This window comes from Dendrobates tinctorius, unplaced genomic scaffold (genome assembly GCF_039654945.1).
Source record: "Dendrobates tinctorius isolate UK_male_01 unplaced genomic scaffold, ASM3965494v1 ptg000154l, whole genome shotgun sequence".
Classification (NCBI taxonomy): Eukaryota; Metazoa; Chordata; class Amphibia; order Anura; family Dendrobatidae; genus Dendrobates; species Dendrobates tinctorius.
In genome coordinates this window covers 9,633,707-9,777,885 of record NW_027361821.1, presented here as the reverse complement: position 1 = coordinate 9,777,885, position 144,179 = coordinate 9,633,707, and the positions used below count along the sequence as shown (strand labels likewise).

Sequence of the window (144,179 nt, the reverse complement as noted above, 5' to 3'; positions counted from 1 at the left end):
TACCTTATAGATCACCTATCCGGTGTCCTGAAAGTCTGCCATCCGACCCTTTTTTTCCACTTCCCATGACACGAGCAGCCACTTCAGCCTCTTCACTTCAGGCCATCTATCCAGCTCTACTAGGCCTCAGAGGATACTGTATGCCATAACATTACAACAAATTTTGCCTGAGTGATGGCACAGGAGGCAGTGATGTCTGAGGCCTAGCCCAGCCTGAAATCTTGTCCTTTAGTGTAGAAGTCAAAGTGGTCACGTGTGACCAGGGAAAGAAGAAAAAAATGTGGAGGATCGGAATGGTGGAACTGGTGAGTGATGAGATGACTATTCTTTTTGGGGATTTGTTATTCATCGTTAGCTTATTATGTTCTGGGGTCTGGAGAGACCCTTGCAAAAAAAGGAACATTCAATTTTCAATACTTTCAATGCAAATCGAATTTCTCTATAAAATCCACTTGATTTGGCAAATTTGTATCTTGGCAGATTCAATCATCTCTACCAGTCACCCTTTTACACAACCAGCATGACTTGTCTTGTGCCAAAGCAAGTAATAGTTTGTGCTCATAGTGCTTGTAATAGTATAAAATGAAAAGTAAAAAATGACAGGTATATAAAAAAGCTATAAAATTATTCAATAAATGCCACAAACCTGCACAAAACAAGTTCAGGTATGATCCACCTTAATACATACAATGAAAATAATATATTCCTTAAAGTATTCAATGAAACTTAAAGCTGTGCAAATAAAAATGACAAAATTATAACTGATATGAATCTAAAAATGACAGCCAGAAAAAAAAATTACAACCTAACAATAACATTTTACTGCTGTTACAGTCCTAAAGGCAAAATAAGAAAATTATTCTAGCCCTACAAAACCTATAAAAAATTGTGACTGACAGTGTTGGCTGAATCTAATATTAAGAAATCTTACACAACAGGACAACCAAACAGTGACTTCGATCTCCAGGTAACTACAACATTTTGAGGGAAGGATATTAGTAAGAATTTCTCTATCCTTATTTTCTTTTTACAAGGGTAACCATAGATGTTACAACTGCTGATATACAGTATTAACAAGCATATAAAATCATATTTAAAGGTACTATACTAGAGATAAAGGACATAGAAAACTAATACTAATCTAATTGTAAAATTCTGTAATATTTGTGTGCAACATGTAATAACTGTATTTTTATGACGGTTCTCCTATAAGGAGTATGGTTCCCCTTGGCACCTACCATTAAAGATTGTACAGTTGTTTCAGTGGTGAGTTTCGATTGAGCAAAGCTTCATAGAAACCAAGTGCAATGTTTAGGTTTTTAAATCCAGGATGGTGCCCATTTCTAGAAATTTAGATTTTATTTTTGTTAGCACTGAAAATATGTCATCTGTATATTTTATAATGTGTAATTGTCATACTAGGAAATATATGTGGAAGTGAAATCTGAATGTATGCAAGTCACTTGTCAGTAGGTGTCTTATGTCAGTTGCTACAGATCAAATTGGGAATATGTACTTTTATATAAAATATGAATGACGCTGTATGTGTTTTGCGATACGCTGCTATTACATTGTATATTTGAGAAATTACAAAATTGTAAGAATTTATATTCTACCTCTATATGGATATTATTTTAAAGCTATTACAATCATGAAGAAAGTGTACAAGTAAAGAAACTTCCCAGAGTGGGGTAACTAATGAAGGACTGGTCACATAGCCAGCATATCCTGCGCAACTGGTGAATAGTACTTTAAAGAGGACCTGTCACTTGTTCTAAAAATTGTGTGAATTACCTTGAAAAAATCATTGGGTTCCCCTGATTCTGCCGCATTTTTCTGTTTTGCACTGTTTTGCTCCATGGCAGAGATATTCAAATTTGTTGTTTTGGAGCGCAGTCTGTGAAATTTATGCTTGCAGATCAACTGAGCATTTATTCAGAGTCTTCTCTTGGGGCGTGTGCTTTTAACTATCCCTCCTGAGAAGTTGCCAATCACAGGTGCTAGCAGTCTAGCAGTCCCCGACGCTGCCGAGCTGTGATTAGAAGAGTCTGTGAGGGGTCAAAACTCATGAGCCCAGAAAAGACTCTAAAAGAAATGCCCAGTTGGTCTGAAAAACAGAGATTTCACATACTGAGCTCCAAGAGCAATAAATGTGAATATCTCTACAATGGGGTGAAACAAAATGCAGACAGTAGTGGCGGAATCAGGGGAACTCAGAGAATTTTACATAGTAAAAGGTCCTCTTTACATTGTAAACATCATTTCATTTAGATTTTTTTTTACATAAATCAATAGTACACGTGAAAATAAAAAACTGTCATTTATCGTAGAGAAATTTGTCTTCAATGACTACAGACTTTACCCTTAGGCCATGTGCACACGTTTAGTATTTAGTGAGTTTTTTACCTCAGTATTTGTAAGCCAAACTCAGGAGAGAAACAATCATAGAAACACATCACCACTTTTGTATTATCACCCACTCCTGGTTTTGACACAAAAATTGAGGTGAAAAAGTCACCAAATACTGAGGGTGTGAACGTGGCCTTACTGAGATGAGATGTCATAAAGTTCAATGGAGATAGGAGGGAGGATGGAGCTGGAGGTAAACACAGATGTTCTGTTGCAGTTCTTCTGACATCATTTTACTGATTGGTGAGAAGGCCATAAACTGTCATCCATTCCTGACATGTCTGCTCTAGAAAATGCATGTGCTCCTCATGTAATTTTAGTGCATCACCTATCAATATTTTGCTGTTTATTCTGTTTTTCTGTCATTTTTCACGAATATTTCTGACTAAATTGACAAGTCTCTGAACAATCTAATGCTGGAAGCACTCATCGGACATTATGAAACTGTGCAGGTACGCACCTCACTCTAGGAACACGCAAAAGACAGTTTCGGCTTCATTTATCAATACTGTCCAAAAGAAAAACGCTCTTTGTTATCCATAGCCAGCTATCACAGAACAACTTTAATTTTTTAAACAGCTCTAGAAAAATAAAAGTTGACCTGTAATTGATTGTTTTTGGAAAAATTTTCTTTTAGATAGTTTGATAAATCTCCTCTATTGTCTGCAATTTTTAGGAAGTTTAACAGAGGAACAGCACATTGCATAAGATTTGGCCACAATATTGCAAATATGAGTAAAGACATTTCCTGCAATATTAAAAAATTTTAATCCCCCAAAAAAACTCATGTCGTGAGAAACACCCTACATGTAGTTTTTTTTCTCTTTCTTTGAACTGTGCTATAAATTGTATTATCTAGCAAAAGTATGTTCACACTATGCTTTATTTGGGTGTTCTTCACTGTGTTTTATTGATTGCCTAATGAATGTCAAAAATGCTCCCCAGCAAAAAAAAAAATAACACAAAAAGATTTTCAGAAAATGCCAGATAAAAACAGCTAACAAAAATGCTTCAGGATAAAATAAAATAAAAAATAACAGTTTCCTGAAGCTGTTACCCCCTTAAAGAGCATATTGTGAACATATCCTGAATCCCCAATTCATAATTTGTGGGTTTTTGTTGCTTTCCTTTATTGTCTTGTAATATTAGTTGTCGTTTTGGCGTCAAATGGTTTAAAATGGTGCAAGATTCATGAATTTAGGGCAGAGTCAAAAATGGGCTATCTTTTTGTCTTGAATTGTTTTTGCAACTTCTTGGTACCAAAAGTCACACATTTCACAAAATATATAGCGTTGTAGACTTCTTCCTCTCTGAAAAGGCAATTTGCATATTAAATTTCCCAGGGGAGCATTGCACGGCGAATAAGTCTCCTTACCTTGGCACGCCAGAGCTGGTATGTCACTCTCCACAAGGACAAACATTACCTCTTGAACAAAATATTGCAAAAATACTGGTGTACTTAAAAATATACCAGAGAGGGACCTAAGTGGAATTGGGTCATATTTTGCAACTTTTTAAAAAGTTGCAACTGATGAATGAGGCGAAAACCTAAACTCTGCCCACATAGCGGAAAACAAGACGAAAAACAGGCAAGCACATATTAAAATAGAATTGAGAAAAGGAGCAATTAGAATAATGAATTGGGTGCAAACAAGAAAAAAAACATCCAAACACACAAAACTGCAAAAAACAAGCGCAAAGGCAATGCTGAATCGGGGCCTGAGTGTTCTTATCATTTAAACAATTTTCCATCTGTTGAAGTATACATATAATTGTCATGAATGATTATTGGTCTGGTCATTAATAATAATTATTACACCTATGGTCAGGATTAGAGCACTATGAGAATCAAATTCTTCCACCTGTAATTTCATAACATATACACTACACCTCATCTGGATCCTGAACTACTCCATATATATCTGAACTGGCAGAGAGTAGCTAGGCCAAGCACTTACATTTTTTATGAAAAAAAAAGTTGAAATAATTATTGTTTCCTACATTTGTTCTTTAGATGTACAGTATGGATATGAACACACACAGCGTTTTTGAGGCAGTGAAAAATAAAAACTTTTGTAAAACCACTTAAAGGGAATTGATCAGCAGGTTTTTGCTTTGTAACCTCATAGTAGCATGATTTAGGGGCTGATAGCATGATTCTAGCAATGTGTGACTTACTAGGCTGTGTGCTACTGGTTTGATAAAATGAATGTTTTATCAGCGGCAGATTATCACTACAGGACTAGGTGTCTCGTGCCTCCTACTCAACTACTCTGTGTAATCCCGCCCACACCACTGGTTCACAGCTTCTGTCAATGTACGGTGTACACAGCTGCCAATCAGTGATGCTGGCGTGGATATACAGGGCTCGGCATTCAGAGCACTGCTAGATCAATGATTGTATCAAAATGTCATTCAGACAAATAACTGATACATCACGGGAGTCAAAGTCTCTGGCCTTACATTATGCTGATCTCAAATTACATAGCAAAAATCTGCTGACAGATTCCCTTTAAGGAAACACTCCTTGTTTGGGGAGTTTTGTTTCCTGAAGTGGTTTTGAAGTCTTTTTTTAGCATTATGGAAGGGTTTTTTCCTAAATAGTTTTTGCAAAATTTTGATTGGACAGTGACGGATCCCATAAGAAGCCACTCAAAGAAGTGACATACACTTTCTGTTTTCTCACCATGTGTTTTTCAAAACCTGAAACAGTAAAAAATGTTCTTAATACTGAACAGTTAATTGGTGTTACCTATGCTGCAGCATTTGCGAGAAAACATACTGTAGAAGCCGCCGGGGTCTAAGAGCGGCTCCACCCTGTCCGCTGGCCTGGATTGACAGGTCTTTCCCTATACACGGATGTAGACAGAGACCTGTCACTCAAGGGCAGCGGTGAGGGAGAATCCACTGAGGACCCGCCTGTCCGACTAGTCTACAGCACTTTTACAGCATGTCATGCATTCATCACACCTTTCATACCCATTGAGCCTTATGGGTCATACAAATGTTTTGTACAAATTGCAAATTTTGTGGGACTGTAATTTGACTTTTAGAGACGTTTACTGACCCTCGAGTACCAGGAGAAGTAAAAAAAAACTTTTTCATGTTCCATCAGATGGCATATTACGTAGTTATTCCTTCCTAAAACCATTGCTGCTAGGTGAAAATATCTCAGTAACATGGTGCTGTTGGGATCATCATTACGAGGCAGCACATGTTATGTCTAAGTTTCCATAGTACAGAGCCCCATGGACTACATTTTCCATCATACGGACTTCATTTCCAAAAAAAATGATCACAAAGGTTCCATCAGTTTGTCCCTAACTCCCTGTGACTTTACCAACTGTAAAGAGTACAGAAAGGAAGAATAGTGGATCTTGGATAAATTATAGTAACTCTTAATACATTTTTTAACTTTTAGACTAAAATCTAAAATCATTATTTCTGGTTTCTATTTTATTTTCAACTTTCTATTAAATTTAAGGGTATTACATCATAATGAAAATGACAAGAGCTTCTGAATGGAAGTCATTCGTGTCTATCCAGAATGTAAACATGACCCAAAGGGCTCCGTGAAATCTCAATTATTGCACAGAGTAGTAACAATATTCTAAATTGCTGTAAAAGTTATACTGACTCACATTTAGAAAAATAGCATGTCCTATACATCTGCTTGATGAATGAGACTTGTAGTGTTAATGTTCACCAAATTTTTTCGTTCGGACTTGCTACGCACCGTTTAAAATTCAGCGGGTGCCATCATCGTGCAAGTGTCTGCAGAACTTAGTGGTTATTGAGTAGATTGAAACATAGTATATAATGCTAAAATGAGCTTGAAAAACAAGTTCAGCCTAAAATATCAATCTCAAAATATGGTAATTATATATTATATATTACGCTACATAGTAAATATTTTTCTGACATTTTTGCCCAATTATTATTTGTAATAATTTGTAGATCTCTGGTCATTTTCTACTTTTGAAAGGGAGTATAGTCTGATTTTACAGAGATATGTGGATATTTTTCATAATTTGGTCCAGATTTTATAATACAATTACATGAATAAGTTTAGTCAACATATCTTATTCTTTACTTAAAGGCAAACATCTGAGTAAAATCGAAAACCTCCATTCAGACCAGAGTTTGACTCATCCACGACCTCAATGTTTTACCGTGAAAGATCTGCTTTTGACATCACTGCTGTTTTCCACTAGGCCATAGCCAACCCATTGCACTCAAACGCATACTTCAAAAAGGTTTCACGCTCAAGAAAAAATAACTATAAAAAAACGCAATCCTATTTATGATAATTGCATGACCACAGATGCAACAGGTGAAATTGTAAAACCCCATTACATTGAGCTTTTACTGGGTTATGTTCTAGGCTTCTGCACGCTTCTCTATAAGTCCCCATATAAATGAATGATCGAAACAATTCTTCAGGCAAGTCTTTTGCGCTTTTGAGATTCTCCAATCTGGCTAAAAGGTTGGTGTCCCAAGCAAGGAGTTTCAAAGGTGGATTGAGCTTTAATTACATATAACAGATAAGAATACACACAGGGTTTTTCAGTGTTTTCTAGCCAAGGAGACACTTCATATAGGAGCTGTATACACAAAACAGTAGGATATTTTGATAAAAGCCATTTGCATTTATACTTTTTTTTTCTATTTTAGATGTCTCTCTGTCTTCTAGTCAGGTTTATACTGATAATATATATCAATATATGATTCAAGCTCAGACTGGCCCATTGGGCAAAAGGAGAATTCTCTGGTGGGCCCCTATGTATGAGTAGGTCTCACACCTTCCTATATGAGCAGTAATTGGCACAATACTCTTGATTTACTATGTACAAAGGCAGCATCTCAATATTCATGTAGAAATCCACCCAGTTTATAATTATATAAATTCATGATTGAGGCTAATGTAAAACATTTATCTGAACACAGAGCTCCCTAAGTCGATGTTCCTGGCAGCTCTTGGCTCCTCAGCCCAACACTGACATGCTTAGTAAAGTACTTGTATGAAGAATAGATTGAGTAACATTTTAAACCATACAGTCATACAGATTTACCGATGTGATACGTTGATGACATTTCATAAATAGTAATGGTTTGGTTCAGCAGCTGTAAGAACCTCTGATACGTAGAAAATTTGTGTTCAGTTTTGCCAGTGCTATTTTTTCTTCACTATGTTTGTACAGTCTTGTAACTGCCTAAAGTGTAAGCAGAGTCCACAATATATGTTACTCCTATATCACATACTCTTAATAATCAAATATATACCAGTTGAGAGACCGACTACACCACAGCCACGGAACACATGGAAGCAGTTTTATAAATATACCAATTTGATTCCAATTATGTACACTACATAGAAACTCACCTGTCAAAAATGGTAGTGGCTTTTCCATGTGGAAAATGATGTCCCATCTGCCATGTACAGGAAATCTTAATTTATTTTAGCTGAGCATTAACCAGTGTTGGTTGAAATCGGCATGGGAGCAAGCTTAGATAAGGCGATGGTAGAAATAGTGGGAACGAGTCATTATTATGTGGGTCATTGTTTAGGATCAGAACAATGAGAATGGCAAAGTATCATTCTTGAGATCCAACTTCATTAAGTATCAGCGTTTGTTCGTCACACATCATACGACTGGACGTACACTACATTCCTGCAGAAAACTGGATGCAGTTGTGATAAAGAACAGGCATTATTGGTAGTACGCAACCCAATGACATATTTCAACCTTATCTTCTTGGTCTAGAGGTCTTCAACCAAGGGCATGTAGATTATACATAACAGATTATTATGGTGGCCTATATATTATTCATTTTATATTGGGGTAAACAAACTGTGATACAACGCAAGGTCCGACATTGGAACCAATTTTGCCAAATGGATATGGTAAGCTTGGTGCGCTTGACATTTCTTACAACTGTCTAAAGTTACAGGTGTATTCCTAAAGATGTATGAGCAACTATGAAAAGACTAATTATGGTAAGAATGTTACAAAACATATCAAGAAAGAGAAAAGTATCCGATGTTCATTGGATCCGTGCTTGTGGAATACTTGCTTAATCATATGCAGTACCAGTGCTTCTTGACTATGCTGTCAGGATTTTTCTAGTAGGACAGTCGTTTTGACCATGTAGACCATTGTGTTCCTTTGACTTATGCTGTGTTACTAGGGAACAACATTTACAATTTTGTATTTCTGTTCAATTAATGTGCTACCAATGGAAATTATACAAGTTTTGTGAAATGGCTGCAGCTAAATGCTTTTGTTGCATTCTGCTCTGGTCTTTACACCAGAAGCATGCTTTTTATACAGAAGCATCACGCTGTAAATATATGAAAATATAAAAATATATTGTGTTGATATTTGAAAGAGACAGTATTTGGATATTTCATTTTTTTTATTAAATAAAATTGCAAAAGAACAATGCTGTGTTATAGATGTATTTATTATGTCAGAGGATTTTTGCCGGGCTCCTCAGTCAGGCTGAGCACTTTACTTAGCAGAGTTGTAGAACTTAAGCCACTGTTACACATAGCGATATCGCTAGCAATATCGCTGTAACGTCACCGATTTTGTGATGTAGCAGCGATATCACCACGTCTGACAGGTAAGTAGCGACCCCAGACCGCTGCTATGTCGCTGGTGAGATCTGCTTGTGTGGCAGCTCACTAGCGACCACTTAGTGATGCACCAGCGATCCATATCGTTGTCGGGATCGCTGGTGCATCGCTATGTGTAACGGTACCCTAATTATCAAGCTAATGTCAATTGGTTGGGTTCGCAAGAAACCGGAATACGATGGCATGTAAAAGATTGGGCACCCCTGGTCAAAATTAGTGTTATTGTGAGCAGTTAGGCAAATTGAAGATTAAATTATCTGAAAGGCCTAAAGTTAAAGATGACGCATTTCCTCTTATTGTAGGTAAAAATATTATTTTAATCCTTTACATTTTAAAAGTTACAAAACTAAAAATGGTCCAATGTAAAAGTTTGGGCACTTTGGAAGGTTAGTACGTCATAGCACCCTCTTTTGAAAGTATCAGAGCTTGTAAATGGGTGTCCAAACTTTTACATCAGCCCATTTTCCTTTTTGTAATTTTTAAAATGTAAAAAAAGACTGTATTTTTTTTTTAAATAAAATGCAAAAAAATGTGTCATCTTTAATTTTAGGCCTTTTAGAGATCATTTCATATTCAACTTGCTTAACGATTCACAATAACAGTAATTTTGACCAGGATGCCCAAACATTTACATGCCACTGTAATAGTCTTAAGATATAGCAAGAAATAAATGTTCCAAATATACTTTGCGCTGCCCGCAGCTTTAACAGCTGCTTATTGGCAACAATGAGCCACCAATCATAAATGGTAGTAAAAGTAGAGATAAGAGTTGAAAGGACATAGATAGTTGTGAAAATGTGGGGTTTCTGCTTAATCAAAAGTAGTCACACATTTGAATGATTACATATTTGACTATGATATGGTTGGAGTCTGTAAATTAATATGGTGTCAAGTTTATGTAAGAAATCTACTCCCAATAACTCTTACAGAAGGACAACTGCAACCCACAAATTATTAACTTGGAGATAATTTACTATAAAAAGGAATCTGTCTCCAGGTTTTTGCTACCTCATCGGACAGCAGTATAATATACCTAAAGAGATCCTGATTCCAGCTATCCATCACTTAGTTTACTGGGTTCAGCAATTGTGATACAATCAGAGTTTTTAGATCTAGCATGTAGTAGAGTTCAGAAAGCTGACATTGCCCACACCTCAGCTTTCTGTGTACATTGCTAATCATCTGTGCTTGGTTTATTTTATTGTGCACCACTACCTCCTCTTGGCCTGCCTCTGCCAGCATTATCTTGGGCTTTCCTACGTCCTGTTTGCCTGCGGTCTCCAGTGCTACAAGGCTTTGCCCATACCTGCTTTCCTGCGTCCTGTTTGCTAGCAGCCACCAGCGCTTCAAGGCCTAGCTTGATACCTACTTTACTGTGTTCGGTCTGCCTGCGGCCTCCAGTACTTCATGTCCCCACTCCATAGATGCCTTCCTAATCGTGCATAAATGCCTGGGATCCATGTGTAACTGGGCTCAGAGGAACCACCTCACAAGGTGAGCCCTAAAAACGAACATAGTCCATGCATCTTAAAAGATACTCAAGCTATATTCTTCCGGATCAGGGGCCTATGGACAACATATATGCCCATCCACACCTCCCAAACACTACTATGTCCTTAGGATAAATTTTATCTCCATATATCCTAACATCCTTCCCGTTTATCTAGTGTTCTTTCTCTTCACTTTGTTTCCTTGATTTCCTTATTTTTTCATGTATTTAACATGTATCTTAGGCCTGTTTCACACATCAGTTTTTTTGTGTCAGTTAAAATCCGCCAAAATGGCGGAAAGCGGATCCGTTGCTAACTGATGTGAACGGATGCCACCGGACCGTTTTTTTGACGGATCCGCCGAATGAAGAATTTTAAAGGAACCGCTGCCCAGGAAAAGAGAGAGAGAGAATAAATTTGTGCCTAACTTCATTCCTCCGGGCATGCGCACTATAAAAATGCGGATCCTACAGCACAAAAAACATTGCATTGTCCGTCCAGGCATCTCAGCGGACGCAAAAAAATTGACGGATCCGCAAAAAAACGGATCCAAAGGATGGCCATCCGTCAAGATCCAACGGTAATGCAAATCAATGGGGAAAAAACGGATCCGCAAAAAAAAATGGCGGATCCGTTTTTTTGCAAAAACGGCGGATTTTGTGGTAAAAAACGGAAGTGTGAAACAGGCCTAACATGAAAAGAAAATGTAACATCCAGCCTCATTTTATGCAGAATTGAAAAAAATATAGGTACAGTTGATTGTTAATCTTCACTGTTCTTGTTTTTACAAGCCCACTATAGCTGAGAATCCAGCGTCAGACTGTCTTATTTTGTTGATATTTCAAAACTTCATGAAATATTTGGGGAAAAAAATTACAAGAACCAATGATCATTTTATTATCGTAATAGCAAATAGCGAACAATAGTTTTAGTTGCATTTAAATTGATTAATGCACAAAACAAGATGTAATATTTTGTACAGCCACAAAGACCAATCTTCTAAATTAGCTAGATAGATTGATGATTATTTTTACAAACAAGAATGGAATTAAATTACTAAAATGTTATTTGGGAATTTAACTAATACCAGTTTTGTTGTTATCCAAAATAGTCTTTCATGAGTCAATGGGCCAACCGATGTTAATTTTGGTCCTACAGCTAATTAGGAGACCTGCTACTCATTATGAAGTCCATTAGGATGCACATTAGCTGCGGCATCTTTACATTTCTAAATATTCATCAAGACTGAATAGAAATAACATGAACTTTACCAGCTCTCTCTGACAGCTATACAACATTAATTAATAGTTCAGTCAGTCATCTGCTCTAGACAATCTGAATCTAAGCCATATCTGAAGGCACAATATAAAGGCACCAATTACAGACTTATACATTATGTAATCACAGCACCATGACATACAGTAAGTTACATGGATAGAACCATTGTCATAATAGAAATGGTCACTCTCATGGCATTGGTGGTGTTATATTCTTTGTTTTTACCAAAGATTTTTCTTTTACTATGAGCCAAATACTAACAGGCAAATACTTGCTAACTACCTGCCAGTTCTACCCAACTCAGCAGCTCATCCTCTTCCAGACTGCTCTGTCGTTGGGACGTGACTGCCAAAGTCATGTTGTTTGATAATCAGCTCCTCGTATAATGTCAGCGGTCACACCCCATCATCAGAACAGAGCAGAAGAGATGCTGCTGCTCTATCGACATGACGTCAGTGGAAGCCACTGAATCACTGGCAGGAGCGGTCTATGACTATTCTGTGCTGGCAGCTTCCGAAGCACTGTGCTGGGTTGTGGCAAAGGGAGAGGAACTGTGGCAGACTTGTGTGAGTTTAGGAAGTAAAGAAAGAATGTGTCTAAAAATGTTTTGTGTGTTAAGAGAAACGTCCATGAAAATTTGCACCGACTGCACATACTCCTGCCCACATTATTGTTCAGTGCAAGAGAGTTTATTGAACTCTATAACATCTGGTCATGGCCAGCCTAAGCTACCGATGCCATGCAGCCTGCAAGAGCTACGCGCCCCTGTAGTTAAAGTCCACACACCCAGCCAGCACCTCCATTTTCATGTAGCATGACGCCCAGCGTCACATTACAGTAGCATTTACTAGGCTGTGTCTACAAAACCCTGGGTACTCCGCTCACCAAACTATAGTGTTCCCTTAGTGAATAAAACAGACATTAGGATATACAGCACCCTAAATCTGGGCAGTGTGTGCTTTGGCCATGTATCCCATTCTTTCCTGAATTGCTAGTGTCAAGCCCTTTGGAAGGAAGCTTTGTAACTAGCATGAGTGAAAGGACACTGTACCTGACATAGTAAGAGGCTCAATGGCTGGCAAAGTAAAGGACACGGTGACTGGCATATTAAAGGGCACTGCGGATGGCATATTGAGGGGAGCACTATGGTGGGCATAATAAAGGGCACTGTAGCTGGTATAGTGGGGACACTATGGCTGGCATAATAAAGACATTTTCTGGATTTCAGACATTACATTATCCATACTATATTAACTGAATAGTACCCATAGGAAATATATGGTAAAAAAACTGTGTACATCTTATGGACTAATACATGTTATAGTCCAAAACCTATAGTAATTAAAATAATAATGATTAATAAAAATATATATTTAATAATGTGAAACCATCCATGGGAAAACATTGCAGGCTTAAATGCTATAACATTTGGGGTCACTTTAGCTTTAGTTCTTCTAGTGCTTCAAATTAATAAAGACCTATTTAAACAAATAAAAAATATTCTGCTATGCTTATTTGCCAAGGGGTAGTAATAAGTGCCATGCATGCTTTCAATCCCTTAACAAGAACCATGCCTAACAGTCAGCTTGACAGCGTTTCTGCACAGAGCAGGCTGTCAATTAATGTGCTGTGGAGTGATTACAGTCCACTCTTAGTATAGCAAGCAGTGACTGTAACCACTCCTTGCATCAAGATTCTCCACCCTCTCTATTGGGTCAGTCTGTCAAAATAGGGCATGTCTCTGATTTCTCCCTCTGACTATTCGGTCATGTGCACAGCCCCATAGAACATCATGGGTATGAGTGCTATCCGGGAAAACCATGGAGAGCACTTGTCCGACAGTCGGTCGTGTGCACGAGTCCTTATAGTGCACATAGACTGCCATTGTTTTCGGCATCACGGGTCTTGTTTACACATGATGATACGCTGCCAAGAACCATGAATTTTTTACCCAAAGACTATTTCAACCATCAAATGAGTGCATTGCTTGTCCGTCAGGGGATTAGTAGCTCATTTAGGCTGTGCGATTATCATCAAACATGCAATTCTAGGAACTCAGGTTCACAATAATCATGTGTGCAGTATAAATAGACTTTAATATATTTAGGAATGGGCCATTTTACTCTGTTCTTGCCCAGGCACAATTTCAGGTTTTATCATATATATGCACTTTTAACCGCTCTAAACAAATTATCATACAAATAAACAAATACTTTTTGCCTCTTTCTTCAAGATAGATGGGCTTAATTTTTAGGCCAATTTTTACATTCCTTTTTTTCTGATGTCAGAGTAAAATGTAAAGAAAAATAGAAAATATGTGTTTATAACTTTTTTATGGCAACAAAGGACCACTAAAAATAATGTGAAATTTTGTTCTTCCTTAAATGTAAATTATTTTTACATATTTTTTATTCAAATGGGTAGAGACTATTTGGATTGGCGGTGTTTTTTTTTTAGTTTTGTTTTTTTAATTTTTTTTCTTGTTTTTTTAATTCATTTTTTCACTTATTTTACACACTGTGCCACCATAAGGTCTTAAAAAAACTTTTGGAGGGCAATTCAATATATTAATACATTCTTATTATTGCTGATTTTCCTTGTAACTAGAGCTTGTATATTAACTTAGTTACAAGTGAAATTCAGCCTCCTAGCTGCATACCAGGGCTGACTGGGTCTCCTAAAGGGCCTGTCACACTAAGCGATATCGCTAGCAATATCGCTATAACGTCACTGTTTTTTGTGACGTTGCAGCGATATTGCTAGCGATATCGCTATGTCTGATACTTACCTCCGACCGCTCCCCCGCTGGTTATCGCTGATCGCGCGAGAACGTCCTGGACCGTTTCTCGTCATCAGCTTCCTGCTGGGCTTCATTTGGCGCCGATGAGCGACGCGTGGACGTGGGCGGGAGGACGTCAGAATCACCTCGTCTGACAGGTAAGTAACGACCCCCGACCCCTGCGATGTCGCTGGTGAGATCTGGCTGTGTAGCAGCTCACTAGCGACTACTTAGCGATGTACCAGCGAACCTGACTGCGTCATATCGCTGGTCGGGATCGCTGGTGCATCACTAAGTGTGGCAGTACCTTAAGACCCAGCAGCTTCTAATCCCTCCCTATATCCAGCAATCACATGATCACAGAGTCCATAGGAGGAAGCATCATCAGTGCTTCCTAATCTGTATGTATAAGGCTTGGTCAGCAGGAAAGCAAACTTGAGAATAAATAATGTTTACCTGTTGGTACAAATGACAAAGTTAGAGATAGGTGGAAGGTCCTTAAAGATGATTTCAGGGAATTAGGCTGTAAGCTTAAAGCAAGGACCTCCAAGGTGGTATTTTCAGAAATATTTCCTGTACCACGTGCCACGCCAGAGAGGCAACAGGAGATTAGGGAGGTTAATAAGTGGCTCAGGAATTGGTGTAGGAAGGAGGGGTTTGGGTTCCTGCAGAACTGGGCCGACTTCTCAGTTGGCTACAGGTTCTACGCTAGGGACGGGCTGCACCTCAATGGGGAGGGTGCAGCTGTGCTGGGGGAGAAAATGGCTAGACGGTTGGAGGAGTGTTTAAACTAGGGACGGGAGGGTATTCCTTTTATAGGAGGGGAAGACAGTGCAGATAGAGACCTGGGCACAAATAATGAAATTGGGGGTGGGGGTGGCATGGGGGGTGGGGTTAGAACAGTTAATAATTTAAGAAAGAATAGAGGTACAGAGAGATACATAAAGTGCATGTATACTAATGCCAGAAACCTCACCAACAAAATCTAGGAATTGGAGTTAATTTTGTTGGAACATAATTATGACATGGTGGGGATATCTGAGACATGGCAGGACGAGAGCCACGACTGGGCGGTCAATTTACAGGGCTATAATCTGTTCAGAAATGACCGTACAAATAAGTGAGGGGGAGGCGTGTGTTTATATGTAAAATCATCCTTAAAACCCATCCTGCGTGATAATATATGTGAATCTAATGAAAATGTAGAGTCCCTGTGGGTAGAGATAAGGGGAGGGGGAAAAAATAATGAATTACTGATAGGTAGAGTTGAGCGAAACGGGTCGAAAAAATTCAAAAGTCGCCGACTTTTGGCAAAGTCGGGTTTCATGAAACGAAACCCGACCCTAGGATGAGGTCGGCCACGAGGTCGGCGTCTTACGCGCCAAAGTCGCGTTTCAAAAGTTTGTTTTGCGCTCTTTTTCAGCCAATCAGGATCCACGGACACTGTGGGCAACGTGATGACATAGGCAGGGGTCACCACCATCTTTCAGAAGGGCATGCAAGTGATTGGCTTGCTTTGGTGGGCGTCACAGGGGGTATAAAACGGCGTGCACGCCGACCGCCATCTTACTTCTGCCGATCTCAGTATAGGGAGAGGTTGCTGCTGATTCTGTAGGGAGAGCGTTAGGCAGGGAAGAAGACAAAAAAACTGCTTCTGCTGCTAGCGATTTGGCCTGCACAACACACCAGTCACTGAGTGTGCAGTGCAAGGGGAGGCTATATAGTGGTGTATCAGTGGTGTTGGTTGTTGGGCTGCCTTCTAAGGCTTCCTGACATTCCTGCATTGCTGTTTACCCACTGCTCTGCAAACTGCTTTTTTAAAAGCAATCCCAATTTTTTTTTTTTTGTCCTGCTGAGAAGAAAAAAAAACTGCTTCTGCTGCTAGCAATTTGGCCTGCACAACACACCAGTCACTGTGTGTGCAGTGCAAGGGGAGGCTATATTGTGGTGTATCAGTGGTGTTGGTTGTTGGGCTGCCTTTTAAGGCTTCCTGACAGGCTGGCATTGCTGTTTACCCACTGCTCTGCAAACTGCTTTAAGCAATCCAATCTCCCTTATCCTCTAGTCACTTTGGTCACAGCTGTGCCATCGAGCCTGTCACATAGCGCTCAGATATTCATTGGGCCTCACACAATCCAAAAGTGTCCAGTGTCCAAAAGTGTGTGCAGAGATTCAATATCTCCCTTATCCTCTAGTCACTTTGGTCACAGCTGTGCCATCGAGCCTGTCACATAGCGCTCAGATATTCATTGGGCCTCACACAATCCAAAAGTGTCCAGTGTCCAAAAGTGTGTGCAGAGATTCAAAATCTCCCTTATCCTCTAGTCACTTTGGTCACAGCTGTGCCATCGAGCCTGTCACATAGCGCTCAGATATTCATTGGGCCTCACACAATCCAAAAGTGTCCAGTGTCCAAAAGTGTGTGCAGAGATTCAAAATCTCCCTTATCCTCTAGTCACTTTGGTCACAGCTGTGCCATCGAGCCTGTCACATAGCGCTCAGATATTCATTGGGCCTCACACAATCCAAAAGTGTCCAGTGTCCAAAAGTGTGTGCAGAGATTCAAAATCTCCCTTATCCTCTAGTCACTTTGGTCACAGCTGTGCCATCGAGCCTGTCACATAGCGCTCAGATATTCATTGGGCCTCACACAATCCAAAAGTGTCCAGTGTCCAAAAGTGTGTGCAGAGATTCAAAATCTCCCTTATCCTCTAGTCACTTTGGTCACAGCTGTGCCATCGAGCCTGTCACATAGCGCTCAGATATTCATTGGGCCTCACACAATCCAAAAGTGTCCAGTGTCCAAAAGTGTGTGCAGAGATTCAAAATCTACCTTATCCTCTAGTCACTTTGGTCACAGCTGTGCCATCGAGCCTGTCACATAGCGCTCAGATATTCATTGGGCCTCACACAATCCAAAAGTGTCCAGTGTCCAAAAGTGTGTGCAGAGATTCAAAATCTCCCTTATCCTCTAGTCACTTTGGTCACAGCTGTGCCATCGAGCCTGTCACATAGCGCTCAGATATTCATTGGGCCTCACACAATCCAAAAGTGTCCAGTGTCCAAAAGTGTGTGCAGAGATTCAAAATCTCCCTTATCCTCTAGTCACTTTGGTCACAGCTGTGCCATCGAGCCTGTCACATAGCGCTCAGATATTCATTGGGCCTCACACAATCCAAAAGTGTCCAGTGTCCAAAAGTGTGTGCAGAGATTCAAAATCTCCCTTATCCTCTAGTCACTTTGGTCACAGCTGTGCCATCGAGCCTGTCACATAGCGCTCAGATATTCATTGGGCCTCACACAATCCAAAAGTGTCCAGTGTCCAAAAGTGTGTGCAGAGATTCAAAATCTCCCTTATCCTCTAGTCACTTTGGTCACAGCTGTGCCATCGAGCCTGTGATATAGCGCTCAGATATCAGTGGGCCTCACACAATCCAAAAGTGTCCAGTGTCCACAAGTGTCTGCAGAAATTCAAAATCTCCCGTCGTATAGACACCTTGTACCTTGTTTTACATTACTATATAGTTTGTTGGATTTTGTCTACATTTCTACCAAAAATGAGGAAGGCTGGTGGAAGAGGCCGTGGAATTGGGCGGGGGTTGGCAGCTGGTAATGATGGTGTTGGTGGTGGATCTGATGGTAGTGGCAAGAGCAAAATAGGACCGAATGCAGGAGGTGCTGAGCCTGCGTCATCGTCTGGCTACATAAGGCCTCGAACGCTTAGTTTTCTAGGAGTTGGCAAACCGCTTTTAAAGCCAGAGCATCAGGAAAAAGTTTTGTCTTACATTGCTGACTCAGCCTCCAGCTCTATCGCCTCCTCTTCTTCAGTTGTAAAAAGTTAAAGCACTGAGTCGTCATTGGAGGCTCATGTTCATGAACCACACCTTTCCTTGTGTCCTTCACCCCAACCAAGATTGAAGGATGACGCAGGCCATACTACTGATTACTCCATGGAGCTGTTTTCACATACCATGCCTGGATTATCAAGTGAAATGGTGAATTACCCAGGCCAAGATGAATCTGACATGGAGTGCACTGATGCACAGCCGCTGATGGATGATTCTGCTGGTACATTCACTCAGAGCACTACATTGTCCTCGCAGTGTACAGAGCCAGATTCTGACCCTGATGAGACTCAGGTGCCCCTTCCCGCACACTATACCACCATACACGGTGACACAGAGGAAGGTGCACATGACATAGAAGAGGAGGTGATGGATGACCCAGTTGTTGACCCAGATTGGCATCCATTGGGGGAAGAGGGTGCTGCTTCCAATAGCTCAGATGAGGAGCATCCACAGCAGACATCGACATCGCAACAGCTGTTATCTGGCAGGCCCGGAGCACTCCAAAGACAGGTTCCAAACATCAAAAGAGTTGCTGGACAGCTTGTCCAGAGGGTCAAAAGATCACAGCGTGCTAGGCCGCAAAATGTCTGCCAAAGTAGGAAGAGTGCAGTGTGGCACTTTTTTGAACAAAATCCTCATGATCAGGCCAAGGTTATCTGTAAGAAGTGCGCAAAGACCTTTAGCCGAGGGAAAAATCTGAAAAATTTGAATACCAGTTGCATGCTTAGACATTTAACCAGCATGTACTTGCAAGCGTGGACACAACACCAAACCTCAAGTGCCACATGTGCAACTGATCACAACGAAGGTAGTCTGCAACGCTACATTGTTTCCCCCACTTTAAGCCCACCGGTTAGCACAGCAGCAAATGTTGAGGTGTCGTTGCAAGGCCACAGCAGTCAGGGAATCCCACTGTTATATCAACGAAAGACTGATTCTAGGCCATCAGAAAGAACACCAACTCCATCACCATCATCAACCCTCTCTCAGTCCGCCCTGTCCACCGCTACTTCCACCATATGCAGCTCTCAAGTCCAGCTCACCCTCCCAGACACTATGAGTAGGTCAAGAAAGTACTCAGTCTCTCATCCGCGTACACTGGGTTTGAACGCCCACATTGCCAAACTAATCTCGTTTGAGATGACGCCCTTTCGGTTGGTGGAAAGCACAGCTTTCCGCGAACTCATGGCCTATGCAGTACCACGCTATGACCTACCCAGTCGCCACTTCTTCTCTCGCAAAGCCATCCCAGCCCTCCACCATCATGTGAAAGACCGCATTGTCCATGCACTCAAGCAGTCAGTGAGCGGAAAGGTGCACCTCACAACTGATGCATGGTCCAGTCGGCATGGCCAGGGCCGTTACGTGTCCATCACTGCGCACTGGGTTAATGTGGTGGATGCAGGGTCCACAGGGGACAGCGGTGGTGGGACAGTGCTGCCTAGCCCACGGTATAGGAAACAGTTGGCTGTAGGCGTTCGACCCTCCTCCTCCTCCTCCTCCTCCAGAAGCGAAAGCTCGTCCACAGAGCGCAGTCGTACGAGCACTCCATCTGCAGCTGCCACTGTTGCACACAATGTGTCCCCCTATCGAGCAGCTAGTGGAAAGCGTCAGCAGGCTGTGTTGCAGATGATGTGTTTGGGCAACAGACACACCGCCGAGGTGCTGGCCGAGTACTTGAAGCGACAAACTGAGTCATGGCTGGGCAGTGTACATCTTGAGGCAGGCAAGGTAGTTAGTGATAACGGCCGTAATTTTGTGGCAGCCATAGCCCTTTCAAAACTCAGCCACATACCTTGCTTGGCTCACACCTTGAACCTGGTGGTGCAGTGCTTCCTCAAAAATTATCCGGAGTTAACAGCCCTGCTCCAGAAGGTGCGAAGACTGTGCGCGCACATCCGCCGGTCGCCTGTACACTCCGTTCGTATGCAGAAGCTGCAGCGATTGCTCCACCTTCCCAACCACCGCCTCATTATCGACATTGCAACAAGGTGGAACTCCACCCTGCACATGGTGGAGCGGCTGTGCGAGCAGAGGCAGGCCATAATGCATTTGTGGGAGGATACACGGCCAGGCACTTTGAGAGCAGACATGGAGTTGACAGGTGTGCAGTGGTCGAAGCTGAAAGACCTCTGTAAAGTCCTTCAGTGTTTTGAGGAATGCACATGGCTGGTAAGCGCAGACGACGCCATCCTAAGCATGAGCATCCCACTTATGCGTCTGCTCATGCAAACTTTGACGCACCTTAAGGAGCAGGCGTCTGCAGCCAATGTTGATGAGGAGGAAGAGGAGGAGGGAATCCTTGATGACATTCAGCCATTGTCTGCTCAGGGACCTCTCCTGGACGAGGTGGAGGAAGAAGAGGAGGAGGAGGATGATGATGGGGATGATTACTTAGGGGAGGAGGATGCATCTCGTGGGGCAAGTGAAAATGTTGGCGTGGCAAGGTCTGGTACAGGGTTTGTGCGTGACTGGAGGGATGTGGATTTGCCAAAAAGTGCTCCTCCACCCAGCACTCGCAGTGCATCATTGACACCGGGAACATTGGCCCACATGTCATATTATGCCTTGCAGATCCTAAAAAGGGACCCCCGCATTGCCAAAATGATGAACGATGACGACTACTGGTTGGCCAGCATCCTGGATCCACGCTATAAAGGCAAATTACAAAACATCATGCCACAGGAGAACCTTGACCTAATATTGGCTAATAAACAAGCAACTCTGGTAAATCGGTTGCTTGAGGCATTCCCAGCACACAGCAGCGGTGATGGTTCTCACACGAGCCGTACGGGCCGGGGGCAGCTTGGCAGAGGTGTTCGTGGTGCACACAGCAGAAGTGGCGTTGGAGACAGGGGTTTCATGACAATGTTGTGGACTGATTTTTCAAATACCGCTCACACAACTGGTAATACTGCATCGATGGAAAGTGACAGGAGACAGCAGTTGTCAACTATGGTTACAAACTACTTTTCCTTCCATATCCATGTTCTCCCACACAGGTCATTTCCCTTTGACTATTGGGCCGCTAAACTGGACACCTGGCCTGAATTGGCCCAATATGCCTTACAGGAGCTCGCTTGCCCAGCTGCAAGTGTGCTATCGGAAAGAGTCTTCAGTGCAGCTGGATCAATCCTGACAGAAAAAAGGACCCGTCTGTCAACCCAAAATGTGGATGATCTAACCTTCATTAAAATGAACCATGCATGGGTTTCCAAGGATTTTGTCCCACCTTCCCCTGATGACACATAGGGTGACAGAAAAATGGCTTGCTTTGGTCCACCTCTTCCTGGGACTTCACCTATTTCGCCTTTTGCATCAGCTGAATGTCCAACATCAACATATGCCACTTTCTAAAACTCCCTAACTGTGCTGGCTCCCCCCCCATGGCCGGGGTCACCACCTAGCGCACGACACCGTGCGAGTGCCGTTGCCCTGGACAGGTGGGTAGGCCGACTCTTGGGCGCGGGCACTGGCACAGGGTCCCTCATAGTGCAATCAAGTGTCTCTGACGGAGGTGGTGCACACCCGCCGTCAGACACACCGCTGTACTATGAGGGGCCCAGTGCCAGTACCGACGCCCACAAGTGGGCCCCCCTTGCTTGGGCAGGGCCCCAGCATTTGCAATCTTTACCTCTCCCTGCTCCTCCGCTGTGTAATCTGGGCCGTCAAATCCATACTGTGCCTGACACCGTCTGAGCCTGCCTCCTGATGTATAGACATATATTTTGAATGTGTACGCTATCCATACATGTTATCCGGGGAAACGGTACCCTTTCTAACCTTTGTGCAATCACGTGCAATCCATACTGGGCCTGACACCGTCTGAGCCTGCCTCCTGAGACATATATTTTGAATGTGTACGCTATCCATACATGTTATCCAGGGATACGGTACCCTTTCTAATCTTTGTGCAATCACATGCAATCCATACTGGGCCTAATACCGTCTGAGCCTGCCTCCTGAGACATATATTTTGAATGTGTACGCTATCCATACATGTTATCCGGGGATACGGTACCCTTTCTAACCTTTGTGCAATCACGTGCAATCCATACTGGGCCTAACACCATCTGAGCCTGCCTCCTGAGACATATATTTTGAATGTGTACGCTATCCATACATGTTATCCGGGGATACGGTACCCTTTCTAACCTTTGTGCAATCACGTGCAATCCATACTGGGCCTAACACCGTCTGAGCCTGCCTCCTGAGACATATATTTTGAATGTGTATGCTATCCATACATGTTATCCAGGGATACGGTACCCTTTCTAACCTTTGTGCAATCACGTGCAATCCATACTGTGCCTGACACCGTCTGAGCCTGCCTCCTGAGACATATATTTTGAATGTGTACGCTATCCATACATGTTATCCGGGGATACGGTACCCTTTCTAACCTTTGTGCAATCACGTGCAATCCATACTGGGCCTGATACCGTCTGAGCCTGCCTCCTGATGTATAGACATATATTTTGAATGTGTACGCTATCCATACATGTTATCCGGGGATACAGTACCCTTTCTAACCTTTGTGCAATCACGTGCAATCCATACTGGGCCTAACACCGTCTTTGGCCTGCCTCCTGAGACATATATTTTGAATGTGTACGCTATCCATACATGTTATCCAGGGATACGGTACCCTTTCTAACCTTTGTGCAATCACGTGCAATCCATACTGGGCCTAACACCGTCTGAGCCTGCCTCCTGAGACATATATTTTGAATGTGTACGCTATCCATACATGTTATCCGGGGATACGGTACCCTTTCTAACCTTTGTGCAATCACGTGCAATCCATACTGGGCCTAACACCGTCTTTGGCCTGCCTCCTGAGACATATATTTTGAATGTGTACGCTATCCATACATGTTATCCAGGGATACGGTACCCTTTCTAACCTTTGTGCAATCACGTGCAATCCATACTGGGCCTAACACCGTCTGAGCCTGCCTCCTGAGACATATATTTTGAATGTGTACGCTATCCATACATGTTATCCGGGGATACGGTACCCTTTCTAACCTTTGTGCAATCACGTGCAATCCATACTGGGCCTAACACCGTCTGAGCCTGCCTCCTGAGACATATATTTTGAATGTGTATGCTATCCATACATGTTATCCAGGGATACGGTACCCTTTCTAACCTTTGTGCAATCACGTGCAATCCATACTGTGCCTGACACCGTCTGAGCCTGCCTCCTGAGACATATATTTTGAATGTGTACGCTATCCATACATGTTATCCGGGGATACGGTACCCTTTCTAACCTTTGTGCAATCACGTGCAATCCATACTGGGCCTGACACCGTCTGAGCCTGCCTCCTGATGTATAGACATATATTTTGATTGTGTACGCTATCCATACATGTTATCCGGGGATACAGTACCCTTTCTAACCTTTGTGCAATCACGTGCAATCCATACTGGGCCTAACACCGTCTTGAGCCTGCCTCCTGAGACATATATTTTGAATGTGTACGCTATCCATACATGTTATCCAGGGATACGGTACCCTTTCTAACCTTTGTGCAATCACGTGCAATCCATACTGGGCCTAACACCGTCTGAGCCTGCCTCCTGAGACATATATTTTGAATGTGTACGCTATCCATACATGTTATCCGGGGATACGGTACCCTTTCTAACCTTTGTGCAATCACGTGCAATCCATACTGGGCCTAACACCGTCTGAGCCTGCCTCCTGAGACATATATTTTGAATGTGTATGCTATCCATACATGTTATCCAGGGATACGGTACCCTTTCTAACCTTTGTGCAATCACGTGCAATCCATACTGTGCCTGACACCGTCTGAGCCTGCCTCCTGAGACATATATTTTGAATGTGTACGCTATCCATACATGTTATCCAGGGATACGGTACCCTTTCTAACCTTTGTGCAATCACGTGCAATCCATACTGGGCCTAACACCGTCTGAGCCTGCCTCCTGAGACATATATTTTGAATGTGTACGCTATCCATACATGTTATCCGGGGATACGGTACCCTTTCTAACCTTTGTGCAATCACGTGCAATCCATACTGGGCCTGACACCGTCTGAGCCTGCCTCCTGATGTATAGACATATATTTTGAATGTGTACGCTATCCATACATGTTATCTGGGGATACGGTACCCTTTCTCACCTTTGTGCAATCACGTGTAATCCATACTGGGCGTGAGAACGGCTGGCGAGCTGTTAAGCAAGCTACAGCACCTGTGGTTTGCACACGTAAGTTTTTCATTTTTTCAGGAATGACGGTTAGGCCTAATTCCGGAACTGCGGTTGACCTGCACTTACTGGGAAATCATTGTTCGCGGGTAATAATTGTAATCAGTGATCCCCATCACTAACGTTGTTCAGCGGGTTATCTGCACCTGTAAGCGACAAACGCTGGCCTTTTCAGTGTAGCGCACATACAGCCACGGACATGTAAGGGCATGACACACCAGTTATTGGCCAATCTCATGTGCCAGAGCCTCACGTGTCCCTCTAGTAAGCCGGACTCGGACCGCGGGGCATGACGGAGTCTCGTTCGTTAACGGAATTAAGCTTGCAATGTGTGCATCTGTTCTGTAGCTGGCATGGTTGATGTTTCCCAGGTGGAGTCGAATTTAACCGTAGGCTCCACTCCTGGTGGTGCCCTTCTGGACATTCCTTTAAGGTTCAGCTTTGCAACCATACTGCCCACGTAAAACAAACACTTTGCCTTCATGAACGCTGTTTGGAGGGTCATGACTCGTGGGAATAACGCCGCCCAATCAGTTAACATGCTAGAGAGATCCTTCGTTGCTCCCAAGCATGACATCACACTCCCTAGGAAGAAGGTAATGCCACTGTGGCGACCGTACTCCTGGGGGCGACACAAGTGCACTGATGCCCAGCCACTGCTCGATGAATCTGCTGGTACATTGACCCAGACCACTACATTCCCCTCGCATGCTACCCGGCCTGAATCTGACCCTGATGAAACTCAGGTTACCCTTCCCATATACAGTTTCATCTTACACGGTGACAAAGAGGAAGCTGCAGATGAAAGTGCAGGTTCGGCCCACCCGCCACCAGACACACCACCGTACTATCAGGGGCCCTGTGCCAGTGCCGTCGCCAACGAGTGGGCCCCCCCTGCTTGCCCAGGATCACAGCACTTGCAAAGTTGAAATACTGTGCAGTGAGATGGAAGATGGGGACGACGAGGAGTCTAGACTAGTACAGGGATTCCCTAGCGAGGAGACTTATTTGATTGTTTTCAATGTTGGGACAGCAATTTTTGGGGAGCACTATACTCTGGAGAATGATAGATGGGGCCCACCATACACTGGAACATTCCAAAGGTGGACATCAGACACTGGAGCAGCATTTACAGGGCCCATTATACACTAGAGCATTAGAAATGGGGCCCATTATGTTTGGAGCATTATTTGGGCCCATAAGACAGTGGAGCTTCATCCATGGGGACCAACATATACTGTAGCATTATGTGGAGCTCATCATATACTGTTTCAAACATTATATGGGACCAATGATTCTGTATGGAGAAATAGATGGGCCTCGTCATGAGATGTAAAAAGTGAGGTATTTTTCATTGTACTATACCGCTATTTCTCTGCCGTATCGGAGCATGATGAGTTGTGGTATGTGTTAAAGGGGCGCTCTTTCGCTCAGGGCACATGAAAACCTGGAGCCAGCCCTCCCCCCCCCACAACTTTAGCCAAATAACCCCCATTTTTCAGTGCGTAACTTGTATTATGAAGTTAATTAAGGTTGACAAGCTTAAGTAAGAAGAATTGATGCTTTTGGCATTCAAATGGGCACTGTAGGTGTGTTTCCTGTCCTCCTCTCACTGCCGACTTTTATTCCCCATTGACTTACATTGGGTTTCGTGTTTCGGGACGACCCCGACTTTTCCCTATAATCGGACGATCTTGCTCGACCCGACTTTTGGAAAAGTCGGGTTTCACGAAACGAAACTCGACCCTAAAAAACCAAAAGTCGCTCAACTCTACTGATAGGGGTTTGTTATAAGTCTCCAAAAATAATGGAAGCAACAGAGAATATCCTCATAAAGCAAATAGATGAAGCGGCGACTCAAGGAGAAGTCATTATTATGGGGGACTTCAACTACCCTGAAATACACTGGGGAACTGAAACCTGCAGTTCCAGCAAAGGTAATAGGTTTTTGACAACTATGAGAGACAATTACCTTTCACAACTGGTTCAGGACCCAACAAGAGGGGGGGCACTGCTAGACCTAATATTAACCAACAGGCCAGACCGCATATCAAATGTAAGGGTTGGGGGTCACTTGGGTAATAGTGATCACAATTTAATAAGTTTTCATGTATCCTTTAATAAAATGTGTAGTAGAGGGGTTACAAGGACATTAGACTTCAGGAAAGCAAATTTCCAACGGATGAGAGATGATCTTGGTGCAATTAACTGGGACGATATCCTGAGACATAAAAATACACAAAGAAAATGGGAGACGTTTATTAGCATCCTGAATAGGACCTGTGGACAATATATACCGTATGGGAATAAACATGCGAGAAATAGGAGGAAACCACTATGGCTAAATAGAGCTGTAAGGGGTGCAATAAGAAATAAAAATAAAGCATTTAGAGAATTAAAGCAAGTAGGCAGTGATGAGGCATTAACCAAATACAGAAGATTAAATAAATTCTGTAAAAAGCAAATCAAGACAGCAAAGATTGAGACAGAGAGACTCATTGCCAGAGAAAGTAAAAATAATCCCAGAATATTCTTTAACTGCATAAATAGTAAGAAACTAAAAAAAATGATAGTGTTGGTCCCCTTAAAAACAGTCTGGGTGAAATGGTGGATGAGGATGAGGAAAAAGTCAATATGCTAATATGACTTTTTTCAACAGTATTTACACAAGAAAATCCCATGACGGATAACATGATCAGGGATAAAAATTCTTCATTAAATGTCACCTGCTTAACCCAGCAAGAAGTACGGCGGCGTCTAAAAATCACTAAAATTGATAAATCCCCGGGCCAGGATGGGATACACCCCCGAGTACTGCAGGAATTAAGTACAGTCATAGATAGACCATTATTTTTAATCTTTAAGGATTCCATAATAACAGGGTCTATACCACAAGACTGGCGTATAGCAAATGTGGTGCCAATATTCAAAAAGGGACAAAAACTAAACTTGGAAATTATAGGCCAGTAAGTTTAACCTCAACTGTGGGTAAAATCCTGGAGGGTTTTCTAAGAGATACTATACTGGAGTATCTGGAGAAGAATAACCTCATGACCCAATATCAACATGGGTTTACAAGGGACTGTTCCTTTCAGACTAATCTGATAAGCTTTTATGAAGATGTAAGTTCTGGACTGGACCAAGGGAATGCAGTGGACGTGGTGTACATGGACTTTTCAAAAGCTTTTGATACGGTGCCACACAAAAGGTTGAGACATAAAATGAGAACAATGGGGATAGGGGAAAATATGTGTAGGTGGGTTAAGAGCTGGCTCAGGGATAGAAAACAAAGGGTGGTTATTAATGGAGCACACTCGGACTGGGTCACGGTTAGCAGTGGGGTACCACAGGGGTCAGTTTTGGGCCCGCTTCTTTTTAACATATTTATTAATGACCTTGTAGGGGGCATAGAGAGTAGAATTTCAATATTTGCAGATGACATTAAACTCTGCAGGGTAATCAATACAGAGGAGGACAATTTTATATTACAGGAAGATTTATGTAAACTAGAAGCTTGGGCTGATAAATGGCAAATGAGCTTTAATGGGGATAAATGTAAGGTCATGCACTTGGGTTGAACGAATAAGATGTATAATTATGTGCTTAATTGTAAAACACTAGGCAAAACTGTCACTGAAAAGGACCTGGGTGTATGGGTGGACGACAAACTCACATTTAGTGGCCAGTGTCAGGCAGCTGCTGCAAAGGCAAATAAAATAATGGGATGCATTAAAAGAGGCATAGATGCTGATGAGGAGAACATAATTTTACCTCTATATAAGTCACTAGTGCGACCACACTTAGAATATTGTGTACAGTTCTGGTCTCCGGTGTACAAGAAAGACATAGCTGAACTGGAGTGGGTGCAGAGAAGAGCGACCAAGGTTATTAGGGAACTTGGGGGTCTGCAATACCAAGACAGGTTATTACACTTGGGGTTATTTAGTTTGGAGAATCGAAGGCTTAGGGGTGATCTTATTACAATGTATAAATATATGCGGGGACAGTACAAAGACCTTTCTAATGATCTTTTTACTCTTAGACCTGTGACGGGGACAAGGGGGCATCCTCTATGTCTGGAGGAAAGAAGGTTTAAGCATACTCACAGACGCGGATTCTTTACTCTAAGAGCAGTGAGACTATGGAACTCTCTGCCATATGATGTTGTAATGAGTGATTCCCTACTAAAATTTAAGAAGGGACTGGATGCCTTTCTTGAAAAGTATAATATTACAGGGTATATACACTAGTTTCCTTAATATTGCGTTGATCCAGGGAGCTAGTCTGATTGCCGTATGTGGAGTCGGGAAGGAATTTTTTCCCCAATGTGAAGCTTACTGTTTTCCACATGGGGGTTTTTTTGCCTTCCTCTGGATCAACATGTTAGGGCAAGTTAGGATAGGATATGGGTTGAACTAGATGGACTTAAAGTCTCCCTTCAACCTTAATAACTATGTTACTATGTTACCTTCTCTATGTGGCATCTGGCTGTGTCTTCCAGCCCCCACTGCTGCACAATTTCCTGAAAACTGCTTACTCTGCACTGACATTTTAGAACATCAGTGCAGAGTAAAGTGTGGACTGCCTGTACATATATAGTCTATGGGCGATCCAGTATTAGTTAATATTAGAGTCCAATGCATAACTTCCTATAACACAATTTGATAAGAACAATGACAGATCATTACTTGGACCCTGGTTTAGAAAAGTCACAAGTCACTATGTCCAAACTCATATTACAACTGAAATGAGTTGACTACTGATACTGTATACAAATACTGCAAGGTACCAAATGGCTTACCAAGATTTCTGCCATGTGCAATAAAATAAAATGAATCTATATAACAAAATTTCCCTTATTACTGATAATAGAAAAATATCAATTATCTACATTACTAATATGTTAAATGAATTAACACAGTCCAAAATACATATGTGATGAGCAAAAAAGAACGTCTATTCATGAAATATACAAACACAACCACCAGAAATAAAGCTGGAGGAAAAAACGCTGCGTAGCCTAAAAAAGATAAAAAATCTTTATTGATGAAATATAGTTAAAAAATGTAATATATTAAATGCAAATGCTAATCAAGCTCAAAAGAGCGCAAAACACTGGAATGAATCATGCAAATGAGTAATGGCAAAGCAGCACACCTGTAGTTCAGACCAGAAAATCAAAAAAGTTTTTTAGAAAAAATTTTCAATACATGAAATTAATGAATACACATATTATCCACATATTAAAGTGCATAGTGCAAAAAAAAAAATATTTAAACAATGAAAAAATATTAAATCTCGCATAATAAAAAAAATTATAATTAAAACAGATATCTGGCACCTGAACCGCAGATTATAACGTGTAGGTTAATGCAAAATGCTGCAGAGCCTTCAATGAATTCTAGGTAAAGGATACATCTCCTACAATAAAGTGCTTGCATGCACATAAATAACAATAATGAGATACCATAAACCAAAAGAAATGAAAAAGCAGCAACCAAAAAATGTAGTGCAAATGAATGTGTATCTGAAATGAAGTGCTTGCGTGCACATAAGTATAATACCCTCTGCTGCAGAACCTCTTGCTGCTCTACTACTCTTCACCATAGTCTTGCGGCTCTGCTTGTGCTCTGCTCTCTTGCGACTCTGCCTGCGCTGTACTCTTTAGGCTCTGCTTGGTTCTGGTTTTGCTGCTGCAGAACCTCTTGCTGCTCTACAACTCTTCTCTGCAGCCTTGCGGTTCTCCTCCTATGTGAACCTGTTCCTTCATACACCACACCTGCCTACCCTGTGCCTCAGCCGTGCCTGCATCCCCTGTGTCTCAGTCGTGCCTACTTGCCCTGTGTCTCAGCCATGCCTGCCTGCCCCATGCCTCAGCCGTGCCTGCTTGCCCCGTATCTCAGCCGTGCCTACCTGCCCTGTGTCTCAGCCGTGCCTACCTGTTCTATGTCTAGGGCAGCACGGTGGCTCAGTGGTTAGCGCTGCAGCCTTGCAGCGCTGGGGTCCTGGGTTCAAATCCCACCAAGGACAACATCTGCAAGGAGTTTGTATGTTCTCCCTGTGTTTGCGTGGGTTTCCTCCGGCTACTCCGGTTTCCTCCCACGTTCCAAAGACATACTGTTAGGGAATTTAGATTGTGAGCCCCAGCGGGGACAGTGATGATAATGTGTGCAAACTGTAAAGCACTGCGGAATATGTTAGCGCTATATAAAAATAAAGATTATTATTATTATTATGTCTCAACCGTGCCTGCCAGCCCCGTCTCAGCCGCGCCAGCCTGCGCTGTGTCTCAGCCGTGCCCACCTGCCAGTGTCTCAGCCGTGCCCACCTGCTCGTGCCTCTGCTGTGCCTGCCAGTGTCTCATCTGTGCCACCGTCTCCCCAAGTGGGATCAGCAGCGACAGCCAGACACCACCCTGGAGTGGCACCTGGCTGGAGTGGCACCTACCTGCGGCACAAGCCTGACCTCACCATCAGAAGCTCCAGTGAAAACCAAGGCAGCTGTCCTAGTCCCGCCCCTTCCAGGGTAGTCTGGTTTGTGGCATAGTGGGGCCACAACCCCCTGGCTCACGTGCACCAGTCAGGGCGTGAGCGGGACACTAATCTAATATATAAAGCTCAAAGTGTGTATATGTATGTATGTGTGTATGTGTGTGTGTGTGTGTGTATAGGCATCCGCACCGTCACAGCTACAGCCACAAAATTTGGCACAGTCACACGTCTGGACCCCGAGAGCATCCTAAGCTATGTTGTGAGGTGAAATTTTAACCCCGCGCGTTCCAATTTACCAAACAATTTTTCCCCTATCTACATAATGGGGAAAAAGTGTGTGCGTGTCAAGCCCCGCCCCTCATTATGATGTCATAATGCCCCTATCTACATAATGGGGAAACAGTGTGTGTGTATCAAGCCCCGCCCCTCATTATGATGTCATAATGGTTGCCATGGCGACGCTGATGTCATCATAGGTTGCAAGCCCCGCCGCTCTTTATGATGTCATAATGGTTGACTATGGGATGGAGGATGTGTGATGGGTATATGGGCACTGGACTATGGGATGGAGGATATGTATGATGGATATATGGGCATGGGACTATGGGATGGAGGATGTGTGATGGGTATATGGGCACTGGACTATGGGATAGAGGATGTGTGATGGGTATATGGGCACTCTACTATGGGATGAAGGATATGTATGATGGTATATATGGGCACGGGACTATGGGATGGAGGATGTTTATGATGGGTATATGGGCACTCTACTATGGGATGGAGGATATGTATGATGGGTATATGGGCATGGGACTATGAGATGGAGGATGTGTGATGGATATTTGGGCAAGGGACTATGGGATGGATGATGTGTGATGGGTATATGGGCACTCGACTATGGGATGGAGGATATGTATGATGGGTATATGGGCACGGGCCTATGGGATCGTGGATATGTATGATGGGTATATGGGCATGGGACTATGGGATGGAGGATATGTATGATGGGTATATGGGCATGGGACTATGAGATGAAGAATGTGTGATGGGTATATGGGCACTCGACTATGGGATGGCGAATATGTATGATGGATATATGGGCACGGGCCTATGGGAAGGTGGATATGTATGATAGGTATATGGGCACGGGACTGTGGGATGGCGGATAATTATAATTTGTTATAACTAACCACAGTTAGCTACTATGCCCGGGCAGCCCGGGCTCTTCAGCTAGTAGTATATAAAAGCACCAAGTACATTCATAAGAAAGGCTCTATATAGGTCTAGACCTATATCTGCAAGGAATGTTAATAACAAACAAGTTAGTTAATAAAGAAATGCAAACTCTCTCCTAAAATCCAGTAAGCTTCTGAAATAATGGGAGAACTCCTGTGCTCTGATGAGTCTGCCTAAAACCTTCCAAAAACAAGCTATTCTGGGAGGTTTCTTCAATGAGATAGGCAAGGAATAAGGCATAGATTGAGGAATAGAGAGATTGTCATGATCCAAGGTGGATCTGACAAGTAAATGTACAAAGTGAACTTTTTTTCCTTTGGCTTGGTGCCAAAGTGGGTTGATTGCTCCCGGTGGCCATTAGAATTATTACACGTGGTGTCGTTCATTCTAAGTTGCCCCGGTGGTGGTGAGCGGTAGTGCACTTTAGTTTCTTTAGTTTAATGTGCACTTAATTACAAATCAGGTGTGAGGCTCTATAAAAGAGTTCAGGTGTGTTTGTTGACTGTTGGTTATATTGTGAGTTAGTCATTCTCAAGGAAGCCTGGGTGAAAGAAGGAGCTGAATGAGAGTCCTGGGCAGCCCAGCCAGAGGGGCTGAGTCAGCTATGGAGTCTGCATGGAGGGCTGGCATGGCAAGCTGGAGTCAAAGTTTATGGTGTCAGCAGGAGGTGCTTGCATGGCTTGGTGGAGTGGCGACGATGGTGAGAGTTGCACTCAGCATGCTGGACTTGGTTGCTGAAAACTGGACTCAAGCATGCTGGACTTTTTGGCAGAAGCTGGACTCATCTTTGGGACTCTGTTTACTGGGCAGCTGCAACTGGTGATGGACTCTGCTCCAAGGCTGCACTATGGTGATGGATCCGGTTATGGTGATGGATTCGGGTGGAGTAGAAGATGCACGCAGGTGGTGGGCTCTGTTGCTACGAGCGTAAGCAACAGAGCAAAGCTAAGTGGTGTTCCCCCTGTATTGTCATTTTCCCTTGTGTGTGTTTAGTGCAGTGGTGGGATTAGTTTCCGTACCGACCACTTCCCTAGTGAGGGTTTAGGTGCAGGGCGAGTAAGGGTTTGAGGTACGCGTGCGTCGCCCGGTGCGGAACCGGCATAGGGAACGTTAGGAGTGCAGGGACACTGGCTCAGGGGAGTACAGGAGGTCTCCACGTCCCTATTCCTTATTGCAGGGCCCACCATTGTTAATGTTACCCAGGTTCCCCTTTATTATTTAAATTCTCCTTACTGGAGGCGGGGTTTCCAGACTATTGTATAAATACGTGTAATACCTAAATTCGCCAGTTGGAAGCGGTGTATCCTGCTGCACGTCTTATTATTTAAATTCGCCCTACTGGAGGCGGTGTATCCAGGGTCACGCGTGTCATGGGTTCGCCTTGTGGTACTCGCTGCGTCCAGACACACGTGACCGTGACAAAGGTAAGGAAATAATTTGTCCTGTCCAATTCGATTAGTCTGCTGTCAATCTGTATGGAGGGAAGCCATGCCCTCTAGTCAGCCATGACCACTGGAAGGCTGCGACACTACTGTAGATACCAAGGAGAAAAAAAAAGAAAAAAAAGCACAGAAAAAGTGCACTCACAGCCAGATGTGGATATGCAAAAAGGACTTTTATTAATCAAACAAATGCCAGGAAGGCCGAATACATGATAAAAGCAATTAGAAAACACCAAAATGGAGACGGTGGGCAGGTTGAATAAGAGCATGCATATGTAAATAAAGCATACAAGACATGATGTAACAAGTAATACTAAATCTCAACAATGCTCTTTTCTCCCAGCAAGTGTGAAAGTTGATATATTGGATTACTTTAATTTATTTGTATCTTATCTCCAAAAGAAGGTCCAAACTATAGCCAATATATAATATATGATTTCAGAATAAAGTGAACAATTATGCCAAGTGGACCTGAATCTTAATACACAAGAGGCAATGTGCCTGATACACATATGTGGGTGAAAAGAGACAATGTCAATTTTACATAGTAATAATGTGTTCAGACAGCACCATGTAATGAACAAAAATCATCCCATCCATGTAAAAAAAAAAGGGAGAACAAAAAGCAATCAATAAGAATCACATAATATTTACCGAAGGAGATCACACTGCCCACCAGCATCCAACACGTGTCGCTGCAACCTGCAGCTTCATCAGGGGAAGTAGCCAGTTCTTTCCACAAGCCCCTTATGTAGTGCAATTGCAATTACAACAGTAAGCGCCGTCACCTGAGTGCGGCATCTGCTGTGTAATGAGGGTAATGTGTGTATGTATCAGGTTACTGCACATATGCAGAGAATAGAACCAGGTTCAAGCACAGGAGGATGACGTGCTTAAATAATGAAAGCAATATATGTAGGTGCTAAATTGCCGCGCATGCGCGGTAAACAAACCTGCGTGTCAGGCCCTGAAAGATTGTGAAAAATGAGGATGAATGAACTCATGGAGATCAACATCCAACACTGCGGAGACACCATCACATGTTTCTCAACGCAGTGATTCTAGAGCAATGCCCCCATCCTTTATGGGAAATATGTAAAAACATGCAAAACACAAGCCGCGGAGACACCATCACATGTTTCTCAACGCAAGCAATGACTAGCCAGGTCTTTCCCCGGGAAGGAACAACCACGGGAAGGGCAGTCTGTGCTTTTTCTGTGCTTCTTTTTCTTTTTTTTTCTCCTTGGTATCTTTGGCACTGTGCTGCACCCAGCTAAGTCATTCATGTGTTAAATATTGTGGTGCCCACCTAACACACATACTACTGTAGATAAGGTGCAGCCTCGCTCAATACAAGTGTATGGAACGCGGCTACATCCACTAGACTTGCTCTGGCCAGGAGTATGTATAACTCATACATACCCTCTGGTCCTAGCTCAGAAACCAGTGAAACCCCACAGCGCACAGTGCGTGCGCTACAGGGATTCATAAGTGTGCAGTCACACAGAGTGATTGCAGACTTATCAATTTGGATCAGACAACCCCTTTAAGAAAGAGGCATTGTTACATCTGAAATTTTCCAGGGAAGTACCGGGGAATGGAAACCTACAACCTATGGATGCTATATGAGTATTTTCATGATATTATTAGCTCTCATATATGGGGAAGACCCCGTGAAGGGAGATTTTCATAAGTTATGAATGATATCTGAAACACAGACATCATTTAGTGATGGGCTCCATTAAACCAGTCTGTCGTGGTGTTAGGTACACCTATCATTCAGATGTATCTTCCTATACACCACCACAGAGCTGGAGACCTGCTCAACATGTGTGCATAATATATATATTAAACATTGTATATTATAGGTTATAAAATTCAATATTAGATTTCAAAATAATAAGGAAATCACAGGTTGGATAGACTTGTTAATGATATGGAAATTATGAAAAGGTGGATGCAAAATTTTCAAAATATCTCAATCTATTCAACATTGAATTTAAGTGCCATGTGCAGAAATACCCTCACTTACACAATCACTTACACATGGTGGCATGCTATCAATGAGGTTATTAATGGTTGTCTAAAAAAAAGTGCTGCCATCCTGGATGCACTTCGGCATGGAAATTATCAAGATCTGCTGCTGGCAGCTCACTTTACAATTGCCGACTAATGACGCCGAGATGTAATTTGATGGAAGACAAGTACCACCACCATCATGTGGGCTTGTGTTGTCATGTTGACAAATAGTTCCTTGAACACTGTAGAGAAATGACAGTACCATTTGGTTATATGACCTAATCAATGTAACGCTGAGCTGTTAGTTTACCTGGAATGTAGACAAGAAGGGTTCCGACTACATATGACTGAACCCAAGATAAAAAAAATATATAAGCAAATACCCTGCAGGAAATGAATAAACAGCAATAGTGCATGAAAATACTATAGGGTGCTTAGTTAAAATATTTTTGATGAGAAAAATGTAAAAGTCAACCCACCACGTCAAGGTGACCCTATTCGGTATGGTCCTAACTGAATGTCAGTTGTAGCCCAATGTCAGGTTCTGATGGTTTTCTTGCATTGTTTGACATCATAGGATTGGTATATGACTTCTGCAATTTCACTTGCTTACAGAAAGGTTCAATCGTGGAATCAGTGGTACACCATTTCTTCAAAGAGACCTAGTGGCTGTGTTATGACCACACCAGGGCACACACTGATCATCCTGCTGTGAGCAGCTTGTGTGGCCTAAACAGACTACTATAGCATGTAGTGTCTATGGACCTGTCTCCCATTGAGCACATCTGGGACATCATTGGTTGGCAATTGTAAATGGACCTGTCAATAGAAGCTCTTGAATATTTGTGTGCCCAAATGAACAGAACATGTATCAGACAACCTTTAGTAGCCTCATTGATAGCAGCCAAGATGTGTCAGTTCGGAGATTTCTGTGTGAGTATGCTTACCAATTTCCATTTGGTGAAGTGCATCCTGATTCTTTTAGAGAAGAATCCTGAACCAAGAGACTACAAGCACCAACATTCAACACCATCAACCTCACCATACTATAAGGGTTACAGACAATGCTAACACCAACAGTAGCAGATTTACCTTTCTGGCAATTAGCAAAGTCAGTGACAAGGGTTATAGAAGCAGTTGGATGCTGGGCAGAGAATTGGGACATTTGGCATCTGACGCATCTCCCAATTTACGGGCTCCATAGCATCTACGAAGTACTTCTACGTTGAAAGCATGCCCACTGGCCAGAATTAAGAAATGTTACTGTGCAACAGATTTCTCATATTGATATCTAAATTTAGTGTCCCTGGAGAAAATGAATCATCAGCAGTTAATAAGTTATAATGTCAATTACCTGTAGGTGATTTAGGTACTATCCTCTCCACATGAAAAGGTATAATTACAGTATATCACTATAATAAATTCTAGTGTTCATTTTATCCTTCTTCAAACAATCAAAATATACTTGCTCATCCCCAGTTCCAAGGGCCTGGACAGGGCTTGATGATGTTACTTGGAATATGATATCATTGTGATTGTGATCAGTGAGAGATGGGCAGAGTATAATGTGATATAATTAGTAAATTGTATCATAAGAGTTCACATTGTCACTGCCTTCACGTGCAGCATTATTAGGATCCCTTTCTCATATACAAGTAGGTGATGTATTAGCAAAAATTACCAGGCATAGTGCACACTGCAGATGTACCAATAATTAGAAAACCCTGAATACCTGCTGGGAAAGAAATTGGCTAAAATATGTCTTTAAGCAAATTGTACTCTTTAATTGGATAACAATAATTCAAGACAAATATAAAGAACAAAAACAAACGAAGAACAAACCATCCAAATAAAAGGTCTTTATTAGCCCTTCTTTCTATAGGGGCTTTTACACATAGCGATATCGCTAGTGATATCGCTAAAGCGTCACCGATTTTGTGACGCAGCAGCGATATCGCTAGCGATATCGCTATGTGTGATACTTACCTCCGACCGGCTCCCCGACTGTCTGTCGCTGATCGCGCGAGATCGTGCGGCTCCATTTCTCGTCGGGCGCTTCCTGCTGGGCTTCCTGCTGGTGCCGACGAGCGACGTGTGACGCGGGCGGGAGGACGTAAGGATCGCCGTGTCTGAAAGGTAAGTAACGACTGCTGCTGCGTCACTACATCTCTGTGAGATCTGCCTGTGTGGCAGCTCACTAGCGTCCATTTAGCGATGCACCAGCGATCCTGACCGGGTCGTATCGTTGTCGGGATCGCTGGTGCATCACTAAATGTAAAGGGGCCTTATCTGTCAGCCATGATAACATATCAGAACCTTGTGAGATGCCTCCATTAGTCCATCTTCTTCAGGCTTAAATGGTCAAGACTGAACATATATTACCATCAAATTGTCATCCGTAATATAAAGCTGGGGATATACAACGTCTTTGGCAGTGACATCTGTCACACGAGTTGTCGCTACTGCATTGCAGTGCCATTCAAGTGAATGAGGTAGCATTACGGGGATACTATGATTGCAACAAGCAAATCGCTAAAAAATTTACATGGATAGTCTTTGGTATCTCCTCTGTGAAACCATATGGTATGCTTTTGATATGAAGAAATAAATTCAAGATTTTATTTTGGACGCTGGTTCATCTCCCTTTCCTCATTTTCTTTCTTAGTGTTGCAATTTTAATGTTGAGAAGTATATAAGTTCTTGATCTCACGAGCTATTTATAGGGCCAGGTTATGAAAAAAGTGATAAATATCTGAAATCATAAAAAAATATTAAAGGGAACCTAACAGGTTCCCCATGTCCCCCAAACCACCAGTATTTGTAAATCTTCCTGTATAAATTCCCTGCCTAACAATCCCTTTATTACATTTGGCACATAAACTATTATAGAATTTAGAAAAAGTATTTCTAAAGTCCATTTATCATATGTAAATTAATCTTTTGATTAGTCGATGGGGCACTTGTTTCTCCAAGCTAATTATCCCACTCTGCAAGTTATCACACCCCTTTGGGCATCATAATACGAGTTGCAAGAGTCCGCGTCATCGCCAGCTCTCTGTAAATCTCACACATGTGCACAGCTTTCTTTCATACAAGGCATTGCACCTCTGAAGCAGAGTGTATGCTTCCTAGCTTAAGAGGTGCACTGATCTTGTCCAAAAGCAAAGAAGAAGCCTGACATCAATGCAGGAGCTGAAGATTAAGCCTCTTCTTTGCTCCAGGACATGTGCAGTGCACCTCTGTAGCCAATAAATGTACACCTAGCCTCAGTGGCGCACTGACTCATATGAAAGAAAGTCACGCGCATGCACAAGTTTTTCGGAGAGCTGCCGATGATGCCGCCTCTTGCAAGTCATGTTATCATGAACATGCCTTCTAAGTGGGATGATTAGTCTGGTGAAACAAATGCCCCATTGACTAATCAAAACGCTATTTGCATATTATAAATGGACTTTATTATTATTATGTACTGTATTTATATAACACCATTGATTCCATGGTTCTGTACATGAGAAGGGGTTACATACAAAAAACCGGATTGCTTACCGAAAATTGTGTTTTATGGAGTCCACAACCAACAGCACCCACTGAGAGAGGTAATCTGCCCACAGGAACAGGAAGCCTACGGAATAAAAGGGGCGGTCCCATTCGCCACCTCAGTTGGATTACAGAGCATGAGAGGAACCGCCAAGAAAATTTTTGACAATCTTCATAAAAACTAATAGATATATATACACAACCACCACTCAGAGTGAATCACATACACCCATCTATTTGTTGTTCTTCCCTTTTTTTTTTTTTCTATCATGTGCCACTAAGGGAGGGAAGTGAGTGGGTGCTGTCATGGACTACATAAAACACAATTACATGTAAGTAATCTGTATTTTTCTTCTCGCCACAACAGCACCCACTGAGAGACTTTCAGAGAACCATCACCTGGGTGGGACCACTGTATTGAGGACAGATCTCTCAAAAACCAAGTCAGAGGATGATGATAAATCAAGTTTATAGTGGTTGTAAAAGGTAGATGGTGAAGACCATGTTGCTGCCTTACATATCAGATCAATCGAGATGTCCACCTTCTCAACCCAGGAGGATGCCATAGCCCCTGCTGAATGGGCCCTTACTCAGTCTAGGGGATTTTCGCCTTTTGCTGAGAAGGCCAGACACATTGCATCTCTGATCCATCACAATAAAGTGCTCTTAGTGACTCAAAATCCCTTCCTGTGCCCTACTCTACCTCCAGGAATGAGTTTTGTCTATATAATGTAGGACAGCTCTCCTCACATCCAAAGTGTGCAATCTCTCCTCCTCAGGAGTAGAAGGGTTAGCAAAAAAAAAGAAGCAAGGAAAATCTCCTGACTTCTGTGAAATCTGGCAGCTACCTAAGGGAGGTAGGAAGGGTCCGGTTTCAGCACTATTCTATCAGAAAATACTAAAAGAACAGGAGGATCAATAGATAAGAGCATGTATGTCACTAACTCATCTAGCTGATGTTAATGCGACTAACAGAGCAGTTTTTAATTATATGTTTTTTAAAGAGGCAGACTCTAATGGCTCTAATGGAGGACCTGTCAGGGCATTGAAGACCAGGTTCAGGTCCCAAGGAGGTAAACGAGTAATGTGCTCCGCTCACATGCTGCAATAAACCATGAAACCAGTAGCGTAGCTACCGGGGGGGCAGAGGGGGCCATCACCCCGGGCCCCGTCACATGGGGGGCCCCCTTGGGAGCCGCGGCCGCTACTGTCATTAATAAGCGGCGCGGCTCTCTTCAGTTTCAGAGGTGCAGGGCGGCCGGCACGGCATGCTGCGGGGTCGCCCCGGGCGGCCTTTAACATCATGCAGGGGCCCACTTGGAGCCGCAGCCGCTTTTGTGATTGTAATAAGCGGCCGCGGCTCTCAGATGCTGATGCGTCATACAAGACAGGCAGGGGCAGGGCGGCATAGCGGAGCCGCTGCCTTTAACTAGCTGCATTCTGCACACAGAGACTCTGCAGCCAATAGCAGAGCAGAGTCTCTCAGTGCAATGGACTGTGCGGGCTGTAGCGCTGCTAGCCTGATAGAATGACAGGCTGGCAGCACTCTGCTTAGCTCCACCCCAGGTAGTAGGGTGCATGCTCTGATTGGTCCACACTGGCCCTGGGTCCTAGTGAGCAGCTGAACATTAGGTTGTGCCACTGCCTGGACTTTGGAGGACCCAGGAGTCCAAGAGACTGCCTGCCATTTCTGGACCCTGGAACATCTATTAAAGAAGGACAGAAACGACAATTTTCATAAATGTAAGGGGCAGCAGGGGCCAGGCTGATGACGGGAAATAAAATGTTTTTTTTTTAAATAAATGAACTTAAGGATTGGATGTGTGAGTGGGGTGTATGTGAAGGGGGAGCTGAATTAGGGTAAGGGCCTTCTATTCCATGTCTAAGGTGGCTATGTGCACACGTTGCGCATTCTACTGCGGATCCGCAGCGGATTTGGCCCTGATGAGGACGGCATCGTATGAAGATGGGAGGCACTGGACCAGACCGCAACACCCATTGGACCAAAACCGGACCCGGAACGCCCCCCGGGTGAGTATAAAATAACTCGTTTTTCTTATCTTTCAGGCTACATCGGGGGCTTATCTACAGCATTATAGAATGCTGTAGTGCTGTAGATAAGCCCCTCATGTCGGTGCCGGCAGCTCATAGGCGAAAAATAGGGTGATAGATTCCCTTTAAGGTCTATCTAAAAACAAAACCGCTGTGCACATGCTGCAGATTTTTCCGCACAGATTTTCTGGGGATTTGAATCCGCAGCATGTCAATTCTTTTGTGTGGAATCCGCAGCGTTTTTACACCTGCTCCATTATAGAAATCCGCAGCTGTAAAAATGCAATGGAAATCCGCACAAAACCTGCAAAAAATCCGCAGGAAATCAGCATTAAATCCGCAGGTAAAATGCAGGTCATTTTACCTGTGGATTTATCAAAATCCGCAAGGAAAAATCCACCGCAGAATCCGCAACGTGTGCACATGCCCTTAGAGATTATATGCAATGCAATCTTATTTAAAGCCGGATTCAGACTAGCAGAAGGCATCCGATGCGAGAGCATCAGTTGCGATATGCTAATGAGCGGATCGGAGCACAGCTGCGGAGGAGGTGGCGAAAGCAATTTCTCTATCTCCTACATTGCCGGCATCGGCGTATATCGAACATCACTCAGATGAGTGATGTGCGCTGTGTCACTCGCACCCATAGACTTATATGGGTGCGAGTGCACTGAGTCTCGGCCGAGTGGCGGTGACAATTGGAGCATGCTGCGATTTCACTCGCACGTATAATACGGCCCTGAATAAAAACGGTGATGGGAGCTGCCCCATAGATGAATACTGGTCCGAGTGCTATGCGATGTTTCATTGCATAGCACTTTCATCACTAGTGTGAACCCAGCCTAATAGTTGTCTGGGGAGGATGCTTATTATATTTATAGCTTAGGTCTTATAATAAGCCCTAGCCTGTTAGGGCTCACATGCGACAACACTGCCACCGGCACCTCGTATAAACACCCGGCACTGCCGCCGGCACTCGGACCGGAGCGTGTGGCTGCATAGAATTACATGCAGCCAAACGCTCCGATCAGAGTGCCGGCGGCAGTGCCGGATGTTCATGAGAGAGACTCGCAAAAGAATCGTGCGAGTTTCTCACATGTGTGACCCCAGCCATAGGGACACATACTTCAGCAGCAGCTCAGTACAGTATTGAGCTATGAGCAGAATGAGGAGTTTGTGCAGGTTGGGAATAGATGGTGACGGTGCTGGAATTATGAGAAGTCAAATGTGTCTTTCTTGTCATCTCTGCAGCTGCGTCGTGGCGATCAGTGTCTGGTTTAAAGACTGGAAAAGTGAACGACTCCATTAGAAAAAGCATAGTAAGTCTCTATAACTGCACTGTAATCGCCGATATGTTCTTTAGGCCGAGGCGGGCTCACACTTACGAGAAACTCGCATGATTCTTGTGCAAGTCTCTTGCATCAACACCTGGCACTGCCGCAGGAACTTGGACTGGAGCGTGTGGCTGCATAGAAATGCATGTAGCCACACGCTCCAATCGAAGTGCCGGTGGCAGTGTTGGGTGTTGATGCGAGAGACTTGCACAAGAATCATGCGAGTTTCTCGTAAGTGTGAGCCCAGTCTAACAGTTACCTTCTGGCAGGGTCTAATAGGATATTACAAACCTAATCCATTATGGTAGGTATCATAAAAGATAAAAAGTGAGGTGAGGCAAAAGATAGAATTAAAAATATTTTTTATTAATTACCAAGAAAAAATATTCACAATAGTAAAAAAGACAGGGCAAAGGGACCTCCAAATTAAAAATAGGATGCCAGTTATTCCCCTCAAGTCCATGAAAGGCAGATATAGGATTAACTTTGTAAACATTAGAAAAAAGCAAGGACAGGAGAATATAGATAGTGGGGACACAGGAAAAATAGGGAGATACTATCCTATAACAAAATTCGTGAACTTTTTTTCATAGAAAACACCTGACCAGAGAGAAGTGTTTGAGAATGGATAAAAAATACAAATCAGGTGCTCTCAAACGCAAAGAAAAGGAGCAAAAGAAAAAGCTAGTTTCATCTTGTACACCTCTGACCAGTTATTTTTTGGTTAGTCAACCTGCTGCATCTTCAGAAAAAATTGATGATGTTGGGGATCAAAATCAACCTAGCAGCAGCTTGCAACTGGCTAACCGAGAAGACACTACTAGCGTTGCACTTAGCAATTACCCAACCAACACCCAGTTTTCCACAACAGACCCATGGAAAGCCCATCAAGATCGTGTTTACGGGACTAGTGATGACGAGGGATCTGAAACTTGTGATCCTATTACAAGCTTAGGCTCTCCTACCAGTCCCACCAGCCACACTGAGGAGCTTGACACAAATCCAGGTCCTAGAATGACCACTACTACCTCAGACAACATATTTAAATTAAATATCGAAGAGGCTTACCCTACTGATCCATTTCTGTTCCAAAATCAAACTCTTACTACTGATCTAATTAGAGTTCTTCTGGAACATGGCCCATGTCAGCTAGGCTTGAATGACCACTACGAAAATTTTCCCTATGACTCAGAGAAAAGAAGATTCATTCCTTCGTGGTACAGTCGCAAAGTGGGAAAATCATGCACAGTTGAACGACAATGGTTAATTTACTCTCCTAAAACAAACCATCTATATTGTTTCTGCTGCTGGCTATTTGGCAAGAGAGTTGAAAAGAATATAGTCTGGGCAGAGCCATGCAAAGGATTCTCTAACTTCAGAAAAGGCCTTGAAAAAATAGAACAACATGAGAGGTCTCATACTCACAGAGATGCAGAGAAAACTTTGCTTATAACTAAATACCGCATCAGTCAGGACAGCACAATAATAGCAGGGCTCATCAAAGGTGAAAGGAGCAGATAGAAAAAAATAGAAAAATAATTCCTAGGCTAATAGATGTCACTCTTTTTTTTAGCAAGGCAGGGTCTTGCATTTCGGGGTCACAGAGAGTATGCCGGCCTGGGTGACCAAGATGTCAATGAAGGCAATTTCTTGGAGCTGCTTAAATTGCTAGCGCAGTATGACACTGTGCTTGAACATCATCTGAAGAATCCGGTTGGTCGTGTTACGTACCTGAGTTAGGAATCACAAAATGAGCTGATTTCTGCACTGGCCAGTGAAACTATGTGCAGTATTGTACAGGATATAAAAGAAGCACAGTTCTTTTCAGTATTTGTGGATTCAACTATTGATATCAAAAGAACTGACCAATTCTCCTTATCACTGGGATACGTCACAAAAATGGGAAACAGCATTGAGCGTTTTATAAAATTTGAAGAGCTTTCAGATGGCCATGCAGAGTCATTCTATGATGTATTAATAAATACTCTCACTAAAGAACTTGGTGTTAATGTCAATCTAATGAGAGGGCAAGCTTATGATGGGCAAGGACAATGTGAGGTCATTTAATGGGGCTGCAAGCTAGGGTAAAACAAAACTGCTCTGAAAAAGCATTTTATGTACATTGTTGTGCACACAATCTCAATTTGATTCTTCTAGATGCTGCATGTGCATTGTGCAGTGCTAAAATTTTCTTTGGTACCCTTGAAACGCTGTATACATTTTTAACATCAAGTTTACCCAGATATAAAATTCTTGAGGAAGAGCAGGATAAAATCCTTGAAGGAACAGTGTTAATACTGAAGAGGCTGTCGGATACACGATGGGCTTCCAGGAAACAGGCGACTGATGCAGGAATCCAAAGCCTGCCCGCGATTCTTGAGGCTCTGAGACGCATCAAGATGCATAATGGCACCAGCCCAAAAATTGCTGCTGAAGCAGATGGTCTGCTAACAAAAATTAGCACTTATGAAATCAAACTAATGCTAGTTTTTTGGAATATACTATTAAAGAAAACTTATGTCCTCTCAAACTACCTACAAAAAGAGTCATTGGACGTCAATGCAGCTGTACATTTAATTGACGCATGCATGTCACAAATCAGAGAGCTGCGATCAGATGAGGCTTTTGAAACCCTAGAAAACACAGCCAATGACTTGGCTACTAAGTGCAATCACGCTACCATATATCAAGAAAGAAAAGTTTGTAAGAGGAAACGATTTTTTGATGAAACAGCTGAAGATGAGCCAATTGAGGATAGCCGAGCTTGCTTCAAAAGTGAAGTATTTTATTTTAAACTAGATGTATTTTGGAGCCAGTTTGAGCACCGTTTTTCGGATTTTCGAGAAATTGCCAAATTATTCAGTCCACTCAATAACAAACACTTTCAAGACCCTGATGTTGCTGACAGAGTGATTCAACTTGCACGTTTCTACTCAGATGATGTGTCTACAGAACCCAAGGAAGTCTTAGACGAGTTCCTCACTTTCCGGAATATGTACAGTGAGCTGTCAATAGAGAAGAAGGTTGACACCACTGACAAAATTTTACCATTTCTAATTGCAAATGACATGCATCATGCTTTTCCAAATTTAAGTACACTTTATAGAATTTATCTGACTATTCCTGTCAGTAGTGCAAAAGCGGAAAGAAGCTTCAGCCGTCTGAAATTTATTAAGACACACTTGCGAGCATGCATGAATGAGCCCCGACTGTCCAACTTGACCTTGCTTAGTATTGAGAGGGACATTGAAATTGACAAAGACAAGGTGGTTGGCAGATTTGCTCAACTAAAGGAGAGAAGAATGGCACTGTAAGAAGTGACTATTCCTTGTCCAGAGTTCATCAAAGCTTTGGATTTGTTTAGTTCATCTGTTCTTTTGAAAAAAAATCATATTTTTTATTTATTTTGGAACAACATGGACGTTGATTTGTTGACCTCCATAATTTATTTCTATTGAACAGTAAAAGGTTTTACAGGTTTTTTGCCAGAGAATAAAGATTTACATTCCTTAGGTATATCTGTGGTTGTGATTGTAGTTGCTCTGCATTCAGGGGTTTAGAACCATCTATTCATGTGTAGCGATGTAACAGAATATAATCTTGCTCATTTGGCATGCACAGTAGTCCACTGAGATGCCCAAAAGAGTGTTTAAAACCACCGTAATTACGTAAACAAATGTTACTCAGGTTAGGGGGCCCACTCAGAGGTGTTCGCCCCCCTAGGCTGAACCCTTAGCTATGCCTCTGCGTGAAACCCTTCTATCACTGGCAATATTATGACTATACTAGCTGAAGAGCCCGGCACTGCCCGGGCACAGTAACTAACTGTGGTTATTTATAGCAAATTATAATTATCCTCCATCCCATAGTCCCGTGCCCATATACCCATCATACATATCCATGATCCCATAGGCCCGTGCCCATATACCCATCATACATATCCTCCATCCCATAGTCGAGTGCCCATATACCCATCACACATCCTCCATCCCATAGTCCCATGCCCATATACCCATCACACATCCTCCATCCCATAGTCCCATGCCCATATACCCATCATACATATTTGCCATCCCATAGTCGAGTGCCCATATACCCATCACACATCCTTCATCTCATAGTCCCGTGCCCATATACCCGTCATACATATCCTCCTTCCCATAGTCCAGTGTCCATATACCCATCACACATCCTCCATCCCATAGTCAACCATTATGACATCATAATGAGCGGTGGGGCTTGCAACCTATGATGACATCAGTGTCGCCATGGCAACCATTATGACATCATAATGAGGGGCGGGGCTTGACACACACACTTTTTCCCCATTATGTAGATAGGGGCAAAATTGTTTGGTGAATTGGGGCCGCAAACATGATTTCCTGCCTAGTACTGGCCTCCTTTGCATGTGGAATCCCCATGGTACTTCTAACCGATTTTACCAGGCTATCAATGCTCTCTATGGGGAAACAGGATTGTCCTTCCTCATCAGATGATGATGTTGAGTGAGAAGAACCAGCGGACCTAACCCAGTCACTATCAGAAGAGGAGCTAGAGACAGGGGTAACACTCTTTGCACTGGTCTTATGTTTTTTAGGTCTGCCCAAGCGTTTTAGGGACTGGATCTCTTCCCTTATCATTGTCCGTTTATCAGTGGACTCCTCTAGAGTCTGGCTGATACAACTCTGACACAATCTCTTAATATAGGTAGAACAAAAATTGCCTCAAGATTCAAACACAGAGGACCGTGAGAACAGAAAAAAATCTACATAAGAAAAATCCTCCAAATGGTGCGTATAAAAAATAAATTTTATTGAGTCATATTTAAAATATTTTTAAAAGGGATGACAATACACACAACAAAAAATAAAAAAACAAGCAAACATTGAGCAGAAGGAGAAATTACGTCCAATAATAATGGTAAGTATGTCACATCTTGCAATAATAATATTCCTGAATAAATAAATAACAGCAAAATGCTTAAAAAATATGCCAGGAAAAATTATACACTGCAAGCAACTGAAAATTCTAGCACATCAAACTGGGCATATAAACTGGGTTATAATCATCTTAGGAACAGGAACCCATGTGAATAAAATCATGAGGCATAAAAAATGATAATGATAATGAACCTATAAGCTGAATAAATTTCTTTGCACATCATGACCGGTCAATAGGTAGAAAAAATATATAAAGTGCATAACAATAATAAAGGATATACAGTATATTTAGTTATAGAATAATCATAGTTACCCAGGATCCAAACTGCTACAATGTACCCCTTGACATGAGTTTCGAGAGTCTATTACTCAGAAGAGCTGCATCAATGTCCCTTGAAATTCATTCCTCTTATAGTGCGTGCACAGTTACAGCCGGAGCCGCTGGCTTCCAGCAGCTGTAACAAAATAAAAAACCCTCCTGCTTACCTTCCCTGCATGCCCTCGCTGCATCTTGTTGTTCCAATCACATGTCCCTGCTGAGTGGAGAGAGGTGATGTGGCGGGATGATCAAAATTATGTTAACTAAATACCCTTATTATTATTACTAATTGCAATTTTTGCAATTTTTAACTTTTTTATTTTAGGATATTTGTTTTGCGTTTTGTTTTTGGTTTTCTCTGTGTAAAGGTCATGTGTTCATATGCAATTACATTTTGCATGCACATTAATTTACTTTTTCTGCTCAGACCCAGTTTCTCATTTGTTTCATTGTGCATTCTGTGCATATAAGGGTGTGACCGCCCTGTTTCTGAGTTGTAAAATCCATCCTGTCTGGCCTATGCTCTTACTGGTGGTTCAGTCCCTCTGTCCTTGTTCACATTTACGTCACTTGACAAGTGACCCTCTTGCTTACCTTCCCTGCACGCCCTCACTGCATCTTGTTGTTCCAATCACATGTCCCAGCTGAGTGGAGAGAGGTGAATATTCATTACCTTAATGAGCGAAGGTCACATGATCGCTCGGCCCCAGGAGCTGCTGGAGGCCAGAATAACAAGATGCTGTGAGGGTGCGCAGGGAAGGTAAGAAGGAGTTTTTGTTTTTTTATGCTTTTCCCATGGGTGACCATGGATTCAAGGATAGGGATGAGGAACCATGCATACAAAGATAAGGATGAGGAGCCATGCATACCATGACAGGGATGGGGAGCCATGCAGACAAGGACAGGGATAAGGAGCCATGCATACAAAGATAGGGATGAGGAGCCATGCATTTGAAGACAGGGATGAGCAGCCATATAGACAAGGATGAGGATAAGGAGCCATGCACACCAGGTCAGGTATGAGAAGCCAAACATACAAGGATAGGGATGAGGATCCATGCGTACAAGGATAGGGATGAGGAGCCATGCATACAAGGATAAGGATGAGGGGACAATGCACACCTGGCTTATGCTCAAGTAAATACAGTAGATATCACTTAGGCTACTTTCACACTTGCGTTTTTCTGCGCTGCGTTTTTGCGCATAAATTCGCATGCATTTTTTTCCTATACTTAACATGGGTGCACATTGTCATTGCGTTTGTACGCATTTGTATGCGCATGCGTTTTTCTGTAGTGTGCGCCCGGGCGCACAAAATACATCCTGTTGCATTTTTTGTGCGTCCAACCTGTCTCAAAAAAACACATGCACACGCAATGCGCACAAAATTCACCCAAAAAGCCATTAAAATCTATGGGAGCGCTGAAAAAAAGCATGCTTTTTTTTGCAAAAACCAAGAAAATGCATAAAAACCGCATGATACGTTTTTTATGTGCGTCTGCACTGCGCACGCAGGGCAAAAAAACGCAAGTGTGAAAGTAGCCTTACAGTAGACAAACTAACAAAGGTAAAATGAAAACCTGGCACTCAACTTAATGCTTGGTGAGGCAGTTTATTGTGGTACCAGAAAACGTTTCGGTCAATATAGACCTTCATCAGTTAAGTGCTAGTATGTTTGAAAGTAGCTTGAAGGAGGGCGCTTTTTATGTTATTCACTGATAACGCCAGTAATCAAATGGTCAGAATGCTGCTGTAACGCAGGATTATCTTAATAGTTGAAAATATCAGCGCAGCCTGTTCCTCCTGGACGTGGTAAACACCACTTGTCATGTGTTTACCACGTCCAGGAGGAACAGGCTGCGCTGATATTTTCAACTATTAAGATTATCCTGCGTTACAGCAGCATTCTGACCATTTGATTACTGGCGTTATCAGTGAATAACATAAAAAGCGCCCTCCTTCAAGCTACTTTCAAACATACTAGCACGTAACTGATGAAGGTCTATATCGACCGAAACGTTTTCTGGTACTATAATAAACTGCCTCACGAAGCATTAAGTTGAGTGCCAGGTTTTCATTTTATCATATATGGTTTGGGAACCTAACTTGGCACCACTACAGTAGTGCACACGGTGTTTTCTACTAAACTAACAAAGGTAGACTGGTACTGAGGGAAGAGGACCCTGCCTTTGCTTTTTAAATACTTTTTCTAAATGATCTGTTTATGAGTCAAACATAATAAAGGGTCTGTTAGTTTTGGGGTATTTGGGGTATTGGGGGACCTGTCAGGTTCCCTTTAATACTACCTAGTTGGGTGATACACTTTAGATGTTCACTGTCCAAAGCAGATTGTGTGCAGTGATAAAATCTGAATCAAATGATGCTGGAAATATTAGAATCTACCTGAACCTTCCTCTAAATTTAACACTTTAAATTCATGCCAAATATTTGACACCAATTAGTAAGGCCGGGTTCTTTCCAAATTACTGGCGTATATTCAACACATACACTAAGAAATGCTCATGACATACAGTATTTACTGAATATGTCCCCAGCCTATATTGGGTCTGACCTATGCTAAAAGAACATCTGGCAGGATGCCTCAGCACAACGTTTTTATTTTTACTTCATGATTTCATTTTTGACATAGGAGATCCTGTAAAAACCGTCAATTAGAATGACGTCTGAAGTCCCACCCCGCCATGCCAGCATAGACAGCTGAATCCCCGGCAGGAGTGGTCTTGTGAGCATTCTGTGCCAGAGAAGAAGGTGGCCGTGCACAGCAGGCAGGTAAGTTGCAATTATCTGCCTGTTAGTGCTTATGCACATTTTTGTTTTTTCCATAATGTCCTAGATATACCCTTTAAGCTTTGAATGGGGAGTAACACAAAAGTGAATTTTTTGCCACAGATGTGGAAAGTCTACCTACACTTCAGGTATAATGCTTGCTTAAAAGTATTAAAAAAAACTAATATATACAGTAAAAAAGCAGGTTTTAATTGATTCCTAAATAGTCTTTTGATTTTGGAGAAAGCCTGCTTTATCTTGAAAACCACATGACCATTGCAATTGGTTTTGTGAAAGCAGGGTAGCACAGGTATTTTTCTGTAAAATCCATAAGAAAAGGAGGCTTTTATCCACATTATGTCCATACTATGTTATCATGAACATTTAGGATCAGTCCACAGGCAGTCTCTTTTTTGGTGTTACAGATATCCCTGTGGATTTTGCTGTGTATTCACTGCAAAATTTACCTCTACTACACTGAAAGGAATGAAAGAGAAAGTGACATGGAGCAATTAAAAGTGCACATTGCAGATACATTTTTATTTTAAAAAATTCCTCCATCTGGATAAGATTTGTAATATTTCATCCACATGCTTAGTACTATAATCCACATTTTATCTGTGCAAACCTGCACGAAAACATAAAGCAGTTTTTAACCCCTTTACCCCCAAGGGCGGTATGCACGTTAATGATCAGCCCCAATTTTTACAATTCTGACCACTGTCCCTTTATGAGGTAACAACTCTGGAACGCTTCCATGGATCCCGGTGACTCTGACATTGCTTTCTCGTGACATATTGTACAGTACTTCATGATAGTAGTAAAATTTCTTTGATATGACTTGCAGTTATTTGTGAAAATAATGGAAAGTTGGCAAAAATTTCGCAATTTTCCAAATTTGAATTTTCATGCCCTTAAATCACAGAGATATGTCACACAAAATACTTAATAAGTAACATTTCCCACATGTCTACTTTACATCAGCACAATTTTGGAACCAAAATTTATTTTCGTTAGGAAGTTATAAGGGATCAAATTTGACGAGCAATTTCTCATTTTTACAGCACCATTTTTTTTAGGGACCACATCACATTTGAATTCACTTTGAGGGGTGTAGTTTTTAGAATGATGTCACTTTTTGGTATTTGAGTATTTTCCTCAAAGTGCTCAAAATCACATTCAAAAAGTTAATTAACTCTTCAGGTGCTGCACAGGAATTTTTGGAGTGTTTAAAAAAATTGAACATTTAAATTTTTTTCACAATAAATTTACGTCAGATCCAATTTTTTTTTATTTTACCAAGGGTAAATGGAGAAATTGGACCCCAAAAGTTGTTGTGCAATTTCTCCTGTGTGGTGAGCACTTTAAACTCCCAAGTGCTTCACAGACGTTTATAACGTAGAGCTGTAAAAATAAAAAATCATATTTTTTCCACAAAAATGTTTTTTGCCAATTTTTATTTTCCCAAGGGTAACAGGAGAAATTGGACCCCAAAAGTTGTTGTGCAATTTGTCCTGAGTACGGCGATACCCCATATGTGGGGGTAAACCACTGTTTGGGCGCATGGCAGATGCTTTTTATTGCAAAAAATAGTTTTTGCATCACCATATTTTAAGAGCTATAATTTTTCATATTTTGGTCCACAGAGTCATACGAGGTCTTATTTTTGGCGGGATGCGTTAACGTTTTTATTGGTACCATTTTCGGGCACAAGACATTTTTGTATCACTTTTTATTCTGATTTTTGGGACGCAGAATGAACAAAAAACAGCAATTCATGAATTTCTTTTGGGATGGGCGTTTATACCGTTCCGCGTGTGGTAAAATTTATAAAGCAGTTTTATTCTTCGGGTTAGTATGATTACAGCGATACCTCATTTATATCATTTTTTATGTTTTTGCGCTTTTATACAATAAAAACTATGTTATATAAAAAATAATTATTTTTGCATCTCTTTATTCTGAGAGCTATAACTTTTCTATTTTTCCAGTGATGGAGCTGTATGGGGGATTGTTTTTTGCGGGACGAGTTGACATTTTTATTGGTACTATTTTTGGGCACATTACTTTTTTTATCACTTTTCATTACAATTTTTGGGAGGCATAATGAACAAAAACCAGCATTTCATGAATTTCTTTTGGGGGGGCGTTTATATCATTCCGTGTGTGGTAAAATTGCTAAGGCAGTTTTATTCTTAGGGTCAGTACGATGACAGAGATACCTCATTTATTTTATTTATGTTTTGGCGCTTTTATATAATGAAAACTATTTTATATAAAAAATAATTAATTTGCATCGCTTTATTCTAAGAGCTATAACTTTTTTATTTTTCCTGTGATGGAGTTAAATGGTGGCTCGTTTTTTGCGGGCCAAGATAATGTTTTCAGCAGTACCATGTTTATTTATATCTGTCTTTTTGATCGCGTGTTATTCTACTTTTTGTTCGGAGGAATGATGATAAAGCATTGTTTTTTGCCTTTTTTTCCTTTTTATGATGTTCACTAAAGGGGTTAACTAGTGGAACAGGTTTATAGGTCGGGTCGCTACGGATGCAGAGATTCCAAATATGAGTACTTTTATTGTTTAGATTTTTTCATTCAAATATTTATTTAGTGATATAATAAATATTGCTTTTTTATTATTTTTTATTTTTTTTATATTTTTGCAATTATTTAGAAATTTTTTTTTACTTTATTCTTACTTTTACACTTATTCCCACTATGGGACAATCATTTTGTGCAGGCTGATCGCTTCTATAGCATGCAGATGAAGCAGACTGACCTGAGAGACTTCCTGACATCCACTGCGCATGACAGAAAGTTTCTCAGCTCTGGTAACATGGATGTCATCATGACGACATCGGGTTACCATAGCATCGATCGGGACTGTCGCTGGGTCTCTGATCCAAAGGCAGAGGGGCTATCAGCAATGCTGCAATCTTGTTTGATTGCAGTGTTTTGGGGGTTAAAGTGCTGGCGGCACATAGTGCCTGGAATCAGCAGAAACCCGGCCGCGCTCCCCTGTGAGACGTGATAGTATTTCAGCTGTCAAAAAGGGGTTAAACATGTAGATCTACCTTTAGGTTGCATTCACGCGACCATATTTTTTATGTGAATGCAGTCCATTAAAAAATCTGACCCCCCTCCTTGACCAATGTTACTTCACAGGACTGTTCAGTTGAAGTTTGTTTCACATGGTGTTCATGTGCAAGAAAAAACACAGCATGCAATATTATCATCTGTGTTTCAAATGAGACTCATCTATTCAAGTCTACAGGTGCGCAAAAGCAAAATCTGATCTCATGCACATTGTCACGCTTACCGCCTTCTCCGGCCCCGCCGGCTCCACGCTCGCCGCTCCCGCCTCATGCGCGGCTCCTGCTGTCGCCTCCCTGTCGGGCTCAGCGTCGCCCGTGGCCTCCGGGAGCGCCCGCCGCCTTCAGCGCGCTCCTGCAGCGGGCGCGTGCTCGCCTGCACTCCTGCCTTCGGGTCCGCGCTCTGTCCCGGTGGTCTACCCGCGGCGCATGCGCGCCTTGCGCCTCAGTTCTCAGTACAGGCCAAGCCAATCCTTCTCCCCGCCTTCCTGACCCTGCTGACCGGACCCGGAACTCTGGTCTCCATAAGAGGCAGTCTCTTCCTCTGAATCACTGCCTGATCGTCACTTGTGTCTCTCTGTGACTCTGGCTCCCAGTCTGCCTGTCGTTTCCCATGCTCCCTGTTTAACCTGGTCCTTGTGTTTCCCCAGTTCCCGCCATCTCGTGTCCGCTTCCAGCCTGTGTCTTCGTCTGACCCGTGTTTCACCGTTCCAGCCTTATCTGCCAGTATCCGCCAGCCTCCGTTCCTGAGTTCCAGTCCTACCGGTTCCGGTCCAGCTCCTTCATCTGACTGCCTGCTAGTTCTCTTGTCGTGCCTCCGGCCTCCTCGGGTACCAGCTGCCATGGTGAGTAGTTCCCCCTGGGCCTGTCCCTAAAGCTCCCTGTATAGGGGGTGGTCCACCTGGCTCGCTCGCCCAGGGGAGGTTCGCTTGCCGCGGTCCAGTGGGGTCACCCTTGGGAACCATCACAGAACGATCAGGCCATGGACCCCGCTGGTACTCTGACCCCGACCCAAAAGGAACTTCTGTTTCTGCGGGAAAACCAGGCGAGCATCATGTCATTCCTCAAGTCCATGGAGTCTCGCCTCTCGTCATTACAGGCCTCGGATCCAGGGAATGCCACCCAGATCGCCGGTCTCCAGCAGGAGCTTGCCCAGCAGCGCGACACTCAGGCTCATATCCTGAACTACATGGCCTCGGTGGACAACCGCTTGCTGGCCCTCCAGACCGCGGCTGCAGCTCCGCCTCCATCCCCGTGTTTGGCTAAACCCCCACGATATAGTGGCGACCCCAAGACGTGTAGAGGGTTTTTAAATCAATGCCAGCTACATTTTGAGTTGCTGCCGCAACAATACCCCACCGACCGTGACAAGGTGGCCTTTATCGTGTCCCACCTAGAAGGAGAGGCCCTAGCCTGGGTTAACCCCCTCTGGGAACGAGACTACCCCCTGGTTACCCAAATCTCCTTTTTCCTAGACACCTTTCGTAAGGTGTTTGATGAACCCGGTCGCCTTGCCTCCACCACCGAAGCGTTGTTCAATCTCCATCAGGGCTCGCTCTCAGTAGGTCAGTGCGCCATTCGGTTTCGCACCCTGTCCTCAGAGTTGGGTTGGAACAATGAGGCCTTGGTGGGAGCCTTTTGGCGGGGTCTTTCGGGGCGAATCAAGGACGAATTGGCGGGTCGTGATACCCCACCTCCTTGGAGGATTTAATCTCTTTGGCTACCCGCATCGACCTCCGCTTTCAAGAACGTTCCCGAGAGCTCGCAAGGGACAGGAGACCCCCTCGCGCTCTTCCGGCCGCTCAGAGTCCACTTCGAGTCCGCTCAACACCAGCATCCACGCTCCCGCTACCGGAACCCATGCAGGTGGACCGCCTCAAACCGGTGGAGGAGCGTCGGAGAGAGAGGGTCGAACAGGGGCTCTGTTTCTACTGTGGGAGTGCGTCTCACTTTCTTCGCGCCTGCCCCACTCGCCCGGGAAACGCCTCTGCCTAGGACAGGTAAGAGAGGTCTTCCTAGGTAATTTTGACTCCTCTCTACCCTTGACTTTATCTGTCCTTTTGCATCTGGGCTCTAAACGTTTTTCTGAATGGGCCTATATAGATTCTGGGGCGGCTGGTAACTTCGTTCAACTTGAGGCGGTTAAGAGACTTGGAATTCCTGTCAGATCCCTGGAGACCCCTCGGCAGATTGCTTCGGTCGACGGTCAACCTCTGCGGGAGTCCGTTACTCAGGTTACCGAAGAGGTGGAGCTTCAGGTCGGAGCTTTACACCGGGAGAAGATAGTATTCTACGTGCTGCCTTCTTTGTCCCATGCCATCCTCCTGGGACTCCCCTGGCTAAGGATCCACGAGCCTATCCTGGATTGGCGCTCTGGTGACATTCTACGGTGGGGCCAACGTTGTCAAGACAAGTGTTTACTTCCTGTACAGCCGCCGAAATTCCCACGTTCAATGTTGGTATCAACCGAGTTGCCCTCCGTCTACATGGCCTTTTTGGACGTCTTTGACAAGAAGGAAGCAGAGTCCTTGCCCCCGCATCGTCCATATGACTGCCCCATCGATCTGCTTCCCGGTTCTACGCCGCCCCGTGGTCGGATCTACCCGCTGTCTCCCTCCGAGACCCAGGCGATGTCCGAATACGTACAGGAAAACTTGGCCAAAGGCTTTATTCGCAAGTCTTCCTCACCTGCAGGAGCTGCGTTCTTTTTTGTCAAGAAGAAGGATGGGTCCCTGCATCCCTGTATTGATTATAGAGGGCTCAACAATATCACCATCAAGAACAAATACCCTCTTCCCCTCATTCCGGAGCTATTTGACCGTCTACGGGGTGCGCGGATCTTCACAAAATTAGACCTCCGAGGGGCCTACAATCTGGTCCGGATCCGCTCTGGTGATGAATGGAAGACCGCCTTCAACACCCGTGACCGCCATTATGAGTACCTGGTTATGCCCTTCGGCTTATGCAATGCTCCCACAGTGTTCCAAGAATTCGTCAACGACATATTCCGAGATCTTCTCTATTCCTGCGTGGTGGTTTACTTGGACGACATTCTGGTGTTCTCCCCGGATTTGTCCTCACACCGAAAAGTCGTGCGTCAAGTTTTACTCCGTTTGAGAACACATCGCCTCTACGCCAAGCTGGAGAAATGCGCCTTCGAACAGTCGTCTCTGCCGTTCTTGGGTTACATCATTTCCGATTCCGGCTTGAGCATGGATCCGGGAAAAGTGTCTGCTGTACTCAACTGGCCACGTCCTCAAGGAATTAAGGCAATCCAGCAGTTCCTGGGATTCGCCAACTATTAACGGCAGTTTATTCCTCACTTTTCCTCTCTGACCGCTCCCATCTCTGCTCTGATCCGAAAGGGAGCCGATCCTCACCACTGGCCTCCTGAGGCCGAGAACACCTTCCGAACCTTGAGACAAGCCTTTGCCACAGCCCCGGTGCTACACCGTCCAGAGGTTAACAAACCATTCACCCTAGAAGTAGACGCTTCTGCCACTGGAGCCGGTGCGGTTCTCTTTCAGAGATCCCCTTCTGGTCGCTTGGTTACCTGCGGCTTTTTCTCCAAGACTTTCTCCCCTTCGGAGAGAAACTATACCATCGGGGACAGAGAGCTGCTTGCCATTAAGCTAGCCTTGGAGGAATGGTGGTATCTTCTGGAGGGTGCTGTACACCCACTCCAGATCTACACCGACCACAAGAATCTAGCCTACATTCAATCAGCACAAAGGCTTAATCCTCGGCAGGCTCGATGGTCATTATTCTTTAACCGGTTCGATTTTGAGCTTCATTTCCGTCCGGGTGATAAGAATCTCAAAGCGGATGCCCTATCCCGATCCTTCCTAGTCACCGACAACGAGGAGGAGCCTTCGCACATTGTGGAGCCAAACAAGCTCATCGTAGTCGCACCGGTTAACCTGACTTCCCTGCCCCCCAGCAAGACTTTTGTCCAAGATGATGACAGGAGGCGAGTTCTACATTGGGGTCATGCTACCAAGTTAGCAGGTCATGCCGGCCTCAAGAAAACACTCTTCCTCATCTCTCGCTTTTATTGGTGGCCTTCTTTGTCTCAGGATGTCTGAAGTTTCATCCTCTCCTGCCCTTCGTGTGCCAAGAACAAGGTCCCACGACAGCCACCCTCCGGTTTTCTGCATCCACTTCCGGTTCCCTCGGCTCCCTGGCAGCATATCGCGATGGATTTTATTACGGATCTACCTCGGTCCTCAGGTCACACGGTCATTCTGGTGGTCGTGGACCGCTTCTCCAAGATGGCCCACTTCATCCCTCTGCCCGGTTTACCTTCCGCTCCTGACCTGGCGAGAATTTTTATATCTCATGTCTTCCGGATTCATGGCTTCCCCAAGCACATTGTCTCGGACAGAGGGGTTCAGTTTACCTCACGTTTCTGGAGGGCCCTATGCAAGCTAATGGAAGTAATGTTGGACTTTTCCTCCGCTTATCACCCTCAATCCAACGGTCAAGCGGAACGCACAAACCAGATCCTCGTAACATATCTCCGACATTTTTCCAACGCCCACCAGAACAACTGGTCCAGCTTGCTCCCTTAGGCCGAATTCGCTTACAATAACCATACCAGTGAATCCTCCGCTAAGTCGCCTTTCTTTACTGTCTACGGTCAACATCCTGGTATACCTCTGCCGGTACTCCCGACTTCGGGTGTGCCGGCGGCCGATCTTCTGACCGAGGAGTTCTCCAGGGTCTGGCAGGAGACCAAAACCGCACTTAAGCAAGCACGTGATGGGTTCAAGAGGCACGCCGATAAGAGACGCCTGGATGCTCCGTTGTACCGCCCTGGGGATAAAGTTTGGCTATCCTCAAAATTTGTTTGTCTCAAGATTCCCTCCGATAAACTAGGCCCTCGCTACATCGGACCCTTTGAGGTCTTAGCTCGTATCAATGACGTTGCCTACAAGCTAAGACTCCCAGCTTCTCTACGGATCCCAAATTCATTTCATGCTTCCCTCTTGAAACCGGTCATACTCAATCAGTTCCATGCTTCCACTGGCAGTACTCCCGCACCCGTGTCCGCACAGGATGTCTTTGAGGTTAAGGAAATTCTTGCTATGAAAAGATATAGAGGTAAAACCTTTTTTTTAATTGACTGGAAAGGTTTTGGCCCAGAGGAGAGATCCTGGGAAGCCCGGGAGAACATCCGAGCCCCCAGATGTTAGCTAAGTTTCTTTCCGGCCTTGGGAGGAGGGGGCGTAAAAGGGGGGGTACTGTCACGCTTACCGCCTTCTCCGGCCCCGCCGGCTCCACGCTGGCCGCTCCCGCCTCATGCGCGGCTCCTGCTGTCGCCTCCCTGTCGGGCTCAGCGTCGCCCGTGGCCTCCGGGAGCGCCCGCCGCCTTCGGCGTGCTCCTGCAGCAGGCGCGCGCTTGCCTGCACTCCTGCCTTCGGGTCCACGCTCTGTCCCGGTGGTCTACCCGCGGCGCATGCGCGCCTTGCGCCTCAGTTCTCAGTACAGGCCAAGTCAATCCTTCTCCCCGCCTTCCTGACCCTGCTGACCGGACCCGGAACTCTGGTCTCCATAAGAGGCAGCCTCTTCCTCTGAATCACTGCTTGATCGTCACTTGTGTCTCTCTGTGACTCTGGCTCCCAGTCTGCCTGTCGTTTCCCGTGCTCCCTGTTTAACCTGGTCCTTGTGTTTCCCCAGTTCCCGCCATCTCGTGTCCACTTCCAGCCTGTCTCTTCGTCTGACCCGTGTTTCACCGTTCCAGCCTTATCTGCCAGTATCCGCCAGCCTCCGTTCCTGAGTTCCAGTCCTTCCGGTTCCGGTCCAGCTCCTTCATCTGACTGCCTGCTAGTTCTCTTGTCGTGCCTCCGGCCTCCTCGGGTACCAGCTGCCGTGGTGAGTAGTTCCCCCTGGGCCTGTCCCTAACGCTCCCTGTATAGGGGGTGGTCCACCTGGCCCGCTCGCCCAGGGGAGGTTCGCTTGCCGCGGTCCAGTGTGTTCACCCTTGGGAACCATCACACACATCAACCGTGTACCGTTTTTTCCCCGAAATTAATACCTACCACAAAGTAAGCTCTAGCATGATGTCACAGGCTTTTTGGAGAATGCTTGAAATATAATCTTTGCTCCAAAATTAAGCCTTGGTTACAGGCAAGACTGACATATGAGAGAGGGCAAACTGGGCAATTGCCCGGTGTCCCCACTCTCTTAGGAGCACCACCATATTTATTATTTTTATAAACCTGCTTAAGGACCTTTGGTGACATCACAGTCATGTTGTCAAGACTCAAATGTCAGGACCCTGTTAGCGTCGGCAAACTGCCACGCCAAGCAGGGTGACTTACCCCCACTATGGGAGAGCGCGGAGTCCAATACAGTAGTGACGGTTCAAGCAGACAGGACCTGCGGCACTGAAAATAGTACGGAGTCCCAGGACCTAGATCATGTGACTGCAGGGGGTGGGGCTTAGCGTCCTACTGCTGCAGATGATATAATGTACCTACTGCAGGGAAACTGTAGTGGAGGAAAACGCAGGTCAGACAAGCGAGGGTTCGTAAACGGAGAGGGCTGCGTGGTACCAGAGGGACGAGCAGAGAATAGTCAAGTCACAGGCAGAGGGTCATACACAGAGAGATAGCGCAGTACAAGAGGGACAGGCAGAACTCGTAACAGGGACAGAACCGGATCAAAACCAAACAATCAAGCAAGATATCAGGCACAAGGCACACGTACGCACGAGGTCAACTAACTCAACCGAGGGCAGGAGTATAACTGACACCGGACCTAGGTCAAGTGAGCATTAAATAGCCGCCCTCTGCCAGAGAGAGGCAGAAACAATTAACCCCTGTCTGACCAGGACGGGCCAAAGACAAAGCCCATCCTGGATCATGACACATGTGACCATGTCACCAAAGGTCCTTTAACTTCAGGAGTCTAGAGGAACTGAAGATGAGACAGGCTGGTATGTACCATATGTGCAGTGTGTGTATATGTATGTGTACGTATGGTGTGTGTGTGTATACACATGCCCTAACCTACTGTTTATTTTGGAGCAAAAAATAATCTAAAACCCTGTCTTATTTTTGGAGTAACACGGTAGCATCCAATTTTTATAGATACGATCTCATTTTTTATAAAGGAATCTGAATTTGGGCTTGTAAATGTTGTTCATTGCTGATGTATAAAAGTGGATGCCATGGATTGCATACAAACTGATTGCATACAGATTGCAAACAGATACCAATAGAAATGAAAAATCATCCATATTTATCGGGATGAACATTAGACGATTTTTGATATGCTTGTGTGGAATTAGCCTTCCATTGTCTTAATCAATGCCTAAAGTAAGTTCTCTGAAAAGCCTTTTGCTCAGATATTTCTTAGATTAATAGATTCCACAGAATTCCTAAATGAGAGCTTCTAGTATGCGGTCGCAGCTCCAAAAGGATATTTTCAGAATCCATCACAAGTTACTGTCATGAGATGATTTCAGAGTGAAAAAGCAAAATGTGGTGCTAGTCACCTTAGGATTTCTTAAAAACATCCATTTCCAGTGAAAATCTATTCCCAAAAAAATTTTAATTTCTCAAAGCTGCTATTTTTACAGTGCAGCCTTCATCAGGTACAAAAAAAGCAAACAACATACAAAAGCACTATAGGCTGATGTTACAACCTCGAAGCTTTCTTAATATGAAGCTTTCCAGAAGGGATTAGCAGGGCGGGACCCCGATTCAGTGGTTCAGAACAGGTCCGACTATTTGAAAAGAGGCTTATAATATTTTATCTGATACCAGGTATTATGAAATTTTAAAAAATGACCCTTCAGTAAATTTCAATAAGGAATATCATAGTCTTATAAATAAAGCCCGTAAAGAAAATACTGTATAATCAATAAAAAAGAGAAGTTTTTGACTAATAATACACCATCAATGGCATTTTTTATCATCTTGTAAAGATGCATAAAAATTCTTCTATTCCCCCTGGTCGCCCGATTACATTATCACATTACATTGATTTATTTCTCCAAGAAATTGTGACTACCTTTCGTTCAAATCTGAAAGACTATGCACAACTGATTGAGGAATGTAAAGATATACTGTAAAAAGGCAGGAGAATTACAGCTTCATCATATTGGATGTAAATTCACTGTACTCCAACATTGATCACACACTTGGCATTAGATCAGTAGATCACTATTTATTACTGCCAGGATTGCAGAAGGAACAAAAAAAACTTTGTGCTGGAAGGGTTAAAATTCATATTAACGCACAATATCTTTGAGTTTCAGGGTAAACTCTACTTACAGCTCCTCGGCACAACGATGGGGACTAGGGTCGCACTGATTTTCGCAAATCTCTTTATGGCGCATTTTGAGTCCACATCGCTGTTGTATGCACCTGAATATGAATGCAAATTATTATTATACCATAGCTACATAGACGAATCCTAGGGTGACGAGGGCCACATTTGCTTGGAGTTCTTTTTAACTCTGAATTCAAAACCTATGTAGATCTGATGCAGGATCTGTACATAGTTCTCCAAAGTGAGCTGCACACCTTATTGGATTTTACAAGACACGGAGTAGAGGTGCACAAAGTATCGATTTATAGAGAATCTCAATGTGCATTTCCTACTGATTAAAGGTGAGCATAACCATAACTAAGGCTAGTTTCACACTAGCGTTCGGCAGAGCTGCGGATGGCTGCGTAGTTCCTCTGTTAAGCCCCGCCCACTAACGCACCTCTTCCTTCAGCTCCACCTACGTCTGCATGCGTCCTGCATACCCTATCTTTAACATTGGGTACGCAGGCCATGCGGATGTATGCGGATGCCTCCGCAAGCGTCGTTTTGATGCTGCACCAACCGCAACAAAATGCAACATGTTGCGTACGATGTAGCTCGGCACAGGATCAAAACGACGCATGCAGAAGCATCCGCATGCATCCACATGGCCTGCATACCCAATGTTAAAGATAGGGTATGCAGGACGCATGCAGACATAGATGGAGCTGAGGGTAGCGGTGCGGTAGTGGGTGGGGCTTAACGGAGAAACTATGCAGCCCTCAGCAGCTCTGCTGAAGACTAGTGTGAAAGTAGCCTTAAAGAATTTTTCATTGTTGGCAATGCACTATTGCACTTTGTTTGCTGCTTGCACAGATCCCCCATTTTTGTCCCTTCTTGTCCATTGTTTAATAAAGATGTTTTATACCTTTAATGATATGGATCTATGGTCGCAATTTCTGTTGTGGTTTCCGCATTCCCTTACTATATATGACAGCGATTGATCCTTGACTGTCCGATACCGCAGCACCTGTGTGTCAATTTATGACATACAGGATGCAGTTGTATACCGTTGCTATTGTGTATTGTTGGCAAAAACATATTATGCTCAGAGAAAGTGTTGCACCTGACTCTCTTCTCTCTCTCCCTCAATCAGGGTTTTTTCTGAATGTCATGAGTTGATGAGAGAGAATATGTCATGTGTAGAAAAAAAAAAGTTTATTTCGGAAACCCTCATGCTCCCCGAACCGGCTGCATTTTTCCATATGTAATTTTGTCTCTCCTTTGCAGAGAAAAGCCCATTTTCTTATTTGGTGCCAAAGGTGTTTATCAAGCGTTTTCTCTGGGGGAGTGTAGTCCTGTATGTGAACCAACTTCAAGAGTGTCATGTTACCCTGTAATAATTCCTTCCGCAAGTTGTTCAACCAGGTTAAGATGCAGCGGTGAATGGGCAGCATCATAGAGGTGATGGAGCGCAGTACTTGATCACGCTGTTCAACCAGCTCCAGATGCCGCTGGATGGTGATTGGGCAGCATCTTAGAGGCAAAAGACTATACCATGAGATCACACTGTTCAATCAGGTTTAGATGCTGCCAAGTGGTGATTAAGCAACATCATAAAGGGGAATGACTGCAACACAAGATCACACTGTCCAACCAGGTTCAAATGTTGCTGAACATTGATTGGGCAGAATCATTGAGGGGAAGGACTACAGTAAGAGATTAGACTGTTCAACCAGGTTCAGAAGCTGCCAAGCAGTGACTAGGCAATGTCATAGAGGGAACAAAAACACAAAAATTGAGCTTGGTTTGAGTTGATATACAAGCAGCACATAAAAGCATGTTCACATTGGCCATAAAACATACAACACCTACAAGAGACAATAGAGCAAAAACTCTGCTGTAACTAAATAAGTAAAATGCAAAAGTGCATTTAAATAACACAGAGTTCTTAATAATAATACTAATAGCATAAAAGCCATCCCACCTTCGACAAGGTGACTCTGATCGGGAAGGTCCTACACTGAAACCTTACCATTAGAGTTGAGCGATACCAGCCGATACTTGAAAATATCGGATCGGAATGGATCGGCCGATCTTAAAAAAAAGTATCGGTATCGCCGATTCCGATACCGGGAACCAATGCAAGTCAATGGGGCCAAAATATCGGAATTAAAAAAAAACCTTTCTTTCCTTGTAGGTTAATTCTACATGAAGAAAAACAACTAAGAATAATGTAGAATGTATTGTGGGAGGTGGAGGAGACATTAAAGCCATAGAGGTTTAGCCCAATCAAATGGAATAGCAGGAATTAAACTTTTTTTTTTAAAGATGTTAGGAGTTACAAAGATATTGACTATGTTAGCCTCATTTATATTTTGCCAGACATGTATGTCTTCTTCTTCTACTTCCTTTTTTTACATTCTTCTTCTTCTTCTTCTACTTCCTTTTTTTACATTCTTCTTCTTCTTCTTCTACTTCCTTTTTTTACATTCTTCTTCTTATTCCTTTTTTTACATTCTTCTTCTTCTTCTACTTCCTTTTTTTACATTCTTCTTCTTCTTCTTCTTCTTCTTCTTCTTCTTCTTCTTCTTCTTCTTCCTTTTCTTACATTCTTCATATTCTTCTTATTCAACAATTATTATTCTACATATTCAGCTTCTTCATCTTCTTCCTATTCTTCTTCATCATATTCTTGTTTGTGTCAGGCATTCCTGTAGTTGTTATCTAGAAAAGTTAGAAGTTTACACCTTCCGTTCTGCCTGTCACAAAAGATTTACAACAGGATTTGTCCGCGTTCAGTTTGGCCTGCAGAAGCAGGCCTTTTCCAGGGGCACCACGAGGAGGAACGGACTCACCCCCATACACTGCTTAGTCTTCTTCTGCTTATAAATAAGATAATATCATTTGCTCAGAGTATTAGTCTTATGCTTAATGTTCTTCTGCTTTGTTTTTTTTATGCTTCTTTGTCTTCTCTCTCTTGTTGTTCTGCATCTTGGTGGTTGTCTTCCTGTTCTTTGTCCTCTTGAACCAGCTGACGGTACTGGCACCCGGAGGGGCAGCAGAAGGAACAAGAGCCAATGGCACTACCGAGGACCAGCTGACGGTGCTGGAACCCGGTTACTAAGCAGGAGGTACCTGTGCTACAAAGCACTACCAAGGACCAGCAGACGTTGCCGGAACTCGGATACCGAGATGGAGGCACCTAGGCCAAACGCTCTGACGAGAACCAGCTGACGGTGCTGGAACCCGGAGGGGTAGCATAAGCTGCAAGAGCAAATGGAAATAGCGAGGACCAGCTGACAGTGCTGGCACCCGGAGGGGCAGCAGAAGGAATAAGAGCCAATGGCACAACCGAGGACCAGCTGACGGTGCTGGAACCCGGTTACTAAGCAGGAGGTACCTGTGCTACAAAGCACTACCAAGGACCAGCAGACGTTGCCGGAACTCGGATACCGAGATGGAGGCACCTAGGCCAAAGGCTCTGACGAGAACCAGCTGACGGTGCTGGAACCCGGAGGGGTAGCATAAGCTGCAAGAGCAAATGGAAATAGCGAGGACCAGCTGACAGTGCTGGCACCCGGAGGGGCAGCAGAAGGAATAAGAGCCAATGGCACAACCGAGGACCAGCTGACGGTGCTGGAACCCGGTTACTAAGCAGGAGGTACCTGTGCTACAAAGCACTACCAAGGACCAGCAGACGTTGCTGGAACTCGGATACCGAGATGGAGGCACCTAGGCCAAAGGCTCTGATGAGAACCAGCTGACGGTGCTGGAACCCGGAGGGGTATCAGAAGTTACCCCTGAAAAGCAAAGTTGGCATGCCGCAAGCTGGCCGCAGTTACCGAATCACACAGTCCTACAGGGGGTGCTTGTCCTACTGGCACTATGGAACAAACCTTTCTTACCAGAACCCGCAGTCCACATAGGAAGCACCTAAACTGCTGGCACCCTAGCCTCGGCTAACCCAACCGCAACACGACATGGCAACTTGGGGTGGCAAACTGACATTGACACTTCCCGGAAACAGCAGGCAGGGCTGGAACCAAGCTGGGCAGGAGGGAGTACCCGTGCCAAAGTCAGTTATGAGCAGCAACTGGCGATGTTGGAGCCCAGGACAAGCACTTAGCAGGCTGAGGCCTGATGTGCTGTCAATTGGGAGGCAGCAGGACAGATTGCCATCAAAACAGCAGGGGAACAGCTGACGTTACTGAACCCCACAAACACAGGAGCTAGTGTTTTACTCTGTGAAGACGGCACTTCCGAGCAACAACTGGCTGTGTTGAAGCCCAGGGACAAGCACGGAGCAGGCTTAGGCTGCATTGAAGAAATTTTAAGATCGGTTGTAGACTACTAATTTGAACCAAGCTCCACTTAGGCCTGTGGATTCACTGATTTTCGTATTTCCCCTGTCCTCCAACCCCGCCAGTTACAGCTCCGAAGTGGCGTCTGCACAATCCACACTTGTTCCTGTGTTACAGGTGTTCAGTCCGGTCAGTTAATCCCCTGATGTGTGTCCGGCAATGTCGCCTGCTCTGTCCACATTCCGATAATGGGAATGTGGACAGAGCAGGCGACATTGCCGGACACACATCAGGGGATTAACTGATCAGACTGAACACCTGTAACACAGGAACAAGTGTGGATTGTGCAGACGCCACTTCGGAGCTGTAACTGGCAGGGTTGGAGGACAGGGGAAATACGAGAGACAGTGGAGCCACAGGCCTAATTGGAGCACGGTTAAAAATCAGTAGTGGTACGACTGTGTAGGCAGCAGGAGACTTTGCCATCCACACAGCAGGGGATCAGCTGACATTACTGAACCCCACTGAGACACGGGAGCAAGTATCTCTTTCCGTGTGGACGGCACTTCCGAACTACAACTGGCTGTGTTGAAGCCCAGGAAATAGGAGGGTGTAGGCAGAGGCCTACTGTATTTTGAATGAGTTTACAGCAGGAGAGACTGCCATCCACACAGCAGGGGATCAGCTGACGTTACTGAACCCCACTGAGACACGGGAGCAAGTGTCTCTTTCCGTGTGGACGGCACTTCCGAACTACAACTGGCTGTGTTGAAGCCCAGGAAATAGGAGGGTGTAGGCAGAGGCCTACTGTATTTTGAATGAGTTTACAGCAGGAGAGACTGCCATCCACACAGCAGGGGATCAGCTGACGTTACTGAACCCCACTGAGACACGGGAGCAAGTATCTCTTTCCGTGTGGACGGCACTTCCGAACTACAACTGGCTGTGTTGAAGCCCAGGAAATAGGAGGGTGTAGGCAGAGGCCTACTGAATTTTGAATGAGGTGACAGCAGGAGAGACTGCCATCCACACAGCAGGGGATCAGCTGACGTTACTGAACCCCACTGAGACACGGGAGCAAGTATCTCTTTCCGTGTGGACGGCACTTCCGAACTACAACTGGCTGTGTTGAAGCCCAGGAAATAGGAGGGTGTAGGCAGAGGCCTACTGAATTTTGAATGAGGTGACAGCAGGAGAGACTGCCATCCACACAGCAGGGGATCAGCTGACGTTACTGAACCCCACTGAGACACGGGAGCAAGTATCTCTTTCCGTGTGGACGGCACTTCCGAACTACAACTGGCTGTGTTGAAGCCCAGGAAATAGGAGGGTGTAGGCAGAGGCCTACTGTATTTTGAATGAGTTTACAGCAGGAGAGACTGCCATCCACACAGCAGGGGATCAGCTGACGTTACTGAACCCCACTGAGACACGGGAGCAAGTATCTCTTTCCGTGTGGACGGCACTTCCGAACTACAACTGGCTGTGTTGAAGCCCAGGAAATAGGAGGGTGTAGGCAGAGGCCTACTGAATTTTGAATGAGGTGACAGCAGGAGAGACTGCCATCCACACAGCAGGGGATCAGCTGACGTTACTGAACCCCACTGAGACACGGGAGCAAGTATCTCTTTCCGTGTGGACGGCACTTCCGAACTACAACTGGCTGTGTTGAAGCCCAGGAAATAGGAGGGTGTAGGCAGAGGCCTACTGTATTTTGAATGAGTTTACAGCAGGAGAGACTGCCATCCACACAGCAGGGGATCAGCTGACGTTACTGAACCCCACTGAGACACGGGAGCAAGTATCTCTTTCCGTGTGGACGGCACTTCCGAACTACAACTGGCTGTGTTGAAGCCCAGGAAATAGGAGGGTGTAGGCAGAGGCCTACTGAATTTTGAATGAGGTGACAGCAGGAGAGACTGCCATCCACACAGCAGGGGATCAGCTGACGTTACTGAACCCCACTGAGACACGGGAGCAAGTGTCTCTTTCCGTGTGGACGGCACTTCCGAACTACAACTGGCTGTGTTGAAGCCCAGGAAATAGGAGGGTGTAGGCAGAGGCCTACTGTATTTTGAATGAGTTTACAGCAGGAGAGACTGCCATCCACACAGCAGGGGATCAGCTGACGTTACTGAACCCCACTGAGACACGGGAGCAAGTATCTCTTTCCGTGTGGACGGCACTTCCGAACTACAACTGGCTGTGTTGAAGCCCAGGAAATAGGAGGGTGTAGGCAGAGGCCTACTGTCTTTGTAATGCGGAGACAGCAGGAGAGACTGCCATCTCCACAGCAGGGGAACAGCTGGCAGTGCTGAACCCCACTAACACTTGAACGAATGTGTTTGGCTCTGTGGAGACGACACTTCTGAACACCAACTGACGCTGTTGGAGCCCAGGATTAGGCGAGGAGCAGGCTGGGGCCTACTGGATTTTGGCAGGTGAAGGCAGCAGGAGACTTGCCATCTCCACAGCAGGGGAACAGCTGGCAGTGCTGAACCCCACTAACACTTGAACGAATGTGTTTGGTTCTGTGGAGACGACACTTCTGAACACCAACTGACGCTGTTGGAGCCCAGGATTAGGCGAGGAGCAGGCTGGGGCCTACTGGATTTTGGCAGGTGAATGCAGCAGGAGACTTGCCATCTCCACAGCAGGGGAACAGCTGGCAGTGCTGAACCCCACTAACACTTGAACGAACGTGTTTGGCTCTGTGGAGACGACACTTCTGAACACCAACTGACGCTGTTGGAGCCCAGGATTAGGCGAGGAGCAGGCTGGGGCCTACTGGATTTTGGCAGGTGAAGGCAGCAGGAGACTTGCCATCTCCACAGCAGGGGAACAGCTGGCAGTGCTGAACCCCACTAACACTTGAACGAATGTGTTTGGCTCTGTGGAGACGACACTTCTGAACACCAACTGACGCTGTTGGAGCCCAGGATTAGGCGAGGAGCAGGCTGGGGCCTACTGGATTTTGGCAGGTGAAGGCAGCAGGAGACTTGCCATCTCCACAGCAGGGGAACAGCTGGCAGTGCTGAACCCCACTAACACTTGAACGAATGTGTTTGGTTCTGTGGAGACGACACTTCTGAACACCAACTGACGCTGTTGGAGCCCAGGATTAGGCGAGGAGCAGGCTGGGGCCTACTGGATTTTGGCAGGTGAAGGCAGCAGGAGACTTGCCATCTCCACAGCAGGGGAACAGCTGGCAGTGCTGAACCCCACTAACACTTGAACGAATGTGTTTGGCTCTGTGGAGACGACACTTCTGAACACCAACTGACGCTGTTGGAGCCCAGGATTAGGCGAGGAGCAGGCTGGGGCCTACTGGATTTTGGCAGGTGAAGGCAGCAGGAGACTTGCCATCTCCACAGCAGGGGAACAGCTGGCAGTGCTGAACCCCACTAACACTTGAACGAATGTGTTTGGCTCTGTGGAGACGACACTTCTGAACACCAACTGACGCTGTTGGAGCCCAGGATTAGGCGAGGAGCAGGCTGGGGCCTACTGGATTTTGGCAGGTGAAGGCAGCAGGAGACTTGCCATCTCCACAGCAGGGGAACAGCTGGCAGTGCTGAACCCCACTAACACTTGAACGAACGTGTTTGGCTCTGTGGAGACGACACTTCTGAACACCAACTGACGCTGTTGGAGCCCAGGATTAGGCGAGGAGCAGGCTGGGGCCTACTGGATTTTGGCAGGTGAAGGCAGCAGGAGACTTGCCATCTCCACAGCAGGGTAACAGCTGGCAGTGCTGAACCCCACTAACACTTGAACGAATGTGTTTGGCTCTGTGGAGACGACACTTCTGAACACCAACTGACGCTGTTGGAGCCCAGGATTAGGCGAGGAGCAGGCTGGGGCCTACTGGATTTTGGCAGGTGAAGGCAGCAGGAGACTTGCCATCTCCACAGCAGGGGAACAGCTGGCAGTGCTGAACCCCACTAACACTTGAACGAATGTGTTTGGTTCTGTGGAGACGACACTTCTGAACACCAACTGACGCTGTTGGAGCCCAGGATTAGGCGAGGAGCAGGCTGGGGCCTACTGGATTTTGGCAGGTGAAGGCAGCAGGAGACTTGCCATCTCCACAGCAGGGGAACAGCTGGCAGTGCTGAACCCCACTAACACTTGAACGAATGTGTTTGGCTCTGTGGAGACGACACTTCTGAACACCAACTGACGCTGTTGGAGCCCAGGATTAGGCGAGGAGCAGGCTGGGGCCTACTGGATTTTGGCAGGTGAAGGCAGCAGGAGACTTGCCATCTCCACAGCAGGGGAACAGCTGGCAGTGCTGAACCCCACTAACACTTGAACGAATGTGTTTGGTTCTGTGGAGACGACACTTCTGAACACCAACTGACGCTGTTGGAGCCCAGGATTAGGCGAGGAGCAGGCTGGGGCCTACTGGATTTTGGCAGGTGAAGGCAGCAGGAGACTTGCCATCTCCACAGCAGGGGAACAGCTGGCAGTGCTGAACCCCACTAACACTTGAACGAATGTGTTTGGTTCTGTGGAGACGACACTTCTGAACACCAACTGACGCTGTTGGAGCCCAGGATTAGGTGAGGAGCAGGCTGGGGCCTACTGGATTTTGGCAGGTGAAGGCAGCAGGAGACTTGCCATCTCCACAGCAGGGGAACAGCTGGCAGTGCTGAACCCCACTAACACTTGAACGAATGTGTTTGGCTCTGTGGAGACGACACTTCTGAACACCAACTGACGCTGTTGGAGCCCAGGATTAGGCGAGGAGCAGGCTGGGGCCTACTGGATTTGGGCAGGTGAAGGCAGCAGGAGACTTGCCATCTCCACAGCAGGGGAACAGCTGGCAGTGCTGAACCCCACTAACACTTGAACGAATGTGTTTGGCTCTGTGGAGACGACACTTCTGAACACCAACTGACGCTGTTGGTGCCCAGGATTACGCATGCCGCATGCAGAGGCCAATGGGCAGCGGTTTTTATGGAGGTTGTGGACTACTACTGATTCTAACCATGCTCCACTTAGGCCTCTGGCTCCACTGTCTCTACTATTTACCCTGGCCTCCAACCCCGCCAGCTACATCTCTGAAGTGGCGTCAGCACAATCTACACTTGTTCCTGTGTTACTGGTGCTCAGTCCCATCAGTTGATCCCCTGATGTTTGTCCGGCAAGTTCGCCAGCTCTGTCCTCATTCCCACTACTGGTTATGGGAATGTGGACAGAGCAGGAGACCTTGCCGGACACACATCAGGGGATAAACTGATGGGACTGAGCCACAGGAACACAGGAACAAGTGTAGATTGTGCTGACGCCACTTCAGAGATGTAGATGGCGGGGTTGGAGGTCAGGGGAAATAGTAGAGACAGTGGAGCCAGAGACCTAAGTTGGGCACGGTTAAAAATCAGTAGTGGTTTGAATGTTGATGGAGCTGGTGACTCTGCCGTCCACACAGCAGGGGATCAGCTGGCATTACTGAACCCCAGTAACACAGGAGCTAGTGTGTTTCTCTGTGCAGACGACACATCTGAGCGACAACTGGCTGTGTTGAAGCACAGGGATTATAGTTCAGGTGGTAGAAAAATGAACACACCAGCAGACCTGGATACAGTTGCCAACCACTAATTTAGTCTGTAAGAGGAATGGCAAAGTCTTTGGAGATCCAGGCCTTGTTCATTTTCAGAAAAGTCAGCCGGTCAACATTATCGGAAGATAGTCGCGTGCGACGGTCTGTTAGTACACCACCTGCGGCACTAAAGACACGTTCCGATAATACACTGGCAGCAGGGCAAGCCAGCACCTCCAATGCATACTGGCTAAGCTCTGGCCATGTATCCAGCTTAGAGACCCAAAACTTGAAGGGGGAAGAGCCATCTGGGAGTACAGCGACAGGGCAAGACATGTAGTCTGACACCATCTGACGGAAGCGTTGCCTCCTGCTGACTCGAGGCGTCGCTGATGGTGTAGACAATTGTGGTGGACACACAAAACTTTGCCACATTTGGGCCATAGTGGTCTTGCCTTGTGCTGCGGCACTGCCTCTGCTCCCTCTTTGTGCAGAGTTTCCTCCACTGCCTCGACGCACAGAGCTGCTTTGTAAAGCACTTGCAACAATGCTGTCGGGTGGAATGGAAAACATTATGGACTGCACCAGTGACTCTTCGTACTCCCGCATTTTACGCTCCCGGTTCAACGTTGGTATGAGCCTTTGTACGCTGTCCCGGTAGCGAGGATCTAGGAGGGTGTACACCCAATAATCAGCCGAGACGAGAATGTGGGCGATGCGGCGGTCGTTTCTCAGGCACTGCAGCATGAAATCAACCATGTGCTGCAGACTCCCAACTGCCAAAGAACCGCTGTCCCCTGTTTGAGGCGTGACCTCGACCTGCTCTGCATCACCCCACCCTCGCTGTACATACTGAGTAGAGGTTTGTGTACCTCCCTCCTCTGGAGAGATGTCTTCCTCCTCCATCGACTCCTCCTCATCCTCCTCACAAAGTGTCCCCTGCCTAGGCCTTTGTGAGGAAACACGTAGCGCAGACTGTCCAGAAGCAGATGGCATTTGGGACTCCTCATCCTCCACCTCTTCTGAAACCTCATCCCTTAGTGCTTGCAGTGTTTGTTGAAGCAGGCAGATAAGGGGGACAGTCATGCTGACTAGTGCATCATCTGCACTCGCCATCCGCGTGGATTCATCGAAGGCACGCAAAACGAGGCAGATGTCCTTCATAGAGGCCCACTCAATGGTGCTGAAGTGTGAACGGCGCACAGTGCGACTTGTTTGCGCCTGATGCAGCTGGTACTCCATGACTGCTGCCTGCTGCTCACACAACCGCTCCAACATATGTAACGTTGAATTCCACCGGGTGGGTAGGTCACATATGATGCGATGTTCTGGAAGGCCAAATCGTCGCTGCAGAGCAGCGAGGCGTGATCTTGCCGTGCTGGAACGTCGCAAGTGAGCGCACTCTATGCGGACCTTGTGCAACAGTGCATCAAGATCCGGATAGTCCCTCAGAAAGCTCTGCACGACCAAGTTAAGAACATGTGCCAGACATGGGATGTGTGTGAGGTTGCCTAGGCCAAGAGCTGCCACCAGATTTCGGCCATTGTCACACACTACCAAGCCCGGCTGGAGATTCGCTGGCCCAAACCACACATCGCTCTCCAGCTTGATAGCATTCCAGAGCTCCTGCGCTGTGTGGCTTCGATTCCCCAAAGAAATTAATTTGAGTACAGCCTGTTGACGTTTGGCCACGGCTGTGCTCATATCGGTCGTAACAGGCTCCTGCTCTGCTGTTTCTGAGGAACTTGAGTAGGAGGAGGAGTCTATGTGTACAGACTGGAGTCCTGCAATCCGTGGCGTTGGAAGAACACGTACAGCGCCACTCTCCAGATCCGTACCCGGCTCCACAACATTGACCCAGTGGGCAGTGAGGGAAAGGTATCGTCCCTGTCCATGGTTACTGGTCCACGCATCGGTGGTCAGGTGGACCTTGCTACTAACGGCGTTTAGTAGCGCATGTTTTATTTTGCCCTCAACATGTTTCTGCAGGGCAGGGACGGCTCGCCTGCTGAAATAAAAGCGGCTGGGCACGTTGTATTGGGGGACTGCCAATGCCATTAAGTCCCGGAAGGTGTCAGTGTCCACCAGCCTGAATGACAGCATTTCAACTGCCAGAAGTTTGGCAATGCCAGCATTCAGAGACTGTGCTCGGGGATGGTTTGCCGAGTAAGGGCGCCTTTTATCCCATGCCTGTGCTACCGATGGCTGTGATGGATGGGAACGTGCTGTTATGGGTGGAATCTGACAGGGTCTCCGGACAACAGTGGCAGAGGTTCTTCCTTGGCGATCCTGTGAGGAAGCCGAACCAGCAGTGTGTGAGCTGGAGGAAGAGGGCCCAACACGAACTGAAGAGGTGGTAGGTGGTGCTGTACGTTGGCCTACGTCTTGAGGGTGTCTATGCAACTCCAACTCGTGCTTGGTGCGCACATGTTTCCACATATTTGTGGTATTGAGGTTGCTGACATTTCTCCCTCTTTTGACTCTCTGATGACACAGCTTGCATTTGACAAAGCAAATGTCATCTGCAACTGTGTCAAAAAAGGACCACGCACTGCAACTCTTGTGAGCGCCCGGTTTGCCTTTGGAAGGAGGAATGCTCCTAACGGGTGCCGAAGTGGAGGGTACAGGCAACCAAGTCTTCCCCCTCCCTCTGCCTCCTGTTTTGGCCGGTAGGGGAATCTCTTCCTCCGAGCTGCTCCCACCACCTTCCTGTTGCTCACGCCATGATGGGTCAAGGACCTCATCATCTTCCCTCCCCTCTTCAAACAGCTGCTTCTCCGGGGTTGTCTCGCCAGCACCGTACGCACCAGAAAGTGGCAACTGAGTCTCGTCATCATCTGATGCGTACTGAGGTGTGCTGACCATAGGCACTGGCCCACTCGCCTCTTCAGATTCAGAGGGACAAAGAAGTTGCGCATCACTGCATACTCCCTCTTCTTCACATTCAGGAATGCTGCTTGGCTGGCCCCCTCTTTCCAAGCCAACAGATTCCGAGAACAGAAGTAGAGATTGTGATGGCTCCTGTCCATGTCTCTCTGACTGCCTGGGCACTTTGGCAGGTGGTGAAGAGACAGATGGTTGCTCTTCGGTGCTCTGACCCTGAGAGGATGCGGAAGTAATTGAAGTCGATGCGTTAGCTGCCATCCATCCGACAACGGCTTCAATTTGTTCCTCCCGCAGCAGTGGGGTACGTTGAGGTCCTACAAAGCTGCGCATAAAGGACTGTTGCCTGCTAAAACTGGGGGATGCTGATCCACTGGTGCCCGCAGCAGGCCCAGAATCCCCACGTCCTCTACCTGTAGAATCCCCACGTCCTCTCCCTGCAGAATCCCCACGTCCTCTCCCTGCTGAAACTCCACGCCCACGCCCACGCCCCCGCGCCTTACTCCCTGCCTTCTTCATCTTGCAAGACTGCTTAAGATAGGCAAAAAAGGACAAAGGGGGGCCTTAGTGTGCTTATTCCTGAACAGCTGGTTACAGGTACAAGAAACACTAATTTTATGAAGTGTGTGTGTGTGGACTAGACTTTAATAGGAGCTGATGTGGCCTACACAAGTTCAAAATGTAGTGTTTGGTGAACTTTTTATGTGGTTTCTTTGTTTGAAACAAACTCAAAGTATGAGAACAAAGAATTGAAACTGATAGTATCACCAACTTTTTGGAGCTATTACAATGCAGGCAGGTAACCTACAATGCAAAAGATGAGGCTCCAAAAAAATTGGGTAATACTAATCTGGCTGCGCCGGCAGGGCACAAGCCAGAAAAAAAGGCTCCTCTATCTACTCCTATATAGTGTTTGCAACCAACCAATGTTGATGGATACGGATGGATGCACACTAATAGGAGAAGAAAAAATGAGCTGCACTCAGAGACAAATATGTGTGAGGCAGTGACGCACGTTGAGCGTCCTACAACCAGACGTAGCTGCAGGACACTCTACTCAGCGTGAGCTGCACTCACACACAGTCAGAGACCTCTCAGACAGCCGTCAACAGTGCAGCTAAGTGGGCACTGGCACTGACAGGCTGCAGAAAGGCTCCGCTGTGTACTCCTATATAGTGTTTGCAACCACCGTAGATGGAGACGGATGGATGCACACTAATAGAAGAAAAAATGAGCTGCACTCAAATAAAAATATGTGTGAGGCAGTGACGCACGCTGAGCGTCCTACAGCCAGACGTAGCTGCAGGACACACTACTCAGCATGAGCTGCACTCACACACAGTCAGAGACCTCTCAGACAGCCGTGAACAGTGCAGCAAAGTGGACACTAGCACTGAAAGGCTGCAGAAAGGCTCCGCTGTCTACTACTAGTGTTTGCAACCAACGTATATGGATACGGATGGAAGCACACTAGATTGAAATTATTTAAAAAATGCAGCTCAAAAAATAAAAGATGTATGAGGCAGCAGTGATCACACTGGGTGGCCTACAGCCTGACGTGGCTGCAGGACCCACTCCACAGCGTGAGCTGCACTCACACAGCCCTTGCAGACAGCTGTGAAAACAGCGCTGCTAGGGAAAAGCAAGCTACAGTGGTGGTTTATGTAGCCTGGATAAAGCACAATATTGTTTTTAGAATCGCTATTTCTAACTGTCCCTCACAGTCTTCTACAGCAGCCTGTCCCTAACTGAATTCACAGCAGAGTGACCAGAAATGGCGGCTGCGGTGGCTTTTATAGTGCATCATGACATCATTTCGGCAGCCAATCACAGCCATGCCAATAGTTAACATGCCTACATGCCTAACAGGATGTGCCCACACTTCGGAGGATTCCCATTGGCTTAATCAAAGCAAGCAGGCTCATAGCATGATGGGAACTTCCTATTCCGATTCCGATCCCGGAATCCGATATGAAAAAAGTATCGGAATTAAGTATCGGAATTCCGATACCGCTGATATCGGCCGATACCCGATACTTGCGGTATCGGAATGCTCAACACTACTTACCATGTGTAAGAGTTGACCTCAATGTGTGAATAAGGGCAGACAAAAGGACTTGGTCCCAACCAGTGAACATCAGTCTGGGGAAGCCTTTAAATACAATTTCCAGCTCAGCAGAGGGAGTCCACACCCCAGCTTGCACAGAATGCAAAAATACAAAGAAAGGACGCAAACATTGAGCTTGGTTTGAGTTGGTACACATGCAGCATATAAACGCATGTTCACATTGGCCATAAAACATACAAAACCTACAAGAGACAAAATGAGCAAAAACCCTGCTGTAACTCTGTCATAAAGGGGAAAAACTACAGCACAAGTGTACATTATTCAACTAGGCTCAGATGCTATAGACCAGTGACTGGGCGACATCATACAAGGGAAGCACTACAATGTGAGAGTATGCTGTTCAACCAGGTTCAGATGCTGCCAAGTGGTGATTCAAAAGCATCATAGAGGGGAAAAACTGCAGCGCATGATCACTTTGTTCAACTAGGTTCAGATGTTGCTGAAGTGATTTGGCAGTGTCACAGAGAGAGAGAGGACTACTCGCCTCAAGAGAAAAATCTTGTGAAATGCCCTGTTGGACCACAAGAATAATAGGCACCAAACAAAAAGGAAATAAGAGCAGATCTCCACAATGGAGTGACAAAATGACAAACGGAAAACAATGGCAGGTTCAGGAGGGCACATGAATTTTGACAAGACAAGAAACTAATTTTTTGCGAGGGACACACGATAAGTCCCCTTTTAGTATTACTGTAGCTTGGAATGGTGCAGTTCAGTCCATGAAACAAAGAGGAAAGCTTCCTCACAAGCTCAGAAGAAGAGTTGGTAAACTGTGTTATGGCGTTGTGATTTTTTTTTTACTGTCTTGTAATGCAGGGAGTGGTTGAAGACCTCACTTTTAATAATGGACAAGGGCAGACAGAGCATCCTTTGCATACATTTACAAATCTATAAAGTGTCAACATGTTAATGAGATTTTAGACTACCTAATTAAGGTATTTATTAAAAAAGACAACATAATTTTAAATAAACACAATACAGAAAGAGTATATGGTCACATTTTTCACATAGACACCTTTAAAATGTACATAATTATATTTTCTCAGACAAAATATCTTTTCCCATGAAGTAGGTGAAGCGGTCCATGTCCCTTGTTAATCTGCAGTATGAAAAGAACAACCAATCAGACATAGAATTCAGATATAGTTAAACACCAACAGCTGATTAATCAATTGATTGATACAACAATAATGATACTCAACTGTAAACTGAAATCCCACATTAGAGGCACTAATTCTAAAAGCTGAAATTCTGGCATTTACTTTGATTATTTGATACATCAGATAATTATAATTGTAGCTAAACCAATTGGGCTTTTTTCCTTTAACATATTATTCCATAATAAATAGGAAATAGGGAAATAGAGTTGTTTTGAGCATTATTATTTGCCTAAATATTTTCAAACATTTTCTAAAATTTTTTCAACTTCCACTTGGGGACTTGAACATGTGCAATCTTTACTGGCACCCTGGGGCAGATTGTAACAGGTGTTCTACCATGGCAGACCTGAGGGACTAATGTAAGCTTTAAGGCCCCTTTACATTTAGCGATGCACCAGCGATCCCGACGACGATATGACCCGGTCAGGATCGCTGGTGCATCGCTAAATGGTCGCTAGTGAGCTGCCAAACAGGCAGATCTCACTAGCGATGCAGCAGCGGTCGGCGGTCGCTCTTGCCTTTCAGACGCGGTGAAGGTGTCCGTCTTCCGCCTGCGTCCATGGCTGACTCGTCGTCAGCGCCAGCAGGAAGCCGACGGCGAGAAATGGACCAGGCCGATCTCGCACGATCAGCGATAGCCAGTGGGGGAGCCGGTCGGAGGTAAGTATCACACATAGCGATATCGCTAGCAATATCGCTGCTGCGTCACAAAATCGGTGACGCTTTAGCAATATTGCTAGCGATATTGCTATGTGTAAAGCCCCCTTTAGTTTTAACAAATAAGGTCCAAGCAACCAAGCCCCTCTTTAATGACCAATCCCCAGTTTTCAATACTGACGTGTGTCACTTTTTGTGATAGTAACTTTGGAATACTTCTACATATCACAGTGATTCAGATTATTTTTTCATAATACTTTATACTTTATGTGAGTGGTAAATTTGGATCAATAAAATTTGTGGGGAGTGGTGATATGTTTTTCATGAAATTTGGTAAAAATGTAAAAAAGTTCTCAAGTTTTAAAATTTTAATTTTTATACTCTTACAGCAATTAGTCATAGCAAGCAAAATAGCTAATCAATAATATCTCCTACATATCTACCATACTTTACGTCAACATGATTTTACAACAATCTTTTATTTTATTAGGAGGTTAGGCTGGTTGAATGCAACATGGTGCGTTCGGCGCACACCGGCACACCTTCAAAAGTGCACAGCACACGCAAAAATCCTACTAGCGCACGGCCAGCGCACGGTCTACGTACCCTATGCTAAAGATAGGGTGCACAGATCGCATGCAGCCGTGTGCGATAGTAGGAGGAAATGATCGGACGGGGCGGCAGGGGGCGGGGCTTAGCGGTGCCGTGCGCTGCATGTAAAATGCGCTAGTCTGAAACCAGCCTTAGAAGGATTAAAAGTATAGTAGCAAATTTACATTTTCTCAAAGAAACTTAAAAATCCTATTTTTATACAAATCTACTAAGTTTGAAATGACTAAGAGGATCCTATTTATTTTAAAATGCCAAAATCTGATACCTTTTTAAAAAACTGTACCCCTCAATGTATTAAAAACTGCTGTCCAAAATTCTGTTGACCCTTCAGGTGTTTTACAGTATCATTACATTTTTTTCCCCTAAAATATTATTTTAGCCCCAAATTTTTCTGTTTCATAAGGGGTAATAGTAAAAAATGAACCCCCAAAATCTATTTCTCCCAAATGCAGCAATACCCCATATGTGGTTAAAAACTGCAAATGTTGACAAATTTTGCCTGGAATAAATTGTGGGAGACCAATTGCATCTGCAAACCTCGTGAGATGGCAAAACAGTTTACAGAAGAGACCATTGCAAAATTTTCAGTTTGTCTGATTTTTCTCTTTATAGGTATATTTTTGAGTAAAATGTAAATTGTTCTTTTATTCTATACACTACTGACAACATGTCTTCGAATTTCCAAGCAATAAATTTTGTATTTATTTTCAGAAAATGAGAAATGGTCAAAATAACAAAAAAATGCAGTGCTTGCAGACCTCAAATAGTGCTAAGAAAACAAGTCCATAATAATTTAGAAACAACAATAGTAATGTTTTACCTCAGGAAGAGTTCAGAAATCAATATTTTGTGGAATAATTATGATTTTCATTCACAGCTTTCATGTGTCTTGGCATGCTTTCCATCAGTCTTTCTTCATACTGCTTTTGGGTGACCTTATGCCACTCCGGGTACAAAAATTTAAGCAGTTCTTCTTTGTTTGATGGCTTGTGACTATCCATCTTTATCTTGATTACATTCCAGAGGTTTTCCATGGGGTTCAGGTCTGGAGATTGGGCTGGCCATGACATGGATTTGATGTGGTGGTCCTTCATCCACACATTGATTGACCTAACTGTGTGGCATGGCGCATGGTCCTGCTGGAAAAAACAGTAATCAAAGTTGGGGAACATTGCCTTAGCAGAAGGAATCAACTGTTTTTCCAGGATAACCTTGCATGCTGCTTGTTTCATATGTCCTTCGCAAAGATTAACCTGCCCATTTCCAGCCTTGCTTAAGCATCCCCAGATCATCACCGATCCTCGACCAAATTTCACAGTGGGTGCAAGACACTGTGACTTGTACGCCTCTCCAGGTATCCGTCTAACCATTAGACAACCAGGTGTTTGGCAATGCTGAAAATTATGCTCATCAGAGAAAATTACCTTACTTCAGTCCTCTATGGTCCAATCCTTATGGTCTTTGGCAAACTTCAGCCTGGCTTTCCTTTGCTTCTCATTGATGAAAAGCTTTTTTCTAGCTTTAAATGACTTGATCCCTGCCTCTAGGAGCCTGTTCTGGTCATGCACTTCACCCCAGCTGCCATTTGCCATTCCTTCTGTAGGTCACTTGATGTCATCCTGCGGTTGCTGAGTGACATTCGAATAAGATGACGGTCATCCCTGTTAGTGGAGAATCGTTTTTGCCCTCTGCTGGTCTGTAGCTTTGTTGTCCCCACTGTCTGCTGCTTGACATTGTTGTAATGGACTACCGTCTTAGAAATTTTAAGGATGGAGACAACATGATGCTCACAGTATCCCTCAGCTAGTAAAGCCAGAATTGAGCCCTTCTTTCCTTGCTCAAGACTTTTCTTTTCAACTCCTTTGGCATGGTTAAAAGTTATTTTTTCATTCCTATTACTTTCGGGATATTACTAGCACTTGTTTTGCCATCCAGCTTGTCCTATTTCAAGAGGATTGTGATCATCACAGCAGGGTTTTTTATTCTTTCCTTTGTTAAATAAGATTTGGTTCAGGTCATTGCCTAATCAGAAGCACATTAAGTAAAATGAGGTGTACTCTGGTTGGAATTCAACTGACACTGGAATGGAATGGCTTTCAGACATGCAGAGAAGCTGATTTTTATAAAACTGTGCAGTGGTCTCTTAATTTTTGCCAGAGCTGTAAACTCTTAGAAGTGACCATATTTTGGAAACAGTGCCCTTAAAAGACTTCAACTAGGGTTGTAGTGACCATTTTGGACCCACAGGTGTTCCACAAAAGTTTATAGCATTGGAATGTAAAAACTAAATTTTACATTGATTCCACAATATATTTGTTTTGGACTAAAATTAACATCATAAGAGAAAATGGACCTCATAATCTGGTATGCAATTTTTCCAGAATGTGGCAATATTTTATATGTGTCCTAAAACTGCTGTTTAGTCACATGGCAGGACTCAGAAAAGGAGTGCAAATTTGTTCGTAACAGATTGTGGATGCTGTCACATTTACTAAAATGACAAATTTGTCATTCCAACAACGATAATAAGAGATGAAAACCATAATCTGTTATGCAATTTCTCCTGAAAGTGACAATGTCTTAAATGTGGTCAAAAACTGCTGTTTAGGCACTCGGTCAGACTCGAAAAAGAAGTGCAAATTTGTCTTGAACAGCACAATGTACCAAAAAGAAGAAAAACACAGCTAAAAGCAAACTTCATTTAAGAACACAATAAACATCAGATCTACCTCTTGGGCCCATACATCTCTGTTGTCCAGAATCCCAGAGTGTCCATCAGCCATATCTGCTTCCTCCTCACCCTTCCTAAAGCTCAATGTGGACAAAACTGAACTTCTCATCTTTCCTCCATCTCCCCTAACTCCCGGATCTGATCCATCAAACAATATCATGCTTTCCCCTGTACCGAAAGTCCGCTGCCTCAGAGTAACCCTCAACTCTGCCCTATCCTTCACACCCGCATGTCCAAACTCTTACCACCTCCTCCAAGATTTCTCCTTATCCACCCCCCTCCCCATCTTCTGGAATTCTGTGCCCCACCATGTCCAATTATTATCCACTACATTTAAACCTTCAGACGGAACTGAAAATAACCATCTCCTCAAGAAAGCTAAAGCCTGCAATGACCCAGCGGTCACCTCACCACCATAGCTGCCATCTCACCACAGCCTGCAATGACCCCACAGTCACCTCACCACATATTGCAATGACTCCACTGTCGTGTCACCATCACATCATCGCAGCCACCTCACTACCACTGTAGCTGTCTCACCATCGATGCCACCTCACCACAGCCTGCAATGAACCCACTGTGTCATCTCTCCACCACCACTGCAACCTCACCACCACCAGAGCTGCTGCCTCTCTACAGCTTACAATGACCCCACTGTCACTTCACCACCATCGGAGCTGCCACTATTCCCCAAACTTCTGTCTCCTTCCCGATTACCCTGTAGACTGTAAGCCTGCAAGGGCCGGGCCTTCTCCCTTCTGTACCTGTCTGTCATTATAAATCACAATGAACAGATGAACATCTGTATTTTGTATGTAACCCTCTTCACATGTGCAGCAGCCTGGAATAAATGGTATGCTATCCACAACCTGTCTCCTCCATACATCTGTGACATGGTCTCATGGTATTTACCTACATGCAACCTTCGATCCTCTCAAGATCTCCTTCTCTACTCCCCTCTTATCTCTTCTTCCCATAACCGCATACAAAACTTCTACTGTGCTTCACCCATACTCTGGAACTCTCTACCCCAACAAATCAGACTTTTGCCTACAACGGAAAGCTTCAAAAGAAACCTGAAGACCTACCTCTTCCGACAAGCCTACAACCTGCAGTGATCTTCAGTCTACTGAACCGCCGCACGACCAACTCTACTCTCTCCTAGTGTATCCTCACCCATCCCCTCTAGACTGTGAGCCTCGCAGGCAGGGTCCTCTCTCCTTTTGTACTTGTGTGTGCCTTGTATTGCTCATGTTTATTATACTTGTCTTTTTATGCCCCTTTTTCACATGTAAAGCGCTATGGAATAAATGGCGCTATAAAAATGAATAATAATAATAACAGACTGAGGATGTTGTCACATTTACATAAAATGACAAATTAAGTTTTTTCCATTAAAATGTTGCTTTAGCCTCAATTTTTTTATTCTCACAAGAGGTAAGAGGGAAAAATGAACAAATAAGCCCAAGAATTGCTTTTATTTATTTTTTTTTACCTAGATCACCACTTGATATGAGTGGTAAGATGGCTTTGTTCTTCGGATCAGTGCAATTACAACAATACCAGATTTTGCTACTTTTATACACTAAAAACATTATTCCTTATCATTCGAGCCATAACTTTTTTTTCCAATAACAGAACTGTATGAGGGCTTGTTTTCTAGCAGTATGAAATTATGTTCTTACTGATACTATTTTTTCATGTATGATTTTTTTATTTATTTTTACTCCAGCTTTTTTGCATTCAGTATGATGAAAAAGCTACAGTTTTTACATTTTTATATTATTTTTCCATAGAGGATGAATAATGTGAAAATGTTATAGTTTGGGTGGTTCGAGATATGGCAATACAAATTATTATCTCCATTTTTTTATTTTTATTCTTTTTACATAAATCCTTATGCAACGTTTTTACCAGATTTAGATAGACTCAACTTATAGCAAGGTCTGTAGAGCTTGAGTCTAGTACTTGGTCTCAGAATTGCCATGGTAACCATCAGGACCATGCGATCATGGGGGGTCCCAAGTGGGGTCAACAATCTAAATGTTGCTTACACTATTGATAGTGTCATGTAGAAGGTTAAAAGGCCACATATGGTGATAACACCGATCATGATCAAGACACGAGGGTGCATAACACCCTACTGCAGTACCTACTACAACCAACCCTTATCTTCTCAGAACGGAAATAAAAGGTTATACCAGCCTGCTTCACTGTGATTGGTCTGTCTAAAGAGAATGACCAATCACAGCGATCATCGGGTGAGACCAAAGCGGATTTTTCCCAGTTTAGCTATCTTCACATCGCCAATATAGGAGATAGCCATTTCTATTAAACCTCCACCAATTGATTTTGTGCGGTGATACTTTAAATCAATCACATACATGTAGAGCAGAATGTGGAAAGGCACCACATTCCCTGATGAACACATGCGTGAATTCATGCTAAGGAGTTAATTGCTTGTACGATACACTGCGGTACTTTTGTTTTACATTGTATTGGCTTGTCAGAGTTATCCTATTAAGCTCTGTCTCTGGGTACATGCCATTTTTGTGGCAGTTTGTGGGGCAGTTTTTAAAACACATTTTTGAGGCAAACTCAGACCTGGATTCAGAAGGAATGTGGAATATGAAAGATGAATGTAAGCATATTTCACAACCTTGCTGGAGCCACTTCTAACACCAAGAGGTTGGCACTTATGTAGGTCCTATGTTGATGGCAGATATCAGTGGTCAGAATCCCATTAATCTAACATTTTTTCTTCTGCCTTATGTGCCACTAAAGGCATTCTTAAAGAGAATAACAGTAGCATAGCTGCCGGAAGGTCAAAGGGGGGTGGGGCCCACCTAGAGCTACTGCTGCTCTTAACTGTATAGGTGTGCTCTTCATTCTGCAGCTCACAGTTCAGTTTAGATAGACAGGAAAGTGCATAGAATGACAGAGTCAAAGCACAAGTGTCGCAATGACGTCATCTCATCACTCCATCTGTGCGAGATGCTGACTTTGCAGGTGGACTTGGCAGGATCTAGGGTTAGGTGATTATATATTGTTTATTTATTATTTTTTGAGCCAGTATTTGTATGGACTGTGGCAATATCCAACTATGGAAGGGGAGACTACTGTGGGGCCATCATACTGTTTGGGGAGATTTACTGTGGTGACATAATATTGTGTGGTTTGTGAGGGCATCAGGGGAATTATTCCATTTTAAAGGCACAAAGGGGTCAATATTGAATGCTAAATTGGCATTTAAGAGATATTATTACATCGTAGGGGCACTCAGGGTATTGATACTGTCAAAGGGTCAAACTGGAGAACTTACTACTTTATGGGAAGGGGCAAAATATGAGCATTCTTACTGTCACATACAGAGGGCAATAAAATTTTCTAGTGGGTAATTTTACCATCTGGAGGGCACAAAAGGGGCATTTTTACCATATGGGGTACTAAAAAGAGTAATGTTACCATGCCATATAGCAGGTGCAATAATATGGACAAATAAGGCAACAGCTGCTCAACATTAAGATATCAACTGGATGAGGAGTTTGCGAAGGCTTAAAATAGATGGGACATTGTTAGAAATGTGAGAAGTCCAATGTGTTTTTGCTGTAAATTCTACACACGAGTCCTGGCTGGAAGAAGTTGTCATTCTGGTCTAGGTCAGTTGGAAACCATGGGAAAAGAGTACTTAAATCTTTAACATAATTACTAACTTACTAGGACATCAATAGAGTCTGAAAATAGCATAGCACATTTCATACAGTACTACCTTGTGTTTTTTGGTACATATTCCTCTCAACTGGGTACTGCAGATGGGTAGCAATCCCTTGACCTGGTTTAGTGTAAGCAGAGATCAGATTCTGAATCTTTCTGAACATCCTTTTACGTACCCCTGGTGCTGCCTGGACATAAAAATCAAGGTAAAAGTTTGAATTATTTAGGTGTTTAAAATCCTACTTTTTACATAAAGAAGCACAGCATTGACTGTATGTAGTCTTGCCCAATAGTTTTGAGACTGAAACAAATTTCATTTTGCTTCTTCAGTATTTTTAGATCTTTTAGTCAGAAGTTACTATAGTTACTGAAGTACTAGTTTTTAAAATTGTATTGCATCAAGTTTATGAAAAAACTCAATATTTATATTACTGACCCTCATTTTACAACCCATTCTTTCCTAAACAATGCTTCACGTATATCTCAATTTCTGTGTTTTTGTTTGTCCACCTGCTTTTGAAGATTGAGGACAGGTTCTCAATGGGATTAAGATCTGGGGCGTTTTCTGATCATGGGCACAAAATTGGAAATTTTTGTTCACCAAACCACTTAGTTATCTCTTTTGTCTTGTGACATGGTCTCCATCATTCTGAAAAAGGAATAATTCATCACCAAATTGCTTCTGGATGTTTGGGAGAAGTTGCTCTTGGAGGATGGATCATATTTCCAGATGTTCCAAACAGTCTGAAAGGGGCTTCAACAGAGAAAATAACTTTACAGGAAGTACAAGGATTGGGCTGCATAGAACTGGAGTGGTTATATTCTGTTGAGAACCCCCCATTAGCTTGATCTCACTCATAATTTTGCCTAAGAAAGCTGTCATGAATAAAGAATGGGATCTAAAAATCCTCAAAGAGCAACTTTGACTAATGTTCTGTGATCAATTTGGTGATGGACAATGCTTTTTGCAGCATGATGGACACCAAAGAAACATGATAACTAATTGGCTTCCTGAACAAAAAAAATTGAAATATTAGATCCACGGCCAGGAGGCTCCCCATATCTCAATCACATTGAGAACCAGTGGTCAATCCTTAAAAAATACCTGGACAAACAGAAATTACGATAAGCTTCAATCACTGATTAGGCAATAATGGGGCATCCATCAGGATTTGGCTCAGAAGCTGATATCCAGTTGTTGGGAAGACCTGCAGATGTCTTGAAAAATAAGACTCAACAATAAACATTAAGTTTTTCATGAACTTGATGGATTGGTCAATAAAACTTTAAAAACATATTAAATGCAATAATTATAATTCAGTAATCATTGAAACACATGATTAAGATCTAAAAACACTGAAGCAGCAAACTGTAAAAAACAAAATCTGTGGTTTGGCTACCACTTCATGAAAACCAAAATTTCTCTAAAAGTTTGGCTACCATTGTATTGCTAAACAGTACAGTCTTATAGATAAACAACAAAAAGGCAGTTCTATAGGAAGAGTCCATAAATTGTTCAAATTGATTATCATTTTAAATACAATAGTAAAACTAGAGAAAAAGAAGAAGGCATCGAAAAGTCAACGTATACAAGAAAGGACCATACAGTATCAAAATATTTCATTATTGGTATAAACACTATTGTTGATTAGCACCCACTAACCGAGAATGAGTAGTCCAGTACTGGACACAGAACCGTATTCCATATACCCCAATTTATTAGTGTCACCCGGCATTATGGATTATTCATTCTCATGCACGCTGTTACATTCTGGTATAAGATGATTCTTACCTCTGCTGACCAGGATCCGGTCGTTGTTTTGGACACCCGGTAAGTGTAAATGGCATCTTTATGCCTGTAAACATTCACAAAAACATATGAATTAGAACATTTTATAGTAACAATTTTTTATTTTTCAAGGGAAGTTTTTGTACAGAGTATCATATATCTTCCTCTATCTAGGCTTTACCATAACAAGAGGTTGTGGTTTACCATTACTACCGGCTATGCTCTGACAGGGGCCCAATTGTACTTGTTGATCTGAGACTTCTATTCATACTGCAGAGGAAATACTGTATTAACTATAAACAGATGGTCATAAAGGGAATGAGCACACTGTCAGGATTCCCCTGTATTTCCCTGCAGGTTGGCAGTCATGTGACTGCATGTGTGCAATTTGCATAATTGTGGTCACATGCCGACTAGACTCCTGCACTTATCTCAATACTTTTCTATTGAGAGAAGCTGGGTGATGAGATGGCCGGTGCTAGGGGAATACAGAGAAATGGTGGCAGTGTGTGCATTTCACACTGTCACAATCCAGCTGTCTGCAGTCACATCTTGAAATGTTTGCTCTTGACTAATCCTAATAACTAATAACTGACTGACACTTTCTGCCTTTAGAGATTTTTCTTTCAGTTGTTATTTTATTCTAATCACATGCAGGATTACATTATCTATGCTGTATGTAAATAGAACAGCATTCATAACAAGCAAGATCGCTGCTGAGTCACAAGTTTTGTGACGCAACAGCGATCTCACCAGCGAGATCGCTGTGTGTGACACTGACCAGCGACCGGCTCCCCTGCCGGTTATCGCTGATCATCCTGGAATGGCCAGGACATTTTTTTGATCGCTGGTCTCCCGCTGGCCAGCACGCATCGTGTGACAGGCGGGAGACCTGCGATCAGCGAGCTGGCGCTGGTAACTAAGGATCGGCTGAAACAATGAGGTCTCAGGCTAGGATGTACTCGATCCTAGGCCGGTGCTTGGCAACGCCAGGCACCAGCGAAAACCCCCTGGAGTGGCACGATTGCCGATCGCATCAATCACGCCAATCGCAGGGCACAGCAGCAGTATTACCTTGCTGTGCCCTGCCAGTACCGGCCCGGATCGGTGCTGTAATAGCACCGATCCTAGGCCAGAGCCTAGGACAGGCCCAGCAGGGCCTGCAGCAACTGGTTGGCGCGATCGATGTCATCGTCAATCGTGCCAATCACAGGGCACAGCTGTGGTCACACTGTAACCTCTCTGTGCCCAGCTGGTGACCTTGCTGTGACCTGCCTAGGCAGTTGCCATGGTCACCAGGGCCAGCAGTGATTGGTGGGATTGATGTGATTATTAAAACCCACCAATGAAAGGTCACAGCAGCGGTGTGATCGCTCTGAGACCTGTCTATCACCTGCCTGTGACCTGTCTGACTACTCTGCAGGGGTCCTCACTCTAGCTGAGGATTCCTACAGAGCGGTCACACTTCTCCTGTGCTGGGTATTGTGGTGCCACAGCAGCCTGTAACACTACAATCCCTGCTGAAGAACGAAGAAAGAAAAAAGAAGAACGAAAAAAGAGATAGTACAACTGTAAGTGTTACCTGATCCCTGCCTAATTTATCTTCATCCCCCCAAACCCCATCCCCCTCTTTTAACCCCTTTTTACCCCCTCACCCCACTTTGTGCACATTTTCCATTTTTTTCACCCCCCCTTTGCACCACCTGACTACAACCCTAAAGCCCCCGTCACACACAGCGAGATCGCTAGCGAGATCGCTGCTGAGTCACAAATTTTGTGATGCAACAGCGATTTCAGCAGCGATCTCGCTGTGTGTGACACGTATCAGCGACTGGCCCCCCTGCCGGGTATCGCTGATCATGCTCTAATGTCCAGGACATTTTTTTGATTGTTGGTCTCCCGCTGGCCAGCACGCATCAGCGAGAGACCATCGATCAGCGAGCTCCCAATGCTGTAAGCAGACGCTGGGAGCTGGTATCCAAGGTAAACTGTAGTTAACTAAGCGCGCGCGTCGCTTAGTTAGCCGCTGTGTACCTTGGATACCAGCGTGCTGGCGCTGGGAGCTGGTATCCAAGGTAAACAGCGGGTTTCTAAGCGCCGCGCACGTTTAGTTATCCTAGTTGTCGCTGGTCCTGATCGTTGGTGAGATCTGCCTGTTTGGCAGCTCACAAGCGATCATGTAGCGACACACCAGCAATCCTGACCAGGTCATATCGTTGTCGGGATCGCTGGTGCATCGCTATGTGTGATGGGGGCTTTAATGTTGATCCCTGCCCGATCTCTCTTCACGCAGTTCACTTATCAGAGCTAGGGACTGCTGTTTTAGACTTTTTTTTCTCTTTATTTGCTTTTTTCTTTTAGCTTTATCTTTTCAGAATAGTTTGCACTAATAACTACACCACCCACACATACAGTTATCAATAAAGTACACACAAAGCACCATATTCACACAAAAAATGTCCAGCTTGTCAAATTCGCCCCAACAGCGCTATTCAGTGGAGGAGGCATATTCTTTCCTTGCCTCCAACACTGATAGCGAGGGAGAGGATCCCACATTTCTGTACTTTTCGGATTCTTCATCCTCTTCCTCCTCGGGTCCTGCGGAACCGCCACGCAGACGCCCCAGGACAGAAGATGAGGCAGCACCCACCATTCCCGCAGCTGAACCAGTGGACCCCGTATGGACCTCTCCCCTTGAAAATTACAAGCCACTGATTCCTAATTTTATGGCAGAATCAGGAATCAAGTTTTACACCACCGGCCTCACAGAAATAGACTTTTTCAAAGTCTTTTTCTCTCAGGATTTTGTTAACCTCATGATGGAGCAAACTAATTTGTACGCTCGTCAATTTTTGGAACAATACCCATGTTCATCATTTTCTAACTGGTCTCCTGTAGACGCAATTGAAATGACGCAGTTTTGGGGCTTGGTCCTTCATATGGGGATTCTGAATAAGCCAGAACTTCGGCAATATTGGAGTGTTGATATTTTATATAACACTCCAGTGTTCCAAATGGTCATGGCCCGGATGCGTTTTGAGGCCATCCACAAATTCCTGCATTATACCAATAATGCAGTGTCCCACATGAGATGACCGCAACTTTGACCGTGTGTTCAAAGTTCGGCCGGTCATTGAACACTTCAACAAAAAGTTTGCTGAAATGTACGTGCCCCAAAGGGACATCTGCGTGGATGAGTCCTTAGTTCATTTTAAGGGAAGGCTCCAATTACGTCAGTACCTGCCCAGCAAGAGGGCCAGGTATGGAATCAAACTCTACAAACTGTGTGAGAGTACCTCAGGGTACACACACAGGTTTAGAGTTTACGAAGGGAAGGACACCAAGATTGAACCTCCTGAGTGTCCCCCTGTCCTGGGAGTGAGTGGGAAAATTGTGTGGGATTTGGTGCACCCACTGCTGGATAAAGGTTATCACCTTTATACCGATAGCTTTTTTACCAGCATCCCACTCTTCAAATCACTCTTTGCGTGAGGTACCGCAGCCTGCGGTACTGTCTGCAAAAATCAGAGAGGCCTCCCAAAAATGCTACTTGGGCAGGTGCTCAGTAAAGGTGACAGCAGAGCCCAATGTAGTGACCACTTGCTGGTCGTCAAGTACAAGGACAAGAGGGATGTCCTTCTCTTGACCACCATACACGGTGATAGCATTGCCCTCAGCACTGTACGGGGTACCTCTACACAGGTCAGCAAACTGACAAACTGACCTGTGTACTGGGGTACAAAAAAAACATGGGGGGGGTTGATCTCTACGATCAACTCCTCCAACCGTACAATGCTTTGAGAAAGGTCAAGGTGTGGTACAAAAATCTGTGCACATCATACAAATGGCAATGCTCAACGCTTTCCTGTTGTCACATTGTGCACGCCACACCGATACATCGTACCTTCAGTTCCAGGAGTAGTGGTTAAGGCCCTGATATTTGGCACTCCGGAAGGAGCGGGCACAAGTACTTCTGGAACTGAAGGTGATCGTATCGTACCAGGTCAGCATTTTCCGGGGGTGTTCCCACCAACCGGAAGAAAAGGTAAGCCACAAAAAAGGTGCCGAGTGTGTTACAAAAGGGGAATATGCAAGGACACCATTTATCAATGCAACACCTGCCCCGAAAAACCTGGCCTGTGAATGAAGGATTGCTTCAAATTGTACCACACCTCCATGCACTACTAATTTACGTTACCGGAAACAGTAGATTAGTTGGGGCACATCTAGATTTGTTCCTTGGGGTCTAGTATCCAAAATGATGTCACTTGTGGGTATTTCTACTGTTTAGGCACATCAGGGGCTCTGCAAACGGAACATGATACCCGCAGACCATTCCATCAATGTCTGCATTCCAAAACTTCACTACTTACCTTTCGAGCCCCGACGTGTACCCAGAGAGTAGTTTTCTCCCACATGTGGGGTACCAGAGTACTCATGACAAATTGGACAACAACTTTTGGGGTCCAATTTCTCCTGTTACCCTTGGGAAAATGAAAAATTGGGGAATAAGAAATAATTTTTGTGGAAAAAAATATTTTTTTTTTCCATGCCTGGGCATTATAAACTTTAGTCAAACACTTGGGGGTTCAAAGTGCTCAACATACTTCTATATAAGTTCCTTAGGGGGTCTTATTTCCAAAATGGGGTCACTTGTGGGGGTTTCCACTGTTTAGGCACATCAGGGGCTCGCCAAACATGACATGGCGTCAGATCTCAATTCCAATTTTAGTTTGAAAAAGTCTAACGGGGCTCCTTCCCTTCCAAGCCCTACCGTGTGCGGAAACAGTGGTACCCTCACATATGGGGTATCAGTGTACACAGGACAAATTGGACAACAACTTTTGGGGTCCAATTTTATCCTGTTACACTTGGGAAAATTAAAAATTGGGGGCAAAAAGATCATTTTTGTGAAAAAAATAAGAATTTTTATTTTTACGACTCTACGTTATAAACTTCTGTGAAGCACTTGGGGGTTCAAAGTGCTCACCACACATCTAGATAAGTTCCTTTGGGGGTCTAGTTTCCAAAATGGGATCACTTGTGGGGGGTTTCCACTGTTTAGGGACATCAGGGGCTCTCTAAATGTGACATGGCATCCGATCTCAATTCCAGCCAATTTTAGTTTGAAAAAGTCAAACGCTGCTCCTTCCCTTCCGAGCCCTGCCGTGCACCCAAACAGTGGTCCACCCCACATATGGGGTATCCACATACTCAGGACAAATTGCACAATAACTTTTGGGGTCAATTCTTTCCTTTTGCCCTTGGGAAAATAAAAAAATTGTTAAAAGATCATTTTTGTGAATAAAAAGTTAAATGATCATTTTTTCCTTCCATGTTGCTTCTGCTCCTGTGAAACACCTGAAGGGTTAATAAACGTCTTGAATGTGATTTTGATCAGTTTGAGGGGTGCAATTTTCAGAATGGTGCCACTTTTGGGTATTTTCTGCCATATAGACCCCTCAAAGTGACTTCAAATGTGAGGCGGTCCCTAAAAAAAATGTTTTTTTAAATTTTGTTGTAAAAAATGAGAAATTGCTAATCAACTTTTACCCCTTATAACTTCCTAACAAAAAAAAAATTTTGTTTCCAAAATTGTGCAGATGTAAAATAGACATGTGAGAAATGTTATTTATTAACAATTTTGTATGACAATTGCAAAATTTTCAAAATTTTTGCCAAATTTCTATTTTTTACACAAATAAACGAAAGTTATATCGAAGAAATTTTACCACTAACGTGAAGTACAATATGTCCCGAAAAAATAATGGCAGAATCGCCAAGATCCGTTGAAGCGTTCCAGAGTTATTACCACATAAAGTGACAGTGGTCAGAATTGTAACATTTTGTCAGAGACACCGCACTGAACTTGCTCACTGAGCCAGTGCGCGTGCCCCGAGTAAGCGAAAGCGTGCTCAAAGCTACCTGTGGAGCGGGCAGCAACCGAATAGACGCGTACTTCAGAGCTGCAGGACCTGAAGCACGTGACTGCTAGAGGTGTGGCTTAAACTCCACAGAGCTAGGAGCTGCAAGACAATTCCTAGCAGAGTAACTGTGAGACAAAGTTACCAAGGGGCATAGATAGGGAGAATAGTCAGGACGTAGCCAATGAGTCACACACAGAGATAGCTGCAAGGTACCAGAGGGGTGAGCAGAGAGTTGTCAGGTCACAGGCAATGAGTCATACACAGATAGCTGCAAGGTACAAGAGGGGCGAGCAGAGAGTAATCAGGTCACAGGCAATGGGTCATACACAGATAATAACGCAGTACAAAATCAACAGGCAAACTCACAACGGGAAACAGAATCGGGTCAGAACCATATAAACAAGCTATAGCAATAAACAGGCACACGGGGGTCAGCACACTAGACCAAAGGCAAAAGTATAACTGGCAGGGATTGAAGCTACCCAGAGGTTTATGAAGCTCTCCCAGAACCAGAAAGAGGCCACAATCATTAACCCCAAGTGTGCAGGTCAAAACCTGCACAGAGCTCCAGACATTAACCCCCGGTGTGCAGCTCAAAAACCTGCATTGGGATCATGACACATTTGGCCCGAAATTAACATGCAAACCACCCTTGGGGGTAGAGGGGTTAAAGGATATTTGAGGCTTGCTGTGCCCTAATTTTAGTAGTGGACATTTGGGGTTGATTCATTATGGTGTTTACGCCTGAAGCTTGAAAAAAATAATTGCTTTCACGCCAGTCCCTGACAGCTATGCCAATATGGGTTGGGCATGTGTGGGACAGGCCCCGGTTAAGCGCTCATCAAATTCATGAAAAGATACGCCACTATAGTGGCTTAAATTACTCTAGAAATGTACTCCAGTCTCTGCTGAAATAAGGCAGAAAGGCAATGCACCTCTTAATGAATTAGACATATCTTACTTCATCAACCTAAATGCCAGTACTAACGCATCGGGGCCTTGTGTCCTTCAGCATGAAGGAATAATAATGCTCTCAGTGGGAAAAACAAGATAATCTTGTAGTTATGGTACATATTAATGGCTAATAAAAATAAAATAAATGATGTTACATCAGGCAAGCTTTCGGGACTTCTTAGGTCCCTTCTTCAGGCGTGGTATAGCAAAGATTCTGAAGGACTAAAGGACTAACATTTCAATTAATATGTCTGTCACTACAACATACTGATAGCTGTCTACGAATATCTGAAGGGATGTCTCAGTGTAGAGGGATCATCATTATTCTCTTTTGCACATGGAAACATGAGAAGCAATGGGATGAAACTGAAAGTGGGAAGATACAGATTAGATATTAGAAATCCATGGGTGATCAATGAGTAGAACAGGCTGCCTCGAGAGGTGGTGAGTTCTCCTTCAATGGAAGTCTTCAAACAGAGGCTGGACAGACACCTGTCTGAGATGGTTTAGTGAACCCTGCATTGAGCAGGGGGTTGGGCACAATGACCCTGGAGGTCCTTTCCAACTCTAAGGGCCCCGTCTCACATAGTGAGATCACTAGCGAGATCGCTGAAGCGTCACCGATTTTGTGATGCAACAGCGATCTAGGTACATGTGACACAAAGTGGTGACCGGCCCCCCCACTGGATATCGCTGATCGTGCTCGAATGTCTTGGGCCATTTTTTCATCATCGGCGTCCCGCTGGCCAGTGCGCATCGCTGTGTTTAACGCCGACGAGCGACCCCGTTGGCGACGAGAACTCAGGGACGCAGGCGTGAGTCGTCAGAAAAGCTGCTGTGTGACAAGGTACCAACGACCGCTGAGGTCGTTATATGGATAGCTGGATCATTGCTGCGTCGCTGAAGAGATCTGCCTGTTTGACAGCTTACTAGCGACCATGTAGCGACGCACCAGCGATCCTTACCAGGTCGTATCATTGTCGGGATCGCTGGTGCGTCGCTATGTGAAGCGGGACCCTAACATTCTATGATTCTACGATGACTTCAGAGTGTTCAGGCTATCCTACTCGGAATTCTTCTGTGGTCATGCTCCAAGTCTTATCTGAATCTTATTGCTTTTGCCCTTTGATTCCTAGATTGATAGTATATTAATTTGTCATGTAATAGAATAGGGGACATATGCCACTATATAAAAAGGTTAAAGGTTATGGGGGAATATTTTATTTTACCTGATTGCATAAATTTTTGGCTAAAAATCACTTTTGCAATATTTCACTGTTTACACTCTACAGCCTCACTGCACTGTCTATAAATGGCTGTAGAATGGGTTAACTAAGAATCAGTCAATGAGCTCATTCTGAGTTGTTGTTTTTTTTTACTTTCCTTACTGAGATGATTTTTGACCACATGAAAATTGAACTGAACTTTGTGGTCATAAATTATCTGAAAAAAAAGTCAAAATAAGAAAAATAAGAGTCATAAACTCTCCCATCAAAAATAGCTCACTAACAGATTTTAAGGTAACTCATTCTGCATCCAGGTGCATATGTAAAAAATGCCTAAAAACTGCGTTAAGCTGCACTCTGTGTACTGGACCAAAAGGATTTTTTTCTATTTTTCCTGTATTCCTGTAGAATTGATCCCCTCCTACCCCCATATTCCCCACAAACGAAACCACAAATGTGCTGCACCATAACAGAGAGATGATTTTTACTATTTTTTTTTACTAGTATGTGTATTTTTATGAACAGATTTCTAAGATGATTTCAGAATGTGTTTTTTAAAAAAAGCTCACACTCGTACATTAGGTCGCCCTTGCTTTGGCAGTGAAGTAGTTAGTATTTAATGTGATGCAATGTGCTGAATTACACTTCTAACCTGCTCGCTTGTTTTGGTAACTCTGCTAACGGAATTGATCTTATCGCCACAGCCCTCTGTATTGTCACAGTCACTTTATGCTACCACTTCAAAGTGCTGCACATCCACTATAACTGACATATTGTTTTCCTCTCACACTAGAAAATCTGAAATACTGAGTTTGCAGACTTCTCTCGTTTTTTATACTGTATCTACTACTTATAAAATGGCCCTATATTCTTTATCTCTAGATTTTAATGACGTATTGTGCTTATGAAAATGACCCAATAATCTTAATGTCTGATTTCTAGGAGTATTGTGGCCATCTGTTAAGGTTTTTGCTTGATTCTCAGTAGTGGTCATGTGTTTTGTAGCTCTGTAGAAGAACAAAGGTCAGGTGCTATTTTAATATGTAGGGCAATGAAGGTCATTTTAGGAGGAGTGTATTTGTTTTGTACGAGAATGTAGGTCATTTGTGGCAAATTTCTGAAATATTTGCAATGGTGTTATTCTGATATTGGAAGTTGTTTTAATATAATGTTTAGGACAATAAAGGACATTTGCAGTGATATTTGATATTTCGGTCAATTGATGCCCCCTGAGGAGGGCAGTCAGACTGGTGAAACACATAGGGATGGTTTCATTTACATGGACTGTCGGTCATTCTGTGTAAACTGCAAACAACATACACCAGCCTTTGATTTTTCCATCGTTGGCATTTCCTTTCTAATTATTTGTTTTATCTTGCATTATTTATTTGACGATGACTTCTGCAGTGAGACTTTATTCATTGGCAGAATTATACTACTTTCTTTTGGGCAAAGTGTCAGCTTATTTTTGGTTTGCCACTGTAGGAGCTGTACTCTTCGTTTATATTGTATGAATTCACGTGTGGGGGTGTCTGGTCATAGCAGGGTCAGACCTTAGCGGCCTTTTACACTTTTGTGTGTTTGAAATCTTTTTATCTCGTGACTATCATAATATTGTTTGTTTTTCTAATTTATTAATACAATTAGACTTTGTTGCATCTTTATAATGGTTTTTGGACGTGTCGATATTCTACACTGTGCCTTTTTTTCTTGTTTTTTTATGTCAAGTTTTTTTACACTGTATAAAAGAGCACTCCAAGGTAATTATATGGTGCCCTCTTATTTGTTACGGTTGGACTTTATTTGTGGTGACATAAATGATATTGTCACTCTGTGACGGTCTTCAGTAAGAAAGAAGGGCCTCAAACTGTCCCTAGAGCTGGGACTCTAACTATCCATGTCCCGACGGTACTCTTAGGGTGTGTACACACGCTGCGGATTCTGCTGAAGTTCCGCAGCGGATTTAGCCGCTGCGGGTCCGCAGCAGTTTTTGCTGCGATGTACAGTACCATTATTCCCTATGGGACTAAAAAACCGCAGTGTAGACGGTGCGGATTTTTCAGCGCGGTTTTCCTGCGGTTTTGAAACCGCAGAAAGAATTGACATGTCAATTCTTTCTGCGGATTCCGCTGCGGTTTGCCATCTCCTCCATTGTGAAGATGGTGAAACCGCAGGGCCAAACCGCAGGATAATCCGCAGATAAACCGCAGGTCTTTTGACCTGCGGATTTTACAAAATCCGCACGGCCAAATCCGCACCCCATTCCGCAGCGTGTGCATATAGCCTTAGGGTACTGATACACTAAGCGACGCACCAGCGATCCCAACAATGATGCGACCTGGTAAGGATCGCTGGTGCGTCTCTAAATGGTCGCTAGTAAGCTGTCAAACAGTCAAATTTACCCAACGACGCAGCAACGATTTCGGTGGGATCGCTGGTACATCGCTTAGTGTCACACAGCAGCGAATTTGACGACTCCCGCCTGCGTCCATGATTCTGAGTTGCTAACGAGGTCGCTCGTCGGTTTCAAACACAGCGATGCATGCTGGCCAGTGGGACACCAGCGATCAAAAAATGGCCCAGGACATTCGAGCACAATCAGCGACATCGCAGCGGGGGCCTGGTCGCTGCTAAGTGTCACACGTAACAAGATCACTGGCGAGGTCGCTGTTGCGTCACAAAATCGGTGACGCATCAGTGATCTTGCTAGCGATCTCGCTTAGTGTGAAGTACCCCTTAAAGGTAGAGAGGCCTGAGACTTCGACTTAACTATGCTCCTGTATAAAACCCTAATCTGTCCCCTCCCCCAGGGACAGAAATTAAAGGTAAACCAGACACAAAGACTAAACAGAAAAAATAGAAAACCTCTTTCATACAAAAGCACTAACCAACAATAGAGAGGGATAGGGAAAGGGATGGAATAAACTAAATGGAAACAGGGACCAGGGGATAAACACACATGTCCAACAGAAAACTAGAGATCACCGCAACTCCAACCTTCAAATAATTAGCTAGCACAGGAAGACAAATCTCCAATAGCAACAACAAACTCCTATTCAGCACAGCATCCCCTAATAGCAAGGAAGCAGAACTTTCACTGACAGGACAGAGAGGGTCTGGCCAGGTTTTATAGGAAGAGTTAATGACCAGATCAGAAGCCGCTGAAATGGAGCTGCATGCTTCTGACCAGCATAGAAAGGGTTGTTAACCTCCTCAGGACCAAAGGAAACCAAATGAATTTAATATGGGATTCAAATACACAGGCTAAATGGAAGATCTGGGATTCACAATACAAGGTTATCTTCTACCCCAGATCTCTCAGGTTGGCGTGACACACTCATGACAGATATTTAGGAAAATTGCCAAGGATTAGAGATGAGGGAACCATAACTGTAAAGTTCAGGGTTCGCGCTGGACTCCGCACACGGACTTCTCCCGGAAGTCTGTTTTAGTGTTCAGGGTTCCAGGCGAAGTCTGGGAGGAGAGAAACCAACAGGTAGAGAGAGAGAGATTTTCCAGCTCCAAAGTTCAGGTCCCCATTGATTTGTATAGGGTTTGAGTTTAGGTTGAAGTTTGCGTACCAGAACCAATCTTTGGACTAAAGTTCAGCCAAACATGAACTTCGACCGGTCTAGTCATCCCTATCAGTAATGTTATTTTGATATCTTGAACAATGAAGCTCATTGTTCATGCGATTGTTTGATGTTTTGGACAATTAAGGCAATTAGCAGTGATTTTGTTCACATGTATATTTAGTTAATGAACATAATTTGCAATTTTATTGCCTACTATTTCATACAAGTAAGGCAATTTGAAGAGATATTGTTTGCATTTTAGGATAATGTAAGTAATTTCTAGCTTTATTATTTGATATTTCAGAAAATGAAGGTTACTTGCAGTGAAATTATTCAATAATTTGGACAATGAAGATGATGTGCAGTGAGATGATTCGATGCGTATTTTAACTAAGGTCATTTGCAGTGAGATTATTTGATATTTAGGTTAATTAAGGTCATTTTCAGTCTTGTTAGGCATCAAGAACAATGATGGTCATTTGCAGTGATGTTATTTCAGATTTATGACAGCAAAAGCCATTTGTAGTGAATATTCTTGATAATTTGAACAATGACAAAGAGGGTCATTTGCAGTGTTGTTAGTTAATATTTGGACATTGAGAATCATTCGCATTGAGTATTCTTGATATTTTGGAAAAAATTAAGGTAATTTGACATCTAAACAAATTAGGGTAATTTGTAGTTTGTATAATCTGATCTTTTGAACAATGAGAACTATTCGCAGTGGTGTGGTTTGATATCTAGGACAGTGAAGGTGATTTATAGTTGTTTTATTTCCTTCTTTGGTCAAGTAGGGCTTATGCATTTGTATTGTTTTTTTACAGTGGTGTGAATTTCAGAAGTGAGAGAATATAGGTTGCTTGCTGTGATAGTAATTTTGTAAATGTGTGGTACTCATTTTAAATCTAGGTAAATGTAATGAATTAAGCTTCATATTATTATTATTATTATTGTATAGTTTAAAGCACCCCTTAGTTCCTAGACATTGTACATAGTAAAGGTAAAAACAGTATTTCCATGCATAACACAAGATAAAATGTAAGTGCAATTAACAGTAACTGTAGTGAGGTACAGCTTGGCTCAGAAGAAGAGCAGGCCTTGCCCGTGGGGGCTTACCATCTGCGAGGAAAGGGGAAGAAGACTGTGGGTGATGACAGAAGCTGTTCATATCATAATGTAGAGCCAGAAAGGTTGTAGTGGGCTGAAGGCTTTTCTGAAGAGGTGGGTTTTCAAGTTGCTTCAAAAAGGTTGTGAGGTTGGGTTGACTTTGATTGGGGGACACAGTTGAATGAAGAACAGACAAAATTAGAGTAAAGAAGGAAGTCTTATAAGAATCATAGTTTGCAGTTTACGTGTGGCAAGAGACCAGGAGATTAGGCGGAGATGTATAGAGAAGAGGTTGTGTATAGTCTTGTAAGTCTTTGACAATATTTTGAAGGTCCCTTGACACAAAGGTATAGGTATGTACTTATATATCGTATTTCATGATGTGTTAAGCTGAAAAGGGATCTCTCTAAATTTTACACCCTCAGATATAAAATGTAACGTCTGTAAGATCTAGGCCATTCAGTGCCTATCAAGACTACATCTGTTTTACCATCTATTTAAAATTCTTGATTCAATTATCAGTGCGATCTTTGAACTCATTTCTCTTGCCAGCTGCCATCAAAGAATGGAGACGAAGCACATATTGCGATCTGGCAGTGGAAAGAGCATGATTTACCCACAGCGGTGCACGCAGGTTGTCTAGCTACGTCATTTTACTGTTCACACTTGTGACCTGTCCTAGCTGATAGTAAGTGGTTTATTTGTAAGTATAGTAAATATAGTGAAGGTAATAATCTACTGGTGTGTAAATTCAGATGATCCAGGAAAGACTTGCAAATTAAATACATACATTTCTCTAAAAAAAGAAAAGCAAAACCTCCATAATGTTCAAGCTCCATTTTACACCACATTAGGCATTGTTATTTATTTACTTAACCTTCTTTCGAATACCAGGTCAATATTTTGGTATAACATTTACTAACACTTTTAATCTGTTGCTATTCTAAGTTTCCTGTTCGACAATTGATGATGAGTGATAGATTATTGTTTGCTTGAATTAAGGTAACACACCATGAAATAATTCAATGTTGTATTCTTGAAGGTAAACTTAGTTTCTAACGATCTGGTTTAAAAAATATCAATAAAAAATGAAAATGTAAGATGGAATACAGTTTCAGATGTTCTATAGTTACCACTGATTGATTCGTATGTGGTAAAGATGATCATCACACATACTGACAATTCCAGAAAAATAATTAATAGCTCTATCATAGATGAAAACAGGGAAAGAAACAAAGCATACAAAACATGGGTTATCAGAATTACTTACAGGACACAAAGACAATACATGCCAGGTTTTGTCTCGCTATCACGTATTAAGTAACTTCCATCTTTTCCAGCCTCGCACAGAAGTTTCTCCCCAGCTTCTCGGCTAATGTTCCCATGGTAAATCGAAATATTCTCCATTTTCTACAAATTGTAACCTGAAAATAAGGAGAGCTTTTGTTCTTGAATAATGGTAAAAGGTGGTAACTAAAAAGAAGTCTGTACACACAGAAGTATACCCAACAAACTGATGTCACACCGTTACAGGGTTTGATCTAGGGTGTGAAGTGTGACAAAGTCTTTACATCATCTCCTCTGTGCAGTCGAGCACTGAGTAATCTCCAAGGGTCACATTATAAGAATATCATATGAAGAAAATTTCCATCTGACTTACATTGTTGTGTCACTGAAATATATAATTCATGTGCTGCTAAAAATGCCCAAGATTGAAACTAAGTGCTGGTACTTTTCCAACAGCGTAAACAGCATAATTGGTTTGAGGAAGTCCTATTTAGTGTCTTTACTAAAACTGACTATACATGCCTCACATTATACTGATCTTCTTGCCAATGTTTGGAGACATAAAACCAATTGAAAGGAAATGTGTATACAGAAAATAACCTACGGTTTAAAGCCACATTTTATACATTTTTGGAGATTTTTTTATATTACTATCTATAGTAAAGAAAACTTACAATTTTCAATTTGTCTACTAAGCTTGATTCTCTATAGATCTTAGCAGTCAATACATTATCAACACAGGCAGGATAATGACAGAAAGCACCATGGTGTATGTATAGCGAGTGCAGGGGTTGGGGTTGTACCTAAGTCCTGGAGTCTAGTGGACCATAGAGTCATTTAAATCTTATGATAGTTGAGGGCCTTGATGGAGATTTTTGCATTGGGGCCCACCTTTGGTTAGCACCTTTACTGTGTATACAGATAACACAAGATCCTCCATTCACAATAGGTGATGTTACAGATCTCTTCTCTCTCATCCATTCACCAGTACCCCTACACAAGATGCATGCCTAAATAACACTTCTGGAAAAGTCAAGCTAAATGATTTGCATGCCACTTTTGCCTAAAACCTTATTTTACAACTTGTACCATATTTATTATGTGTTTTAGACACTTCCTGCTTCTTCAAAACCTTCGAAATTGGCCAAAGCCACTGAGCCAAGAGTAAATGAAGTATATTGATTATAGTTAAGTTACAATTGTTAAACCTATAAAGAAAGACTACGCATAACATAAATAGTTTAGAAACATATAACTTTATTGTTTACATATAAAACATTTTAAGCCATATATATGCATGGAGACACTATCATTCAAATACCGTTACAGGAAGAAAATAAATAAATAAGTGATAGTAGCATAGGGGAAGGATTAATTCACTACAATGGTGGACTTTCCTAAAATATAGATTATATTCTACAATGTCACCAGTGACAGAGGTTGATATATAGGGTGAAAGTGCTTTGCCCATAAACCATATGTTAGGTGTCCGATTTCTGTCGCTGCACAGCGAGAATCCCGAGCCTTACTTCCAGCGGTCTCCCATTCCTCTCCAGCCGCATAGGAGGTTGCTCAGCAAACTCATCGGTCCAGGCGCTCTGCCCAGACCAGCTCCGTGGGTTTGCTTGCTGCTGCCACCTCTGGCACATCTATGGCAATACATGCTGCTCAGCAGCAAGATTCTCCAGGGACTAAGTCCCCATGTCAGGCCACTGAGCATGCCCGTGGAGTGATCTCCCATTGGAGATCCAAGGTCACGTGCTCAGGTCCTGCTTGTGTTTGGATTGGCCCATCCGAGAAGCCAGGAAGGTCCCGGATGCTCGCGGCTATAAATGGTTTGCATGGCCTCTCGGCCATGCGTTAGGATAAGACTGTATTTACAGACTATGTTGAGTGAGTGATGTATGCACGTATGAATGTCTCTGGTGAATGACTCATTAAGAAACCCCTATCCTTGGTACGCATGTGTTGTGCAGCCTAGCCTGCTAGCGCCCAGGCTTAGGTGTAGGGAGGACAGAGGTTGAGTCAGGCATCAGCCCTCACCATGGACTCGGCACGCCTCAGTGCACGTGCTCCACTTCATAGCCAGCGTCTATAGCGGCGCTCGCGGCAGTGATGCCGCGCGCTCAGTGGGCCTAGAAGGACTCTAACCCCGTGTCCTTGGGGTAGAGTTCTGTGGCCGTACACTGTGCGCTCTTTTGGCCGGGCTCTGTGAGCTAAACAGGCTCCGGCATCTACATTCAGCGGTTGTGCGACTCTGTGCATTAGCAGAGTTCGCACCTGTTCACATTGGGTGACGTAACCCACGTGTGACTGTTTTTACGCCACTCTATTCTTCCGCCATTACCTAGCAGCAGTGTACCACCTCTGCACGGTGGACCCCGGGCTGCGAACGCACCTACTATTATTTTATAATTTGGTGCGTTCTGCCAGCCCTAACATTATCCTAGCGCCAGGGTCTGGCTAGTAATGGCGGACGAACAGCGCCTGCTGCAGTACATCCGGCAGCTGCAGGGCAGGTTGGCGGCTCTCAAGCGTCCAGCCTCAGCTGCGGATGTTACTGCATTCGCTGCTCAGGCAGCCACAGAGGCTGTCTCCCGTGTGACCACTGCCATCCCTGCCCCGACTTTGTCCCGCATCCCACTGCCCGAGAAGTTCTCGGGTGATAGTGCCTCTTGAAGGGGTTTCGTGAGCCAGTGCTCGATACAGCTGGAGCAGCTGGCAGCCCGATTCCCCTGCGAGCGGGCCAAAGTGGGATTTATTATCTCCCTCTTGTTGGGCAGTGCTTTGGAGTGGGCCACACCGCTGTGGGAGCGTGGTGATCATGTGGTGCAGATTGCCTCTCGGTTCCTGGACACTCTGAAGCATGTCTTCCTAGGACCGCGAGTCACCCATGACACTGCGCTCCGGCTGCTGGCATTGTCACAGGGTTCCTCCATGGTCAGCCACTTTGCCATCCAGATCCGGACACTGGCCTCGGAGTTAGAGTGGCCAGATAAGGTCCTCATTCCAGCATTCTGGAGAGGTTTGGCTGGCCATGTGAAGGACGCTCTGGCCACCAGGGAGATTCCTGCTACACTGGAGGAGCTTATCACCGTCTCCACCCGTAAAGACCTTCGCTTTGCCGAGCGAAGGTTGGAGCGGACACAGTGTAGGCAGAGGTTTAGGTTGGCACCCAGTTTTGCTAAAACTCTGGAATCTCCCAATCAGGCGTCCGAGCGTCAGGGGGCTTCCCGCAAGGGATCCAGGCCCCGGCCCGCTCGAGCCCCTGTGATCTGTCATGGTTGCCGGCAGTCTGGTCACTTTGTCAACCAGTGCCCACAGTGGCTGGGAAGACGCACACCCCTAGTGGCCGTAGGAGGCGGCTCACTAGAATCTGCAGCGTTTTCCTCCAAATTGTCCTTTAAGGGGACACTTGGGTTTGGTTCTTCCACTCCGGCGGTGGAGGTTTGTGTGGATTCCGGGGCAGAGGGCAATTTTATGTTGTCAGCCTTCGCTCAACGGCACGCTATACCCCTGGTTATGATGTCTACACCAGTCACCGTCAGAGTGGTGAACGGCGCCACTCTACCCTCACAGATAACCCACCAGATCGCCCCCTTGTTACTCTCAGTGGCTCCATCTCATCAGGAGACGATATCCCTCCTCGTCATACCCGAGAGTATTGACCAGGTACTTCTAGGGGTCCCCTGGTTGCGGTACCACTCCCCCTATATAGAGTGGTCCTCAGGGAGGATTATTGGGTGGAGTAAATCATGTGAGGGTAGATGTCTGAGGGAGTGCGCTCAGGTTGCCTCCACCGAGGTTCCCACAGATCTCTCCTTGCTCCCCAAACACTATCGACAGTATGCGGACGTGTTCTCCAAAAAGGCGGCGGAGACCCTTCCACCGCATCGCCCCTATGACTGTCCTTTTGACCTCTTGCCTGGTGCTGAGCCTCCCCGGGGTAGAGTCTATCCCCTAACTCTCCTGGAGACAGAGGCCATGTCTCAATACATCAGGGAGAATCTGGCAAGAGGATTCATTAGGAAGTCAGTGTCACCAGCGGGGGCGGGATTCTTCTTCGTCCAGAAGAAGAGCGAGTAACTACGTCCTTGCATTGATTGCAGGGGTCTTAACGCCATCACCATTAAGAATTAGTATCCTCTGCCCATGATATCAGAGCTGTTTGATAGGTTACGGGGAGGGAGGGTATTTTCCAAACTTGATCTGCGGGGGGCTTACAACCTGATTCGCATCCGTGATGGGGACGAATGGAAGACGGCATTTAACACCAGGGATGGGCACTATGAATACCTGGTGATGCCCTTCAGCCTCTGTAATGCCCCGGCAGTCTTCCAAGACTTTGTGAACGATATCTTCCGGGATATGCTTACCACCTCGGTTGTAGTCTATCTGGATTATATTCTCATCTACTCACCAGATATTGACTCCCACCGGAGAGATGTTTGCAAAGTTTTCGATCGCCTGCGGGCAAACTCCCTCTATGCCAAGTTGGAGAAGTGTGTGTTTGAGCAGGAGTCCTTGCGTTTCCTGGGCTATATCATCTCCGCCCGGGGATTGGCCATGGATCCTGCCAAGCTACAGGCGGTGATGGATTGGCAGGAACCTCGTTCTCTCAAAGCGGTGCAGCGCTTTATGGGGTTCATAAATTACTATCGCCAATTCATCCCCCACTTCTCGACTTTGGTAGCACCCTTGGTAGCCCTCACCAAGTAGGGTGCAAACCCCAAGTTGTGGTCGGAACCGATCTCCAAGGCCTTCTCCTCCATTAAGTCCCATTTCGCTAGTGCTCCCATTCTACATCGCCCCGATGTAGATAAGCCCTTCATTCTGGAGGTGGATGCCTCTTCCGTCGGTGCTGGAGCGGTCCTGTTCCAGAAGGACTCGCAAGGTCGGAAGCACCCATGCGTCTTCTCCAAAACCTTCACACCGGCAGAGAGGAATTATTCCATCGGGGACAGGTGTTAGGAGTGGCGGAAGACACTAAATAAAAAATAAATAAAGTGCCTTCGCCACCCGGGGTCCACTGTGCGGTGGATGGAAAAAACGCTGCTAGAGAGGCAGAGCACAAGGCGGTAATGTGCGAAAGGGTTAGACGGCACCCAGTGCACAAAAGCAAGCTCTGTTTTACTCACAGAGCTGCAGGCAAATAAGCTCAACTTAAATGCTGAGTCTGTTCAGAGTCATAGACTCACAGCGATACAGTCGCGATATTCGCAGTCACAGGAGTAGCCTTAAACAGCAGGACTACTCCGTCTAGACCTACCGTCAAATAAAGTGCGAAGCGTCGCAACCGCGGATGCAGAGAAAGCTGCAACTGCAGTGCGGCAAGAACTGAGCCGCTGGCAAGGCGCTGCAATAATGCTGCTGCAATGTAGACGCTAAGCTGCTGAGCAAGATGGAGCATATGCGCGCTGGCGCTAGCGCTGCTACTGGCTGAACCCAAGCACTCACACAATCGTATTATCAGAGGGAAGGGGTTTCTTAATAAGTCAGTCACCAGTCTAAGCCTCCATGACCATACATACAGCAGCAAGTATGAAATACTAGCGCATGGCGGAACAGCCATGCGCGCTTTTTATACCAAACGGGACCTTCCAGAAGTCTCCAAGGCTCCAAGAGGAGCCAATAGGATTGGACACAGGACCTAAGCATGTGACTCCCGAACTCCAATGGGAGCTCGTCCCATGAGCATGCTCAGTGGAGGGAACAGAGGAGTTAGCCTCTGGAGAGAGTTGCCACAAGGCACTCTCCTCTGCAATCTCCTCTACCGCAGATGAAAAGCAGGAGACTGCAGCATGTAAGGGTCTAGATTTCATCATAGGGAAGGAAGAAATCTCCTAACAACAGGCAGTTGCTAGAAATGAAGTTGGCCTTTTCAGAGTGGAGACACCTCCTGGAGGGGGCTCGCCACCCTTTCCAGGTGTTCACCGACCACAAGAATTTGGTCTATTTACAAACAGCCCAGCGGTTGAATTCTCGCCAGGCCAAATGGTCCTTGTTCTTCTCCCGTTTCCACTTCACAATGCATTTTCTCTCCGGGGAGAAGAACGTCCGGGCCGATGCTCTCTCCCGCTCCGTGGTGTCATCGGAGGAGGAGGAGCCTCAGCTGAGAGCCTGAGGACCGTGGTTCCGGTCGCCCTCGAGTCTGTACCTCCGGGCAAGACTTTTGTCCCTGCCCATCTGCGACCGGAGGTCCTCTCTTGGGCTCATTTGTCCAGGCTGGGTGACATTTTGGGACCAAACGGACCTCTGAGCTTCTGGCGAGGACGTACTGGTGGCCGCATATGGCCCGTGACGTCAGGGACTATATACAGGCGTGCGTCTCTTGCCCCCAGAATCGGCCCTCTCGGCATCGGCCCGCTGGGTTACTCTACCCTCTGCCGGTTGCTGACAGGCCCTGGGAGATGGTCGGTATGGACTTTGTGGTGGGTCTGCCCAAGTCCAGTGGCAGCACCGTCATTTGGGTGGTCACCGATCATTTCTCCAAGATGGTGCATCTGGTACCACTCTCTCAGCGTTGTTTATTAAACATGTTTTCCGCCTGCACAGTATGCTGGATAAGATTGTCAGTGACCGGGGTCCTCAGTTTGCATCTCGGTTCTGGAGAGAGCTCTGCTCTCTGCTCAGCATAGAGCTAAATCTCTCCTCGGCCTATCATCCCGAGATGAACGGGTTGGTTGAGAGAGCCAATCAGACCCTGGTGACATATCTGCGACATTTTGTCTTGGCCAGGCAGGATGATTGGGCACCCTTGCTGCTGTGGGCGGAGTTCGCCTTGAACAGCGCTGTGGCCGACTCCACCGCTCAGACCCCATTCCTCTTAAATTACGGCCAGTATCCACGCGTCCCAGTGCCCATGCCCGTGTCGTCCACCGACTCTAGGGTGGCAGACTGGGTGGTGGAGGCACGTGACATTTGGGATCGCACGCAGGATGCTATCCGGGCCTCCAAGGAGAGAATGTGGTCCTCCGCTGACACTCACCGGCGCCCGGCTCTGACCTTCGCTCCTGGCGACTTAGTGTGGCTCTCCACTCGAAACATCAGGCTGCGGGTGGAATCCGCTAAGTTTGCACCGTGCTATATTGGCCCTTTCAAGGTCCTCGAGCAGATCAACCCTGTGGTCTACCGCCTGGCTCTTCCACCACACTTGGCTATATCGGACACATTTCATGTGTCTCTCCTTAAGCCGGTGCACATGTCCCGGTTTTCTGAGCCATCTGCTGGGACATCAGACTTGCCGTCAGACGAGTTTGAGGTCAATGCCATCGTGGGATGCTAGATGATGCGGGGCAAAAAGTTTCACTTGGTGGATTGGAAGGGTCATGGTCCAGAGGCTCGGACCTGGGAGCCGGTGGGGAACATCCACGCTCCTCTTCTCATTGCGGAATTTGAGTGGAGTGAGGCCCAGAGAGGGGCCCTAGGAGGGGGGGTAATGTTAGGCATCGGATTTCTGTCGCTGCATAGCGAGAATCCCATTCCTCTCCAGCCGCAGAGGAGGTTGCTCAGCAAACTCGTCGGTCCAGGCACTCTGCCCAGACCAGCTCCGTGGGTTTGCTTGCTGCTGCCACCTCTGGCACATCTATGACAATACATGCTGCTCAGCAGCAAGATTCTCCAGGGACTAAGTCCCCATGTCAGGCCACTGAGCATGCCCGTGGAGTGATCTCCCATTGGAGATCGAAGGTCACGTGCTCAGGTCCTGCTCATGTTCGGATTGGCCCATCCAAGAAGCCAGGAAGGTTCCGGATGCTCGCGGCTATAAAAGGTTCGCATGGCCGCTCGGCCATGCGCTAGGATAAGACTGTATTTACAGACTATGTGGAGTGAGTGATGTATGCACGTATGAATGTCTCTGGTGAATGACTCATTAAGAAACCCCTACCATTGGTACACATGTGTTGTGCTGCCTAGCCTGCTAGCACCCAGGCTTAGGTGTAGGGAGGACAGAGGTTGAGTCAGGCATCAGCCCTCACCAGGGACTCAGCACGCCTCAGTGCACGCGCTCCACTTCATAGCCAGCGTCTATAGCGGCACTCGCGGCAGCAATGCCGTGTGCTCAGTGGGCCTAGAAGGACTCTAACCACGTGTCCTTGGGGTAGAGTTCTGTGGCCGTACACTGTGCGCTCTTTTGGCCGGGCTCTGTGAGCTAAACAGGCTCCGGCATCTACGTTCAGCGGTTGTGCGACTCTGTGCATTAACAGAGTTCGCACCTGTTCACATTGGGTGACGTAACCCACGTGTAACTGTTTTTACGCCGCTCTATTCTTCCGCCACTACCTAGCAGCAGTGTACCACCTCTGCACGGTGGACCCCGGGCTGCGAACGCACCTACTATTATTTTATAATTTGGTGCGTTCCGCCAGCCCAAACACCATAATTCATAGAAAATTCATTGAATTAATAATAAAAAAAAGAAACACTATATATAGATATCCCATAAAGTGCAAAAGATTATAGAAAATAGCTATGCAAAAAGTGACTGCAAAGTGCAAAAAGAGTACTACATATAATATGCTGCATACTAAGGACTCTCTCATAAGTTTATGATGCGTGAGCCAGTCCTGATGCATCCACATAAGAGACCACATAGGGACAAAAGATATTAAACAGTCAACATTGTAAGACTGGATCAAACAAGTCATATCATCTCATGTGTTTGCACCTCCCACATGTTCAGGGGATAGATACAAACTTTTTGCTTTTTGTCTGACAAGTGGTATGTGGCATCACTTAAAAGTGACATGCGTTACACAAAAGGATAAATGGTTTATTGTCCAGCAGCATGTGCCAAAAAATGCACTAAAATTTGGGCGCAAATTTCTGGGAATACCACTTTAACCATAAACTATATATGCACTGCCATTTTGCGCAAACTAGTCTGATTCTGGGGCAAGGGTCACCAGTTTTAATGTTTATATTGAGTCAAGAAATGGGGCCCCTAGCAATCAGTCATGCCCAAATAGAAGACATGGATTGGGCTTTGTAAGGCAGGCTGCAGTTTCTAAAATTTGATATGCTTAATTTCTTAATTCTACTTTTAATATTGTGATTATGTTAAATCAAGTCGAAGCTTGAAATATGTGACAGATGTGCACTATTGGAGGCACTAACAGGTTGCAGGTAGGTGGAATATTGGAATATTTTAGGAATCTTTTCAACCACGTGTGCAGAGAGGATATAGCACAATTGGGTGTTGCATAATCTGTGTCATACAGGAGTTTCTCTGGGTGAATGAGAAGAACGTTTGGTCCTAAGTCAAAATTTGTTTGAGTGGTGTGGAGGTCTTTATATCCTGATGTACAGCACATACAGTGGGGCAAAAAAGTATTTAGTCAGTCAGCAATAGTGCAAGTTCCACCACTTAAAAAGATGAGAGGCGTCTGTAATTTACATCATAGGTAGACCTCAACTATGGGAGACAAACTGAGAAAAAAAAATCCAGAAAATCACATTGTCTGTTTTTTTTTCATTTTATTTGCATATTATGGTGGAAAATAAGTATTTGGTCAGAAACAAAATTTCATCTCAATACTTTGTGATATATCCTTTGTTGGCAATGACAGAGGTCAAACGTTTTCTGTAAGTCTTCACAAGGTTGCCACACACTGTTGTTGGTATGTTGGCCCATTCCTCCATGCAGGTCTCCTCTAGAGCAGTGATGTTTTTGGCTTTTCGCTTGGCAACACGGACATTCAACTCCCTCCAAAGGTTTTCTATAGGGTTGAGATCTGGAGACTGGCTAGGCCACTCCAGGACCTTGAAATGCTTCTTACGAAGCCACTCCTTCGTTGCCCTGGCGGTGTGCTTTGGATCATTGTCATGTTGAAAGACCCAGCCACGTTTCATATTCAATGCCCTTGCTGATGGAAGGAGGTTTGCACTCAAAATCTCACGATACATGGCCCCATTCATTCTTTCATGTACCCGGATCAGTCGTCCTGGCCCCTTTGCAGAGAAACAGCCCCAAAGCATGATGTTTCCACCACCATGCTTTACAGTAGGTATGGTGTTTGATGGATGCAACTCATTATTCTTTTTCCTCCAAACACGACAAGTTGTGTTTCTACCAAACAGTTCCAGTTTGGTTTCATCAGACCATAGGACATTCTCCCAAAACTCCTCTGGATCATCCAAATGCTCTCTAGCAAACTTCAGACGGGCCCGGACATGTACAGGCTTAAGCAGTGGGACACGTCTGGCACTGCAGGATCTGAGTCCATGGTGGCGTAGTGTGTTACTTATGGTAGGCCTTGTTACATTGGTCCCAGCTCTCTGCAGTTCATTCACTAGGTCCCCCCGCGTGGTTCTGGGATTTTTGCTCACCGTTCTTGTGATCATTCTGACCCCACGGGGTGGGATTTTGCGTGGAGCACCAGATCGAGGGAGATTATCAGTGGTCTTGTATGTCTTCCATTTTCTAATTATTGCTCCCACAGTTGATTTCTTCACTCCAAGCTGGTTGGCTATTGCAGATTCAGTCTTCCCAGCCTGGTGCAGGGCTACAATTTTGTTTCTGGTGTCCTTTGACAGCTCTTTGGTCTTCACCATAGTGGAGTTTGGAGTCAGACTGTTTGAGGGTGTGCACAGGTGTCTTTTTATACTGATAACAAGTTTAAACAGGTGCCATAATTACAGGTAATGAGTGGAGGAAAGAGGAGACTCTTAAAGAAGAAGTTACAGGTCTGTGAGAGCCAGAAATCTTGATTGCTTGTTTCTGACCAAATACTTATTTTCCACCATAATATGCAAATAAAATGAAAAAAAAAACAGACAATGTGATTTTCTGGATTTTTTTTTTCTCAGTTTGTCTCCCATAGTTGAGTTCTACCTGTGATGTAAATTACAGACGCCTCTCATCTTTTTAAGTGGTGGAACTTGCACTATTGCTGACTGACTAAATACTTTTTTGCCCCACTGTACAATACACACACATACATATTTATTATATATAGGAATAGGAATAATTTTGCACTCAATTATCATTTGTGAAGGTCAGACGAAGGCTATGTGCCGAAACGTGCGTTGCGGACAATGCCATCCAGGAGCAGACGCGCCATATTATCTAGTGAGTTCCCTGATACTTTTCATACATTTTTTTCACTGGATGTGTTTTTGCTGCACGCATATACACTGCTCAAAAAATAAAGGGAACACAAACAACAGAATATAACTCCAAGTAAATCAAACTTCTGTGAATTCAAACTGTCCACTTAGGAAGCAACACTGATTGACAATCAATTTCACATGCTGTTGTGCAAATGGAATAGACAACAGATGGAAATTATTGGCAATTATCAAGACACACTCAATAAAGGAGTGGATCTGCAGGTGGGGACCACAGACCACATCTCAGTACCAATGCTTTCTGGCTGATGTTTTCTTCACTTTTGAATGTTGGTTGTGCTTTCACACTCGTGGTAACATGAGACCGGCTCTACAACCCACACAAGTGGCTCAAGTAGTGCAGCTCATCCAGGATGGCACATCAATGCGAGCTGTGGCAAGAAGGTTTGATGTGTCTGTCAGCGTAGTGTCCAGAGGCTGGAGGCGCTACCAGGAGACAGGCCAGTACACCAGGAGATGTGGAGGGGGCCGTAGGAGGGCAACATCCCAGCAGCAGGACCGCTACCTCAGCCTTTGTGCAAAGAGGAACAGGAGGAGCACTGTCAGAGCCCTGCAAAATGACCTCCAGCAGGCCAAAAATGTGCATGTATCTACACAAATGGTTAGAAACCGACTCCATGAGGATGGTCTGAGTGCCCGATGTCCACAGATGGGGGTTGTGCTCACAGCCCAACACCATGCAGGACGCTTGGCATTTGCCACAGAACACCAGGATTGGCAAATTCACCACTTTGCCCCGTGCTCTTCACAGATGAAAGCAGGTTCACACTGAGCACATGTGACAGACGTGACAGAGTCTGGAGAAGCCGTGGTGAGCAATCTGCTGCCTGCAACATCCTTCAGCATGACTTCAGCATGACCGGTTTGGCAGTGGGTCAGTAATGGTGTGCGGTGGCATTTCTTTGGAGGGCCGCACAGCCCTCCATGTGCTCACCAGAGATAGCCTGACTGCCATTAGGTACCGAGATGAGATCCTCAGACCCCTTGTGAGACCATATGCTGGTGTGGTTGCTCCTGGGTTCTTTCAAATGCAGGACAATGCCAGACCTCATGTGGCTGGAGTGTGTCAGCAGTTCCTGCAAGATGAAGGCATTGAAGCTATTGACTGACCCGCTCGTTCCCCAGACCTGAATCCGATTGAGCACATCTGGGACATCATGTCTCGCTCCATTTACCAACGTCACGTTGCACCACAGACTGTCCAGGAGTTGGCGGATGATTTAGTCCAGGTCTGGGAGGAGAGTCCTCATGACAACATCCGCCGACTCATCAGAAGCATGCCCAGGTGTCATAGGGAGGTCAAACAGGCACGTGGAGGTCACACACACACTGCTGAGCATCATTTCCTTGTCTTGAGGCATTTCCACTGAAGTTGGATCAGCCTGTAATTTGATTTTCCACTTTGATTTTGAGTATCCTTCCAAATCCAGACCTCCATGGGATATTAATTTTGCTTTACATTGATCATTTTTATGTATTCTTGTTCTCAACGCATGCCACTATGTAAAAAATAAAGATTTGAAGCTGTGACATTTCATTCAGTAATATCTACAATGTGGTATCTTAGTGTTCCCTTTATTTTTTTGAGCAGTGTATATACCTGCTGGCACATTAATCTATGAATGTTGCTTTTACAAATATTGATACTATCACTCTCGGACCTTATGTAAATCCTGGTCTCATATAATGGATATTAATACCACTCTACTAATTTATGCACAGGATTTTTGATTTATTTAATTGTCATGATAGTAATAGATTATGTTTTTTCTGGAAAACACTTGCACAGGTCACTTTGTTGTGACTGTATTAGGTTTTATGTTTTTTCTGGAAAAGCACTTGCACAAGTTACTTTGTTTGTAATCGCTATTACTACATTCTGGGAATATTGGTAATATACTCTAGTATAGTACTTGCACATGTCACTTTAACCTGAGTGTATGTATGGCAATATCTTATTGCAGCATTTGTAATATTTGTATTGCAGAATACTTCGTATATACCCTTCCTGGTTTTGGGTCCAATGTAACTGTACACTAATTAATTCAGCTTTGTATGTTCCATTGTGTTTTTAACCAGAATTATAATAAAAATTATAATAAAAATTATTTTAGTTGACTATATGGTCAGTTTTTCTTTTTTGTTTTCTTGCTGGAGGTTGTTCCAACTGTCCACATGGTGTCATCATAGTCCTGCTCAGTGTAGTAAAGGGTTTGATATCGATTAGTAGTATATATGTTAATTATTTTATACATATTTTATATACCCCCACTATGATTGTAGCTATTCCTTTGTCCTTCAGGCAAGCCAGGTTACCAGGAGATGTCCACTGCTGCATGGCCTACCCTAGAGAAAGATCATGACCCCTCTCCAAGTTTCCCCAGGTATCTGAATGCTGAAGCTCTAAGCTGGAGACAAGTGTGACTAGAGAGTTGCTGCATCAAGAATTAAGAACACCCTGCCAGGACTTGTGGTTCCACTGTTGATGAGTTTATAACAGAACTACATGTTAATTGAATATTGTTGGGACTTTTGATTCCAGGTTCCAAAAAGTTTTTAAGAGGATCATCTGTGAGGAAAATTTTGCTCTTATTGAATTAGTAAGTGCACCAATGGTCCCTGAAAGTGCGCCAACATCTGCAGCAACCAGGCCCCAATGATGAACTAATACTTGCATTGCTGCAGCCATTTGTGGGTTAAGTGTTATTAGTTAGGAGAGTATTTTGAATCACTTAACGGGAGAGTGTCTTTCTCAGCTGTGCGTTAGTAGCATAGATAGAATTGGGAGAATTTATGGTTTGACAGCTGAACTGTTTTACCCCCTTGGGATTGCCCTGTGCTATCATAGCATCCAAGCTCAGTGTGAAACACATTCTATACCTTTAAGAGTGTCACATATCTGTTGTGTATGTGTGATATCATTTGTTTGCTGTAGCTTATTATGCACCTTGCCTTTTACATCATTTAACTCCATTTAACCTCTATGCAATAAACCTGTTGTGATGTTTTAATCTCATCTCTTGTGACTGCATGAGGTGCATGGGGATGGGTTTCCCGGGTTGACCCCTGGCAAAAGTGAAAGACCCTCTTTTATTCCCCTAGAGCTCCCAGCTAGGTTCGTGGGGAGGCACTGCGCCACATTGAGATGTAAACTACTGGACACACTGCCCACGGTGGCAGCTTAAATGGTTGTTACAATTTATTAAATTGTTCAGGTAAAAACAGATGCCATATGTGCAAAAACATGCAGGTGGCACACAGATTCCAAAAACAGACATACTGGTGGCACACCAATGCAAATATTACACATGCAAATGGCACAAGGATGCAAAAAACAGACATTACGATGGCACACAGACACAAAAAACAGACATACGGATGACACACAGTTTTAAGATATGGACATACGGATGAAAAACAGTCTTTTTTTCTGAATGAGAAGGAAAAATCTGCATATGCACATGTCCTTGTACACTGCCCCTATTGGTCAAACAATCAGTAGATTTGGTTTCCAGTACCATCTCTATGCTGATGGCACCCAATTATACGCTTCTTCTCCTAACATCACGCCAGCCTTTCTAGAAAACACCGGCGATTGTCTAAACGCTGTGTCTAACATCATGTCCTCACTATATCTGAAACTGAACCTGTCAAAGACTGAACTCCTTGTGTTTCCTCCCTCTACTAATGTACCTATACCCGACATTGCCATTTCTGTGTGTGGTTCCACTATTACTCCCCAGCAACATGCCCGCTGTCTAGGGGTCATACTTGATTCTGAGCTTTCCTTTGCCCCTCACATTCGATCACTGGCTCGCTCATGTCATCTGCACCTCAAAAACATTTCTAGAATTCAACCTTTTCTTACTTTTGACTCTGCAAAAACTCTTACTGTTTCTCTTATTCATTCTCGTCTCGACTATTGTAACTGTCTTCTAATCGGTCTCCCTCTTACCAAACTCTCCCCTCTCCAATCTGTCTTGAATGCTGCAGCCAGGATCATATTCCTCACCAATTGTTACACCGATGCCTCTACTGTACCTTGTGCCAGTCATTACACTGGCTACCTATCCACTCCAGAATTCAGTATAAACTTATTACCCTCACCCACAAAGCCCTCCATGGCTCAGTACCACCCTACATCTCCTCCCTTGTTTCAGTATACCACCCTACCCGTGCCCTCCGTTCTGCTGATGACCTGAGGTTAGCATCCTCAATAATCAGAACCTCCCACTCCGATCTCCAAGACTTTACACGTGCTGCGCCAATTCTTTGGAATGCACTTCCCATATCAGTATGATTAGTCCCCAATCCCCACAATTTTAAGCGTGCCCTGAAAACGCATTTATTCAGACTGGCCTATCGCCTCAACACATTAACCTAATCTATCCCTGTGTGGCACAGCCAAAAGTTTTACCATAACCAGGCTCCCTGCATCATGTTCCCAAATGCTTTATGCATCCATTAACCCTCTGTGTGTGTACTGTTACACACTTAACATTATGGCTGGTCCATACAATCAGGGCAACTGTTACCACCCACCTTTCGTGTCTACCTCTTTCCTCATAGACTGTAAGCTTGCAAGCAGGGCCCTCAATCCTCTTGGTATTTGTTATAATCTATGTGATTATTGGTATACTGTAATGTCTATTGTCTGTACAAATCCCCTCTGAAATGTAAAGTGCTGCGGAATATGTCGGCGCTATAGAAATAAAATGTATTATTATTATGTCAACCCTGACTAAAGGACACAAGGCAATTATGTGTTCTGGAAAATGAATGCAGATATCAATATGTAATGGGTAATTACATATCCTTCACTATGTACAACTGATTCAACAATATAATTTACTTCTCTCCAGAATCTTTACAAATTATTTTTATGTTTTTATAAGTAGATTTATTTTATTGCTACTAACCTCCAATTAAATGATTGCAATATACAACCTCCCAAACATCATATGTAAAAAGTCTACAGATTATGTTGTTTATCCAAATCCTCTTCATATGTTGGAATGCCTACTGTATCCTGATTAAATATGGTAAATTAACATGTCAATGTCCTAAGATAATAGAAAAAAATCCAGCTCCTCATTTTTTTTTTTTTTTTTCTATTTTCTTCATTGAACAAGCCACATCAGGATGGTGTTCTGTGCTCCCTTTGGAAGTCGGTGAGCTGGCTCTATTTCTTTATGTGAATGTCCTAAGATACCTACAGTGGATACGGAAAGTATTCAGACCCCTTTACATTTTTCACTCTTTGTTTCATTGCAGCCATTTGGTAAATTCAAAAAAGTTCTTTTTTTCTCATTAATGTACACTGTGCACCCCATCTTGACTGAAAAAAACAAATGTAGAAATTTTTGCAAATTTATTAAAAAAGAAAAACTGAAATATCACATGGTCATAAGTATTCAGACCCTTTGCTCCGTGTTGAGTAGAAGCACCCTTTTGAACTAGTACAGCCATGAGTCTTCTAGGGAATGATGCAGCACGTTTTTCACACCTGGATTTGGGAATCCTCTGCCATTCTTCCTTGCAGATTCCCTCCAGTTCCATCAGGTTGGATGGTGAACGTTGGTGGACAGCCATTTCCAGAGGTCTCTCCAGAGATGCTCAATTTGGTTTAGGTCAGTGCTCTGGTTGGGCCAGTCAAGAATGGTCACAGAGTTGTTCTGAAGCCACTCCTTTATTATGTTAGCTGTGTGCTTAGGGTCATTGTCTTTCCGCACCCACTATATGTGTAATTATGGGAACTAGGAACTGAATCCAAGTATCAATGTGTAATGGGGACTGGCAACTCCTTTGCTATGTATAACTGAGCCAAGAATACATACCGGTGGTCTTCAGAATCTCTATATGTGAGGTATCTCTGGACCTAGCAAATACAACTTTGTAAACAGGCTCACTTGTAATTTCTTGATATTAGCTGGTGGATGTAAGGCCATAATAAAAATGTTTTCAAAGTTCCATCCAGTTGAAAGAAATCCTAGAAACACACTCTACGCCACATGCAAATACAAGAAAAAAAAATCACCCTTATTTGCTGTTTGGTCATTTAGACATTAGGCAAAGAATCAGCAAAGAAAGAAATAAGTAAGATATTTTAATAAGACATTTTAGCTAAAGTCTTACCTTTGATCTGCGGCCAGTGGTTCAGAGGATTTACCAAAGAAAACAGCATGAGCCCTGCTCTACTAAGAAGGGTCAGTACAAGTGACTAAATACCGCTGTTGTTTGTGTGACCGGAGCAGCATGCATTGTCACTGACCTTGCCTGATACAGCTGGATGGCGGTGCTTCTGAAGAACAGAGGTTTTCAGCACAAGCGTTTCTCTCAGTTGCATCAACTATTCTGCATTATATTTGTGTGGAATAATATTATAACTGTGACTAAAATGAGTACTTATTGGGTATTTATCAAGACATACATTTATCTCCTTCCCATGCAGTCAATTTTCATTTTTGAGCTTTTGTTTTTCCTTACCTTCTAAGAATCATCATTTTTTAAATTTTTTTGAAAATATAGCCATTTGAACGTTTTTTTTGCAGAACAAGTTGCAGTTTTGAATGACATCTATTCTAAAATAAACTGTGTTCCAAATTACTATGCAAAAAGAGTTTAGGAGTGATAAGGTTAGAATTTTTTTGTTTGTCATTTAAACTCATTGATGGTGATGTGTGTCAGGGCTCTTTATATCACTGAAAGCAATTGCAGATACCTGTGCAAATTAGTTTGGCAGGTGTGTCCAAATAAAGGCAAGACTACTTAAGAAGGCTGTTCCACATTATTAAGCAGCCTACATTTTTTGCCAAAATAGGAAAGAAAAAGGATGTGTCGGCTGCTGAGAAGCAACAAATTGTGGAGTATTTAGGTCAAGGCATGACTACAATCATCATTGCCAAGACACTTCATCGTGATCATCGCACAATCAAGAAGTATGTAGCTGATTCCCAGCACACACGTGTGTGTGCTGATAAGGAAAAGTTGAGGACTCTTTCCAACAGGCAATTGCGTTAGGTTAAAAGAGCAGCTGCAAAAATGCCTTGTCATAGCAGCAGACAAGTTTTTGAAGCTGCTGGTGCCTCCAACGTCCCACGAACAACAAGATGCAGGGTCCTTCAGAGGTTTGCAGCTGTGCGTAAGCCATCCTGTCGACCACCTCTATCCACTGCACACAAGCAGAAACGGCTGCAGTGGGCCAAACGATACATGAAGACTGACTTCCAAACTGTTTTGTTCACCAATGAGTGCCGTGCAATGCTCGATGGTCCAGATGGATGGAGTAGAGGATGGCTGGTTGATGGACACCCCATGAAAACACGGCTAAGGCGCCAACAAGGAGGAGGTGGAGTAATGTTTTGGGCTGGAATCATGGGGAGAGAGATTGTTGGCCCCTTTAGGATCCCTGAAGGGGTAAAGATGAACTCCACAATCTATGTGGAGTTTCTAAAACAGCACTTCCTGCCATGGTTCAAGAGGAAGAACCGTGCTTTCCGCAGCAAGATCATTTTCATGCATGATAATGCACCGTCTCATGCTGCAAATAACATATCTGCATCTCTGGCTGCTATGGGAGGACAAACTTATGGTGTGGCCACCATCTTCCCCTGACCTCAACCCCATTGAGAACCTCTGGAGCATCATCAAAAGGAGTGTCTATGATGGCAGGAGGCAGTTCACATCTAAGCAACAGCTCTGGGAGGGTATTCTGTCCACATGCAAAACAATTGAAGCACAAACCATCCAAAAACTGACAAATTCAATGGACGAGAGAGTTCAGAAGCTTCTTTCGAACAAGGGGTCCTATGTGCAAATGTAACATCACCTAGAATAAAGTTTTGACTTGAAAACTGTTTGATTTCATTTTGTAATAAGCTGATAATGCTTATAATTTCACAATTGACCATTTTTTTGTTCAAAATAAAAATAAAAAGGTTTAAAACTCTGCTGTGCATAATAATTTGTAACATGCATTTTGAGTGTTTCTTCTTTTTAAAAATATACTGTTTTCATAGGCAGTTTGTTCAAAAACATTGCAATTATACTAGAATATTAGATGACGGGAAAATTACAATGACTGCAATTCATATAGGTAATTTAGAGAAAATACGAGGAAATATTTTTTGCATAATAATTTGGAACACAGTGTATAATGTACTTGAAAACAGAAGAATAACATGACGTGACGATAATGAAAATGTTTAATTTAATTTCTTTTTTAGCTTTAAGTTGGGAAAAGGTGAAGATTCTAATTTTTATATTTCTTAATATTTTTAAAACTTTTTTTTACTTTGATTTTTAGTTTCCTTCAGGGTATAGGAATCTATAATTGCTTGTTTGACCACTTTTTTTTAAACTGCAGAGCAAAAGTATTGCAGTATATATAAATTATGAAATTCATGAAGCCCAATCAAAAGCTTGCTTTCATAGGATAATCAACATAGTAGCAGCATGGGTCTTCAGTAGGCCCCTAGCTGCCATGACAGCCCATTGGCACCCCACGGTCACAATACAACCATTTAAATTCCACTATGATTGATTGAAAGAGGCATTGAAATGGTTAAACTAGTGTGTTCGGAGCAAGTTCCGGTCGCTGCTGTTACAGGCAGATGCAGTATTATTACATTTTAGAGAAGGGGTTAAAGGAAAGACAGAAAAATATTTAAATTCCTGGAAATATTCACCCAATCAGTTATAGGAGTTATCCAGGGCCACTCACTTTTGCATCGGGAGGTGAGTTTTTTTGGCCTTGTAAACTAGGGAGTCTGTTCTCATGGGATGCACATAGATAATGCTGGGCAGCCTAACTAATCTAAGTCTGGTGCAATTTTTACTAATATGATACAAAAAATGCTTTGAGAAAAAAATATTTTGTTTTAAATAAATAGTTGTTTTTAACACTTGCCTCTCCATATCTGTTGCTGGACATCTTCCCTACCAAGCTGTCCGCCTAATCTAATAGTATGGGCATGACTAATAGGCTGTAAGCTAGATACTATGCAGTACCTGTATGTGACCAGCGCCCTATACAAGCCACTTTTGTGCAATCATACACTAAGCAATCACCCTCTCCATGAATTGGTAGGTTGTGAGTGGTTGTCTCATCAGTATTTTGCACTTGTGTTGCCGCCATCTTTACTATATGAGTTTGCTGAGTCCTGGTAGTGCATTAGTTCTGAGAATTGGGCAGGTAAATACTGCTGCCCTTTTTGTGCTGTTTCTATCAATTTCACTAAAATTGTTAATATGTTGATAAACTACCACCCAAGTTATCATTTTCTTGTAGAATATCTACAATTCTAGGTAAATGTTCAGAAAAAAAATTCTTAGAGATTGTCCGCTTTCAGGAAATCGTGGCCAAATCGCTGTAAAATAAGTAAAATAACAAACTCAACAATTACTCCTTTCCCTTGACAAGCCGCAGCTCCCCAATGCTGCTCTTGTCTGCTATTTTGGCTGCAGTGGTGACATCATATCAACAATGCATCACTGGTGTAGCCAGTCACTGAGCTTAGTGGCTTCTACACTGAGATCAGTGGTTCATCTTGTCAACGTCATCACTGGAGGTGATCTCTGTGATTGGCTAGAGGTGTTGATGTGCACTGCTGGTGTGATGTCACCCCTACCGCCTAAAGACCGAGACTGTAGTAGCAGCAGGGAGCCGTCGCTCAATCAAAGGAGAGTCATAGCGTCATGCAAGTAAACGCTCTTTGAGAGTTTCAAGCTTTCGTGATCAAGGCTAGAAAGTTGCAAATAATTCAACTACTTATAGAATCATAGAATCATAGAATCGTAGAGTTGGAAGGGACCTCCTGGGCCATCTGGTCCAACCCCCTGCTCAAAGCAGGATTCGCTAAATCATCCCAGTCAGATGTCTGTCCAGCCTCTGTTTGAAGACTTCCATTGAAGGAGAACTCACCACTTCTCGTGGCAGCCTGTTCCACTCATTGATCACTCTAACTGTCAAAAAGTTTTTTCTAATATCTAATCTGTGTCTCCTCCCATTCAGTTTCATCCCATTGCTTCTAGTCTTTCCTTGTGCAAATGAGAATAAAGTTGATCCTTCTACAATGTGACAGCCCTTTAGATATTTGTAGACAGCTATTAAGTCTCCTCTCAGTCTTCTCTTTTGCAAACTAAACATTCCCAAATCCTGCAGCCTTTCCTCATAAGACAGGGTTTGCAGACCGGTCACCATTCTGGTCGCTCTTTTCTGAACTTGCTCCAGTTTGTTGATGTCTTTTTTAAAATGTGGTGCCCAAAACTGGACACAATATTCCAGATGAGGTCTGACCAAAGAGGAGTAGAGGGAAATAATGACTTCACGTGATCTAGACTGTATGCTTCTGTTAATACATCCTAGAATTGCATTTGCCTTTTTTGCTGCTGCATCACACTGTTGACTCATATTCAGTCTGTGATCTATTAGTATACCCAAGTCTTTTTCACATGTGCTGTCACTTAGCCCTATTCCTCCCATTCTGTATATGCTTTTTTCATTTTTATTGCCCAGATGTAGTACTTTGTATTTCTCCCTGTTAAAAACCATTCTGTTAGTTGCTGCCCACTTCTCCAGTTTATTTATATCTTTTTGAATCCTCTCTCTCTCTTCTCTAGTATTAGCTATCCCTCCTAGCTTTGTGTCATCAGCAAATTTAATCAGTTTACCCTCAATTCCTTCATCTAAATCGTTGATAAAGATGTTGAACAATACAGGGCCCAGGACAGAGCCCTGTGGTACCCCACTTGAGACATTCTTCCAACTGGATGTGCAGCCATTTACGACCACTCTTTGGGTCCGATCACTAAGCCAGTTATGAATCCACCTAACAGTTGCCTTGTCCATTCCATACTTAGTCATTTTTTCAATAAGGATTGTATGAGAGACTTTGTCAAATGCTTTGCTGAAGTCAAGATATACTATATCTACAGCATTTCCTTGATCCACCCAATCAGTGATTCCGTCATAGAAGGAAATTAAGTTAGTCTGACATGACTTATTAGTTACAAACGCATGCTGACTCTGTTTAATCACTTCATTCTTATCCAGGTACTGACATACATGTTGTTTAATAATTTGTTCAAAGATCTTTCCTGGTATAGAAGTCAGACTCACCGGCCTATAGTTGCCTGGGTCCACCTTCTTCCCCTTTTTGAAGATAGGAACAACATTTGCTCTTCTCCAGTCTTCTGGCACTTCTCCTGTTCTCCAAGAATTTTCAAAGATTATGGAGAGGGGTTCAAAAATTTCTTCTGCTATCTCCTTCAGTACTCTGGGGTGTAATTCATCTGGACCTGGAGACTTGAATTCATTTAGGTTAGCTAAGTGTTTCCTCACTATCTTTCTGTTTATAGATATCCTGGATTCTTCTATTCCCTTAATAGGACAGTGAAGAACAGTTGATGTTACATTTCCTTTCTGAGAGAAAACAGATGCAAAATAGGAATTTAAAAGTTCGGCCTTCTCAACATCCTGTCTTACCATTTCATCATTTTCATCCTGTAAAAATCCTATAGCATCTTTGACTTTTCTTTTACTTTTGACATATCCCCAAAATCCTTTTTTATTGCTTTTGACATCTCTTGCAAGCCTCAATTCATTTTCAGCTTTAGCTAATCTGATTTGTGCCCTGCAGGTTCTGCAGACAGCATTATATTCTTCTTTAGATATGCCTCCCTCTTTCCATTTTATAAACATATTTTTCTTCCTTTTTAGCATGTGCTTAAGTTCTGTGTTCATCCATCCTGGTTTCCTTAAATGCTTCCTATTCTTCCCTCTTTTCGGAATTGTTAACAACTGTGCTTTGAGAATTTCATTTTTCAAGATTTCCCATCCTTCCTGGACATTTTTGTCTTTAAGGATATCCAGCCATTTGATCCCTCCAATTCTCTTTCTGAATCCCTTAAAATCTGCCTTTCTGAAATCTAACCTTGACGTCTGAGTCTTCACAGGTCTTCCGCCTCTAGTTATCCAAAATTCTAAAATAGCATGGTCGCTACCTCCTAGGCTCCCAGCCACTTTTACCTCCTCAACCATTTCCTCCCTTGTATTCTTACCCAAACAGTTTCCACAGAACTCCCAGTCTCTGAAGCTTCAATCTCTGTGCAGATATACGCGTTTCTAACATACAATGCGACACCTCCTCCTCGCTTATCAAGTCTGTTTCTTGCAAATAAGTTGTATCCTTCTAGTCTTGTATTCCAATCATGTGTATTGTCCCACCAAGTTTCAGTGATTCCAATGACATCATATTTCTTTTCCTGTGTTAGTAGTTCCAATTCTCCTTATTTGTTGCCCATGCTTTGTGCATTAGTATAGAAACATTTTAGTTTGTGATTGGTTTCTCTTTCTCCAATATTTTTATTAATTAGATTATTTTGTCTTTGTTCTTCCTTTTCACTTCTAATAGCAGAGCTCTCAATAGCATTTGTCAGGTGTATGGCTTTTTCTGGTCTTTTGCTTCCCTTCCCATGTTGTTCTAGTTTAAAGCTCTCCTTACAAGTGTAGCAAGGCGACTTCCAAATGCATGTTTTCCAGTCTTCGTAAGGTGCACCCCATCTCTAGCAAGTAGTCCATCGTATAAGTAATTCACTCCGTGATCCAGAAATCCAAATCTTTGCTGACGGCACCATCGACGTAGCCAGTTGTTCACCTGCAGAATCTTATTCCACCTCCTTGTTCCATGGCCATCCACTGGGAGGATGGAAGAGAAGACCACCTGCGCTCCCAGTTCTTTCACTTTCTTGCCTAAGTCTTCAAAGTCTCTGCAGATGGTTTCCAGGTCATTTCTTGCAGTGTCATTTGTCCCCACATGTAGTAGCAGGAATGGGTAGTCATCTGTAGGTCTGAAGAGTCCTGATATCCTGTCAGACACATCTTTAATTTTTGCACCTGGAAGACAGCACATTTCTCTTGAAGTTATATCCGGTCTGCAGATAGCGGCCTCTGTTCCTCTCAACAGGGAATCCCCCATGACCACCACTCTCCGTTTCTTCTTCACAACATTTTTCTTTCTCCATCCAGGAGGACTCTGAAGGCGTACAAGGTTGCTGTTTGTTGGCAAAGTCTTATCCTGATGTATTTCTTCATCGTTTTCCTGCGTGAGAGCCTGGTACTGGTTCCTGAGCAGTATGGGTGCTGACTGCCTCCTGATCCTCCTGCTTCTCTGGGTCACATGTCTCCATTCCTCTGTTTCTTCAGGTGTACTTCGAATTTCTTCTCTTTCTGTAACATGAAGAGATAATTCTGCTCTGTCCAAGAACTCTTCACCTTCCTTAATGATCTTCAACGTAGCTAACCTCTCTTCGAGATTTTGCAACTTTTCCTCCAACAGGGACACAAGCTTGCATTTGTGGCATGTGAAGTTTGGCTTTTCCACTGGTAAGTCTGTGAACATGTAGCAAGAAATGCAGCTCACCAAATGGCTCCTGGCCTCTTCCATCTTGAGATTTCTTAAAAACGATGAAAGATGAGCCAAAATTCGTTGAGCTCGCGGAGACTCTTCACTTATCCCAGAAGGCACTGGGAATATGCAAATGATCTCCTCAAGACTCTTCCCCTGAATTTTGAAACTCTTTTTGTATCAGGTACCTTGCAGATGACAATGGCACTCTATTCACTTGCATTATGCTGTCAAGAAGCAGCAGCGCATAGAGAAATCTTTGGCTGCGTGACCTGTGTATCCAAAGTCACCGTGTAGCTCCAGCCTTACAGACTTCTCATTGTTGCATGATAATATAAAAGATGATATAACAATAGTGTAACCACAAAAATGAAAACATTGTGCTTTTGCAAGTGAGGAGTGTGATGAATCCACTGTACAAATGTTTGCATACTTCTTCAAAAGGGCAGTTCCAAGTTACTGAAAAATAGGTGCATGCACATTAATAAAGGAACAGCTCTGTTTCACACGATGGCAGCTCTGAGAAGCTGTATGTGATAGTCCTGACTTTACATTTCAGAACTCAGTGATTATCACCACACTGTCGCTACTACGCTGCGTACCGAATTCTTTCTTAGGCTACATTATAGATTGCATATTGTTACCTGTTTTGTAGAATGTAGATGTGACATAAAAGATGCATTTGTAGTAACATTTTATTATAATTAGTCAATTGCCGACCAGTGTATGACTTTATGATATACAGTATGTGTATGAAGTGTACTCGGTGTATTAATATACTCACATACCACCAGCTTCTACAGTATCTTTCACCACTCTTCGCCTCTTCTCAGTGACAACACCGCTTTTCAGACTATCTTGATCACACTGCTCCCTGCGTGAGTTAGAAGTCTTTTACAATGTCAATCTATTGAGTATCATTTTGACACTTCATATGCTTACAGGTGTGTGAAAAAGTGTTTGCCCCCTTCCTCATTTCCTATTCTTTTGCATGTTTGTCACACTTAAATGTTTCAGATCACCAAACAAATGTAAATATTAGATTTATTAGCAGAATTTCCAAAAGTTATTTTATTTGCTGTAAACCAATAACATAAGAACAATTCAAATAAACCAACACAACTAAAATAATATGAGAGTTCTCCAAACTGAACACAAAATGACACTGTTAATGATGACCACAGACTTTTTCAATCCCTTCATGACAAGAGTCTTTAGTACTTATAGGGTTTTTCCTAGAATCATATTATTTTTCACAAAGCACAGTAAATGCATACTTATTGTTGAGATACAGACTAAGCCCAACATAAAGTTTCTTTTCTTGTATCTTTGTGTTTATTTTTATCTGTATCTGCTCCAATGTCACAAAGCTGAGCAGAGACAGAGCCACATCCTGTAGATTATCTCTACTCTCAGCTTCGCTATATACAGCCCACTCCTGCAATATATCCTTGCAGCTCCTCTATACAAAGACTCATCTTTCTATGGTGAAGTATATCTCTCTTCTCAGCCCTCTGTTTGTAACTCCATTTTGCAGTATATCTCTCTTTTCAACCCCTCTATACAGAGCCCCATCCTGCAGCTTATCTTTTTTCAGACCCTCTGTATATTCCAATACAGAGCCACATCCTGCCGTGTCTCAACTCTCAGTCTCTTACATATAGAATCAACCTGCAGTATATCTCTCCTTTCAGCCCCTTGTATATACAGCCTCATCCTGCAGTATATTTCTCCTTTTAGCCCATCTGTGTATATAGAGACAGTGCCATATCCTGCAGTACATCTCTACTCTCAGCGCCTTGTATACAGCACCATCCTGCAGTATTTCTCTCCTCTCAGCCCATTCTATTATTCTATTATTCTATTCTATTATATTCTATTATTTCTCTCCTCTCAGCCCATTCTATTACTGTCCCATCCCTTCAATATTTATCTCTCTTTTCATCTCACTGTACGTATCCCCATCCTGCAGTATATCACTCCTCTTACATACCAGCACACAGGCACATATATGCAAAATTAGGCAGATTTAAAAATGAATTACAAATGAGGTATAAATATATCAGTGCATTGTTATAAGACCACATTGTGATTTTGGATATAACCCTTTGGCTGTTCTTTTTCTCTTATATATTTCATATTTTCTGATTTCGAATGTGCAGATCATATTTCTCTACTTCCTTTTTTATTTTAATCACATGTTATAGTTTCACTTTTTCTGGTTTTATGTCCTCTTTAATGCCTTTACCCACATTTGTTATGTTTTTACACAAAGCTCTCTGCTTTCTCATCATCTCAGAACCAGCAGTCCCTTCACATTTCACATCAGCTAAAGCCTGTGTTAAAACTGTAAGTGTTGATAATCAAAGTCTATGTATCTATCTATTACTGTATGGATAAACCTTAATATCTACTATGTTTTATATGTTACTATACAGTATAATTGGAAAAGAGATAATAGTAAACTTTATTTTGGACTTAGAAGTTGTTAAAAACTGTAAAAAAGAAAAGTCTAATAATAAACTTTAAATGAAACTTGTCACCAGGTTTTTAATTTCTGAATTGAGACTAGCACCTTAATCAGTGCCTGTGCTGCATTCCATAAAGGGGGTAAATAACCCCCGACTCCCACCTGTATGCTGCTAAACATCTTTTGAAATTTTCCTGCGCTCTATGTAAATCCTGCCGGTCCAGTCCTATAGGTGACTATCCCTACCACCAGGCTTCTGATCGCCATCTTCCTGCATCATCCACAAAGCCCTGCAAAATCTTGCACCTGTGCAGAGACTTAAATTTTAGGCTCCACCTGCAGTATGGCAGAGCCCAGTATGCAGGCACGAGCCAACAATGTCTGTGCGCTGGTGTGAGATTTTGCCCAGTTATGTGGTTGATGCAGGAGGTAACATCCACATCAGTCAGGGCAGAAGGATGGTGATCAGAAGCGGAGAGAAGGGATAGACGCCTCAGCGAGGACGTCTATCGCACCGGACCACCAGGACTTACATAGCGCGCAGGACAATTTCAAAAGGTGTTAAGGGGATAAACAAAGAGTCAGGTGGTTATATACCCCTTTGTGTAATGCAGTACAGGCAGCGTCGGACTGAAGTACTTTGGGCCCACCAGAGAAAAATCATTCTTGGGGCCCACCTTGCAGTTATATAGAAATAATACCAATTCTGTTGCAAAATGAGGTAATATCAAACAAAGTGTTTATTAACCTACCACGGTAACCTTCAAAAGGAAACTGAAGACCCACATCTTCCGACAAGCCTACAACCTGCAGCGATCCTCAGTCTACTGAACCACCACACGACCAGCTCTACTCTCTCCTAGTGTATCCTCACCCATCCCCTGTAGACTGTGAGCCCTCACGGACAGGGTCCTCTCTCCTTCTGTACTTGTGTATGCTTTGTATTGCTCATGTTTATTGTACTTGTCTTTGTATGCCCCTTTTCACATGTAAAGCACCATGGAATAAATAGCACTATAATAGTGAATGATAAGAATAATAATAATTAGCCAATAAATAACCAATTTAATTTAATTTATAAATAACAAACTAAAGAAACACTCCAGGCAAAAAAGAAACACTTGTGTCTCATTCAGGGCCTGTTGGAAAGTTGCATAACACAACAATAAGTACTTTCAAGGTACATTTCCTTAAAGTATAAGTCTCACAAATGGAACTTGCATGTATTTTGAGCACGGGGTCCCGTCACACTGTAGTAATAGCCCGGATTGGGGGTGGTCCACTGCTTACCGCGATCAGACGACACAGACACGAGACGGACGCAGATTTTAGTTGCAACAGGTCCGAGTTTATTGGCCATCCTCCTGACGACCGTAGCCATACACCGCAGCTCCTTTACAGCTCTCCGTATTCAGGTCCGGGTACCTTCACCTTCCTTCAGTCATAGTGACGTTCCTCGCGGATCTTTCGCTGGGGCTGTCCTAGACCTATCTACCGCCAGCGCTTCACCTGTCCGAGGTCGTCATCCAATCGGTACCCCCAGGGCCTCATCTGTCCTGCAGTTCTTTGTGTCAGGGGCCACCCCCCTGACTGTCTCTTCCTGTCAGTCCCCTGGTCGAGCTCTCCACCGTTGTCAGTCCTTCGTACTGAGTCTTCTCCTCCTGAGCTCTTCCCGGGACTAGTCCTAGCCTGGAACCCTGTCCTATTTATCCCCTTCCTCGAGAATTTCCCTCCTGGGTTGCTGTCTCCCTGCACCCCATGACTAAGCGGTTTCGTAGTCCTAAGTGCTGACAAGTCCTGTTCTCATGCTCCCTCCTGCCATCTTGTGGTCAAATCTAGGTACTGCACTCCTTTTCCACCTTCTCCAGCTGTTTCCCTTCTGTCATTGCCAATATCCGTCTATAGTGTACAAACTGTCCCTTCTCCCTTCAGTCAAGTCTGTCCGTCAAGTCACCTTCCCCACACTCTTCCTTCCTTTGTCTATTGTCGTCCCTGACAATCGTACTCCCTACCTACGTCGTCCTGAAGCTTGTCCTCCGTCTGTTGTTGGACCGGTTGTTGGGCCAAACCCGCCACATGCAGGGGGCCGAACCAAACCGGGAGCACCATGCTCCGAGCAGCCTACTGCTACTCGCCGGCGCGCACACCACGTGACAACTTCTTTCAGGTTGGTGAGGTCCACCCGGACTACTCTACGGTGTGAACCTCCCACTGCTCTCCCCTTCTGTCACCCTCTACTGTCCGGAACGCCATGACCGAGGCCTTTCACCTACCAGGTCATCGCTAGCGCCCACCCATCCTTTTGGGGTATCCGTGGTGTCGGGGACCAGACTGACGGACCACGGTCTGGCTCAATATCTTCCGTCTCTTTGTCCACCTAATAAGAAAGTCATGGTCAGCGTTTTATCATACCCTGTACCCGGGACCCGTTACACATTTTTATACATACTACACATTAAATCAACTTGTTAGCATACAGGAGTAACCCCTTTTTCTTGTCTTTTTCGTTTTTTTGTGTTTTTTTTTCCTTTCAACACAACATTTTAAAACGGGACAGGAATACTCCCCCTTCCTTTAACATTAGCACTTTCTCCCCCACATCCCCGCTAGGTCGGGAGAAAACAATAAACAACAAAAAACATAAAAACATTTTCCTTCACTGTACACGAAACTGTCCTCTAGGCCTGCACAACGGTGCAACGAAATCCCGGTAGTCCGGGCCATCTCCTGATAGCCGGTGTTATGCCAATAGTAGGGGACTCCACATCCGTGGAGCTCCCGGGATGCTGGGAGTGTCTTTGGGGGTCCCTTTTTTACGGTGGCACGTGGCCTTCGGGTTCGACGATCACGGCTACCGCATAATAGCCGCAGAGACAGTACTCTATAGTATGACACCAAGTCCCCCTCCCGCAAAGCCCGGCCGTGACGGATGGAAGTCACGTTAAGATATACCTTTTGGCCGGTTTCGAGGTCTCGAATGAACCCATATCCCTTCTCCAGGTTGGTATACACGAGCCGCCATGTGTTGTGAGTTCATTTTCCCCTTCGTCACTGAGGTCTGGTGAACTCCCTATTCTGGTAAAGGAAGGTAGTGAGCCTGATTATCAGGCACCTGAGCCTATTGAGGATGACTGGCTGAGTGGAGTCACGGACTGGATATAAGGCTGCCGACGCCCTTCTGCCCTGCGGGTGATTTCTCTGTGGACTTCTAGGACACCAGTCTGATTCCTGCTCCTCTAAAGCTAAGTTTTCTGCTTTGCCTGTTAGCATTTGTGTTTTGTTTTCCTTGCTTTTCTGGATTCTGCCATTCCCTGCTGGGGTGAGCTGAATCTCCTTTTGCCTGTTGCTCTGTCTTCAGAATATTCCTGAGTACTGACATAGCTTTTTTGAAGCCTAGCGTCTTCAGGGCCCTTTTCACTGTCAGTCTGTTGGCACTTATTTTCATAGGGTTTTTCACGGATTGCAGACAGCAGCCTTCCTGTCCTTTCCTATCTAGTTAGCTTGGGCCCCGTCTTTGCTCAGTCTTTCTTTCTGTCTGTGTTAGTGTTTTCATCTTGCTTCACCGTCATTATATGTTGGGGGCTGCCTATTGCTTTGGGGTCTGCTCTGGGGCAGTTTAGATTTCCCCTTTCTTTCTTTAGGCCTATTTAATTCTCTGGCTGTGATCGAGGGGTCTAGGGCATCGTAGGAACCCCCCACGGCTACTGTTAGTTGTTGTGGATAGGATCAGGGGTCTGCAATCCGAGAGCTGCCAACCTCTCTGGTTTTCTGGACTTAGCTAGCATTTCTGTTTTTGCCTCCTACGGTGACTCAATCATAACAGAATCACCCGCCATACCGCAGATCCTAGGGTACTCAATAGCAGGAAAGAATTGTGTTTAAAAAAAAAAAAAAAGTGTGTGTATATTCTTTCCTCTATATCTCTGAGGCCGTAGGGGGAATTTTTTTTTCTCTCAATGGAGATAAAGCAATTGTCTGATCGTGTGGAGCAGCTCGCTGCGGAAGTGAGGGGAATTTCCGCCTACCTTGCTCGTTCGCATGCTGTTGAACCAAAGATCACTACACCTGATGTATTTTTTGGGGATCGATCTAAATTTTTGAGTTTCAAAAATAATTGTAAATTATTTTTTGCCTTGAAGCCTAACTCGTCAGGGAGCTCCACGCAGCAGGTTAAAATTGTCATCTCTTTGCTGCGTGGCGATCCCCAGGATTAGGCGTTTTCTTTGAAACCAGATGATCCTATTCTGACTAATGTGAACGCATTCTTTCAAGCTTTGGGGTTGTTGTATGACGAACCTAATGCTATTGATCAGGCTGAAAAGACCCTGTTGGCATTGAACCAGGGTCGAGATTCTGCAGAGTTGTACTGTCAAAAGTTCCGAAAGTGGGCGGTCCTTACTACCTGGAATGATAATGCCTTGGCTGCTCTCTTTCGGAAGGGTTTGTCAGAAGCCGTAAAAGATACTATGGTGGGATTTCCTGTTCCCTCTGGTCTGGACGATTCTATGTCATTAGCCATTCAGGTTGATCGGCGTTTACGTGAACGCAGGATTGCACGAGAGGTGTTGCCACCGGTTGAACAGACGTCTGAACCTATGCAATGTGATAGAGTTTTGTCTAAGGCGCAACGTCAGGAGTTCAGAAGGCGTAATAAGCTGTGTTTTTTCTGTGGAGATGCCTCGCATATTATTTCTGTTTGTCCTAAACGAGAGAAACGCTTTGCACACACGTTTTCTGTTGGTGGTGTTCAACCTAAGTTTCTTCTGGCAATTACTCTGATCTGCTCCCTGTCCATATTTTCCGCCAAGGCCTTTGTGGATTCGGGAGCAGCGCTAAACCTAATGGACTTGGATTTTGCTAAACGTTGTGGATTTCCGATGACACCTCTGCAGACGCCTATCCCTTTGAGGGGGATTGATGCTACTCCTTTGGCGAAAAATAAACCTCAGTTTTGCACCCAGGTGGTAATGCGGGTCGCCCCAGACCATCAAGAAAATTGCAGATTTTTGGTGTTGCATGGTCTGCATGATGCCGTTGTTCTGGGGTTTCCCTGGTTGCAAATTCATAATCCAGTTTTGGATTGGAAATTGGAAATCTGTGTCTGTGGTGAGTTGGGGTTGTCGGTGTGCCTTTAGTGAGGCTCCGGTTTTTTCCACCTCTCCTCAGTCGCATGATGTTCCTGACTATTTGGCGGACTTTTATGATGTATTTAGTGAGAATGAGTCTGCGTCCTTGCCTCCTCATAGGAGTTATGACTGTGCAATCGAACTAAGCCCGGGGTGTAAATTTTCCAAGGGTCGGCTCTTCAATTTATCTGTACCCGAGCATGAGGCTATGCGGTCCTATATTAAGGAGGTGTTGGAGAAGGGTCATATTAGACCATCCTCTTCACGCTTAGGTGCCGGGTTTTTTTTTGTGGCCAAAAAGGATGGTTCTTTAAGGCCTTGTATTGATTATCGTGCCCTCAATAAAATTACTATTAAATATCAGTATCCGTTACCCCTGATTTCGGATCTATTCTCTAGAGTTAGAGGTGCTTGCTGGTTTACCAAGCTTGACCTCAGGGGGGCGTATAATCTTATCCGCATTAAGCAGGGGGATGAATTGAAGACGGCGTTTAATACTCCGGAGGGACATTTTGAGTACCTGGTGATGCCTTTTGGGCTCACTAATGCCCCTTCTGTCTTCCAGTGCTTCATGAACGATATTTTCCGAGACTTTGTCGATAAATTTTTGATTATCTATCTGGATGATATTTTGATCTTCTCCAAGGATTGGGATTCTCATGTGGAACATATTCGGACTGTGTTCCGGATCTTGAGGGAGAATTCCCTGTATGTCAAAGGATCGAAATGCCTTTTTGGAGTACAGAGGATTTCATTTTTGGCATTTATTTTGCCTCCGTCAACTATTGAAATGGACCCGGCCAAGGTACAGGCCATTTATGATTGGGTTCAGACCACTTCTTTGAAGGCCCTCCAGAAGTTTTTGGGTTTTGCTAATTTTTATCGGAAATTTATAGCAAAATTTTCTAGTATTGCCAAGCCATTGACTGATCTGACTAAGAAGGGTGCTGATGTGTTGAATTGGTCTCCGGAGGCTGTTGCTTCCTTTCAGGAGCTGAAGCGAAGATTTACCTCCGCCCCAGTTTTGCAGCAACCTGATGTCTCACTCCCGTTCCAGGTAGAGGTGGATGCTTCAGAGATTGGTGCAGGAGCTGTTTTGTCCCAAAGGGATCCTGTAACATCTAAAATGAATCCCTGTGCTTTCTTTTCCCGAAAGTTCTCTCCATCTGAACGTAACTATGATGTGGGGAGTCGGGAACTGTTGGCCATGAAATGGGCATTTGAGGAGTGGAGACATTGGTTGGAGGGAGCTAAACATCAAGTTGTGGTCCTCACTGACCACAAGAATTTGATTTACCTAGAGTCGGCTAAACGCTTGAACCCTAGACAGGCTAGGTGGGCCTTGTTTTTTACACGTTTTGATTTTGTGGTCTCTTTTCTTCCTGGAACTAAGAATGTCAAGGCAGATGCCCTCTCTAGGAGTTTCTTTGCTGATTCTCCTGTGGTGACCAAGCCTGCTACCATCTTAGGCGAAGGGGTAGTTCTTTCTGCCATCTCACCCGATTTGAGACTTGCTCTGCAAGAGTTCCAGGAGGACAAACCTGAGCGTTGTCCCAGTGGAAAGTTGTATGTTCCTGACCAGTGGAAGAAGAGAGTGATGTCTGAAGTTCATTGCTCTGCATTGGCTGGTCATCCAGGTATTTTTGGTACTAGAGATCTGGTGAGTCGCTCTTTTTGGTGGCCCACCTTGTCTCATGATGTCAGGAATTTTGTGTAGTCCTGTGGGACTTGCTCCCGGTCTAAATCTTGTTCTCGCTCTAGTGGGTTGTTGATGCCTTTGCCGGTCCCCAGGAGGCCATGGACCCATATTTCAATGGATTTCATCTCTGATATGCCGGTCTCTCAAAGAATGACTGTTATTTGGGTGATTTGTGATAGGTTCTCTAAGATGGTTCATCTTGTACCACTCCCTAAGTTGCCATCTTCCTCTGAGTTGGTGCCCCTGTTTTTGCAACAGGTGGTTCGCTTACACGGGATTCCTGAGAGCATTGTATCTGACAGAGGAGTTCAGTTTGTGTCTAGATTTTGGAGGACTTTCTGTTCCAAGCTGGGAATTCAGTTGTCCTTCTCCTCTGCTTTTCACCCTCAGACCAATGGGCAGACAGGGAGAACAAACCAGACCTTGGAGTCGTATTTGAGATGTTTTATTTCCGCTGATCAGGATGATTGGGTTTCATTTTTGCCCTTGGCCGAATTTGCTTTAAATAATAGAGCTAGTTCTGCCACTTTGATGTCACCTTTTTTTTGTAACTTTGGGTTTCATCCTCGATTTTTTTCAGGGCAGATGGAGCCTTCTGCCTGCCCAGGTGTTGACACTGTGGTGGAGAGAATGAACCAGATCTGGGACCAAGTGGTGGATAAGTTATCTCTCTCCCAGGAAAAGGCCCAGCGGTTTTCCAATCGACATAGGACCATTGGTCCCCAGTTTAAGATTGGTGATATGGTGTGGTTATCTTCAAAAAATATTGCTATGAAGGTGGCTTATCCTAAGTTTAAGCCTAGATTTATTGGACCTTACAAGATTTTGGAGATTATTAATCCGGTCTCTTTTCGTTTGGCTCTTCCTGTCACATTTAAAATCCATAATGTGTTCCATAAGTCCTTGTTGAAGAGGTTTGTTGAACCAGTTGTTCCTGGGGTGGCACCTCCAGACCCTGTATTGGTTGAAGGTAACATGGAATATGAGGTAGAGAAAATACTGGATTCCCATTTGGCTAGACGGAGACTCCAGTATTTGGTTAAGTGGAAGGGTTATGGTCAGGAGGATAATTCCTGGGTCTCTGCCTGTGATATTCATGCCAAAAGATTGGTGCGTGCCTTTCATCGGGCTCACCCTGATCGCCCTGGTGGCGTGGTTAAGGGTTCGGTGACCCCTCCTCAAGGGGTAGGTACTGTTGTGAGTTCATTTTCCCCTTCGTCACTGAGGTCTGGTGAACTCCCTATTCTGGTAAAGGAAGGTAGTGAGCCTGATTATCAGGCACCTGAGCCTAATGAGGATGACTGGCTGAGTGGAGTCACGGACTGGATATAAGGCTGCCGACGCCCTTCTGCCCTGCGGGTGATTTCTCTGTGGACTTCTAGGACACCAGTCTGATTCCTGCTCCTCTAAAGCTAAGTTTTCTGCTTTGCCTGTTAGCATTTGTGTTTTGTTTTCCTTGCTTTTCTGGATTCTGCCATTCCCTGCTGGGGTGAGCTGAATCTCCTTTTGCCTGTTGCTCTGTCTTCAGAATATTCCTGAGTACTGACATAGCTTTTTTGAAGCCTAGCGTCTTCAGGGCCTTTTTCACTGTCAGTCTGTTGGCACTTATTTTCATAGGGTTTTTCACGGATTGCAGACAGCAGCCTTCCTGTCCTTTCCTATCTAGTTAGCTTGGGCCCCGTCTTTGCTCAGTCTTTCTTTCTGTCTGTGTTAGTGTTTTCATCTTGCTTCACCGTCATTATATGTTGGGGGCTGCCTATTGCTTTGGGGTCTGCTCTGGGGCAGTTTAGATTTCCCCTTTCTTTCTTTAGGCCTATTTAATTCTCCGGCTGTGATCGAGGGGTCTAGGGCATCGTAGGAACCCCCCACGGCTACTGTTAGTTGTTGTGGATAGGATCAGGGGTCTGCAATCTGATAGCTGCCAACCTCTCTGGTTTTCTGGACTTAGCTAGCATTTCTGTTTTTGCCTCCTACGGTGACTCAATCATAACAGCCATGCCAGCCTCTCCTTTTTCATGGAGCAGGCTCCAGATCTCCCGCTCTCGGGCCTTCTTCTTCTCTATGACCTCCGCAACCCATACGGAGGGTCCGGTGTAGGCCGTGGTGTCCGGTGGGCGGGACGCGGATGGGGTCGAGAGCGGGGCAGGGGCGGCCACAGATTCCAGCGGTCCAGCAGCCGCTAGGGCCGGGCGACGGGCAGGAGCAGTCAAGGGTCCCGGTGGGTAGGCCGCAGAGCCTGACAAGCAGGCCGCAGCCGACTCCGGGAGTGAAGTAGACACGGCTGCGGGGCACCCCACAACCGGAGTCGCAGATGGGGCCGGAGTGGCAGCAGGCTTCGGTGGATAGGCCGCCGCCTCAAGGTGGAATGTGGCAGGGACGGCCACAGGTGGGTTCTGCACCGGCGACACAGGACGTGGCGCCGCCGGGCTGGGTGGCTTGGGGATGCGGGCAGAGGTGTCGCTTGGCCTGGCGGAAGCCGCAAATCCCTCCGCAGCCGGGCTCACTGGGAAGCAGTGATGTAAGTGGTGAGGTAGACAAAATTCTGACCATCTCTCCACTAACAGCAAAACAGATGCCTGATCCATTTGTCAGAACCACATCTACTATTGTGGCACATCCTGGAAATATGGGAATACCCATTAAAGTGCAATAACAAAAAATAATTATTTACTAGATAAAAATAAATATTATATAAAACCAACTTTACTGAACAAAATGTATACTTCCCAAAGAAATAGGAATTTCACCTTTCCTAGTTTTAAGAATTGGAAATCAAATTTGCCTACAAGCTATGTCAGCATATTCTTAGCATCTACTCAGTAATGCAAATACACAAAATTAGCTCAAAGTATGTTGAGAATATGCTGGGATCACCCAGCACCAACAATGAAGCAGCACATCAAACTTGCCCCACCAACAACACTGTTAGGCTTCCTTCACATGTCCATATAAAACACGTACGTGTTACTCAGATATCGGTATCACCAGTGTTTTTGATCAGTGTCCCGTCCATGTGCCATCCAGTATGGATACTGGAAATGAAATTACAAAGCCTCTCACATACTTTCAATGCTAAACACGAACGGCACACGGATGGCATGTTTACATGGACCCATAGACTTGAATTGGCCCTTGTCATCTGTGCTGCTGGGAAAACACGACATGAGGGCAGCACCATAGGTTAAATAGGAGACACGTGGCATCTGTGAAAAACATGATACCCGGTTGAGTGAAGGGGCCGTACAGTCACATAATAGAAAATATTAGCAGAATTGCTGTCTCTATCTACATCCTACCTCACAAACAGCAGAATAAAAAGCGATAAAAAAAGTCTTACATGTCACCCCAAACTACTCTGCTAAATCCCCTCTGGCTCCGTGGCCGATGGTTCGGGGTCCCTGATGGTTATTATTCACTTTGCAGCTATAATATAAGGTGCTGCCACAAGATGACTGCAGCCCAGTGCTAAGACTGGAAGAGACCCCCGGAGTCACAAAATGACTGCAGCCCAGTGCGGACACTGGCAGAGACCCCCAGAGCCACAAAATGGCTGCAGCCCAGTGTGGAGACTTGCAGAGACCCCCGGAGCCACAAGACCACTGCAGTACAGTGCTGAGACTGGCAGAGACCCCCGAGGCATCGGTGCTGGAGCCACAGGGGATTTAATATTTGACATGCTAATTATTTTTAAATTATCAGAAAACCCCTGTAGTGTCTGTTCACACACACCATTTTTGCTGTGGATTCATCTACAGTGTTGGCAGGAAATATTCTGCTTTTTTGCAGACTTTTCACTTGCATTTTTGTGTCCTATTCATTTGAATAGGGGAAAAACACTGCAGATACTACAGTTGTGGCCAAAAGTATTGACACCCCTTCAATTCTGTCAGATAATACTCAATTTCTTCCTGAAAATGATTGCAAACACAAATTCTTTGGAATTATTATCTTCATTTAATTTGTCTTAAATGAAAAAACACAAAAAGAATTGTCCTAAAGCCAAATTGGATATAATTCCACACCAAACATGAAAAAGAGGGTGGACAAAAGTATTTGCACTGTTTGAAAAATCATGTGATGCTTCTCTAATTTGTGTAATTAACAGCACCTGTAACTTACCTGTGGCACCTAACAGGTGTTGGCAATAACTAAATCACACTTGCAGCCAGTTGACATGGATTAAAGTTGACTCAACCTCTGTCCTGTGTCCTTGTGTGTACCACATTGAGCATGGAGAAAAGAAAGAAGACCAAAGAACTGTCTGAGGACTTGAGAAACCAAATTGTGAGGAAGCATGAGCAATCTCAAGGCTACAAGTCCATCTCCAAAGACCTGAATGTTCCTGTGTCTACCGTGCGCAGTGTCATCAAGAAGTTTAAAGCCCATGGCACTGTGGCTAACCTCCCTAGATGTGGACGGAAACGAAAAATTGACAAGAGATTTCAGCACAAGATTGTGCGGATGTTGGATAAAGAACCTCGACTAACATCCAAACAAGTTCAAGCTGCCCTGCAGTCCGAGGGTACAACAGTGTCAACCCGTACTATCCATCGGCTGCCATGTTGTGCTCCTATAAATCTTAGCTGCAATCAGAGCTTTATAAGAAACCGTAATTTTAATTATATACTACAACACTATGGTATCCAACTCAACTGGATATCAATAGGACTGTCATCTCACCATACAAAAAAGACCTGTTACAAAGTTCAATTAATTGAAAAAAAAAAGTGCTATGGATTTCAGAAAATTGCGACACAAACCAAAACATTACTCTACATAAAAGAACCTAAGCAGGTTTAGCATCGCCGTAATCTTACCGACCTAGAGAATCATGATTCAGCGTCATTTTTACCATATAAAAAAAGCCAGAGGAAAATGTAAAAAAAACAAACCAATAAGCCACAGCATTTTTCACTATTTCATCCCATTTGGAATTTTTTTTCTGTTGTATTGTATATTGAATGGAAAAGTTAATGGAGTTATTCAAACCTTCAAAACTACAACTTGCCCAGCAAAAACTGCTGTGCTGACTGAAAAATAAAAAAGTTATGGTGTCCATAAAGAGTTAATGTAAGCGCAGCTTCCATATATAAAGGTGCTGTTAAAGGGTCCCAAGAGGTAAGGGGGGCCATTTCTACCTCCAAAGCAGGTACAATTTTGCATTGTGTCCTCCATCCTTATAAAAAGAGTTTGATTAAGCAAGACAAAACCCTTTAATATCTGAACTGACACAATCAGGATCTGCATTAGCATAGTCTAGAATCCCTTTTGGAAAGGTATAAAATCTTGTAAAATTTTATGATAAATATTTTAAAATATTGCTCTGAAAAATGCATTTTATTTGGAAACACTGTTAGGCCTGTTTCACACATCAGTTTTTTTTGTGTCAGTTAAAATCCGCCAAAATGGCGGAAAGCGGATCCGTTGCTAACTGAAGTGAACGGATGGCACCGGACCGTTTTATTGACAGATCTGCCGAATGAAGAATTTTAAAAGAACTGCTGCCCGGGAAGGGGAGAGAGAGAGAGATGAGAGAGAGAGAGGAGAGAGAGAGGAGAGAAGAGAGGAGAGAGGAGAAAGGAGAGAGAAGAGAGATTTTTCTGTCCTCCAGAAATGATTTCAGGGTTAAATTTCTGCCTGACTTCATTCCTCCGGGCATGCGCACTATAAAAGTGCGGATCCTGCAGCACAAAAAACATTACATGGTCCGTCCAGGCATCTTGGCAGACACAAAAAAATTGACGGATCCGCTAAAAAACGGATCCAACGGATGGCTATCCGTCAAGATCCGCCGGTAATGCAAATCAATGGGGAAAAAACGGATTCGCCAAAAAAAATAGCGGATCCGTTTTTTTGCAAAAACGGCGGATTTTGACTGATGGTCAAAAACGGAAGTGTGAAACAGGCCTTAGCCTCAACTGGATTTCCAGATGGTCAGAAGTTATTTTTAATGTTACTTAATTTCGTCCAATTTATTGGATTGAACGACTAGTTGCTCCTCATCTGAAAAGTGGTTGAAATTTTACAAATTCTTATGCAATGATACTTCTAAGGGCGGATGCAGATATCCGTGGATTTCAGTGCAACCTTAGACCGCAATGTACGGACTGGCTGTGGCTCTCCTGATCTGAGTATGACAGTTTCATACATTTCTATGAGACTGTTATGTTATGATTGTGAGACCCATGGCCAGTCCATGCATTACGATCTGAGATCGGACCAAGATCCATGGACGACTGCATGAACCTATGACTGGCTCGTATCTACCAAAAAGCCAATGTTCCTGATGATATTGTAGGAGAACTCATGCAACTGCACCAAAATTGTCCTTGTGTAGGTGTCTGAGATGTGAGTGATGAACATTTCTGTACAGCGCTTCATAGTATATAGGTGCTATATATGCAATATCATTACTCTGAAAAAATAATATTTGCATTGAGTTATCTCCCTAAGTTTTTAGCAACACAACTGTAATTTCAGTCTTACCTTATTTTCCAAGAAGCAGGCGTTTATTTCTGTTAATTGTCTGAGCACAGGAAATCTCACTGCCAGTGCAGCAATTTACTGTGGTTCTTTACTGTGTTGACCAGAAATATCACGCACACAGAAAACAAAAGAGGAAACTATGAATCTTGATCAGGAAAAGTGAAGACATGACCCATAAGAAGGTGGTTATTCTCAGAGAAAATTAGTTAAAAAACCCTGGTAAAAGAAAAAAAAACTAGAACATAGTAAATCTAGGTGAAAGGTAAACAAAATAATCTTGAGTCATAAATACAAAGAAAATGCTGAATTTTCTTCTTTCTGATTGTTTCTTGTGGTCGTTTCTTGCACTGTATTGCAAATGTGAAGGAACATTTTTAGGGTAGTTAAAAATGCAAGGACAAGTTTAGCTTCATTTGTTCTATTAAAGACAGCTTTGGTTATGCAGCCCACGAGGCCAGATGTGGAGCCGCTAAGACCACTCTGAGCTTTTCTGTTCATAGTGTAGCTTCTAGCAAAAGCAGTATTTAACACATTGATATATTGCAAGATATTCACACAATGTAACAAAAATATACATTAGCATAGTTCTTTATTTTGAATATTGTATTGGTGTTACTGAAAATATGCTAAAAGAAAAAAAATTGGTACTGTATTAGTTGAAAAAGATTGCTCTCAGAGGGAGAAACAAAATTATCTTGTAGATATGATACCTTTTAATGGCTAACAAAATTAAAATATGTGATGTGTGTGCTACAAATAAAAACAAAACTAGAAGAAGCTATTACATACACTACTCAAGATTGAAACTGCAACGTCAAGAAGGAAAATTAGGGGAATTATGGAAATTGCAAGATCAATAGACATTTCCAAAACGTTGCAATTTTTTTCAGCATCAAGTATGAGTGCCACCCATAGAAATGCTCGCAGTTACACAGGCTAGGCTGCTATCAATGAGATTATTAATGGTTGTCTGAGAAATGTTCTGCCCCAATGAATGCACTTTAGTATGGATATCAAGATCCGCTGCTGGCAACTCCTTTTGCAATTGTTGACCAATGATCTTGCAGATGTGCTAAATGGAAGACAAGTCCAGAGACACTATATGCAATGGTAGCACATTTGGGCCAAGAAGGCTGTTCACAGTAGCATCAACAACATGTGACTTGGCGTTATGTTGAAAATGATTCTTGGGACACTTTGGAGAAATGATCGTACCAGTGGTTCCATGACCAAATTAATGTAATGCTTTTAGTGTGCATGAAATGAAGACTAGGGTGGTCCTGTTATTGTATGTTATGCCATCCCACACCATATTCCCAGGAGTAGGATCGATGTCATGTTGCCTCGTGAAGGCCTCTTCACTGCATTGTCCATGTAGTCTTGCCAGATTCAAAGAATGGTGGACAATGATCCATTCTATGCTGTAATTGAATGCCAGGTACCAAGCCTAAAGTACAGGGCCTACACAAATTATCATAAGGCATGCATTTGTATCACATTTTGATACAAGCCAGACATCTGCTAAAGGTTTTCTTCAATCTCACACAAACTCTAGTATGATGCAGAACAAGACAGCAAAGGAAGCTGGAATTATATGGGGATATTCATACTCTTGTTACCATATTGTGATATTTTGATCATTATTGTATGTATTTTATTATTAAATTGTGAGTCTGTATATCCCTTATATACTTTTATATGTATATATATATATACACATGTATATTCCCACTAATTGTATGTGAATATCATTCCATTGTATTTGTCCTCTATAGATTATATTGGCTTTAATTATTTTTTACATTTAGTATTTACGATTATCTATTTCATATTTATATTATCCGCATGATGGATGGTTAATGTCCTTTTTCCGTGTGCCATCCATTTCCCTTATGGCCCCATGGAGACTATGTATTTATGCCAGCTTCCAACATGGTGGCGCTTCCCTCAGTTTTTCTATTGCGCCTGTGTGGCTCCCTCAGCACCTCCTATGTTGACGTCAGGTATTATGGGCGTCCAGTCTCGCGGGGCCCCGCGTGTTCTGGGCTTCACACTTGCTCAC

General features: G+C 44.0%; 2 protein-coding genes across 9 annotated transcripts in view; one reads left to right on the top strand and one right to left on the bottom strand.

The window, feature by feature from the left end:
• Positions 1-8,853, top strand: part of TENM1 (teneurin transmembrane protein 1) — a 1,357,925-nt gene extending 1,349,072 nt beyond the window's left edge. For all 8 annotated transcript variants that reach the window (XM_073547613.1, XM_073547619.1, XM_073547618.1 and 5 more), the window contains one exon: positions 1-8,853. This exon is cut by the window's left edge and continues 2,882 nt beyond it. The gene's annotated coding sequence lies outside the window, so the exon portion shown is untranslated.
• A 69,142-nt stretch (positions 8,854-77,995) lies between these two features.
• Positions 77,996-142,219, bottom strand: SH2D1A (SH2 domain containing 1A). Its single transcript, XM_073547531.1, has 5 exons — positions 142,118-142,219; positions 101,784-101,937; positions 87,728-87,791; positions 85,991-86,123; positions 77,996-78,160 (listed from the first exon to the last, which is right to left on the bottom strand). The coding sequence occupies exons 2-5, from the start codon at positions 101,918-101,920 to the stop codon at positions 78,156-78,158; spliced, it is 339 nt and encodes a 112-aa protein (XP_073403632.1). The 5' UTR covers positions 101,921-101,937; positions 142,118-142,219; the 3' UTR covers positions 77,996-78,155.
• Positions 142,220-144,179: the final 1,960 nt, after the last annotated feature.

What these genes read in the sequence shown, in the direction of transcription:
- SH2D1A (XM_073547531.1), bottom strand. Translation starts at nt 101,920, where the DNA reads ATGGAGAATATTTCGATTTACCATGGGAACATTAGCCGAGAAGCTGGG. An exon ending in ATGTATTGTCTTTGTGTCCT is followed by an intron (nt 87,792 to 101,783) that starts GTAAGTAATTCT and finishes GAATGTTTACAG; the next exon opens with GCATAAAGATGCCATTTACA. An exon ending in CCGGATCCTGGTCAGCAGAG is followed by an intron (nt 86,124 to 87,727) that starts GTAAGAATCATC and finishes TTTTATGTCCAG; the next exon opens with GCAGCACCAGGGGTACGTAA.